This window comes from Ambystoma mexicanum, chromosome 13, assembly GCF_040938575.1.
Source record: "Ambystoma mexicanum isolate Mex_15411 chromosome 13, UKY_AmexF1_1, whole genome shotgun sequence".
NCBI lineage: Eukaryota > Metazoa > Chordata > Amphibia > Caudata > Ambystomatidae > Ambystoma > Ambystoma mexicanum.
In genome coordinates this window covers 587,273,448-587,417,626 of record NC_090938.1, presented here as the reverse complement: position 1 = coordinate 587,417,626, position 144,179 = coordinate 587,273,448, and the positions used below count along the sequence as shown (strand labels likewise).

At 45.1% G+C, this 144,179-nt stretch overlaps 1 protein-coding gene across 1 annotated transcript; it reads left to right on the top strand.

Moving 5' to 3' along the window:
• The first annotated feature begins 78,248 nt into the window (after positions 1-78,248).
• LOC138521516 (uncharacterized) lies at positions 78,249-141,910 on the top strand. The gene is made up of 3 exons (XM_069634414.1): positions 78,249-78,307; positions 94,248-94,367; positions 131,193-141,910. The coding sequence occupies exons 2-3, from the start codon at positions 94,267-94,269 to the stop codon at positions 131,812-131,814; spliced, it is 723 nt and encodes a 240-aa protein (XP_069490515.1). The 5' UTR covers positions 78,249-78,307; positions 94,248-94,266; the 3' UTR covers positions 131,815-141,910.
• Positions 141,911-144,179: the final 2,269 nt, after the last annotated feature.

The following is a 144,179-nucleotide window of genomic DNA, read 5'->3' as shown; positions in this document are numbered from 1 at the left end:
GCTACAACACATGTCAAGCTCGATGGGCCCACTTCTTTGCCCAGTTTGATTTTGATATTACCTACATTCCAGGACATCAGAATCTTGTCGCTGACTCTCGGTCCCGCCGAGGAGACTACATGTCGGGATCTGATTATGCTCATGATCTGATGTTTCCTCTGCCAAGACGGATAGGAGTACTAACCACGTTTCTGAGTCAAGTGAAAGAAGCTTCTGGAGGCAAATTTGAGTTAGAGAAACATCCTCATAACATCCAATACGACATCAAGGAGGGTCTCTACCTTGTGAAAGGCAAGTTGTATTTGCCTACTTCCTACTTCCGGAAACTGGCTTTAAATTGGTGTCACGATTCCAAAATGGCTGTTCATAGAGGCACCACAGGCACTTTGGACTATCTGCAGAGACATTTCTACTGGCCGGATATGAAAAGAGATGTGAACCGTTACGTACAATCCTGTATGACCTGCCTTCGTAGCAAGAGTACCCGTCTAAGACCAATGGGGCTTTTGGAACCCAATGCCGTTCCTGATGGACCTTGGAACGTCATTTCAACCGATTTCATCGTTGACTTACCTCCATCCCAAGGATGCACATGCATCATGGTGGTGATCGATTATTTCACTAAGATGGCTCACTTCTCTCCACTACCAGGTATCCCGACAGCGGCTGGTATGGCCGAAACGTTTATCAAGTATGTCTTCCGTCTCCATGGGGTGCCTAAGAAGATCATCTCCGATCGGGGTAGCCAATATACTTCTCGATTCTGGAAGAAGTTATGCGACCGATTAGGCATAGAGAGAGCCTTGATGTCTGGATTTCACCCTCAATCCAATGGACAGACGGAACGCCTCAATGGTACCTTGGAGCAATACCTGCGATGCTATGTGAACCTTCAACAGGATAATTGGGTCTCTCTACTACCTCTGGCCGAGTTCTCTTACAATAACTCTTTTCATTCTACTCTCGGTCTAACCCCTTTTTTCTGCAACTACGGTTATCACCCACAGTCCATACTGCCCGTCTCTAACATATCTACCAGCTTACCCACTGTAGATTCCACTCTCGCCATATTGCGGGATGTCCACCTGCAGGCCAAACAAAACCTTAGTGAAGCCCAAAAGAGGTACAAGATGCAGGCCGACAAACATCGAAACCCGGTCCCTAGATGGGAGGTGGGTTCTCATGTCATGTTATCCACGAGATACTTACCACGATGGGCTCACCCTTCCAAGCTTTCCCCTAGATATCTGGGTCCGTACGAGATTACACAAGTTATCAACCCGGTGGCCTTTAGATTAAAACTACCCAAAGGCCTGCACAGAGTCCACCCAGTTTTCATGCTTCCCAACCGAAACTTTTTCATGAAGACACTTGGTCCCATCAACCCAAAGAACCCTCTTGCTCACAAATTCTACCCAGGAGGAATTTGAGGTTGCCCAAATCTGTGATTCCCATTACCGCCGGGGTAGGTTGGAATACCTGGTACGTTGGAAGGGTTATCACTGGTCAGAAAAGTCATGGGAACCAGCCTCCCACGTCCATGCCCCACTTTTAGTCCGCAGGTTCTATCACTTTCATCCTGGCAAACCTGGGGGAGGCCTCCCTAGGAGGGGGCATACTGTCACATCGCGGCAGGGATGGCGGGTATGGAATCGCTGGCGCGGGATCGCTGGCGTGACAGTCCGTCATTGATTTTCATGCTCGGCTGATCCCTGCGCCGTCCTAGACGTTGCGCGCGTACGTGGCCGGAAGTATAAAGACCACCGCTTCCGGGTTGCGTACGTGTTGCAACGTTCCGGGTTCCTTCCTGTGTTGCTGCCGCTCCCGTGTTTGTTCCCGGTAGCTATTTTCTCGGTACCCTTGCCTTGCTGGGTATTCTTTCTGCCACTCCCTTGTTTCAGTTAGATTTTTCCTTCTTTCCCTGCTCCTCCCGTTTCTCTGCCTGCCTTTCCTTTCCTCTTTTCTCCTCCTTCTCCTGCCCTCTGCTGCTCTAGCCCCTTTTTTCCTTTTCTTTCCCTCCTCACCTGTTTCCTTCTATTCTTCGTTGTTTTCTTCCTTCCTTGGCCTGCTTCCGGACTGCCTTTTCTGCTCCCTTGTACCTTGTTGGATCTGCTGGTTTACTGACCCGTGCCTACTCACCGGACTGCCCTTGCTTCTCCCTTGTACCTTGTATGATCTACTGCTTACCAGACCCGTGCTTACCTACCGAACTGCCTTTGTGTTCCCCTGGTACCTCGCTGGATTTCTGGTTTCCAACCTGTGCCGGTTGGTTGGACTGCTCATCCATCACCTACCATTCTTCAGCGCATCAGCCAACTTCGCCAATTCTACCAGAAGGAAGTCTTTAGGGGTTTTTTGTGCCATTGGCTTTTTCCCCTGGGTGGCGCTCCCGGTGGGAACGCCCCGTTGCCCCTATCTTATTGGCACGGTGGCATCCTATCGAGGGCGTCCTTATCTTCATAAAAAAAAGGAGAAGCCTTCAAGACACAAGGAAGGAAAACCCAAGAAGAAGGTGGAAGGTGAGGAGTTGGGGGAAGGGGTAGAATCTGCTTTCTCATCTGAAGAAGAGGATATCACCGACGTTAGTGACACTATGTGCAAATGTTGGAAGGGGCCATTAGGTCTGGGGATTACTCCACTCACCGTTCGCAGGGTGTGCCCTGCTGTCATTTTTTGACACACAATACAATTTATAATTAACTGTGCTACATGCTCACTGAGGTTCGATACGAACCAGTCTTCTGCTATGGCAGCAGCTAGACTCTCCTGAGTCAAATGTGCGGGATAGTGGAGCTGCTCCAATGCTACTCTCAATAAAGCTAGAGGCATAACTGGCTTTCCTGCCCTATCCTGCCTCTAAATTGCCTCAGTGGGGGATAAAGAACACCCCCGCTTTTTCCATAACTCCTTTTCTTCCTGTGATGCTCGTTCCTGTATCTCAATTAACCAATCAATCAATCAATCAATCAATAGCTTTATTTTGACAGAAGTCATAAAAGCAGTACACAATTAAAAGGAAATGCAACAGCATCATACAACTTGACTCATAAACTTATAGACACATACAAATTCAACATTTTTCCCAAGAGAGTGACTTACAGACAAGTGATTTGCTCTTCCACAGAACATTGTGCTAATACCTTAGCCTTTCTCGGGTGGATTATTCCTGCCCAGCACAAGTAACTGCTAGTAGCAGGAATGGCCAGTACATGTGCAGTATCCAAACACTTTGCCATTGCTTTCCTTAGTGTCCTGCAGCCACAACTTAAAAAAAGGGGCTTCAAGGAACACTTCCTCAAGGGCTTAGTCACCGGGCTTAACAATATATAATGTTGGGCATTCTCCTCTGCATCGCCACAAAGAATGCAAGACACCGGAATGGCCTTGTTCCATCCGTAAAGGAGGCTGGCTGCAGAGAGGATTGCAATGCAGAACTTTTGATTCAGAGCCCTTTCCCAGGTAGAGGGGAGGTAGTCCAGGTACTCTTCACAGCCAACCCATTTACTTAACATAAAGATAACAGGACAGTTGCTCTGAGACCCTGGATTTCACCTAGATATCATGTTGGGCCTTGACCCCTGCTGCACTCTTGATCACTTTCTTAGACATGGGTAAAATTACAAAAGGGTTTGACCAATACTCCCCCAAGCCCAACTGACCCAAATAGCTTCTCACATGGACCACCCATTTCAGAGAGGTACTCCCTTGCTGCTTATTTGAGCATAATCAGGCCCAGTAGAGGACCCGGCGCAGTTTACAGATTTTACCAAACCCTTCCAATCCAGTTTCCAGTAGCATTGGGTGTTCTGGACAGTGGTGGGCAGCCCAAGGATATATTTTAGAAATGTACTCTTCACCACTGCAATGGGCTTAGTCTCTGCATGTTCCCAGAGTTCAGCACCGTACAATGCTGCCTGGTGTGCTTGTGCTTTATAGGCCTCCAGCGAGACCCGTACATCCCCATTCCCATACTAATTGGTAAATCTAGTGAGGGCCCCACTATACCTGACCAGAGTTAACTTGGCCTTCTCGATCTGCATTTTCCAGCTGCAAGACGCTATGACTCCCAGCCCTAGAGAGTCGTACAACTGGACTTGCTCAATCACACCATCCTCTAGAGAAAGATATAGAGGCTTCTGCTTCTTCCTGGGGTTAGCATTGAAAATCATGGCCTTAGTTTTACTGATGTTCAGGGCAAGCCTGTTCCTCTTAGTGAAAGCCACAAAGATCTCAAGTTGTTTGCACACACCAGCAGGTGTTAGGGAGAGGAGCATTGCATCATCTGTGAACAGTAATGCAGGGAGCGTGTCACCTGCTAGCAAAGGGGCATCAGTCTGGGCAACCAAGAGCCTCTTCAGGACTTTGTTAATAAAGATGCAAAACAACTTGGGTGCCAACACACATCCCTGACTCACTCCCTTCTGGATGTCAATACTGCAGGAGGTATTTCCATCTGCGTTCCAACGGACCGCAGAGTTTCCCATACAATAGACAATTACAGAGATAACTGTACAATAGCCATCATATTAAATCATATTAAATCCTTATTTAACCTACATGCAGTGCCCTTTCACTTTATTCAACTCTTAACTCATCTTCATACATATTTGAGTAATATGCAGAATGTTTGGCCTCTATGTCTGCAGCTTCATTCCCACGAGAAATTAAGTCTGTTCTTCTTGAATGCGCTGCATACTTTATTATGGCTATGGTTGCTGGGAAGCTTAAGGTTTCAATGAGTTTGTCTAATAGCGCCGCATGTTGCACTGGAGTTCTGTCTGCGCAGAGGAAGCCCCTCCTCTTCCAACGTGCTAGACCTGAGGGGACTGTTGACGTCACATAGGCGGAGTCAGAGTACACCGTCACTTTCTCATCCTCAAAATTTTGCAGTGCATCAATAAACATGGGAAATTCTGCAGCCTCACTGAATAGGTTGACGGTAATCGTCTGATCATTAGTACTTCAAAGGTGCCCTCTCAGATCTCCCTTACTACTACCAATCCCGAAGATCTCACCCCAATATGTTGGTTAATCTTGGATGAACCATCAATGAAAACCACTGTCCCTCTTCCCAAAGCATTCTCTCTAACATGGGGAATATCATTATAACATTCAGTATAAGTGACACAGTCATGCACATCATCATCTTCTCCCACTGGTTTAGCTATGAATGTTACTCAATTTACTACGCTACACCTTACAATTTTAATTGCAGGGTTTGAGATAATTACTTCATACCCCAATGCTCGTTAGGTGGTCAAGGTACTCTTGGGCTTCTCTAAAATTGGAAATAACACTAACTCAGCAAAGAGAGTTACGGGACATCCCAAAGTTATACTTGAAGCCTTTTCTATGGAAAATGCAGCAGCCACCAAAGATTCCTCACACAGATAGTGTCATTTAATTACTGGATCTAAGATGCCACTGTAATAAGCTAATGGTTTGTGACCATGTCTGAATGTTGTCTTTTGTGTAGGTACTGCTGTCATGACCTCTCCATTTGAATGAGAAAATAAATAAAATTTGCCACTATAATTTGGAATTTGTAATACAGGAACTCTACTGATCACATATTTTAATTCATTAAATCCTTCAGTCATGTCGTCTGTCCACACCAATTTAGTCTTAGCTACCTGTGCGTCTTTGAACTCTTTAAAATGTGGTTGAATATATGTACTTTAGTTGAAGACCCAAACCCTACAGTAATTGCATAGACCTAAAAGTTGCTGCATTTGTCTCACCGTGTTTGGCTGCACTGTTCTCTTAATAGCTTCTGCTCTTTCAGGTTTCACTCTTTTACCTTAATGCAATATTTACTATCCTATGTATAATACTTCTTCTTGACAATAATGTAATTTTTCATTGTCTACTTTGTACCCTTTCTCTGCAAGTATCATCAAAAGTTTAACAGAGTCTTCTTGGCATCTCTCTTTTGTCTCACCACACACTAACATGGCATCTACATAATGAATAATGGCGCTTTTGTGCTCAACATTTCCTAAGTCCGTCAGAAAGACTCTGTTAAAGATGGAAGAGGACTCACAGTACCTCTAAGGTAATATAGTATGTTTCAGGCGAATTGTTCTATATGAAAAGGAAGTTAAATCCTGTGAATCTTCATGTAAGGGAATTGAGAAAAATGCATTTTTCAAATCGACAACAGCATCCATCATTGAGGGCTATCACTGTTCTCCATCCTCTTCCCTCATCATCTGTCTCATGAAGCATCATCCTTTCTTCTCTTACCACTGCTGTTTCTAATTCCAAAGGAATAACTTGCCCTTCCGTATCATCCATGGGAATTTCTGTACTGAACAAAAATGTATGTGGCAGCCTTGTTATTTTACCTGTTAATTTAGGTAACCATGATAGTAAAACATGCACTCCATATAAGAATACTTCCTCATCTAGAGGAACTCCCCGTAAAGATTTCCTTCCTGCAAAAGCTAGTATAAATTCCCTCACATTTATGTAATGCATCCCCGGGGTTGAACACACTATGCCTTCATCAGTAAAAGATATTGGCCCTCATCACAAGGTTGGCACTAGAAATCTGGCCGTACCGGCATGGCGGTAATAACATGTCCGGCTTGGCACCAAACCGCAAATAGCGGACGATCAAGAGTGCACGGGCGCGCGCATCCCTGCATGCCGGTAACGGCCGTACTGGCATGCCAGTAATGACCCCCAAACCCCCAGACAGCGGCATCGACCAATACGCACAGAACGGCTCCGCCCTCGGCAACCCCTAAATACCGTTACCGTTATTAACATAGTGCAAATAACGGGTGCGTTAATACTGGACCCGGAAGTAACGTCATTGCGCCGGAACGGGAAATGCCATGGCAGCCATCTTTAAAAACACAATCCATTGCCATCCTCCACCTACAGGACCCGCTACTCCCCAACTCCCAGGCCACCACGGACAACATGTCGAAGACCACCTGGAGAGGCACAGCCCGCCTGCGCAAACCACGTTTTACGGACGATGAGCTGAACATGTTGGCCGACACCCTTGTGGCAAATGCTGAAGTAGTGTTCTGCAATGACCTCAGGCGTCCAGCCCAGCTCAAGAAAAAGGCCATCTGGGAAGAAGTTGCCCAGAAAGTAAGTGCAGTCGGCACCACCGCACGCACAGTGCGTGATTGCAAAAAACGTTGGGACGACCTCAGGCTGAGAGTCCGGCACATATTGTCGGCTAATCGGAGCCAGGGGCTAGCAACAGGAGGAGGACCATACTCCCCACTGAAATTGGCCAGATGGGAGGAGACCTGCAGCTCCATCATAGACGTGGAGTCCATCGAATGAGTCGATGAAGCAGAGTTTGGTGTGCCAACATCGGCAGATGAAGGTGAGTGTCCCTAATTAAACAGTAAAAATAATCATAATCATCCTCCCCCAAATGGGGCTGCTACACCAGCCAACAAATGGGCCATCATGCACATATCCATGTACACATTCTGGGTCTACCACCATCCCATCCCAATGCATGTTGTGGTCATACACGAATACACCCACAAGACACATTTCATGGGCATGTGCTACCCAGGACGACCCTCCCAAAACACATCAATGTCCAACTGCACCCAACAATACGTACATGTGGACACGACTACGCTATCAAAATCCACTCTTCAACATTGCATGTACACAGTCCCCTACAAAGCCACGAATGTAACTGATCAGATGGCACCACGTGTCCAATGACTAATGCATGCACAATGCAAGCGGAACAATCACTGATGTCCTGCCACTCTCTGTCCCCCACAGGTACGGATGCTGACAGTGATGAAGCGCAAGGGAGTGCACAATGCACAACACCAGCCAAAAGGCCTATGAGGCAATCTGATGGCACAGGTCCATCAACCTCAAGTGGAACAAGGATGGGCCATGCGGGAAGCGGGCCAAGAACCGGTGCAAAAACAGCACCACAGACAAGCACACAGGACAAGCTGACACCTGCACCTGCATCCTTGGTCACACCATCCACACTGGCTGAGGACACAGCAGGCATGGAGGAAGGCACACATTCTGCCAGCACAATTGGGGAGATGGCTTCATCGGCAGATCATAGTGTTGATGAGGTAGCTGAGCTGGACAATGAGGGCGATGCAGGACTTATCCACTCAGAGCCTGTAGTGCACACACCAAGCCCGCAGACCATCCCACAGGACACACCTCAGCGGGACTCATCCGACCAGGGAAGCCATGGAGAGTGGTCTTCGGCCATGCACAGCCCCATGATCCATGCTGTGCCACCACATCACCCACTGACCACAACCCACACTGCCATACGGGACCTTGAGGGACGTCTCTCCAGGATGAAGGCCCGGCAGGAGGCGATGCAAGGCTATGTGCAGCAGTACCTTGCTGAAGGGGAGACAACACGCCGTATTATCCAGGACAGCACTGCAGCCGTTATCCAGGCCATTAACTCAAGTGCACAGCAAGTGTGCGTGATGGCTTCAATGCCTTGGGTCAGATCCTCACCAGGATTGCTGACCGCATGGACCAACGGCAAACCCTGCCCCTTGGATCACAACCATCTGGGTCATCCGCATCATCCACGCCAGCGAGCTTGAGGCAGACCAGCCCTGTGCGCATGTCCCTGCGGAGTTTGCGCCGCTCAGAGATCCAACCCCCACCTCCGAAGGGGGCTCAACAGTGGCAGGGCCACCCTGCATAATCCCTTTGGGTATATATCCAGACACATGTCGTGCCATAGTTGACTTTGGGTGTTAGGGGGTGGGTGGAGGGTGGTGGTGGGTGTAGTGTGTAGTACTGGGGTGTTTGGGGGCATGGGAGTAGGGTGGGGGAGGTGAAGGGGTGGTGGGTGTAGTGTGTAGTACTGGGGTGTTTGGGGGCATGGGAGTAGGGTGGGGGGGGTGGGGGAGGTGGAGGGGTGGTGGGTGTAGTGTGTAGTACTGGGGTGTTTGGGGGCATGGGAGTAGGGTGGGGGAGGTGGGGGCGTGTATTGTTGAATCATGTTGTACTTAATTTCTCACAAATACACCAGTTGTGTAACAAACATCACATGAGTGGACATTGCTGATTTTTTGTATGTCAATTTATTGCTTCATGGTGATTCGTGCACATGTGCCCACACAACCAGTGCCCACAGTTCACAACACATGGCACCCTCTGCATCAAAGTACATCAGAATGATTGGTCTATGACCATTTTGCGCACTGCGCGACCCTCACAAGTTTCGCATCCTGGCCTATGTCCTACTTCTACTCCTTCCTCTCCTTCTACTTCACCAGGTGGTGGCAGCTCCACGTCAGGTGGCAGGGGTATGTTCCACCGGATGCACATGTTATGTAGCATTGCACATGCCGTGATGATCTTGCCAACCTTCTCAGGCCCGTATATGAGTGCCCCTCCCGACCTGCTGATGCAGCGAAACCGTGCCTTCAAAAGGCCAAACGTCTGCTCAATGACCACACGTGTATGTGTATGTGCACGATTGAAGTCCTCCTCGTGCCTGTTCTGCAGGTTCCTGACAGGGGTGAGTAGCCACAGCTTCAGAGGATATCCAACATCACCTACATAGGAGCAGAAAGAGGTATGTCTGAGGATGAGGCTCAGTTGACAGGTGTGCTCAGCCTGTACATCATTCAAGTTCATATGCACAATCTCGTCATTGGCAGCCACATCCACATGACTGTCAGCCCTGTACAGTGCATGTCAATCCATAGAGGGAGCCTTGTGTGACATACACGACCTCGGGTCCTAGGATTTTAAACCACCAGGCCACCCAATGTATGTCTTGGCTAGGGGCATTTTGCATGCAAATGTGAGGGCTGTGTGTCGGCGGATGACTTAAGAAACTTCCATTCCCCCCAATCCATCTGTCCCCATGGCCCAGAGGGCATTCCCCTTGCATATGCATGTACCTCCCCCCCAATCCATCTGCCCCCATGGCCCAGAGGGCATTCCCCTTGCATATGCATGTACCTGCCCCCCCAATCCATCTGCCCCCATGGCCCAGAGGGCAGACTCACCCAACAGCCAGCCACTTTGTACAACGTCTCCTTCCATGTAGCGGGGTAGTGAGGAGTTCTGCAGGACCATGGCATCATGAGTGGATCCGGGGTATCTGGCACAGCAATGTGTTATTATCTGGCTGTCATCACACACCATCTGCACATTGATGGAATGGTATAGCTTCCGATTGCGGTACACCGCCTCCACGACATGTGGGACTACCAACTCTACATGGGTACAGTCGAGGGCACCAATTACATTGGGCATGCCTGCCAGTGCATGGAATGCTATTTTGGTGGCATTTGCCTCCTGTGGTGTCCTTGGTAAGGATATGTAGGCACTTGCGTGCTTCAATAGTGCATCCAGCACTTGGTTTAACACAACAGAGAAGCATGATTGGGACATGCCATGCATTTGGCCCACTTTGTGTTGGTAAGTGCCTGTGGCCAGGAAGGGGGTATGGCTGTGCGGATGTTGATCAGGCTGACCAAGTCATCCTGTATTAATTCCACTATGTTGGTGATGGTGTCTCTGTCCAGGCGGTACAGTGTGTGGATCTGTGCTGGGGTTAAGTGAAATGGATTGGCCCTTATACGTGGGATTGTTGACTGTCTGCGGGGAGCGACTGCCTGCACTGGTGGGATTTGCTGGGCATGTCTCACCCTCCTTCTCCTCCTGCGTCTCCTCTGTGTTTCCTGTTGTACTGCCTGCTCAAGGAGTAGCAGTGCAGGCATGTCCTCCAGGCCCAGTATGGCAAGTACAAGTGGTAGCATTTTGGCTTGGAAGGTGGTGTGGTGTGTGGGTGTGCTCCTTTTGTGCTGACCCTGACTCCATTGCCTCCACCTGTGCTGATTGTGTGCACCTGTGGCACTTGGTTACACAGCAGTTTGCTGTTAACGGGTGGTCCGCGATGCCAGTATTGTCGGCATCATGGTGGCCCTTCTTACCGGCATCTCAATGCCGTTATGTACTTGTACGTGTGACTCCTGGTGTCCCCTTCTTTGTGGCATGCCGGTATTAAGGCCTCCCCATCTGCGCGCGTGCCCGCATGCCGGTACGGTGGTGCACGGCCACAGCGGGTCCTTGACGATGCCGGTAGCAACGGCATCTAGGGTCATGATACACCGGCCCGGTAATGGATGCCGGTATTGCCTTATCGGTGCCGTTCTTACCGGAGCGCCAACCTTGTGATGAGGCCCATTGTCATGTTAAGTTTTCTCATTAGATCGCGTCCTATTATATTCACTGGTGTCTGTTTAGAACATAGTAATGGCACAGACATGTGTTCCCCTACAGAAGTAGGTCATTTGTCTGTGAATAGAACTAAAGTCATCACCCCTGTAAATCCTTCAGCATTCATGGCAATGCCTGACATTGAACATTTCCCCTCATGGACACATGAACGAGTTGCTCCTGTGTCTACAAGAAATGAGTATGTCTTGCCTCTTATCGTCACCTTAACCCTTGGTTCCTCTTGGGGGTCTTGTGTTACAGACAGTACTGAACACATCAGCTCATCCTGTGGGCAGTCCGATTGTGGGTATACATTAATTCCTGTGCCTGTTGTAAGGAAGGCATGGTATCAAAGTAAGACAGACACAAGTGATCACAGTTCAAGGGTGTTTATTAAACTGCAAATGGGTGGGATAAACACCTAATCTAAACCTAAATCTAAGATGGGAGCAAGCTATGACCATCAAATAATAATAATATAGTCCTAGTGGAGTCTAGTCAAATAAACAGGGCCTATACTAAAAAAAAAAACTATTGCCAATCTTTACCACTATGCTACAACAGAGTGGGGGATAATGTTCACAAGAAAAGAAAGAAGTGTTCACAAAATGATAAGTCAGAATATTATGGCCGGGCTCTCCCTTCCCCACGTTTTTAGCATGGGACATGACGGAACTCTTGAGCACAATACACTCCTGGCCTTCTTCGGCACAATCTTGCAGTTTCTTTTCTCTATGTTAGGCCCTTTTGTGCCCAGGTCTCCTCTCATGCAAAGTCTCTTGATAAGAGGACCTGATATGCCAAAACCAGAAAAACAAACAGTTCCTCTGGTAACCTTCACATAGGGTGATTACTCTTCACCCTAGGATCCCCCTCAGCCAGGCTCTGCTCCTTCTTTCAGTGCTAGCCTCTCAAAGCACTTGCCAATTTAAACAGAGGCTTCCTAAGGGTGATCATGTTGCACTGGGTCTCTCTGTTTTTCTATGGCAAGTGAGTTCTTCACAATATCACAGTTCACAAAGCGTTCCCCTCAACCGAGCGCAAATTCCAGTTTCACAATTTCCTGAGTCAGGTTCACACTTTCTACAGTTCACAATTTCTAAATCTCATCAGAAAGCAGGGGTGCCCTTACCCTAGCTTTCTCTTGGAATCCCTCCGTCGGGTTCACATTTGACACAGTTCATATTTCAACAAAAGGTAATTCTAGGCCCTTTAGTTTCTTCCCTTTACCTAAGTCTGGGTCTCAGCCCGCAGTCAGGCTTTCTCTAAAGCCCCCACTCAGGCTTCACACAGTTCATTCATCACAATGTTCTAGGGTGTGTTAGGGTTCACCCCAATTTGCAGGCAACCCTCAGTCGTGTTCACGTCTGCCTCCACAATGTGTCAAAGACTTTTGACTGAACAAGGGGGTTGGTTTGGCCCTCGTATGACCACCTTCATAACTCACGCTGGTCTCCCCTAAGAGCTCTTGGTACTTGTTGTTTCTCCTGGTGCGGGAGAGGGGGCACCAGCCATAGACCTTTGAATGAGCGCCGACATGGCGCTGGACAACTCTGGTGCCAGTTTCTCTCACAAACGTTCACAGGTCTCCCTCTGCCGGGCTCGAACCCTTCACACAAAGTTCACAGGGCTCTCCATCTGCCGACCTCGGACCCTTATCACAAAGTTCACAGTGGTCTTCCTCTGCCGGGCTCGGACCCTTCTCACAAAGTTCACAATCTTATAAAGTATGTTTTTGGACTCCCAGTGACTTAGCCGGGCCTCATTAATGAGACAGTCTGCTGTAGAAAGATGAGAGTCTGTTTTCTGTGTCTGTGGATCCCTGTTGGTAATCTTCATCCTCCCAATCTCCCTCCTCCTTGTATCAGTTACTTTTGAAAAGAACAGAGATGAGGAATTATGGTGAGTATAGTTTTCACTAGTAAGTTTGGGAAGATGTGGAAAATGACTGTCGAGAAAGGTGGGGTTGTCCTGTTGTTACGAGTTCTCCTTGAGAAAGGGCCCATTTCGGGAACAGGAAGCGGCAAGGGGGAATGTTCCTAAATATCCTACCGTGCAGGATGGGGAAAAGTGGTGTAGAGGAGCAGCTGCATGCCTCTGCAGGAAGTCCCGCCCCAATCTGCCTATATGTTGAAAACCGGAAATTGCGACATGCGCGACACCAGTAATGATGCCTATTCCACGAAGAGCCTTCGTGAAAAGGTATCCATTGAGAAGACCCTATATGCTGTATCCCTGAAGAGATGACAGTCTCCTGAAGGAGATCCCCGAAGAAGTATTAAGATGAGTGAAAGAGAAGATTGGTGATGTCACAAGAAGTGGTGACACAGTGGAGAAGCAAGCGTGACGCACTGAGAAGGGTGGCTGGAGACGAGAATGCATAGTCCTTATAAAATCTGATGATGAAGTAAAGGATCAAGAAGACTTTCATATGCGGAATGAAGATTGCACATGTGAAGGGCACTGCAGAAAATGCAAGCAGTTTTATAACTGTACAGATGCTGTTACGCAAGTAGACTAAGTAATCGTAAAGGCTGGATATACGTAGTGAATAGACTGCAGGTGGTGCCGTTATTATATAGAATCTGGATATTTACTGTCATAATTTTAGCCAGCTCAGACCAGTGGAGAAAAGAGGATTGATAGCTGTGCATATGTTGCAGCAAAAAAGTAAGCTGAAGCTCGAAGGTAGACCAAGAGAGGCGGTCTGGCCTGGTGTCAAAGGCTGAAGCAGCCAAAACTGGTTATCAGTCCTTGAAGAACAGTGAATATGAGATGCCGAGGCATCCCCTGTTAATTTGCAAAGAGAGAACATCATGAGTACCAAGTTTCTCTATTTCAGACAATTAAATGCTATAATATGGGCCGATGCATGGTCTCCTGTCACGTGAGTCCATGATGGAAATAGAAGTGGGCATGTAGACCAGAACCTTGATAACAACATGCTCACACTCCCTGATATTCCCAGAGAAGAAAAGCTACTATAAGGACAAGTTCAAAGACAATCAGAATGGCAGATGGTATGAGTGATGATGAATCTCAGGCTAATTGGGTGGGGAGACATGGTCAAGTCCACCCACTGACACTTGGGGTACCAGCTTACATGCTGCTAGTGAGTCAAATGTTCCAGAAGGATATACACGTGTCAACCAATTGTAGAGGGTCATATAACGAAGGGCCTTATAGTTTGAGAGCCAATGACTTAATAATCGTTGAAGATGACGTGCACTAGGGGCAGTCATAAATTGTCCACCTGACTGTAGTGATCCAATAACAATCCAATCCCTTATAGAAAGTATATTTACATATTCCCCTTGAGCCAACCACAACCCACATAGGTTTTCTTAGTTTGCCATGTAGTATGACGTCACAACGTCACGTATGATTAATTGTTGTCATATAAGTATGGTTTTTTATGAAATGCTTCGAGACTATGCTGTGCGATGTCCATTGATGTCCGTTGTAACAACCTGTGTTAGACAATTGAAAATAAAACACTCTGTTGAGACATTATGCCAACTTCCTGAGTCAGACTCATTTGGTGTAAGAGTTATTCTGCATCCCCCTCCATCATACGATGTGTTACCTCAATTAAAAAGGACCATAAGGGTTAACTGGGAAAAAGGTGGTACAAGGAAGCGGATACCGCATCTCACCTGGGGTATTCCCTCGAGTGTAACGCCAGATTCCCCTACCCAGGTGATCTTCCATCCCTCATCCACCCCCAGGGTTGGGATCTGAGAGTGCCAGCCCTTCTGTGGCCACCCAAATAAGGGATTCTTGGGGTCTACTTGGGAGGACATCCTTCGGTTTCTCACACTGAAAGGATTTCCTGCAACCACAATCCCACTCTATAGTTTGGGTTTGACTACCTGTGTAGCTCTAGTGTCCATCTACCACTGTGATGTGCCTGTCTTTTGCATTGGAATATATTGTATCTGTTGAGCGGTCCCTGTTCATTTGCATAAGTGCTTGCTGTTGCTGCCCCTGTAATGATTGTGCTTGCTGTAAGGCAAGATTGTGTGCAGTATCCTTTGGAAGACTACAGCAACCTTGACCTGCTGGCAATAGGAACCCAACCTTTGGTATACGTCTGTACTACACAGGTTGGTAGTGTGGCTGAGCATCCAGGCTTATCTCAAGAGGGGTCAATGTGAGCTGTGGGGTTGTAACACAGAGTTTCACAGTGAAAGTTATTCAAATAAACACTTACACTCAAGGTTTCTTTATTAAACAATTATTAATTTATTTAACAGTCAGTTGAATAAGCCTTCTTGAGAAGGGAGCAAAACATGTAGCAATTATAATACACTTCAAAACACACTCTGTTTCTCTAAATCAGATGATACCAATTGGGGATGGCACACAGACACTTCCTACAACCTCAAGTGACTTAAATAGCTAGGACACTGAGGACATTGATTTATCACTGCTACATTTAGAACAACACTGAGTTTGGGGTGCAAAAGATTAGATAGAGGAATAAAACAAAGGTTAACAAATAATTCATAAACTGGTAAGTACTTTGTAAACCCTCCAATGCAAATTTCTTGGGGTAAAGGAAAAAACACAGTCAGAGGTTAGAAGAGTCTCTCAGGGAGCCAGGACAGTCAATGTTAGTTGAACAAAGTGTAGGGGAGCTGAAGATCTTCTTTGCAGGTAAGTAAAAGTCTTGCACAATGTTTTTAGAAAGGTTTGTAGAAATCAGGTCCACTTGAAGGGCCACAAGCTGAGAGGCTTGTAAGGGGCAGAGCTGCAAGCAATTCTGCACTGGCAACCAAGACAAGTCTCAACTGAGAACAAGCAAGGTTACACAACAAAAGGTAAGTCCTCTTAGGTTTACAGTAGCTTTGGTTAGAAGAAATGGTTCCAGCTGGCTTCTGTTCCTGTGTGCCTCTGCAGATCCTGTTGTTCCTTGGCCTCAGTCGTAGGGACAAGAGGGATGACTTCTGGGGACTCCTGCAACACAATCCGAAGGACGACAGCAGCAAAGGTCAAACTTAAATTCAGCAGCACTTCGCAGATTCAGCTCCTCGCATCTATAAAACATAGCAACAGCGTGGTTCTCAGATACCACTTCAGACTTTCCTCGCATCTGGGGTCCAGCACTCTGTTGAGGTGGCTCAGGCTTGGTCAGTCCTGCTTCAGGGAAGTCCGGAGGACTTAAAAGCGATGCACTCGATCTGGTGTTCCTCTCCCTGGCACTTCAGGTTCAGCAGCAGCAGTGGAAGTACAGCCAGCTGTGAGAGGATGTCCAGCCGAGTTCACTTTGGGGTTGATTGGTCCCCCCACCCCAAGGGGAGAAGTCGTCCTTGCAGGTCTTCTCTAGTCGAGGTGAATTCAGAGCTTCAGCACAGCAGCAGGGCTTCACCAGGCAAACCAATGGTCCAGGAGTTGCAGCAGGCGTCTCTTCCAAGTTCTTCTTCAGATTCCTTTGTCTAGTGGTCGACTTTGCCTTTCGAGCCAAAAAGCCTTGCCTTTTATGCAGGTTTCTTCCATTCATTGCAGCCTAGCTGTCAATCACACAGCCGGGTGGATGCCCTCCAGGAACAGCCAGCTGGCCAATCACCTTTGGGTGCATTCCTGTAACCAAGGGGATTAAGCACAGGGAGTTTTGGGCACCTCCCTCATTTACTGGAGCCAGAGGCGGGCTTCACTCGTGAATCCCGCCAAAGACAAAACAAACAAAGGGACCAAACCTGGTTTGGCACACAGAGTAAATCTCAAGAAGGACCTTTCCAACAAGAAATGGCAAAAAAACAAGACCAGGGCCATTTTGACAAAAACACACAATGGTAGTAAAAATTATAAAGATAGTGTGTGTTGGGTCTAGAAAGTTACCCAATGTAAGTAAAGTCAATTTCACTTCACTGCTCTTGGAAAATGTAGTTTCACCAAGAGAAGGTATTTAAAACTTTGGGAAATCTAAGAGACTTCCCTGTGCCACTACACCGAAGGTGCTGTGTGTCACAGTGTAAAGATGATGCCTATGGAGTTTGTCAGACTCCAAAGTCAAAAGAAACACTGATTCCAAATCACAGAAAAATACTTGAGAGAGTGGGAAAAAGGTCTCACTCTCTCCAGGTTAGAAATGAAAAGTCCTAAAGTCCAGCAAAAGAGCTTGGGATCTCTAAGGTAGAAGGGAATGGGCACATTTCTGAGAATGCTCCCTAACAAAAGCCGTAGAACAATGCTGCATGTACCCAGGTAAATGGTACAACAAAGGAGGTCACAGAAAGTAAAAAGGACCGTAGAAATGGTGGTTCGCTGCAAATCTCGACATGCGCTTTCAGTAAGGGAATTTAAATGCAGAAATGTTGTAGAAAGCACTCTATCGCCATGCATTTCACATATTGACCAGGCTTACCCCAGTGATTTGTAGTTGGTGCTGCAGGCAAGAGCAGGCTTCACAACATCGTTGGTTCAGCAGCGAGGCTTCTGCAATGTTGCATTCCCCAATAAGCAAATCAGAGTGCACATTAGCGTTTGCTGAATGCCATGCCCAATACCCACACACCAAATGTATTTCTCTAGTTTTACTACTTGCATTCTTACACTTTTGAAAAATAAAACACAGGACATATTTCCAAAACTATGCTTTCAGGTCCTAAAACACAGCAAATATTTGCAAAACCATGCTTTCAAGTTCTTGCTGACCCTCCTCGTGCATTTTGCTGCAATCCCATCCAGCACTTCAACCTGTACCCACAAGCAGATTTTTGTTTTGCTTTCAAACTTATCCCAGTTTTAAAAAAACTTTACCACATAGCCGGTCCCTGGTAGCCATGACCACTTTAACCCCATTCCTAGTCCCTCGTGGTCATGGCCAGTCATCAGATTGTACGGGTCATGCCCCGGACAATCTGGCCACTGCCCATGGCCACAGACTATAACTCAGTCACCAAAGGTATATCATTATTTTTGTACCTACATTATGACACTTTTAACAAAAATAAAAATGGAAACATTTGCAAAACCATGCTTTCAGGCCCTTGCCAATGCTCCTTTCATGATTTTGCTGCAAATCCGGACCACGGTTTATTTTTTCAAAAGTGTCAAAATGTAAGTACATACAATAGTCATATAACCTAGCCTCCACTTGATCAAATCCATTCGGACTTTGAACAAACATTCAAGGTTGGCTCTATAATCTTTCTGAAAACGTTTGTCCACATTCGTGAAATGGCAACAAAGTTACAAGCCATCTAGAAATGTTGAGACCCCCCTCTGTAATTGTGACCCCCTTGACAAAATCCCACCAAACTGTGCAAAAACATACATATCTAGGTCTACAATCATATTACAAACTGATGTGTATATTTATCAAATAGCAACACATTTATAAGCCTTTGAAATAATTTGGGATCCGCCTCTAATTTTGTTCCCTCTTGACAAAACGGCACCACACTTTGCAGAACCATTCAGAGTCAGGTTGAGATGAAATACCTATGTTTCAAGCAGTTTCTTTGAGTGGCATCAAAGTTATAAGACATCCAAAAACTGATTTTCACCAACCCTGTAATGCACAAATAAGCATAGATAACATCACAGGACTGCCCAGTACTGTTTGCGGACATCAGAGAAGAAACAGACCCGTTTTCTGGCTTTTTATGCCCATATCCCATCCCATCCTCATCGCCCCTCACCTCCCTGGAGATTGTTTCATTAGTTTGACAAGTGTAATGTTGTGTTTTTCAATATGTTTTTACTGCGATATTTGCGAATCCAACATGGCGGGCGTTTCCAGAAATCTGATGCACCTCACGCTTTTCACCATACAATCAGTGTGCACGTCCAATGTCCACGGACATAATGCCACTCTCTGGATCAATCGGAGGCCTGTCTGCTGTCCGAACAGGGAAGTGAGTCTGTGAACCGAACTCAGATATCACTCATTTTCTTTTACCTACTTTTTCATTGTTTTAAAAAAAAACGACTGGACAGATTTACACCCAATTTACAAAAGCACGCTTTTGGGACCAAGCCACCTCTCCTACTGCAAATTTGGTGAAAATCCGTCCAGTGGTTTGGGCTGTAGGCTTGGGCAACAAATGGTGTCCATTGCGTCTATGGCAAAAAGCACACATTTTGGTAGCCCGCTATAACTTTGCCCCCCTTAACGAATACGCACCAACCTTCGCAGAATCAATCTGACGGGGCCATATACTTTTTTAGCAGTTTTGTGAGGAGTCGTCCAGTGGGGCAAAGCTATAAACCACCCACAAAAGTGCTCTTCCTATGGGTTGAGCAACAGAACCATAACTGCAGGACAACTACCACATGCCCGGTAATATATATGTATACGTGTGTATGCGCTTTATGTCTACAGGCAAATATTTTTCTGGTCTGAGTGTACGTCCTTCATGTATGAGGGCATATTTTTTTCATGTCTATGCATTTCTTCATGTCTACGTGTACTTGTGTCTGCTACATGTACTTTGTGTGGATGCATGTGATCCTCTAATCATTTGGCGTGAGATACTCACCTGTGACTATGAAACCTATGATTGTTGTCTTAAATGTAACCAGCATTTTTTTTAATCCTGTAACCTGGGCCTTGATGTCCTTGATGCCCTTGGGCTATGGCACGCTACAAACAAATAAATTAAATTAATAAAAATGGATGCCCTTAGGCTTAGAGCGCTTTATAAATGCAACAATGTATAAATAAGTAAATACATTGTTCTATCTATGTATATTGTAACAGCTACCTATTACCCTACTTGTCACACCCTCTATTTGTATTCCTAAGGCACCTTCATGGTTTTAGTTTGCTTCATCTTTCACCCATAGACTCTTGGGGCAGTAGGGCTATCTCAGCTGATATCGTTTCCCCCCTGGAGTATGCTGGGGAGGGATGGGGACATGAAGTGGTACTTTCATACTGATCTGAGTAGGGGCAGTAGGCATTACCTCTATATTCATCTGCCCCATTACATGAGAGCTTCGTCCATCGGGTTACTTATCATCCGGTCAGAGTCGGAGTATGCCATGCAATCATGGACAGTAGCTCTCCCTCTTTTGAATTGTGTTTGAGTGAGTAGGTGTGGGGGGGCATTCATGGCACTCAGGAGTCTGAAGTTGAATCGTTTAATTGAGCACTGCAGTGAGCATTGCATTGTACACCACATGAAGCCTTGGTAGTTTAATAATCATTGGTATTGGGCTTCTTTATTCGGAGTGAACAAGAATTGCCCCTCTGACATGTCCGAATGTATAACTTGCAAGAGGCCTTTTTCTGTTAACAAGAATACAATCTGCAGTGGATCCCTGAAATCCATGTACCACTGAACAATCCAACATTCAAAATGAATATGGTTACCTCAGTACTACAGTTAATCTGCGTCATGTGAAGTAGTGTTGTAGTGTGAGTCAAGTGTTCAATTGCTGTGTGAGGAAGTATGTTTACTTTTGATGTAAATTCCCTCGAGTGCTCATAGTCAGCTTTACGACGTTGACAATATTTGTAGACTTTACCTTTTTGTAGGTAACTTTTTTTTAAATATATATCAAGCAAGTGGTCCATCATTTTGGTACCATTGATTCCATTCATAATACTGGACCGGTCCTCACCAATTCACACTGTCATTGTGCGTGTGGTTATCACCACATAGGTAAGTGCAATTGTGCATTGAATTAAATAAATCACATTTGTACTTTGATAAATAGTGTGGGTTTCAAGATCCTACTTCCGATTGTTAAAAGAAAATATTTTGCTTACCACGCGATTAGGAACGTTTTTCTTTTTGCACTTTTCCCACCATAGATTCCTGTGGGAGCCTTATTCTTTAAGCTTATTTTTGAATCTATTCTGACTTTGGGTTGTCAGTAAAACATTCTGCTTTACTTCCATTGCCTGTTTTGCTAATTCTTATGGGGAAACAGACTTGTCCCTAAGACTGTCAGTACAGAGAGACTTTGGGCCTCATTATAACTGTGCTGGTCCAGTAATAACGGTGCCGGTAAGGCTACCAGCACCATTGTTAATGGACCGGCACAGTACAACTCAGCGTGCGGGTGCGGTCCCACCCGCCAGGATCAGACCTGCCAGGTGGGATGGCACCCGCTCGCGGAGTTCTCACGGGAGCACCTGCACCGTTGTTAACGGTGCCGATCACCATGGTCAGGCACCGTATTTTGCCATAAGTCACCTGTCCTCGCATTGTCTGCCATTTCATTACAAGGGAAGGTGTGCTGGGGCTGCTTCTGTTCTCACCACTGGAGGATCACCTGTTGCTACCTGACCGTGGTAACCTCCCTTGGAACAATCTCTCTGCAATCCCGTGAGGTTGTCCTGAAGGGTCTGCACTGCTGAAGTCGACATCTTTTCTTAATTTGGGGTCTTCCTCAAGATGTTGACTGGGACCTTCTGGTGAGAACAACCAGTTGCCAACACAAAAAGTACCTCTGCACCCATGAGACACGGTATTCCGCATTTCCCTTTCAGGAAGAATCCTATATCCCAGTGGCAGTTATGGGGTATTATTATACTGTCCCACTGACCAGGAAAATGACAGGAAACATTACCAATCCAGAAGCACCCTAAAGAGGGTGAAGACGAGGGGGGTTAAGGGTGAGGTAGGTGAGACATGGTATCCCCCTTTGCCTACTGAAGACCAATCTAACCCTCCCCCTGCCTTTATAGGCTATTGTAAAACCTCTCCCCTCCTTTCCCCACATTTTACCTCTGACAGTACTGGGACGCGGAAGAGGCGTCCAGGAGTGATGAACACTAAAACCTAATTTGACCACTCTAGTAATGGGACAAATAAGATCCCTTTAGAGTGCTTTAAAGGTCAGGCATGTCCTTTTAATTATAGTCAGGGGCAAGCCCAATTGAGAGTCCATACCTGCAACCTGTGAAGTCATTGCATGTGTAAATAAAGCAGTAAGGAGAGCAACAGGAGGACTGTGTGGGAGAGACCAGCAAGAGACCCTGAGAGGAAGTCAGGATGCTGGACGAAGTCCCAGAGGACCTGTGGAGCCCAGGGCGAGCTGGACCGTTAAGGCCTTAGGTATGGGAGCCTCTGTGTTGGAGAGAGAGCAGCCGGAGCTGCGAGCGAGAAAGAAAAAAGAAAGGACGCTGTCCCCGTCCGTGCAGAGATAGCGGAGCCATCGTTGTGTGGAGGACAGCATCCGGAGTGTGAGCAGGGCTCACAGAGGCCGGCCCGCCAACCTGAGAAGCAGAAAGGAAGAAGCAGAGACACCGCAGAGGAACACTGAGAAACAGTGTGTGTCGGGGAAAGTCACTCAACACTGGGGCACTCCTAGCGGTCTACGCTTAGGCAATTAAGTGCCGTATGAGTTATATTGAATCCTGAAATTAATGAAAACTCAAAACAAAGCTAATTGAATACTGAATTGAATGAAACTTTGAAACAAAGCTGAATTACATATATTGAAAACCGAACTGAATGAAACTTTGAAACAAAGCTGAATGACGTATATTGAATACCGAACTGAATGAAAACTTGAAACCAAGCAATATTAAGCATATTGGACATTGAACTGAGTAAAACTTTCTGGGCAAAGCTATTAGCTGGTGAAAGCCAAAAGGGAAAGTGTCCATTTCAAAGCAACCAACAGAAAAGAGCGCAAGTGTGAGAGAGTGCCATAGAAAGGTGGGGCATGAATGAGACCACTACAAACTGAACTGTATAACTGGATACAGTACGACAAGGACAAAGACTGGCAAGAGGTGTGTGCCAGATTATGCCAAGGTCAAGAGGTTAAACAGGAGAAGCCAGGAAAGTGTGAAGCTGCACATGTAGCTAAGAAGCTGACAGAGAGAAGCTTCTTAGCTTCTTAGAGAAGCTAAGTGAATGTGAATCTGTACACAGGGACAAGTAAAGAAGAACCTGCGTGTGTTGGAGAGCCTAGGGTTCCTGGTTGCGTGACCTGTGATGGGTGGACAGTGTGGTCTGACAACTGCACCTAGACCAGTGAGACCTAAATTGTGAAAGAAAAAGACATTGTGAAACAACCCAAGGAAAAGAACTGTAAGTGAACTGGTGATGCAATCCCAAAGGAGGGTCAGGTTGACCTACAGTATTGAACTTTGAAAGACTGAAACAATTATCAGTTGTTACATTGAAGTCTTGGAGAAGAGAACCAAAATGCTGTCTTGAGGACACCGCCTCAAGATCCTTTTTCTTTTTAACTGTGTTGCTGGAACTTGGAGAAGGGAACCCCCAAGGATTGTGCAGAACTGTTCTGAACTTGAACTTGGGGAAGGGAACCTCAAGGATTTGTGGAACTATTTTGAACTTGGGAAAGGTAATCCTGCGACTTTTGTGGAACTTTCTTGAACTTGAGGAAGGGGAGCTGAAAAGGAAGCTAAGAGATGGAAGAGGCACATACCTTTGTGTTAATCACTATTTTTTTTTTTATTATTAACATCAACACACATTGTTTAGCTTTAGTTGTGAGGGCAAGGATAGATTTTGGACACAGGCAGACTTTTAAGTTTAACTTTCTGACTCAGACTTTCCTTAGTTTCGTTCAGTTACAGAAATCCCACCTTAACATAGGTCAAGAGAGACCTTCTACCATCCTGACATTTGATGTAATAAACCATTTTGTTTTAAACTTTGAATCTGTTGTCTGTGTATTTCTTCATGATACCTACCTTACTTTACCTACCTTACTTTAAAGAACTTTCAAAGTACCACCAAAGCCCACTGCATCATTTCTGAAACACCTTCCCTGAAGAACCCATAGTGGGAACTTATGACTTTTTGGGCACAAGGTCTCATATATCTTAGGGCTGGACTTCATAAGACAGAGGCAACTGGGTTTGCACTTCTATCTAAACTGACTGTTTTTCTTTCATCTGATTACTCACCTGTTGATTCCTAGTACATCATTAAAATACAACTTTTTTTCTAAAAGGTGAATATATAAATAGGTGACATATGTTTTTTGAATACAGTACTTACCTGTGATTTTTATCTGCTTACTGTGTTCATAAAGGCCTTATAAATAATTGTATTTTCATATACTTACTGACTAACTTGGATTATTGGTGTTGTTCTGTGTGGACTCTTTGTAGCCTTTTTCGGAGACTAATCCTAGACTGCTCATCCATCTGCCTTGATTGGTTTTTGGCTAACCTCTCAGTATCTTTCCTGTTTACTACAAATTGGGTGCTCTCCCAAAATCCTCCCCAGTGTGGCTGATTTTAGAAATCCATTTAAGCACACGCCGTGTGGGTTCACATGTACAATGGCAACTAACCTTAAGAAGTCCCCTCATGAATGTCAAATTAGGTTCTTCGTGCTTACTATACATTGTGACTACAGCTTGATTCATGTTTTTTTCCTTTCTTGAAGGTGAAGAGGGCCTCTCCAAAAGTACTGTCTATGTCAGTAAGCAGATGCCAATTCCCTTTGAGTAATGAGTGAATTTGATTACTGATCTAAATTTATAATTTGGAGAAAAAAATTAGTTAGTTGGCCATATTTTGGGTGTGAGGTTAGAGCAGTCTTTGAAGCACACTCGATTCATAGCCTGACTCACAAGCTCATGTGGGTATCCACGTGACCTTTGCTTACCTTGTAGTTGGCAAGCATGCTCCATGAAGTCTTCAGTGCTAGATTTATTACAATAGATTTGTATAAATTGCCCATATGACAGGTGCTCATGGAAAGCATATGGATGAAAACATGTCATAATACAATAATGTAGTTTTATCAGTTTTTCCTGGTGTATAAGTCAACAATCAGTCATCCCTGACCTTTTGGAAGTGTTGCAGAACTTTAGTTATATGTCAGGGTTCTGTATAAACCTGGAGAAGTCGCTTTTGTTTCTGTTAGGGGGGCTACAGGAATGCTGATTGGAGGACTTGCCAGAGGTGGGGATAAAATGGGAAAAGGAGTCATTTCGGTATCTCGAGGTACAGGTGTTCCATTACGTGGTGGGTACATTCTCCAAAATAGGAGATTCTATCCAATTCTGGAAGGTGTTGCCCCTTTCATTGATGGGTAGAGTGGCGTTATGTAAAATGGTGATCCTGCCGCAGTTGCTCTACTTCTTCACTAATATACCGTAGGTAGCAAAGAAAGTGTTCTTTAAAATGTCAGATGTCAAGATCAGGGAGCTACTGTAGGGCGTGGGAAGGAGAAAGGTTTCCTTACAAATGCTACTGAGATCTAGAGAGAAAGGAGGATTGGGCCTTCCGAATTACGAAAAATATTTTGTGGCAGCGCAACTGCAGTCGGTTTTGGTGTGGGATCAATTGGAGGGGGAATCCCTTAAGACATTGGTAGGGACCTTGAAGCCGGATTGTAGGCCAGTGGAACTTCTGTGTCACCCGTTAGGGGTTGTGGGGGGATCGGTAGTATTTGAGGCGGTGAGGGAGACATGGAGTAAGTATGTGGGGGGCAGAGGGATGAGGGGACGCTATGAGGGCGGCCTCCCATGGGTTGCTGATCAGAAACTGCGTCAGGCGATAGGGAGGGTGGGGATTCGGAGGTTAAGGGAGAAAGGATGTGAAAAGGTGGGGATCTTTTTGAAGGTGGCAAGCTTCTTACCTGTAAGGAATGGTGTGATAAGTTTGATCTGCCTAGGTGGGGTTTTCTGGCGTATGGGGTGGTGGTTCGTAGGATGGCGGAATTGTGGGATGGAATTCCTGAGGAGCCAGAACCATGTCCGGTTCTTCGAGTACTACTTAGTCGGATGGGTGGTAGGGCATGCATCTCGCGTATTTATAAGGCCCTTGGGGAAGGAACGGCAGAGGGGGAGTTGAAGGCCAAGGAAAAATGGGAGGTGGATATGGGGTCGTTCCATATCAGGTAAAGAATGGGAGCAGGTCTGGGACCTGCTCTGGAAGACTTTGAGGAATGCTCGCTTCCAGCTAGTTCAATTCAATATTCTGCACAGGATATATATTACCCCGGTGGCACTCCTGCCAATGAATGGGGTTGATCAGACGAATGTCCCACATGTGGTTCGGAATGGGCAGGGTTCTGGCATATGGTATGGGAGTGTGAGGTAATAGTGGAGTACTGGGGTGAGGTTCTAAAAGAGGTGAATGAGGTGCTGGGGACCAGTTTGGAAAGAAGCCCGGAGATTTGTCTGTGGGGGAAGTTACCGGGGGGGAAACAAAATAAGGTACGGAACAGACTGGGCCGGTTCGTGCTCATATTGGCAAACCGCCTAATGGCGATAGCGTGGAAATCGCCGCAGGGCCCCGGTAATCAACTCATGGCGGAAGGATGTGTGAAGATGGGGCTTAGCGGAATTAACGGTGTTGCAGAATGTAGATGCAGAGGACAACAGGGAGGAGGTAACAGTTCACTGGTCCCAACTGCTAAATGATCTGTCAAGGGACAATGGGCCTCATTACACGGAAGGCGGTAAGCCATGTCGCTATTAGCGCCATGGCTGCCGCCGGTACCTTACCGGGTCCGCCTTGGTGGATGGCGGAATTAGCACTACATTCCAAGGTGTGTGGGGGCGCTAATTCCGCCATCCACCATTGCCCCTTCACCATTACCAGTCAGCCCCATAGGGCTCCATGTTAATGGTGAAGGTGCTAATTACGGTACCGCAAATTGCGGTACCGTAATTAGCACCAAGGTCCCTTTGCCAGGTGTTAAGGAAGGACCCGCAAAGGGACCTCGTAGTAAGGCGGTAAGGGTTTACCGGTACCGGTGCCCTTACCGGTACCGGTAAACCCTTACCGCCTTCCGTGTAATGAGGCCCAATGACTTACGCCTGCCGTGAAACTGCCTGTACTGGAAGGAGAATATGAGGGAGTTATGGGAAGGGGGAGAATAGGGGGGTACGAACTGAAGGAGGACCTGCTCAAATCTCAATGAACAATAAATACTGAAGACTGGTGTGCTGTGACCAATGGAGAATGAAGGAGTCAGATGGGGTATCTGGATGGGAGTGAGGGGGAGAAAAGGGGGGTCGGCGGGAGGGGGAATTTGTTGAATAGTTTGATTAAAGTTTGTTATTGGATATGGGGAGATTGCCATCGGGAGGGATAGGGGGGACGGGGGGAGGTTTTTGGGACTGTTATGACAAAATGTTAATGAAGAGTGTTAAAAAAAAAACAATCAGTCATCCCTTCTTTTTTAAATATGAGATCCAGTAGGGTAAATGCAAACTTGTTAAAATCATGAAAATATTATATATATATATATATATATATATATATATATATATATATATATATATATATATATATATATATATATATATATATATATATATATATATATATATATATATATATATATATATATATGCCAGCATATAGCTTCTATCTCATGGGGTTCTTATCAGAGTACACAAAACAGAGACCTGAAGTGTGCCATATGAAGATTGGCTGCACTTCATGGGAATTTCGCCCCCACGCAAGAGCCATTATTTTGCCCTCAAAAAATAGGGGTTCACAAACAAAATAGTTCCTAGTGATGGCCAGTTTTGAGAGTTCTAAAATTAATTAGCTTAGAATATCATGTGGCGTTGAGCATTCCTTTAGTTTGTGAAGACTTACCCCAAAGCATCTCCTTTATAGATATGTGTGTGAGTACTCTCAAGATGGATAATCACAGTAAGTTTACACCCATGCTGAAAGCCATATGTTCCATGATTCGGATCATTTGCATAGAGTCACTAACATAGGAGGGACAGAGTGGCACACAAACACCGAAAAGGTCTAAAGAGATTGTGAGTGGTTTGAAGACAGTCTTAAAACAGGCTTTGAGCCTGAAAGCTTTGCAGAGGTTAGTAACTATCATCTGAAATGGGGTCTGTTAATTCTGGAAGCCCATTTTATCTCTCCTTTTGCTAACTTGAGCAGTCCTCTGAACATTTTGTTGGCTTGTTGGCTTCTTGGGTTAACAACATTCGTTTTACTGCCCGAGGGGTGAGCGGGATGGGGGGATTTTGGGGAGGTCGGGACTTCTGCGGAGGTCCCACTGGAACCGCAACTTCATGTCTGATGTGCTGCACTTAGCAGCGCAGCAGACACGGCTACCTGGGCAAGGCTTTGAGTGTTGATCTACGGTTGGAAAACCTGTAAGATATTTGCCTGGTCATTTTTGTTTATCGTAATGCAAAACCTGGCTTAGGTACTTCAAGAAAGGGTCCTGTTTTGCCTTTACCACTCCCAGGTCAGAATGTACACGCTGGTGGCACGGAGGTTAGGTTGATGTTGCAAATGTTCCGGAAGTGTGAATGAGTCACAACCAGTCGACGTGGCGGATTAGACATTGCAGATGTGTTACCTTAGCAGAAATGTTTGCAACTGTGTTGAATATTTTCTCTAGCGAACAAATGTTCAAAGGGAAGTAACACTTATGGTTGCACAGAGCAGATATTATTGCTAAACAAGAAATATTGAAAGTGAGAAAGAGTGTGAAGAAACCTCATGATTTGAGTGAGACATGTTGACTCTTCCAAGCTACACAAAGAAGATTCTCACAAGACGGTTGGAAATGAATTCACATAACAATGGTTGGCCTTTGTACAATGAATCTCATGCATGATTTAAGCCTAACTTTGGACATATGTTTTTTGTGATCCTTGTGTTTGTACCTTTCCTTTTGTGCCACTTTATGTTGAAACATGTTATTAGTTGAAAACATTAACGCGATATTTGTCAGAGTTTGAAATGGTAATGTCAGGAATGCGATGTAAGAAACTAAAATGTCCACGCCCTCCTGTCAGCGTCCCAGAACATTGTTGCGACTATCGCCATCACACACATTCTTTACCCTGAGTGAAGCGAGGGGAGGCGTCACTCCAGTGGGTCCTATGGGTTCCTGGATTGCTGTGCAAAGTCAAAGAGCTAGGTGGTAAGATCCTACAGGTGTAGGGAAAAGATACAGCTAGCACTGTAAGATTTATGAAGAAATGATGGTATAGCCTGTGGGAAAGTTAGGAAGTTGGAAAACCAGAGGGTTGGAACTAATGTCTCTGGCAGGGTGACCGCCAGAATTAACTGCAAATTACGAGTCCTCAGGCACACGCACTCCCCCCTGCTGGAAATGGTAATACGCAAGCCAGAATCACTGGCGTGGGCAGCCATCTGGTGGTATTACTGGCAGATTTGTGCCAGTAATACCGATACCGGCACCCAAGCTGCCAGAATTACAGGCGCTGCAAACAGTGACACCCCCGGAACGAGAAGCTTGCCGGCGACCATCCTCCAAAGACAATCCACTTTGAATCCTCCACTTCAAACTGCCATCCACTGCTGCAGGAGGTGCCAAACATGTCAGGAAGCCGGAAAACAAATGTCCCTGACATCCGCCTGCGCATACCCAAATTCTCAGAGGCCGAACTAACTGCACTAAGACACTGTGGTACAGCACTGAGAGACATTCTTTAGGGCGGGCCACAGAAAGACCAGCCAGCAAAGAAAGACTGCATATGGCAGGAGGTTGTTGAGAAGATGACAGCTGTGGGGACTGTCCCCCAAATGAAGAGGGACTGCCGGAAGCGCTGGGATGATCTGCGCCTGAGGGTACAGAACCTCATTTCCAGGCACAGGAGGGAGATGGCTGCCACAGGAGGGGGGACAGTGGAACCCCTCCACCTCATGCCCCGGGATGTGACATGCAGCTCCATCCTGCACATGGAGGGCAATGACGGGGTTGGGATGGCAGAGGCAGGAGCTGGGACCCAAGGCGAAGGTGGTAAGTAAAACAAACCCCATGTAAATGCAAATATCGGGCCCAAATACATGCAGAGCCATGCACTGAATCACCTAATGTGCAAGTGAACTGGCCCAACACATGTCAGTCGCAGCAAATGTGGAGATCATACACACACACATGGAAGGAAATGCAGGTAGATGTAGCCATGCACAAGCACCATAACAAAAATTTACAGCCCACACATGGACACATGAGAAGCACCCATGAGTGGCAAGGAAGTCTGTGACATGAATCTTTGGCCACCGGACACACTCAAAAAATGCACCTTGGCATGCCAACAGGCAATCTGCTCTCCAACCACCTAAATGCAGTAGCACACATTAGGCCCAAGACCAAATAGAGGCCACATGAACAGAGCTCGACTCACAGAATGTTGCATGAGCGTAATGCAAGCCCGTAGACATGGCTCCCAAATGACTGACAGAATGCTCTTCTCTTCCTAACAGGCACACAGTCCACAGACAGCGACAGAGCTGGACCATCGGCATCTGCAGCCAGACCTGCGAAGTCCCACCTTCCCAGAAGGCTCAAGCAGCATTGCAGGGCCACCGGAGACAAGCGCCACTGTGCCAGCTCCACCACCATCAGCCGCATCAGCAGCCCCACCATCACCACCCACTGATGCAAGTGGCACATCAGTGGTGCCTGTGTATGCCACTCTCACGACACCAGTAGTCAGTGGCCCCCACCATCGCTCAGCAAGGAGACACACCAGCCCCAAGAGCCACCTCTGGCAGGCCTGACCAGGCCAAAGTCTGGACACACCGCTCTGCTGTCCCTCCTGTGCCCTCAACACCACCACCGGCACTGTAGCGACAAGTCCATGGTGGCAGGGCTAGCATCACTGACAGGGAGGATGACAACAACATGTCCTACCCTTACGCTTGTTACAGCCCTAACTCACTGCACAGCCCTCCACCACTGCCATTGCCCATTATACAATCTCTTGATACATACCTGCGTGCCATTGAGGACAGGCAGTTGGACCTCTCCATCGTAGCACTCCAACACCTTAACGAGAGTTCCTGGTGCAGGAATGAATGCAGACATCGAGCCACAGGACTGCCAGGTCTCTTGGACATGCCACTGCCGCCCTTGTCTCCTTGTCTAAAGGATGCGTGAGGGCAATGAGGTAGCAATCAAAGCACTCAATTGACCCTGCAGCACATGTGGGGCCAGAGATCTCACCCACCAAACTCCATCACCACCACCGAGGGCCCCCAAACTGGAACTCTACAGTGTCGCTCCCAGGGACGCCACACATCAAAGGAGCAGGCAAAGAGCCCCATGGTGAAGTGGCGCCACATGTGATTGTAGAACCCTGGCCGGGTTAATCAGTGGGTGTGTGGGGACGGTGGGGGAAGAATGGATGTGTGGGGAGAGGGTGTGCAGGGAGGGTGTGTGTGGGGACAGCATTTCAAGAGGGTGGGGAGGGCAGGCTAATGGGGGTGTGCGGGGAAGGTGGTGTTTGGGGAGGGTGGGTGCAAGGGGGCCTGTGGAGAGAGGGTTTTGGGAGGGCAGTGGCAGGGGGTTTGGGGTTGCCACTATTCATTTTACAATACAAAACATTTCACTTGAAGCAATGTCTGGACATTCCTTTTTTAAAACAAATGTCTACTGTGATGCTGAATGACATTTACAAAGGTGCAAGGGGTGTGCAGAGTGGAGGGTAAACTCAAAAACACTCTCAATCAGTTCTTGCCGGGCCATGCACCCATCCCAGGCCTCCATGTGCTCAGTGCACACTTGCATGGGACCTACCGGCTGCATCATCATCCTCTGGGGGAAGCATGTCCAGATCTAGGGGCAGGGGTCAGTTGCGCCTGAAGCAGATGTTATGCAGCACTGCACAGGCCAGGAGTATCTGTCCAACCTTGTCTGGCCCGTACATCAGTACATCCCCAGACTTGTGTAGGCATCTGAATCGGGCCTTCAAGAGGCCGAAGGTCTGCTCAATGGCCACCCTGGTACTCAAGTGGGCCCTGTTATATGCCATTTCCAGTGTCATATGGGGATCACACGGAATCAGTGGGTACAGTGAGAAACCTGGAGGCACTCTCACAACTACTCCCCAGGGATCTTCTGTTCAGGTGGCCAGGGAAGGGCCATCACTTTTGGATCCTGACCCTGGGGGTGGACTAGCGAGGGAGGATCACCTGAGTGGAGGGTCATTGGGGATTGGGGAGAGGATGCCAGTGAGCAAGACACGGTATCCCCCTTTTCCTGACATTGAATTACCTAACCCTCCCTCTGCCTTTGAAGGATATTTTTGTTAATTTCCTAATTACCCCCCTGGAATTACACAAAGTACTTAGAAGAGGAAGATGCATCAAAGAGTAGTACAGACTACCCATAGAAAACACACACTATAGTACTGAAACAAGGAAGAGGAATCCTGGAGTATACAGAGCTGAAGGTTAGGCATGTCCCACTGATTGGTCTAACTATAGTCAGGCAAGTCCAATCCAGGAGTCACAGCTGACACCCTTTGAGAGGGTTCAAGTGCGTAAAAGGTGGAGCACAGGACATGAGGAGGAGAGAGCAGCAGGGAAGTCAAAGTGGACCGTTATGAGCCGGAGGAGAACAGAACAAAAGAACGCTGGACACTTGCAGAACAGGGCGCTCTGCGAAAACGTGGCAAGGGAGACCTGTCTCCAGGGAGCCAGTGAGGTTGGATAAAAGAAGCTGTGTGGAGTATCGGTCCATGCTCGTTCTCTTGGGCAGAGGAGCAGGCCCAGGAGTACCTGAGGGGCAGGTTGCGAGACCCTACCCCATTTGTGGAGAAGCCCTGAAAGCAGAAGAGCTGTGATGTCCAGCAATGCCACCAGTGAGTTTCTGTGTGTGAATAAACCCGGTACGCGAATGCAGGAAGAGAGGCTACATTGTGACAGAGCAGTTGTGTGCTGCCAGTATGCTTATGAATGTCTACGAGCTGCGATGAGAGCAAGAATAATTGAATGCTACATTAACAATCAAATACATTGAAAGTTACTGAAACATTTTATTGGAGAGGTCACGTGCAATCGGCACGTTCTCGAAGGTTTCTGATCAAAGCAGAAGAACGAAATGAACTGAATGCAAGGTTGAAATGGATTGTGTGGAAACAATATAGCAGAGGGGTCCGTCCAGAGGAAGCTGAATGTGTTCAAAAGTCTCTGATCATTTAAGGACACTGTGAAAGTAATAAGAACAGTCAGTACTATTGAAAAGAGGATGAGAGCAGTGAATGAGCACCCGAGGGGAGCCAGTGAAGTGTGAGCAAATTGCCAAACCAAAAAAATAGAAATGCAGATTGAAAATCAAAACCAACAAAGTGGAACTTGGGAAGAGAACCCTGAGCTCCTTTGGAACTTTGTTTTGTGAATCAGTGTTTGAAGCTTGGGGAAGAGAACCCTGAGCTCCTTTGGATCTTTGTTTTGTGAATCAGCATTTGAAGCTTGGGGAAGGAAATGCTGAGCTTCTTTGGAACTTTATTTTGTGAATCTGTGCTTGAAGCTTGGGGAAGGGAACCCTGAGCTCCTTTGGAACTTTGTCTCGTGAATCAGTGCTTGAAGCTTAGGGAAGTGATCTCTGGGCTCTTTTAGAACATTGTTTTGTAAACCAGTGCTTGAAGCTTGTGTAACGAGAAACCCAAGTGTTAAAGGAACATTTGAAGTCTATGTTTGTTGGAACTGTATCCTGAATTTGGGGAAGGGAGCTAGTTAGTGTTTAAGACTTTGGAATTGATCACGACTTTGGCGGTAACGCTGGCTGTATTACCGCCGATGGTATTAGCCCTACCGCCGAACTCCCCGGCGCTAATAGCGCCGGATTACGAGTTTGGCGGTAATGTAATTCCCCATTCCCCATTGAGCCCATTCGGGAATGCCCCATTCCCCATTGGACTCAATGGGGAAAATTTGCGCTCTTACCGCTGGCAGATTTCCCGCCGGCGGTAATAGCTCGAATGTTCGGCGGATTTCCCCTAGCCAAGAGCTGGAGCGAAATCCGCCGAAGTCCTGATTTGGCGGACCCTTAAATCCGGCGGTAATAGCGTGACCGCCGGATTTAAGGGTTACCGCCAAAGTCGTGATGAGGCCCTTTATCTGGAACACTATTGAGTTAAAATAACCCTACACTACATGTTTGTATTACATGTGATGGCAAGTATATGTTTTGACAAAGACAGCCTTTTGATTTGGATTTAGGGACATATACTTTCCCTAGTTTCTTTAGGTAGAGAAATACCCACCATAGCTATAGCGCAAGTTAGGCATTACAACCATCCAGATATATAATAAAGATCCTAATGTTGAATTTATAATCTGTTGTCTGTCTCATCTATTGATACCATTCCTGCATCACAGTATCCTGAGTAACCTACAAAGGGAAAGACACATGTGTGACTCATAAAGCCTGGCAGTGGTATTACCTGTGACATGCCATCCCAATTGTCAATCTGTGCATGCATGTCCCATTTCACATTGTGCCACACTATTTCACATTCCAGTCCTTTTGTGCGTATTGCCATGCCAAGGGGGTTGTTCAGTCTGACATGGAAATACGTGCACACTGCTCATGTCCAACACACATTGCATTTTGGTCATTGACTGTGAGGGTGCCATGCCACATGGTGTTTGTCTGGGCGTGTGTATTGCCACCATGCGTGATACCTGATGGGAGTCTGGGTCACATGTGAAGTTTGTCTGTGTGACATCCATGATGGTGTGTGTCATTACTTGTGATGAAGTGCATGCCAGATCTGATGGCAGGGTAGTGACCCTCAGTAGTTGTTTGGCAGAGCCTCATCCCATGTATGGGGGTGTCATTGGGTGGCACAACTTACGGCGTCACCATGGGCAACTTTGTTGTTTGTGGTCCCTGCACCTAGTCTTGGCCTGTACCCCAGAGCTTATGCCGGGTGTGTGCGTGCCTGGGCAGCCTGTTCTGGTGACATGTGTGCCATTGGATAGGCAGAGGCATCACTGTAATGTGTTGTTCCATGTGACTGTATGTAGACCTTGGTCTTTGTTTTTGTTGCTTTCAGTCATCTGCTGGCTTGACACTCGGCTCTTGGGGGTGCCCCCGGACATACATTTGATTCACCTAGGTGGCCATGTCAACCTATTCACTGCCATTGCATGGATGGGGTATTTCATTCTGGTAACTGTAGTGCATTGCATGTGATTGTCCTGTTGCGGTTGGATAAGCCTAGTCAATGACTGATGCATTCCCAGTCATGTGCTACTCCTGTGTTTTGTGACCTATCATTTGAGGAGTTCACTGGTGGGTCCTGCATGTACAGGGACCATTCTGGACAGGTATGCGTGACATTGTTGCTCCCCCTTTGCCTGTCACTCATGCTGCAAGGTAGATGGGATTGTACATGTGCTCACCCAACATCCTGGTCCTTTGTCCTCTGTGATGCTCCATGTATTCCAGCAGAATACTGTTCCGCAGGACCATAGTGTTGCGGGTGGATCCTGGGAATCAGGCATAGCAGTGCATGATGGTAAGGTCAGCATCACAGGTGACCTGGACACATTCAGGGAATGGAACTGCTTCCGGTTCCTATAGACCTCTCTGAGTCATGGGGGGGCACCAGCTCAACATGCGTGCAGTCCAATCTGCCACTACATTGGGCATGCCCACAATTGGATAAATGCGGGCATTGGTGGGGTTGAGCTGTGCCTGGGTGGCATGGAGTGCAATGTGCTGGCCCACATGGCGCAGGGGTGCCACCAGCACCTGCACAAGCACTCTGGAGAAGGCAGGCTGCGAAATGCCGTGCAACGGACTCACAGAGTTCTGGGACGTGCCACTGACCAGGAAGTGCAGGACTGACACCAACTTTACAAGCACTGGTATGGCTGACCTGATGCCGATCATGCTCCCAATGTCCCCCTGGATGTGCGTCAGGAGGTCAAGTACGGTCTCCCTGTTTAGGCAGTACAGGGTTAGTTTCTGTCTGTCAATGAGGGCCCATGTTGTGACCCGTGTGCAAGGGATCACTGCACGCCTCTGTCACACCACCTGCATCCCCATCATACTCATCCTCCTCCTTCTCTCACTGGCCTCCTGTTGCCTCTGCTGGTACTCCAGCCCCTGCAGCTGTATATTGGCATGCAGCGCCTCCAGCTCTATGTTTGCAATAATGACTGGCAGTATGGTTGTGTTAGGAAGGGTTTGGGGGAAGGTGTGGGCCTTTTCTACTCTTCCTTTGTGCATTGGGTGCACCTGGGTGGATTGGGTGCACTTGTGGCATTATTTCCTTTACCTGTGCCCATTTAATGGCTACTTTGAGGTGCTGTTATCCCCACCTTGGTATAACAGGAGGGATCAGCCAGTATTACCAGCAAATCCAATCTCGTAATATGCCAGTCATAACACTATGCCGGTGTTACCAGCACAGTTTTCCAGAGTTACGCATAATTCTTTTAGTTTCCCCAACCGTGCTTAAAGTAGTAACAGCATAAGCAGCCGTGGATGTACCGTCTGGATGTTTAAAACAAGAGCCATCACACAATAGCTCTCCTTGTGGGCTATTCAAAGGCATATCTTTCAAATCGATTCTGCCTTTAGTCTCTTGTTCTGTCATATAAAGGCAATCGTGTGATGTATCGTCACCATCAACAGTATCTTGCGAGACAGGTAAAAGTTCAGCCGGATTTAATACACAACACCTCTGAATTTGAATGTGGGGGGCAAACAAGATTAGTTCATATCTTGTCAATCGTGCAGAAGTGAGGTGTTGCGTTTGAGTTCTATTCAATAGAATATCTACAGAGTGAGGTACCATTAGGGTTAACGCATGACCCAGGACCATTCCCTCACTCTGTTTTACAGACGCAGCAGCAGCAGCAACAGCGCGCAAACATCTTGGCAAAGCGCATGCTACAGGATCAAGGGCGGAGGAATAGTAGCCGCACGGCCTATTCTTCCCTCCATGTTCCTGTGTTAACACAGCCAAAGCACATCCATCACGTTCATGCACAAACAATACAAAGGCCTTGTCATAATTCGGAGTTCCTAAAACCGGCGCTGAACACAGCGCGGATTTGAGCAAATCAAATGCTGTCTGGTGTTCCAAAGTCCATGGCAATGGCAAAGAAATGCCCTTCTTTGTCAAAGCCAGCATTGGTTTAATTGTTAACGAAAAATTAGGGATCCACAATCTACAATAAGAAGCCATACCTGTCAAGGCTCTAACGTCCTTTTGCGTATTTGGGACAGACAGGCCAGAAATGGTCTTTATTCGTTCAGGTGTCAACCGTCTTCCCTCCTTTGACAGGAGATAGCCTAAATAGGCGACCTCCTGACAACAATATTGGAATTTTTTGAGTGAAGCTTTGTGGCCATGTTTTGCTAGATGACAAAGCAACAACACGGTGCCTTCTTTACAGGCGCTCTCAGAATCAGCAGCCAAGAGGAGGTCATCTATGTATTGCAGTAATGTGCAAGTAGTAGGCAACTCAAGGGTATCAAGCTGCTCTTTCAATGCCCTACTATAAATACTTGGACTCTCAGTGTACCCTTGTGGTGCACGAGTGAATGTAAACGAGCGTCCACCTAGAGTAAACGCAAACAAATACCTGCTATCCTTGTGTATGGGAATACTGAAAAATGCGTTTTTAAGATCAACAACGCTAAAATGAGTGGCAGAAGCCGGAATCATGGTTAGTATCGTTGTAACATCAGGTACAATAGGAAATTGAGGAGCCACAATTTTGTTAATAGCGCGTAAATCAATTATAAAATGAAAGGGAATCGCATTATCACCTTTTTTGTATTCTGGCAAAATGGGGCTGTTACATATGCTACCCGTAATCTCCTCAATTACTCCACGATGTACAAAATCAGAAACTATACATTTCAAAGCCTGTTCGCCTTCAACAGTAATCTTATACTGCGGGATGCGAGGCAATTTTACTCCATGTTTCAAAATAATTTTAACAGGTTCAATTTGAAGAATGCCCACATCATTATCATCAATTGCCCATAAGCATTCCGGGACATTACTAAATTCTGGCGATAAAGGTCGAGTCAAAAACTGAGAGGCGAGTGATTGCTGAGGTGAAATTGTTAGCCGAATTCCGTCCAGAGAACCATGTATTACTGCATGCAACGCCTTCAACAAATTTAGCCCCAGCAAGTTCTCCCCACAGTTTGTGGTAAGTAGAAATGGACACTGTTCCGTGAAGGGACCCAGTGTTATTGGCACCGGCAAAGAGACCGGACAAACTACAGGTGTGCCTAAAAACCCTACGGAAACGTCAGACTGCCCTGACAGGGGAATATTTGGAACCCGTGAATGATCAATGGAACATTTCTGTGCTCCCGTATCTACTAAAAATAGATGCTTCCTATTTCCCACAGCCATCTCAACGTAGGGGCCTTTCTGATGAACGGTAATAGGCGTAGGTTCCAAATCCTGCTTCGGGCAATCCTAGCGAAACAGAATATTATCAAAAGGGAGCTCTTCAGAGAGGTACGCGGCAGAAGGGTGATCAAAAATGTTTCTATTATCCACATTCGAAACTTGCTTATCTTGTGAAGGAGGTTGCTGTGATTCTGGTGTAAACTGACCTCTGCCAGAGCCCCCTACACCTGGGCAACCTCTGGATCGTCTACCCATGTTCCCAAATGAGCTTTGCTGCAAGGTCGGACATTGTGCGCGCCAGTGGCCTTCCTGCCGGCAATAGGCAATCTGGTTAAGGTTACCGGACCCAAGGGCGCACTTCCCTGTAGAATGTACTGACCTCTAAATTGATTACCCCCTCTAGGGTTTCTAACAATCTGCTGTAATAAAACTTTAGTTTTCAGGTCACCCTTTTTTTTCTCAAGTTTTTCCTTTTCAGTATTTACACGATTTTCATAGTACTGAGCCATATGCAGTACTTCTGATTGAGACTTCGCCTGCCAAGCACTTTCAGAAGACATAATCTGTAACTGGATGTCAGGCAGTAATCCACGTACAAATTTGTCGACAAACAACCTTTTCCCTGACTCTGTGCCTAAGTCTTATCCACTGAAATCTGAGAATACCTGCTCGAACCGATTGAAGAAATCGGTAGCACCCTCAGACTTTCCTTGGACACAGGCCGTAAGCTTGTCCCAAATTATTCTTTTTTCTGGAACCATAGTTTTCAATTTTACAATAATTCTATCAGGCAAGGTTAATATCACTTGAGGTGGTTTTTCGCCAGCTGGTCTTTCTCTGTCTAGCCTAACCATGTTATCCCATGTATCTCCCAACCCAGGTATGTCATCTATAGTCCGAATCTGTTTCCACAAATCAACTGGCAGGAGTACAGGAAATAATAGGTCAATATCACTTAAAGTGAATACTGACGACTGTAAGACCGACTCTATTTCTTTATAGAATCTGGTCGGATTCTTTCTTATATCGGGAATAGATTGCTTTATGGTGTTCACTTCCTGTCTTGAAAACGGGACGTGAACAAACTGTGAAACGTAATGTGCAGGAATTTCTCCAGCGACTATTCCTCGTCCAGCATCGGCCGCAATCTCAACTTTCGGGACTAATGTCAGAGGGACCTCTCTCATAGGCAACTGAGAAGTAGGCAGCTCCGAACGCTTACTAAGCAACAGAGCCAAATCAAGCGCTAAGGCAGTCGAAGAAGTATTAATCGAAAAGGCTCTCTTATAAACACGCAACAATTCTGCGGGACAACAAATCTTTCTTCTTACACACTCATTCTGCAGGTGCTCTACCATCACCTGTATTACTTTCTTTTGCATTTCTAACGTATACTGACTATATGTGTCATATACTTCACCTGGAGTTATCGATATATCCGAAATCCATCTTATCGCATCCTTTATACAAATTCGCGCTTCCTCTCCTTTTAATTCTCGACGAGGAGAAAACCGTTTCTGTAAGTACATAATACCTAAACTACCACCATCTGCTTCCTCATTCTGCAACTCTTCCAACTCCTTCCTATACTCAAAAATCCTCTCAACATGCTCATAGACCTTCTCCGCAGTATCTCTGGACAACGCTAAGGCGTTCAAATCCCGTAACCCTTGTGGGAAATCTACATCATTTAGTCTATTCCACATTATGCTCAAATGAGTCCCCAATCCTTCGATAAAAACATTTTTCTCAGGAATATCTTTTAAATTTTCAAGTGTGGAAAAAACATCAGCTTGTTCACCCTTCACCATACAATGTTTAGCCCAATCAGTCAATTCACTCTTTTTGTCTGGGGACACAGTATTTCGAGTCACAACCCTTGGTCTTGCTCCCTGGTCTACTACAAGCGATGCAGAATCACTTGGAAGAGGAAGAGTAGGCAAATTCTGAATAACAACAGGTGAAGGCAAGGAGGCAGGCAAAGGGGCGACGGCTGAAAGAACGACAGGAAGAACAGCAGGGAGGACCGGAGGAACTATAGGAGGGGGAACTACAAGAGGAAGGGGCAAAGCGCCTGCAGGAGGGACGTACGGAGGTGGCACGGAGGAATCGGGCCTTCGTTCATGCAAAGGTTTATTAATCAATTCATCTGACGTATGAAAATCTTTTGAAGGGTAGATTTTCTGAATGCCTAATTGAAACACCCTGTCCGTGTTCCTGACTGACTCCAATTGTTTATTTTGATCATATAACCGTGCCTTTTCGACACTTGTCATATGTCTAGGCATGTGTTTCTCTGTACTCTTTTGTTGCTGAAAAGCTTCTGTTTTCCAACTGTGCAACGTGTCAAATGCTGCAGGTCTAGCCTTTTTCTTTACTAATACAGACTCTAAATATTCTATACGAGGGATTTCAAAATTACCATTAGTTGGCCACCGAAGATTAGAATTATGTCTGGTTTGTCTGTGCCAAATGTCATTAAATGCTATACTATCAAAGCCTTTCTTACAGTACATAGTACATGCCGGCGACCCCTCCTGTGGTGCGGGACGGCTATCTTCCAAAGATTGTCTGTCGCTGCGGAATAATGCCCTAAAGCAGGCAGACAATTTCCCAGGCATATGAAAGTTCTGGTGTTACCTGGTTAAATAATTGTGCCCGCGAGTACAATGCTCCAAATTCAAATTGTCAGGGTTAGATTAAGAATCGGGGCACGATTCACCTGACCAAAGGACTGGGAGGCCCGATCGGGTTACTAAGGACAATTCTGAGGACCCACGTGTCTGGTGATTTTCAGCAAATTTACCCACCTCAAATATATGGACCCTCGTCAAGACGTCGTCTCGGGCTACGGCTCACCGTCCAGGAATCGGATCGTGCAGTTTCGTCGAGGAATTCGCTTATCGTCTAGAGTGGTCGTTTCTGTTGGCACCGTCCGATCCCGGTCCGATAGCCGAGCCAACCTTAAACGAGACGAAGTCAATCTTGAGGGTCCCTATTCGGGCGCCATCTGTGGAATCAGAAAAAATACAATATTACGGCTGTTACACCAAGCAAAGGAAAATACACCGACACAGGCTTGTAAAGATTCCCAGAATCTTTATTACAAAACTGAACAGTATTCAACAAAGTACACAAATAGCTATTTGGCCGTCAATACATCACAGAGACCACCAGCAGGGTTCAATGTGAGCAGTGAACAGAATTTCCTAGCTGGACATCGACGCATTTATACAATTTGTAAAATGATGTCCAGCCCTCTTACAGGTTAATTATACACTGGGCCTGGGTCGCGCCAGGTTCACTTTCCTAATTTACATATCTCGTGCATGCGGTTTACTTTTGAATATATTTACTAACACACTCCATTATTCTTTAATTTAACATTTACACTCTTGTTTTAATACAGACCAAAACAAATGTTTCACATATTATATTTGGATAGCATTACTGTTCTTCTATACTTGTAGTTTAACATTGCTAATTCAAGTAATCCCCTGCTCCCTAGGTCAACAAAGGACAAGGTCTACATGACCCTAACATGTAGCCTGAAGGCAGGTTAAGACAAGAACAAGGGCACACAAGACGGCCATTTTAGATTACAGGGTGACTTTGTACAAAAACCCCAAAATGGCGGCTCTAACCAAAAATGGAGGCTTGATTCAAGATGGCGGCTTACATCAATTTCTAAGGTCAAGACCTTGCCGTAGAGAGTTATTTGCGTACAATTTTAAGCAACTTGGTGTAGGCCAATATACATACAAATCGTTATAATAGGAGGCATAATTTAATATCCAGTTTGACACTGGGACCAAAGATGCAGCTCCATCCTGCACCTGGAGGACATCCAGGGTGTTGGGAAGGCAGGAACTGGAGCCGGGAACCACGATGATGATGGTAAGTACAAATAAAAAACATGTAAACGTTATACCTGCATCCAAATACATGCATCCCCAGGCAGAGAGTCCAACACATGTCCGACACAGCAAATGGACTAATCCAAGAGACATGCAATGGTAGAACTAGCCATGCACAAGCACTGTTGCCAATATGTACAGTCCACACATGTGTCTCAAGGAAGGACAGGACATGAATCGTAGGCCTACCACACACAGAACAACAGGCCACCTTGGCAGACCAACATGCAATGTACACTCCCACCACCCACATTTAGATGCACACATCGGAGGAAATAGACCAGAAAAGCCACACGACAAGAGCAGTACACACACAATGATCAGCACCAAGGAACCTGGAACATGGCCTAGGGCGGCTTTAGAGCCGGCCTCTCAACGGTGGACCAAGCTTTAATTAGGATACATCTGGACTAAAAATATGTCTTTAAATGTGGCTTTTTTAGACTAGGTGCCCACTATTTGACCTTGTGGGAGGCTCTGGACGATACTAGAGAAAGTAGCATTGAAAAGAACTTGTTAAATAACCTGCGCCTCTGTTTGAAAACCACCACACAGGCTCTCTTTGGATGCAGCGGAAAACTCACCAGGCCAATGTCAGCATTCAAAGGTGTAAAACAGGGATGTTCACTCGCTCCAGCCTTGTTTTGTTTATACACGAATGACATCATTGCCAAAATTCTAGCAGCATCCTTTGATGGGCCACATATAGATGGCACACATATTCCCATTTTGCTTTATGCTGACAATTCTGCTCTCGTTGCCAGCACTGCTAAAGCCTTAAACCCAACTGAATGCAGTTACCTATTACTGCAACATTAATGTTTAATTCCTAATAAGTCTAAGTCAAAAATCATGGTGTTAAGCAAACAGAGGACGAGCAGAGTGACACAACAATTTAAGCTGAACGTTGACCCAATTAACCTGGTAGACTACTTCTAATACTTGGGAGTCACTTTACCAGCAAACTCTTCCTGGAAACCTCATATTATCTTATTATTATAAAAGGATGAGACTGTAGCTTGAGCCCTAATAACGTTTGTCAGAAAGCATAACTATATAGGTCCAGAAGTTGACACTATATCTCTAGCAAAATGTGGAAGCATCCTTGCCTATGGTGCTGAAATATGGGGGCTAGACAGATTCATCACCAGACTAGGTATCAGCGAGAGAAAACACTGGAAGCAGCTTCTGTAACTACCACAGGGGTTTCCAACTCTGGCCATACACGCAGAAGTCAATAATCTTCACTAGAAATAAAGATAGTAGATTCCCAGGCAAGATACGCAGTCGAAAGGTATTACCCAAATTGTTTGTTTACAATTGTTCGAATGAACAATTGACCGAATTTAAAGGGTCACAATTGACCTTTTCACAATTGACCGAAAATAAATATATATATATATATATATCTCGGTTTGGTAATATATATATATATAGGGGTGTTGGGGGGTTTGGCGTTGGGTCCGGTTGTGGGGGGTTTCCCCCCACATATATGGTACAATTGACCTTCACAATTCGGTCAATTGTGAAAAGGTCAATTGTCATTTGAACAGTTGTAAAACGAACAATTTGTATACAACCAGTCGAAAGACTAACTTCGTCAACAGTATACCTGGTGGATATGGCATGTAAAGAACATTTCACCCAATCATGCATATCCAAATGCAGGAAACAACTGACAGAAGAACAAACCTTGCTAGATATTTAAGAGCTGCGGGAGCACAACTCAGAAAATTTACCAGCCCATAGCTCTCTGCTCAGGCAATTGAAAATGAAGCAAAATATGCATAAGAATGACCTAAAAGCTGGGGAAGTGGCGTGTCAAGACATTCAGGTCCAGTGGTTTCGCTGGGGTAAGGACCGGGGTGGCACTGGTCTCCCTTGCAAAATGCTGTGCCCCTCATTGTGCCCCCCTCCCCAGAAGCAGGTGAAGACCTGCCCTGGGAGTGTTGCCAAGTCCGCTTAAAGTGGGCTTGTTGACTTTGCAGCAAAGCCCATTACATCTCATGGCTGAACAGAGCTCCTTCACTTGCTTGCACGCAGCCCTGCCCTTTAAAGTGGCCTTAATGGCCTGCAATTTAATTTGAGCTATGTGTATTTTGCAAGTAAACTATCAGAACTTGCAAGCTTCGAGTGGCCAGGCATGAGAAGGCGATCCAGTCCCGTTTGCCCTCGTCTGGATTCTTGGACTTGTATTTTTTTCTATCCCATTAAACTTTTAGGAAAACTACACATCTCACCATTACAAGCATAAACAGGACTGGGTCGCCTTCTCGTGCATTGCTAATAGAAACTCGAGCGCTCAGGCATCATTACTGTAGACTTTGAAATCCAAAATGTACATATTTGTAGCAAGTTCAGCTTGGAAGTTATGTGTTGAAATGCATAAACTGTAGATTGGGTTAAAATCCCAGTTTTACTGTTTAGCCAAAAGTGTGTGATCCTGGGCAAATAATGTAATCTCTTCATGCTTAGTGGACATACCTCAGCAGAGCCAACACTAATTTCCTCCTCTATTGCTCCCAGTCACCAAAATGGCATGGGACGTCCATAGTATGGCCCCACAGGAGAATGATGGACACATTTTGCTATGCCCAGTTATGTTATGTTTTGTATAGTACACAGTCCACAATTTTCAAGGTTTCTTGGGTTTTCATGATCTTTAAGAGGGGGGTAGGAGACTAGTTCAGAAGCAGGGGAAGGTTGCTTTGTTGCAATGTTGATGTGTGCATGATCTGAAAATGTAGGATTCTCTGTGGTGTGCACGTTTTATGTATTTTGTGAGTTCTCTGGAGCAGTGGTTAATGTGCGCTCCAAGTTGGTAACTTACATTGTTTATGTGATTACTGTGCCTGTCCCTGTAGTGTTTAAGGAGTGTTAGGAGCTGTATTGGTGTATCCATGGTAGGTTAGTGTGCTATTTAGGGAATTCAATCGGGTGGTCTGTGTTCTATTGTATAATCCGTATTGATTTAGTGAGGAGTTGTATGTGAAGATGGGTTGTTTGTTAGGCGGTAGAATGATTTCGGGTAGTTACTGTTACCATATATTGCTCAACAGACCACCTTATAAGAACCGGGAGTAACCTTTTTCACTTTGGAAAAATCACAGTCATTCATTTGCTTATATCAATGGAATATGTTATTATGGGGCTTAGGCTTTTGTGATGTGGGGGAAAGGGTGACATGTTTGGGGCTTGTGTTCTGGCCTCTGGCTTTTGAGGAGGCAGTATTCCAGGTATGGGGCTTGGGTTCTGGTGGTGGGGTGGCAGAATGGCAGATATGGGGCATGGGCTATGTTGGTGGCGAGGCAGGAGGCCATGTACGGGCATGGACCATGGTGGTGGGGAGGCAGGATGGCAGAATATGCAGCTTGTGTTATGGTCTCTGGCTGTTGAGGAGGTAGGAAGCCAAGTATGTGGCCTGGGCTCTGGTGGTGAGGAGGTAGGATGCCAGGTATTGTGATTGGGTTCTAGGTGTTGGTGCGAAGGATGGCATGTATGCAGCTTGTGTTATGGTGTCTGGCTGTTGAGGAGGTAGGAAGCCAAGTATGTGGCCTGGGCTCTGGGGGTGAGGAGGTAGGATGCCAGGTATGGTGATTGGGTTCTAGGTGTTGGTGCGAAGGATGCCAGGTATGCAGTTTGTTTTCTGGCCTCCGGCTGTTGAGGAGGCAGGGTGCCAGCTATGGGGCCTAGGCTCTGGTTGTGGGGAAGTAGGATGTCCGGTATGGTGATTGGGTTCTAGGTGTTGGGGGGACGATGCCAGCTATGGGCCTGGACTATGGTGGTGGGGAGGCAGGATGCCAGGTATGGGACTTGAAGTCTTCTGTTGAGGAGTCAGGATGCCTGGTATGGTGCTTGGGTTCTAGGTGTTGGAGGGGAAGGATGACAGGTATGGGACTTGGGCTCTGGAGGTGGGGAGGCAGGACGCCAGGTTTAGGTCTTGTATCTGGCCTCTGGCTTTTGAGGAGGCAGGATGCTAGGTATGAGGCCTGGGCTACGGCGGTCAGTAGGCACAATGACAGGTATGGGGCTTGGTCCCTGGGTAATAGGGGAGGGCAAATATACCAGGTATGGGGCTTGAGCTCTGGTTTGGGGGGGCAGAGTGCCAGGTCTGGGGCCTGAGCTCTGGGTGGTGGGGAGGAAGAATGCCAGGTATGGGGTCTGGGCTCTGATGGTGGGGATGCAGAATTCCAGGTATGGGGCTTGGGCTCTGGGTGGTGGGGGTGCACATATGCCAGGTATGGGGCCTGGGCTATGGGTGGTGGGGGTGAACAGATGCCAGGTATGGGGCCTGGGCTCTGGGAAGGCAGAATGCCAGGGGCCTTAGCTCTGCATGGTGGGGTTAGAAGGATGCCAGGTATGGGGCCTGGGCTCTGGGTGGTGGGGGGGTGAACAGATGCCAGGTATGGGGCCTGGGCTCTGGGTGGTGTGGGTGAACAGATGCCAGGTATGGGGCCTGGGCTCTGGGGAGGCAAGACGCAAGGGGCCTGAGCTCTGCATGGTGAGGGTAGAAGGATGCTAGGTATGGGGTCTGGGCTATGGTGGTAGGGAGAGAGTATGCCAGGTATAGTGTTTGGGTTCTGGTGGTGGGGAGGCAGGAAGCCAGGTATGGGGCCTAAGTTCTGGTGGTAGGGAGGCAGAATGGCAGTTATGGGGCCTGGACTTTGGTGGAGGAGAGGCAGGATGCCAGGTATAGGGCTTTGGTTCTGGGTGGTGGGGGGAAAGATGCCAGGTGTGGGGCCCGCGTCAGTTATGAAACACATATTATTATCCCTTTTATAGGTGGCCCTCTACTTTTTTCCTGTGGCCCCTTCTGTGCCCCCCCTAAATATGATTCCTGGTGACGCTACTCTTCAGGTCTGGGCAGACATGTATGGGGCAAATCATTCCCAGCAACCATACCTAAGAAATGTATCAAATGTGAGAAGATGTAGACCTCGTAGTAAGGCCTTAAGGGTTTACCAGTACCGGTAAAATACCGGTACCGGTAAACCCTTACCGCCGTCCGCGTAATGAGGCCCTTACACTTTTTTTGCTTTAATGTCCAGGTCATAATTCTTTATGATCCCCAAAAAATATTCATCTTTTAGAGAGGGAAGGCCTTTTGGAGGATGGAAATGCCGAAATGATGCTCTATTCTGGAGAACTTCCATCCTGGCACTACCAAGATGGCAGAATTGTTTTTAAAGCGTGCTGAAAAAAAGAGAAAGGCGTCAGGCACTGCCAGTGCGGGTTGGGCTACGCAACTGGCTCTCCCCTCATTCAGGCCTTTTAACAGTGGGTGGTGGGGATAAAATGAGGTCATACTTACTGTAAATAGCCTACTTTTAAGTGGATTCTTGAGCATGTTACCCTGGTGGCAGGGCCGGCTTTAGGCCCGGACGGGCAGCGCGACAGCCTGGGGTGCCACATTAGCCCCCTGCCATGTCAGCTCTGGGGAGTCTTTCAAGGGCTCCCCCAAGCTGAGGGGTAGGAAAAGACAGGTCAGGCGCCCTATTATAATAAAATGTTCCCTGCTCTCATGCTGGCACCAGGTGTTCCAGCATGGGAGCGGGGCGCAATACATTACAATAGGGGACTGATGCTTTTGCATCAGCGCCCTATTACAGCGATTACCTCCCCGCTCGGGAGCGGGCGGTTTTCATCACAATAGGTCGCTGGTGCTTTTATATCGTGCCCTATTGCACGGATTACCTCCCCACTTCGTGCTTCTTCACGGGAGCAGGGAGTTTAATAAAAAAGTGGTGCATTGACTGGGGAGGGGGCACATTTTTGTTTCATTGCCTGAGCGGCTGCCACCACTTAGGCCGGCCCTGCCTGTTGGGGTGGCATGGCACAATGTAGGCCGCACAACGCATGCTTTATATGATTGTGGTTGTCGTTTATTTGTACGTGATTGGCTCAGTGTTTTAATTGATTTATTTTTTGTTACGAAAAGCTTGAGTGGCCAAAAGTATACTAAATAAATGATATCAAATCAAATCATGAATGAAAGGCTACAGTAGCAGCATGGGAAATAGTGTGAACCGTAACAAACATCTTTTGCCTTTAAAAAAAATATGATATGATATGATATGGCATGGCATTTATAACGCGCCTGTACATACGTGTTTCTAGGTGCAACAAGGCAAGGGGGGGGACAAAGGGAGGACAAAACAACGCTCTTACTAGGCCTTGTGAAATTCAGATGGTGCAAGCGCAGGGAGGTGTGAGGGCAGGAGTGCAAAAGGGGTGGAAAGATGGAGAAGTGCAAAAGGGAGGGGAGAGGAATGAGTGCAGGTAACAAAGGGCATCCAACGGGTGGCTAAGTGCCGGTAATCAGAGGCTTCAGGCAGAGGGTGGCTAATAAGTGCAGAGAGTGGGCGGACAGTAGTGTTACAGACACAGACCACAAGTGCTAGGGGGGTCAAGAGACAGTGTGGGGTGCAACTGGACAGTCATTAACCTGGACCCAATTTCAGGGGGTGGCCAGGTGACCAGGTGCAGTGGTGTATTTGCAAAATTAAAAGACACAGTGAATGAAAATACAATGCAATATGAAGTCATCTGCTTAAGTCGTGATTTCAGACAGCATGCAAGGCTATGCACCCCACCATTTCTTAGCACTCACCATTTGCACCTTTTAAGGAACCCTAGTCCTTTCCAGGGGAGCACTCAGTGATGGGTCTGAGCCATATATAAGACCTCGGGGAGCCTCTGCGCTCCCCGGCGTTTGTAATATCACACACACCGCCCGTGGGCTCCAGGAACGCTTTGACAGCTGATCCTGTGTTACAATAGCTAAGGCGAGAAGCTCCCCACCCCGATCTCAGACAGGGTGGGTGCAGGACACGGGACACAGCCCATTGAATTAGTCCAGGCACTCAAAAGGAGGGGCGTTTGGGCACTGTAGGCCTGGCAGGTGGTCTGACGAGTAACAGCCTCTGGATTGTGTTTGTCATCCAGCGCTGGGAGCGATGTGAGGGTCCATGGCACCCCTCCACACACACAGAAGGCCATGTGAGGTTTTACAGTAATAATGGTCCATTCCCTGCATGTTGTTGCCACTATATCTAAATGTGTTGCTGGCACCAAGGAAAGCAAGGCATGCCATTTGCCAGGCCTCTTGCTCGGTTTGGGTCCTCGCAGGTAGCTGCTGCCCATTCTTTCCGCCACCCCCTCACCTCCAGCCATTCATCCCGCCAACCCCCTACAAAGACAAAAACTATGTTTTCATTACATTTGTTTTCATCAGGGAGCAGGTGCGTACGGCAGGGCTCAGGGCTTCACCTTCGAGTGGCTCGTCACTTGGGCCGGTCTTGAGTCAGCCACTTGACTTGTACTGGCCCGAACGGCAACTGTGTGCAACTCGGGGCGCAGCACCTACTTCTGTTATTTGTGCACAGAACCAGCTGTTTCAGTCATACATCAAAACTGGCCACAGGTAGAGATGTTGGTTCTATTTCCTATACGTTATGCATTGAAGTGTAAGGAGTAACAGAACGGAAGGATCTTTTGGTGCCGCACACATTTTAGCAATATCAAAATAATCATCCTTTCAATTACTCTTCAGTAAGACATCTCAGTGAGTTCTTGGATCTGTTAAGGACAGCTGCATAGCGCCTGATATTGCGCCAATAAACTATTCCATTTGTGGTTTTCAAAGTACAAACCACAAGTGGAATTTTTTATTGTGGTAACATCAGCGTTACTTCTCAACATACTGGTACTCATTTCATCCTCTCCAGTAGATGATTAAAAAGGGGAGTCCTCCCAATCCCAATGTTAACCTTTGAACTTTAGGTTCCACCCATCTATCTGCTGCAGGTCTCACTGGAATTCTTACTGCAGCACTGGGACGTGCCAGAGTGCCGTGAGTTGTTCGTTTTGCGTCGTGAGCGACCTGGAATCTCTCCCTTCAGCCCTCCCTAGAGGTTCCAAGATTGCAGGGAAATCTGTGCAGATCCAGGGCTCTAGACCCCCATGAACTTCCGCGAATGGGCCTGGGAACTACTTTTTTGGACAGCTCATTCAGAGCCAGTTCTCTGGTAGCAATCTCTGTCTCAGAATGACGGCTACCATTTTTACCATGACATTCATATTTGTTCAGTCACAGTGCTCCCACTGCACATGCGCACCCCCGCTGAGACGCGGGCCTGCCTCAGCTCACTCTGCGTCCATTACATAATCACTCAGAGACTCATGGGGCCTCATTACAAGTCAGGCGGAATGGGTTAACGGGGTCCGCTAATGGATGCGGACCCGTTATTCCCATTCCGCCTGATTACGGGGTCCCCTTGACCAGGGAGCTAACAACGGACCGGCCCTTTGTTAGCTCCCTGCACCCGTTCCCATTGAGCACTATGGGGGCTCGAATGGGAATGGGGAAGGTCTGGGCCCGGGTTCCCTGAGGGAAGTATTACCGGGCCCTCCTAACTCGGAATGGCCTGGTAATTCCCCATTCAGGGAACCCAGACCCGGTTTTGGAGGCAGCCATGCCACCAATAGCGGCATGGCTACCGCCAAAGCCATAATGAGGTCCATGGTGTCATTGCGACGGGATCACGTCGTGTTTGTTCCCATTGCATTTAAAGGGACCACTTTCACTCCAAATGACAATGTAATTTGGGCATGAAGCCGTGGTAACCAACATCACCACTCTCACTTTTTCCTCCATACATCGTCTTTAATCCGGCTCCACACTTCAGTGGGATGTCTTGTAATCATGTTTTATAAGGAACAACACTTATTTGTTTGGGCCCAGTAGACTACATCCCATCCTTGTTCAACAGGGCTACCTTGTCTTAATGAACAGTCAGTTTTACTCTTTGGTCCAAGAATCTCATGGCACTGAATATGTGTTAACTTTATATAACAAAGAAATCGTATTTTAAAATCAACTGCCGCTTACCTCGACATCTAAAGGGTCTCCTACACCACTAATCAAGGCTTCCCTGTTCCCCACAATGATTCCCAAGCATTGGGAGACCATCGTCAGGTGACTTCCACTGTCTGGATCTATCCCTTACACTAAGTGGGGCCTAAAGGCTATTAGGGGCCTCGTCAAACTCTCTCCCTCAGGGAATTTCTAAGGGAAATAGCAGGTCACCTGTTGGTTTTGTCTCTTCATTCAATGGTTAACTCAAACGATTCTCCTCACTCCCCTATCTCCTCTCAGCATCTCTCATGCCCCGTTCTCTCTCTCTCTCTCTCTCTCTCTCTCTCTCTCTCTCTCTCTCTCTCTCTCTCTCTCTCTCTCTCTCTCTCTCTCTCTCTCTCTCTCTCTCTCTCTCTCTCTCTCTCTATATCTCTCTCTCTCTATATATATATATATATATATATATGTGCTAGCACCTTGCACTTTTATGTCTAATGCCCATAGAGTTTTGCGCTTTACGTGTGGCAACTCCGCCCAGTTACCCATACACAGGGACCTGTCCGGGCTATAATATCAGGCTCTATGCACAATGCACTTGATTTGAAGCACAATGCACCTTGAACTTTTAGCCATTTAGTCATCTGCAGTCATTTTGTACTTTGCATGCACTATGCACTTTATGCGTGCAATGTTAGACATCAATGCTGTGCTTACTTAATTGCCTGGTTATCTTTGTCTCTGTGCACTAACAAAAAGCACAATGCATTATATAGTTTAACCTTCGTATCGTGTACTTTGACTATCTTGTTACAATGGAATTTTAATGCATTATGCACTTTATTAGGATTTGAATAAGCATTCGAATTTAGAATGCTCTCAGCAATCATTTATTTTAACATTGGACCCTATGAGTTGGCAATGTGAATAACAACTATGAAAATGTACTATCTCAGTGTGTTCTCCGGTCAATATAGACGACCTGCAACCATCATTTCTGGTTAGCCTTGAGTACAAACAATGGGCATCTTGCACTAGGCTTACTATTTTATGCACCACACATTTTTGCTCATTCTGTTAAAATGAAGGTTGTGTTTATTTTGTATTGACTGTGCATTCAAAACTAGCACTGCAATTTGCTGTGGAACTTTGCCAAAAACCGATCAGGATAAGATGTTCTTAAACTGGGTTGTACCTAATTTCACACCACCTTCCCATTCATAGCATAGCTGAAAGCGAAGTTCATATTCGAAAATGTTCACAAATGGCCGATTGCACTTGCTAAGGCTTTACCTGTACTTCTCTGCTAGAAATTCAGCTATGGAAAGAATAAAAGGACTAACAGCAGAACTGTCTCTTTAAAAACACGATCAGAGCAACATTTGAATTGTATATGAACAAGTGGCCAGCAGGTCGTGAAACGCATAATACCGTGTTTTATTTTTACGGAGTGATAGAAAAATAAACTGGAATCGGTCCTTGAAAAACCCTTTGGTGATTTGATTTGATTGTTTACTTGGATAGCACCTATACACAATGGGCTTCGTTACGAGGTTGGAGGTAGCCATGTCCCGTGAAAGGGAATAACCGGGCCATTCCAACCTTTGCAGGTCCAGTAATTCCCCTTGCGCGGGACCCGGAGCCGGTACGTCCCCATTTCCATTTGAGCCCCATAGGGCTCAATGGGAATGGGGAGGATGGTAACAGCGGTACCGTTCATAACGGTACCATTGCTACCATCCTGTCCTGCTCATGGGTGCCGCTCTGCACGTCTGGTCTGACAAGGTGTGCAGAGTGACACACGCGGCAGAACTCGTAATGTGGCGGCATGGTACCAAAGCCGCTGGCAGCACTACCGGCGCCATTGTTGCCTTACCGCCACAGACGTAATGAGGCCCAATGTGTTTCAAAGCGCTTCAAGGAGGGAGGGAACATGGGCGAATACAGTTATATTCTTACAAGTCCTTTTAACAGTTCAGAATGTGAAAAATAACTATCTTAATCAGCCTGGTGACCTTTCAGATAGTGCAAGTGCAAGGAACAATAAGGGAGGCGGGGAGGGTGGGGGGGAAATGAGACTCACAATCAGTTACATTGGTATGCCTGACGACAATTGATGTAGTGCTGGAAACTAACAAGAGGAGGGGGGAGTATGGAGTGAGGGAGGAGGAGAGGGAAACACAAGCAACTAACATACTAGGTCTGACGACGATTCAGAATAGTGCTCGAGGGGGAAGTGGGAGGAGAAGACAAGGAGGGAAGGGGAGAGACAAACAAGCTGCTATCACAAGGTCACAAGACAAATGATAGAGTAAGTGCTAATGAACAGTAATAGGGAGGGGAGGAGAAAAGGGCAGGTGGATGAGAAAGACAGGTGGCTACAATTACTATGCCTGACGGCAATTGAGGTAGTGCCGGAATTTAACAAGAGGAGGGGAGGGGTGGGGAGGAGGAGAGGGCAGGTGGATGAGAAAGACAGGCGTCTTTAATTGATATGCCAGACCGCTAATTGAGGTAGTGCCGGAAACTAACAAGAAGAGGGTAGGGGTGGAGAGGATGAGAGGGCAGGTGGATAAGATAGACAGGCGGCTGCAATTACTATGGTGGACAGAGTTTAATTTTGGGCAATTTTTGTGGGATCCACACGAGTGCAATCTCAAAGCACGATTGAATGCGCCTTTTGTTCTTTCTAATAAATATATATATATGTATATATATATATATATATTCAGTAAAAAAACTTTGTTAAAGGGACGTTATGGTTAAGTTGCGCTACTAAAAACCTATGAAATTCAGTAAAAAAAATTTGTTAAAGGGACGTTATGGTTCCAAGAAAAATGAAAAACCCCTGAAATTCGCCAGTTATGGTAAGCTAAGCAACCATAACTCGCGCCACCACCGTGCATTGCTAAGACTAACACCCAGGACATCAAAGATGACATCACAAATGTCATTGATGACATCACTGATTACTGACTACTTAACCATAACGTCCCTTTAACAACGTTTATTTACTAAATTTCATAGGTTTTTATTAGTGCAACTTTACCATAATGTCTACGAACATCTGACTTCATTGCAGACCTTCCGGAGAGTGCCACATGACCATATGCTGGCGTGCAGCATGATGACATGTCCGAGAACCGTACGCACTTTACAATAAGATCTGTGCTTCGTGGACAGTTTAGAACTGCATTTTCTACTGATCTAGGAACTTTCAACATCAACATTTCTCTTGCACAGCTCCAACACCTATTCTTACTCATCCATTAACAATCTAGTACACAGTACATACTTTTAGCAAAACTGCTATTTATCTTAAAATGGTATCAGCTAAGGCCGTCCCTCCTCCCCAAGAGACACCACCACTGCTGTAATCAAGGAGCATAACAAACACTACCCCGTACCTTAGAAATAACACACACGCAACATTTCCCCCTGTCCACCTGCGCCTCCATATTAGTGTTTGGTGCCTCTTCCCTCATTTCCCTCCCCACCTTTCGTTCTTAGCTCTCCTGCCAAAAAAAAAAAAATACATCCAAAAACAACAAAGGAAATGTTCCTTTAGGAACTAGCTATCACAGTTAAAAAATAGAAAAAAAAACGTATAGACTCCATCTACTTTATATTTCTCTGTAAAGTACATAGACTCAATAAGATTTTCCAACATTTCCATTTGCATTTTGTGTTATGCTAATGGCAATATTGTGGCGTTCATCCTCCGTTCCAGGGACTGGAACGGTGGATACCGGTCCAGCAGCCCAAGTTATCAGCCCAAGCAAAGCGAGAGTGGATAACGAGGTCTCTGGACCATTATCCCCCCTTTCCAGCCCCTGAAATGGGGGATGAAGGCCATTAGCAGCCTAGGTTCCCAAAGCGGGAACCTGTGGTACTAAAAAAGAGGATTGTTTGTCCCGGTTTAGGAAGGAAAATCCTTTTCCAAGACGGCCACCATGGAAAGGGAAGGCAGGGGTTCCATACAGGGCCCCTCTTCGCTTTCCATGGCAGCCTGCAGAAGGCAAAAAGAGAACCCTATGACCATATTACCACAAGCACATTTTTCTTCCCTTTCAAATCTATCCTAATTTTGAATAACTTTACCACAAAGCCAGTCACAGGTGGACATGGCCACCTTTAATCCTATGTTTTATCCCTTCTGGTCATGGCCAGTAGCCAGAGTGTCCGGATCATGACCTTGTATCATGAACCGGACATTCTGGCCACTGCCCATGGCCACAGGGGACCCCTCAGTCACTAAAGCTATACCGCTATTTTTTTTAGCTACATTATGACACTTGTCAAATAAGAAAACACTGCCACATTTGCAAAACCATGCTTGTAGATCCTTCCCAATGCGCCTTACGCAAGTTTGCTGGAAATCCACCCATGTTTTATTTTTGCAAAAGTGTCAAAAGAATGCACATACAATTGTCATATAAGCTACCCTTTCTGCACAAAATACCACCAAACTTTGTAAACTCATTTGAAATCAGGTCAGAAATATCCCACCCATCTTCATCACCCCTCACCTCCCCAGACATTATTTCATATGTTTCACAAGTGCAATGCTCAGAAAATATTATTGTCCCGAGGGTTCGGCCATGTATTTTTATACATACGTTGATCTATCCCAAACATTTCCAATTCACTCTACCCCACTTTTCCTCTTTTAAAAACATACGAAATCTGGCAGCAGGGCGCGTCCATCTTCTGCTATTCTTATCCATTGCTGCATCTGCCTAAGGTAAACTGCCCTGACGTCACTAAAACATATGCCCCGCCCCTGAACCTCACATCACCAAACCTAGTGATATTCTACACCTTTCTCGGTAACGTTCCTCATCAGCGTAGCCAAACGCGCCCATAATCACCTACGTGACGTGACGCAGAACCCGAAAATCAACACACATCAACTAACAACACAGCACATCACAATTTGCAATATTAAACCGTACTTTAAAAGAAAACAATAACACTGTACAATTTGTAAAGTACTTTTATTTCACAAGAAAGGCTCCGAGAACATCTGACTATTGCCATATTCAATCAAATTGCAAATTTGTTTCTTCGCTCACGATCCAAAATGTTTATCGTGAGGCACACGTTGTTCTTTTTGCTTACACAACGTGTTTGTTTTTGGTAAAAGAACCGCTTTTGTCGCACAGTGAATTCCAGTGCTTCTGCATCAACTTGGGGCTAGACCACCGTAAAGGATGTTACTCCTAATCGCTAGTACAGCGTAAGGGCATATGGGCCCGGCCGATCGTCCCAAAAAAGAGTCACTGTCATCCAGGCGTTGACAGCTACGTTCAGCTGCCGATTGAAGAAGCCATCAGTTAGCATCTGGAATCTATAACAATCGCAGAAAGGCAGAATATATCTGTTTCGAAACATAACAGAAAATGTGTCAGAATACCCGAACTTTATTACAATATATGTATTGACTTATGAATTCGGCATAGAGTTTAAACTAACGATTAGCACAGACATCAAATAATCTCAACAAAGAGAAAACAACGTGGAAACTGATACACAATTCGATATGGTCATACATGACAATTTTATGAAATATTAGCGTTGAACCTGGGTGAACCTAGTGGTGGTCTACATGCACCTCGATGCTGCACTCCCCATAACCACGTCAAAAAGACATCTAGTCACAAAGATAGTACTTGCGATTCATTACAATAAGCAACAGAGAACAGACAAATAGTATATAACGCAAAAATAATCTTCAGATAATAATAAGGTAATGCTTGTTCCGGTATACAATTGTCGAAAATCAAACTTACATTATATTCACCATTTTCATTTTCTTGGTGTAAATCAGCCCGTAACGCTCACTGCGTTCGCACCAAAGATTCTTCATAAACTGAATTTACATGTTCTTTACACACTTTTGGAATGCATAACCTTATCAAATCTTCATTATTACAAACCCCCTCTCATTGCATTCCTTACGGAATCGTCCCTTTCTCTCAAGGTAAAAAAACAATGGAACCTTATAATGTGTGTCCCATGAGTGGACTTCCTTAGCTCGCAACCAAAAATTCAAAGCTGGTGACCTTCACTCAGAACCAAAATACATTCTCACTTTGCAACAACTTGCTCACCGCATCCATGACAACTTTTATTTTCATACACGTGCAGGGCCGCTCTTTGCATCAGACACTGCACGTGGCTGCCTCAGATGCCAGACTCTAGGGGGCACCAGTCTGACTCCATTATTATTTTAATTATATTTTAACACAGACACATTAGTCCTTATTTGCCGCGCTCTGTTTGTACCACCAGCACATCAATTTAAAAACATCAAGCATTTTAATTAAGAGTGTAAAATAAACCGAAATTGCTTCTATTTAATATTAATAAATATTCGGCAAACAATATAAACAATATAGAGTAACAGGCATTCGGAATGTAGTATTACTCTGCAATACCACAAGAAAAAGTTGAGGTTGCAGACTACAGAAGCAACAATCTATATTTACAAGTGCACAATTCCATGATTATACATCTCCATCCCTTGAATGCCAAAATGCAATCTCTTTCACCTGTACTTTAGGCACATTATATTGTGGAACACCTCCAAATGTACCGTGTGACTTTTGTGACAAAAAAACACCAGTTTTTTGCTTCTTGCAGCCATATTCCATCCCATCCTCATCAACCCTCACCTCCCCAGAGATTATTTGATAAGTTTAACAAGTGCAATGTTGTGTTTTTTAATATGTTTTTGACGTGATGTCCGCAGACACCAAAACATGGATCCAAGATGGCGGGCGCATCGGAACAATCTGACGCACTTCACGCTCTTCAGCGAGCACGCCACATGTCCGCGGACATGACGCGAGCCGATCAGCCAATCAGTGTCCTCACCACGGAGCGAACAGGGAAGTGCGTCCGCGGAGCGGACATAGATATCACTAATTTATTGAGACCTATTTATTGATCGTTTAAAAAAAACTTCTGGACGGATTTTCACCACATTTACAAAAGCCGCAAATTTGGTGAAAATCCGTCCAGAGGTTTGGGCTGTAGGCGTGCGCAAAGTTTCTTCCCCATTCACTCTATGGGAAAAAAATAAATGTTGGGACCCCCTATAACTTTTCTCCCCCTGGACCAAACCTCACCAAATGTCGCAAAAACATTCAGAGTGGACCATATAATTGTTATGCAAAGTTTGGTGAGGATTCGTCCAGGGGGAGCGAAGTTATAAGCTGCCCAAAAAGTGCTCTTCCTATGGGATTAGCAACTTAACCATAACTACACAGCCACTACCGTAGATCTAAATATAAACTCATTTCACTGTCAGCCTCCCCCTCTTCTCCTCTCTCCACCCTCCAGCTGAACACTCCCCTCTCATTATACTACACTTCCTCATCTTACCTCTCTCGCTCTGTCTCCCTCTCCCCACACTCCATCTCCTGTTATTGCCACTCTCTTTCTCCACTCTCCTGTTCCTGTCGCCAACTCCCTTCATGTCCACCCTCTCTCCAAAAAACTCCTTACTGCCACCACTACACCTGTCTAATCTAACTTCCCTCTCTTTCATGCATACACTGTTGCACCCCTACTCTTAACTTCACCCTTCTCTCTATCCTTCCTCCAGTCAATCTCGCACTCACTCACAAACAACTAAATTGGCACGGCCCCCTCAAACCCAACAGTACTCCAACAGTCTCCTTGCAATCCGTCCCCACCTGCTACACCCTCCTTGTTGGTATCTTGGTCCACCTCCTTTCCTTCTGACCTCAACCAAACACCTTCAGCCTCCTCTGAACTCAGTAGGTTCTGCTTGCTAAGATGATGCTGTGTCATCATTGACCAGACTAGATCCCCCTGGGTGAGAAGCAACTATCTTCATAGACCCAACCCCTCTGAGAGTCTCTGTCTCTCTCAGTGTACAAACCTGAATACCGCAATAGTTGGGAGAAATGTTATCTCATGTGTTTACCTGTGACCAGGTAGAACCTGTGAGACTGAAATCAATTTGGGCTGTGTTTATAAGATGTCTGCAATGGAATGTTAAAAACAAATTCTAAAATGATTGTGTCAACTGTTTTCTTCATTTCTTTATTTCTTTGAGAAATGATACCTTTGAAATATAGAATCAATACAAGGAACTGGGAAATGCTCTGGTCATATGCATTGGAGGCAACTGTGTCTTCCTCATTTCCATGGTGACAAGTATTTGTGTAAAGCTGTTGAGAGAGCATAGAGATCCAGCCGCTATACGTGTCAACAGCAGGGGGGCGTGTACTATGATCTGTGCTGTGTGGGCATGTGATATTAATTCATTGTGTAGACAGGATGGCCACACCAGGCAATGCTGGGCCGTGGTCTTCGGGCATAAAATAGTAAGTAATGCTCCATAGAAAACATGGCTATAATACATATCTAGGAGGTGAGAAGTGGGTGTACAGAAACATTGAGCGGTATTACCATTGGGTTATAGACAGAATTACATTAAAAAAGAAAAGCCAAAACAAAAGACTAAATTATAATTAAAAAAAATAGCTGAACAGATTGCAGGTCACTGAGAACACACAGAGGTTTGATGAGTTAGCATCCGTTGCTTGGAGACTATGATGTGTGAAAGTCATCAGTTGAAAGTATTTCTGGATTTTGCAGGAGAAGAGCCCTTTCATTCATGTGATGAGAACATGGAAATTGATGCACTACTGACATTGATGTCTGTGTTTTTGCTGTTTAATCTAACATATCCATAACTTTGCATGGTGTAAGCTGTTTCTCAGGTTAAACAGTGACATTTTTGGTACTGTCATAAAACAGACAAAACCCTGAAGAATTTCCACCGAAATTTCTGAATTCTATTTTTGGAAAGAAACATGTTGGGTTAAATGTAACATCTTCTTGCTTAAATTGATTTTAGGGTGTCTTTACACTCTATAAATGGAATACACGAGTGATTGAGATACATCTTTGCACAGCAATTGTAGGTCCTATTACTATGATTGTTTTAAGAATGATCTGTTTTTTCTACACTGTTTTTGTATACCTGTACACTGACATATGTGTTTTTAACTGAATTGGTTTTTTAATCAAAGTTTTTAAAAAAAATCTTGTGTGTAAAATAATATCAAAAAATGTATTTATTATGAAATCAACTGACTAAGACTGACTTTTGACTAGTTTTGGTTGTGGTTCTTTGTCGAGCAACAGAGTTACTCAATCCATAAGCATTGTTGTGTATATCTTTTGAAGGTTGTATACAAATTGTTTGTTTTACAACTGCGCCAATCACAATTGACCTTTTCACAATTGACCGAATTGTGAAGGTCAATTGTACCCACAAACCCCCACCCAACGCCAAACCCCCCAAAACCCATATATATATATATATATATATATATATATATATATATATATATATATATATATATATATATTACCAAACCGATATATATCACATGATCAAGCGCTCAATATAGCGCGAAATGCGTTGTTTGCAGGCTGCTTCACTTAGGCGTCCTGCTGTCTTGTCCTCTATGTGCTGCTTTGTGTCGTGCATTTGTTTTTTGCACAATGCATTTGTTTTTTTTTAATATTCTGTATTAACATTAAAGACATCAGTAATTGTTTCACTGTGTCTGCGGTGTTTCTTCCGACCCCCTACTGAACCTGGCACTTGTTCCTCTGTGCCTGCGGGAGTGCGATTCGCTTTTTCCTCCTTTTTTGCTATATATATATATATATCTATATATATATATATAGATATATATATATATATACATATATAGATATATATACATATATAGATATATATATATTCGGTCAATTGTGAAAAGGTCAATTGTGACCCTTTAAATTCGGTCAATTGTTCCCACCTTGAAGAGGGATTGCTTATGGGTTATTTTCCCTCAAACCTCTTGGTGTTTTTGTAATGTAGGGTTTCTGGGCAAACAAAGGGATCAGTCTATCGCTAGGAGAAAACATTTCAAAATCATTTTGGTCCTCTTTTTTGTATATTTCTTTATTGATATAATAAAAAAAAGGTTCTCCAAAACAATTGGTTAGCAGCTGAAATAATGGTTATTTTAAAAAAAGGAGATAGGTCAAACTCAGGTTTATAGGCCTATTTTCAATTCGGCCAAAGTTTACTGGAAAGTATTTCCGGTGAAGCTGGAGGTCTGGGTAGAGGACAATGGGCCACATTATGACTGTGCTGGGCCGGAACCAACAGTGCCGCTAAACCCACTGGCACCTCTGTTACCGGACCCGCACAGTACGACTCTGTGTGCGGGTGCTGTCCCGCCCACCAGGGTCAGGCCTGGGGGGCAGGACGGCACCCGCTCACAGAGTTCTCACAGGAGCACCGGCTCCGTTGTTAATGGTGCTGGTGCTCCAGTGTCCCCATTCCTAGTCTTACAGGACTCCATGGGAATGGGGATTAACAGAAATACCAGCGCCTGACTTCCCAGCTGCCGTGGATGTAATACCCCAGTGTTACGGGGAAGTCAGGCACCAGTAATTTTTTTCGGCTCTGGCGGCAACCCGCCAGACTCATCGTAGGGTTACCATTAGACCCGAAATGAGGCCCAATGATCTCATGTCTACTCTACAGAGATGGTTCAGGAAAAACCCGAGCACCACAGAGCAATGTTTTTTACTGGCTGCTATTCTCCAGAAAATGGCCATTCAATGTAAAACTCGTTTTTTTGTGTTTTTTATTTTAAAACAACCTTTGATCGAGTTGACAGATACAGGGTCTGGGAAACTTGCATAAGTAAGGGTAAATAGGAGACTCTGGGCAACATGATAACATTATTTTATAATAATAACCCTGCATGTGTGCGCCGAGCACTTTAAGGTTGACAAAGTAGTCCGTCAGGGCTGTGTTTTGGCACCATTACTATTTTTGTATTATAAGAACAACTTGCCCATTCTAACTGACAACCTGGCACGTGATGCCCCCATGATTGTGGACAAGAAAATGGGAGTACTTTATATGCGGATGACGTGGTACTCATTTCTAAATTAGTGGGGAAAGGGTTTATTTCATATTATAAAATGCAGAATGGGATATTAAATTCCCTAATGCCTTGGCATTTCTCAAATCAGGGTTCAGCCTTTGCCCAACTTTAGAAGTTTCAAACTATTTGCTTTCAGCATGGTGCAATAGAGCACAGTTTGCAAATGTATCTTATTAATTAGGCATAACAAATAATGTAGCCCCTATAGAGTATTTGCATGTGTTTTATGGTGATATACGTTTCTGTTTTATGATATATTTGTGTATATTTCTTCCTCCTTTTATGCATGACTATTGCTTATTTTGTATTTGTTTACGTGTGAAACGTGTTCTATAGACATGTGTTATTTCTGAATACAGCTGCTGGTGCTGCTGCTACTGATGATGATGATGATACCAAGCAAGATCAGTTTTGAAGGGCAGTTTAGGTAAAACAGAGACATATTTCTGAACTGACCAAGTTGGTAAAACTTTTTTTTTTCATACAAAAGGTCTAACTTTTTTTGTAGGCCAAGCTGACAAGTTGACAAGTTTTTTGTTTGCTTCTTTGTGTACGTGTGACATTTCAATGCTTTGTGTGCAATAACTTGAGTGACACTTTCACACAAATAGTGTTAAAAGAAAACTGAGACAATTCGAGTTTTCTTGTAACACTACTCAGGTCATGTCTGGTCTGAGAGAGTTTCACCACTTCCTCTTTTAGACATGCATTTTTTAATGGGAAAAACAAAAACAAGAGCCAGAAAGCAAAGAAAAAAATAACGAAGACGATCTACTCACTCTGCAACTTGAAAACTTGAAATCGCTTATGATGTATAACGTTATAACAATATACTTTATGCTTTAAGCAATGTCAATAAAACATTTATCACAACAGTTATTACTTCGGATTTACGGAGCTTCAGCATGACTTTAAAAATAAATGCAATCATGCTTTGCCTTAGTTTTTGAGAACATCATACAGTTTCCATCATGTGAGTCTTGCAAGAATCCCTTTGCTTGCCTTTGACAGTTGTTTTGTGTTTTCCACATTGACATGTTAGGCACCTTGGGCACCTTAGGCACATCTATGTTTTGCAAATTGGCACCTTTAGCAACAGGGGCGTTGCTAGGGTGGGGGGGTAAGGGTGCTATAGCCCCTGATCTTTTGGTTGTAGCCCCGGATAGAATCTCAGGAGCTACAGCCAAAAGGCTAGCTAGCCCCCAGTCCCAACAGTTCTGACATTAGCTTAGCCCCGGGTCTTTTCCAGACCTAGCAACTCCCCTGTTTAGCAACATGTCGTCGGAGTTGGAGGGAGTTGGATGGAAGAAGATGAGGCGCTTGACTACTCCTCAACCTCCCAGTCAGATCTTAAGGTAGTCACCCAGTGGTAGGAGAGGCAGTCTGAGGGGGGATATGTGCAGGTTGAGGCAGAGACTCAGGTGGGAGAGACAGTGATTGAGGATGAGGAAACAGTGGGTGAGGAGGGGGTGGTGAATGAGAAGGCGAGTGTGGTTACCAATCTAGAGGAGTCAATGCAGATGTATGGCAGTACCTGCAGACACTGGGAAAGTACCAGGACTTGGAGTTGGCGGGGATGACGTTGTACTCAAGGAGCAGCAGGGGGAGGTAGCCAGTGAGGTGCAGGGGCACGAATGGCAGAGGGGAATGATTGATTGATTGATTGATTGATTGTTTATTTATTTATATAGCGCTGATACACAAAGTTTTTCAAAGCGCTTCAAGGAGGGAGGGAACATAGGAAAGTACAGTTACATTCAATAAAATTCCTTGAAACAATACAGAATGTGAAAAATAACTATCGTAATAGGCCTGACGACATTTTGGATAGTGCAAGTGCATAGAACAAATAAGGCAAAGAGGGAAGGGAAAGAAGGAGAACAAAAAGCAGTAACATTACTATGCCTGAAGACAATTGATGTAGTGCAAGTGGTAAACAGGAGGAGGGGTTGGAGGGGGGGTAGGGAGGGATATGAGTGGGGAGAAGGAGATGAATAGAGCAGGGGGTGAGGGGAGGAAGGAAGAGACAAAGGGGGGAGGAGGAGACAGACAAGCTGCTATCAGAAGTCACGGGGACAAATGATAAGAGTAAGTGCTAAGTGGGGGGAAGAAAGAGAGGAGGGAGAAAGAAAGAGGGGTGAGGAGTAGGAAAGTAGGAAAGAGGGGAGAAGAAGAGGAGGTGGTGCTGCAGGAGACTGAAGAGCAGCAGGCAGAGGCGACTAGGACCATTATACCATTGCCTTACAGGCAGAGGGTGCAAGGTGGGATCTGGTTTACTCAAGAATGTTCAGTCAGGTCACACAATATGCCAACTTATGACTTCGCTGCCCATCTGGTCATGGACGCGGGACTAATTCAGATTGTTGGGGGGTGTGAGTGTCAAGGGGGAGCAGTATTAAATGCAACCACTGTCAGAAAACAGTTCCTCAGGGGTAACCCAAGTAAGCGTGTCTTGGGAATAATCCATGATTTGAAAGCACTGTAGGCTGTGGCACATGTGTTTAGGGAGCACACATCAGCTGCCACAGACACAGCTAGTGCAGAACCCTCCTGCAATGGTGATGGTGGAACAAGGGAATGTCAGATGAAACTGCATCTCGTGACCAGTCACGCGCTAGCAAGCTCTCTGCATCCCCTCAGATTATGGGCCAGGCCAACGGCCTTCCTTACCCCCCCCCCACCCCCCCATGTCTGGCCAATCACAGCCTTACCGAGTGGCAACAACATCGGCATTCTGAGAAAATATTATTAAAAAAATGCAAAATGCTCATTTACTGCACATTTGGCAGTTCTGAAAATACCGAATCCGATTTTACCAAATGAGAGGAGCAGTGGTGCGGGGGAATGCAGGGGTATACCACGCTCCCCATGTTCGATAAAATCAGATTCATGGGTTGTGGGGGTGTCCCCTGCTTCCATGACATGGATTGCGGGGGACAATAAAGTTCTGAAAAGAAAATAAAAGCACCCTGCGGCGGCAGTTCTGACGCACCTTGGGAATAGGGAACTGACGTCACAGGGGGAGGGGGTAGTTGAGGCACGGGAAAGAAGTGTGCCGCCGAAAGGTAACTAGGGGTAAAAGGTTAGCGGGTTTCGGGGATGTGGGAAAAAGGGATCTATGTGATCACTGCGCAGTGCCACTTTAAGATTTGACATTTTCATTGTCAAAATTACAGGGCGTGCAGTGATCAAATAGATCCGCAACATCGGCTAGCAGGGTACGTTTCTATCATTATCATTACAGTCTCCTCTTCGAGGTGGTAGAATTCAGAGTCGGGTGCCATTTGCGCAGGACATGCGAGACAGAGTGATAGAGTGATGAGGAATTCAGGAGCATACTGTGTACATTGTCTGAGCTCAGTCTTTGTTGGCTGGATGACGATCTAGTGGTGAATGCCAAGGAGACGCACATTCTTCTGCACCACATTACTCTCTTATAGATGACTGGGCACAGAAAATGCACCAGTGTCTCCCCTAGTTGGTAGAGTCAAATAAACTGTGAGTATGTTACTGAGTACCTTCACATCACCAAACAGTTCATATATTACCGTGCATGGCTCTAAATCCAAAAGATGCAACAGTTGCAGCACTTTGCTGAGTGATGTATAATACACGCTTGCCCGCTGGGTGACCTCTTCGAATGGCTGCAGCAAAGATCAAACATTGTCCACAATTTGGCATTGAGTAGGGTTTAGGTAGACACCATGCAGTACTGGCTCTGGCTATTGCTGTAGACGGTCACTGAATTGCACTTTTCTTGCTGACACTCTAACATATGCTGATGGCTATAAAATATGTGCCTTGATCATGGGTCCACATTTCCATTGTTATAAGGACTACCTTAGTTTAGTTTAGTTTAGTTTAGTTTAGTTTAGTTTAGTCTAGTTTAGTTTAGTTTAGTTTAGTTTAGTTTATTTATTTGTAACACGCACCGAACCATGGAGTAACTGTGCGCCAGACTTTAGGAAGTGTTACAGGCATACAAGGATTACAACAAACAATAAGTGCAGGTCGATCAGTGGTTACAGGCAGGTCGACGGATGATGCAATACGAGAGAAAAGAAAAGTACAAATAGGCCAATATACGGATCGCTAGATGTTATAGTTTAGGCGTCCATAACCGGCTGACAGTGTTACATATAGAGATACTGAAGAATTGAGCAGGCAAATAAGTTTTTGCAGGGCAGATTGGGCGTCCGTTTAGTGGTTCTTTTCGAAGATCCACCTCTTTACTTTGGCTCTGAAGGTCCAGAACGAGGGTTCTGTTCTGATGGTGAGGGGGAGGGTGTTCCAGTATTTGGCAGCTAATACGGGGAAACTAGCTCCTCCAGCTCTTTTTAGTTTGAACCTCGGGATAGTGAGGCAGTGCCAGTACAGAGCTCTGGTGGGTCTGGCTGGCTGATGTTTGGTGAATTTATCTGATAGGTACTTAGGGGCAGAGTTAATCAGACATGTGTGGGTAATGACTAGTGTACGGAGGGAAATTCTATCACGTACCGGGAGCCAGTGGGCATCCTGTCTGAAGCTGGTGATGTGGTTGGATCTGGGGATGTTCAATGCAGAACATGCCCAGAACATCTTAGACTTGCAATGGTCCTGTGCCATTTCTAATACTTCCCCAACATTGTCGCAGAGGCTTGGTACTAAAGTTCACATAATGTAGTGCCGACACAGAACTTCCCGGCAGTATATACAGGAAATGATCATTAGAAAGAAACATTGACAATTTAAAAAAAGACAGTTTACAATGTTAGTACCATTAAATAATTTCATTTTTATAATAGCTTCATTTGCCAAGAAGCCACACCATTTTGCCTATTAACATGTGCCTCCTTCTTGGAAAGGTTTAGGCTTAGATTGGAACCAATGGTCTGCGTGTTGTTTTCTGTGAGCACCACCATAGTATTTAATGTTGTGTGCTAGCCACTGTATGGTTAATAGTGCTCCACTCGTACAATATGCTGTGGCGAACCAAAAGAAGGAGTCGGACTAAATACGGACATGTTTTAAGTACGTTTAGTAAAAGTAGAGAGAAAACGCCTATCTTGCCCTACCACCCTGCCTACCAAGCTAAAACTAATGATGCTCAAAAGAAAACAGTCCTTTGTCCGAAACCTAACCAACGAATTGGCACTACAACTTTAACAAAAATAACAAAAAGGAAGAAGGCCTCAGTCTTGGACTTCTGCCTGGTCCGACACTTGGATTCCTTTTCTTCAGGACCACAGGTTTTTAAAAGTTCAACACATTTCTGGAAAAATTCATCAAAGTTCTGTCAAAGTTCATCAACGTTCTGGCAAAGTTCAACAATTCCTATAATACAGTTCTTAGGCCTCTCTGTAGGCTCGGATTGCCAACTTTTGCATAAACTCCAAACGTTTTCCTTTTCCTGGTGATAAACGAGATTTCTTGAACACAACTACAACATTTATGGCTTGGTGCTTGACAGTGTCCTTGCCTTGCTTGTAAATATTCAAACTCTCAAATTCTGTATGTCATATTTAAGGTTTCTTGAACTCCAGAAAGTCTTCCAGCCCCCTGTAAGGCTTGCTTTTGCAGGGCCTCGTTACAGTGTCTATTTTTCGGGCTCCAGTAACCCCTGTTGCTTCTCCAGGCTTGGAAGTTAAAGTCTCTCAGTTTCACAGGACTTGCCAGAGCCCTATCGCTCTTTGATACTCTTGTTTTATCTCTGTTTGGGTTTTTCGGGCTCCTGTAACCCTTGTGGCTGTTGACCTCTCTCAACAGCGTTACCTTTTCTGGAGTGTTCACTTCCCTTATGTCAAAGTCTCTCCGTTTCTCAGGGCCCTCCGGAGCCATATGACCCTTTGATATGCTTGTTTTTTCATTGTGCAGGTTATCCGGGTTCCCGTACCCCTTGCGGCTTTCTGAATCTCAAATCACACTGTTCGCCCCTCTCAACTGCGCTACCTTTTCAGCAGCTCAACATTCAATACACCTCTCAAACAGAGCTCAGTGTTCTAGGCTCCCTGTTGCACTCTGGTCTTTGCATCATTTAATGGGCCCCAGGCCCACCACGGCTTCCATGTGGGAACGCCACCAAGTGAGACGGTTGCTGTACCATCCTCGTCTCCTTTCTAACCAAGGCCACTTTGCCCGTCAGGATGACAGGCATCTGGCACCTTGCGAGCGATTCACTCGCTGTCCACGTTACCGCTGGCTCCGCGGTCTAGCATGGCTCCACCCTCTCCAGGACATCTTCCCATCTGAGGATCGCCTCTGCGTTTCTCTCTGATCTGATTCAAAGTTTCTCTTGGTTTTATGTACATCATCCGAAACAAAAGGGGGGTATCTTTCCTCTTTGGCTGTGGAGTTCAGGCGACATCCAGCATTACCTGAAAAGTCACTATTCAGTAAATTCAAAACAGAAGTATTCAAAACAGAAGCTACAATAGTCTTTGCAATTCCCATGTAGGCAGATAGCGTTTTCCAGGCAGGAAGTTCCTTATCAGAATGGGAGTCCTTGTCCCAGAGAGAGGAGTTACTCCGATTGAGGTTCCAGTTACCCAGACCCTTAAGAAGGGTATTGCTGAATGGGTTCACCTACCTAGCATCAAAGGGGGTGACTCTCCTCTGCAGAGAAGGGACAAATTGTCCAGATATGTCAAAATGCATAAACACTAAAAATGAATAGTCAATAGTAACGAAACACATTCCTAGACCCAGCAGCCTGGCCCTCTAGTCCCTTACAAAGTCTTTCAGAACTCCAGCAACAGCCACAGAGCCTATAACACCCGCCTCACCTCTTCCCATTTGAACAATGCATTCTAAGTGTGAATCAACATTTCTGCCGGACAAACATTAAGACAATGTATGTCTCCAAATACCATGCTATTCCCCACCTCAGGGGTTGGCTTTGTTTCTGATGCTCTCAATCTATGTATAATCATAAAAAACATAGCATCCCCTTCAAGATATGGCTGTTTTTCTTTTGACATCCTGCTGTTAGCAATGGATGGGATGGCTCTTTTAAACAGACACTTGACAATGTCACTCGCACCCATAAAGAAAGAGACACAGAGTGAGAAAGTGAGACAGACACATAGAGGGATGCAGAGAGTGTTTTCGGCACAGAGTCTATGGCCACCACTGGGGACCTCTGGAGTCGACCTTGAGGCCCGGGGACATTAAATTGGGCTGTGTTTCTGTTCGTTTTCACTGTGAGGCAGCATCTGGCTTCCTTTCCGACATGGCTGACTGGGTTTCCCTACTCTTATAGTGCCTTGCTTGCTGTGCGAAGACCTACCTGATTGGGCCCCTCTTCCTGCAAAAGGCCCAATCAGACAAGCTGTAGGCGTATGCCGGCCCGCCTCTCTGGTCGCACAGCCAAATAGCTCTTGCAAGCCCTCCGCTTCCTGCATTCATAGGCACAGAGTCTCTGGCCAGCAAGGGTGACCTCTGGAGTCGACATCAAGGCCCGTGGACCCCCCACCAGCTTGACTGGAACGCTAAGCCCTGTTGGGCTTATGATGTCATAAGTATCTCCCCCTGCAGCGTGCAAGGAGTCCATCCATTGGTATGTGTGTGACGAAAATCGATGGGAAAGAAAACATTAAAGAACGTCTTCATTTTCTCCAATAATGCTGCCAAAGCATTTGTTTGGGCTGTGTCTGTGTTCTTTTTCACTGTGAGGCAGCATATGGCCTCCTTTCCGGCATGGCTGACTGGGTTTCCTTACTCTTGTATTGCCTTGCTTGCTGTGGGAGGGCCTACCTGATTGGGCCCCTCTTCCAGTAAAAGGCCCAATCAGACAAGCTGGCAGGCGGATGCTGGCCCGCCTCCCAAGACCCATATCTAAGGCCCTGCCTGTGCCTGTCAGGGCCTGACTGGGCTATGTAGCCTAGGAGAAACCTAAAGGTGTCTCACCCGCTAGTCCTCAGTGATCTGTCATCCAGGTGGCCAGGACACGGCCATCGATTTTGGATCAATTCCCTGGGGGTGGACCAGTGCGGGAGGATCACCTGGATGGGGGTCCTCAGGGAGTGGAAGTGGGACACCGAAGTGTCCGACGCGATACCCCCTTCCTTATAACACCTTTTCCCCATCCTACCCCGTAGGATATTCAGAAGCTCTGCCCCCCCCCACTCCAACATGAACACTTTCTTACACCGTGAAAGACAACGGACTAACACCAGAGCCGTTTACCTGAAATGTCCCAACACACGGGTCAGGCAGAGTCCGGCAATTGACAATAACTACACACACCTGGCAGCCCTTTCCCTTCCCCACAGGGATAAAAAATGGAGCATGAGAGCACACTTTGAGCAAGGCTAACTGCACGAGGAAGCAGCTATTCCGGAACAACAGTTCAAATGGAGGAGAAAGGCGGCGAGACCTGGAGGGAAGACAAGGAGGGAATTGCCCTTGCCCTTTTCAAATCAGACCTGCAAAGCCTCCAAAAGGGAAATCATAAAACCGGGAAGTCCAGCTGGCGTGCGGTCTGACAGGTGTCAATGTCACATGGGGCTCTCCGGTGCAGTTAGCCAAAGCAGGGAGAAGCGCTTGCTGCTGTGGTACTGTTCTTGACTCTCAAGACAAGAAACTCCAACAGTTCAGCACTGCAGATGAGTCGGAGAGGACTAATAGTAAACCGAACTCTGCTGGGCCCAAGGTTACAGGCAGCAACATTGTTGAACAAAGAATTTGTGTGTTTGAACTTTAAAAAAAAAACCTGGCTAAGGTCCAGAGGCAGAGTGGTCCGGCGCTGTGGGGCGCTCATTTGAAGGACTCTGACTGGAGCATTTTTGCTTTGTTTTTTTGAAATTACGAGAACCAAGAGGCCTTAGGGCAGGCTGGCGTGAGGAGTCAAAGTGGTCATACAAGGGTCGAGCAAAACCCCTTATACACTTGAAAGTCTTTGACACATTGAGGAAAACTGAGTAAACTGTGAAATTTCCAAATGTGAACCCGACTGAGGGATTCCTGCGAATAGAGGGTAAGCAGGGATGTCCACAGTGAATACCGACTGAGGGATGTCCACAGTGAGTAGTTGTTAAAAAAGACATTGAGACTTTTGAATGTTACGTTTTTGAGAGAAAAGCCGTAGCGAACCCGACTAAGGGAGGCCAAAGCTGCAAGAAGGATCAGAGCCCACCTGAGGGGGATCCAAGGGTGAAGATAAATTGCCCAATGTGAAGATTTATTGTAGATACTTTCTGTTTATTGATTATGGTCCATTAGGCCTTCTAAGGCAAGAGACTTTGTAGAAAAGAGAGTCGGTCCCAGAAGGTCCTGGTATCGTTGAAAGGAACTGTAACCTTGTGCTGGCGAGGCCCAGGAGTGTGCAGTGCTCAAGAGTCCCGCCTTGTCCTGTGCTAAAAACATGGGGAAGGGACACCCCAGATATACCATCCTGACTTATCATTTTGTGAGCACTTCTTTCTTTTCGGGTGAACATTATCCTGCACTATTTTGTAATTTAGCAGTAAGGATTGGAAATAGTTTTTTTTAGTATAGTTCATTTTTATTTGCCAAGATACCACTAGGACTGCCTTATTAATATTTGACGGTCATAGCTTGCTCTAAATCTTAGATTTAGGTTTAGATTAGGCGTTTTTCTCACCCAGTCATACAGTTTAAGAAACACTGTTGAACTGTGATCACTTGTGTCTGTCTTTACTGTTTCCATCATAAGTTACTTACAGGCCTGCATTGTTCTACAGGTAATGAAGGTACATCTTCCATACACCCTCGGACTATGGCACCCCCCTGACATTACATGAGTGCTGACTCTTTGCTCCGTTCCCGGGTCCATCTCTCCTTTGACTCTGTGTCTGTGCCACACCTGACATTGTCACTGTTCTATCCCAGCTGGCATTTCTCCCCTTTACTACATGTTCAAAACATTTTACTTTGTCTTCCCTCCCGGAGCTCCCAGTCCCACTGCCTCCACTGCTGTACTGCTGGCTGCATTACCCTTGTCTTAACATCGAATTTAGGTGTGCTCTCATCCTGCACTGTTTTGTGTCTGCTAGTCAAAAATCGAATTTAGGTGATTTGTGTTTGCTAGTCAAAAATCGAATTTAGGTTTTTTGGGTCAGCTAGGCAAAAATCGAATTTAGGTGTTTTGTGTCTGCTAGTCAAAAATTGAAATTAGGTGTGCTCTCATCTTGCACTGTTTTGTGTCTGCTAGTCAAACATTGAATTTAAGTGTGCTCGCACCTTGCACTGTTTTGTGTCTGCTAGTCAAAAATCCAACTTACTTCCTTGCCCTCTGTATTTTTTCTGTTTTGCTCCCTCGCACCACCCCCACTTAGCTCTTACTGTTTTTTCCCAGTCCTATTGTGTACTTCCTTGTTCGCTTGCGCCCTCCTGTCAACTCCCTCCCTTGTGCCTCAGCTGTTCAGCCTGGTTAACTGTACCACACTCTGTGCCTCCTTACAATGGCGCTCTCTATCCCTCCTATCTCCTATCTCCTCTAACTGTTTCTCTTTCTCCTATCCTTCACTGCTTACTAAGTCTGGCAGGAAGAAACTTCAGAAGGACGCACTTGACTCCAACCCAGGCCTTCCTATCGCTGACACCTACGTTAGTGATTCTGCCAGAGAGACTCTCACCAACATCCTCTTTGTCGTTCCTTCTCCCGACCTACGGACTTTACATATGGTCACTCTGCTCTCTCCCTACTCTTCCTCACATATCAATTGTGGCACCTGCTGGGAGGTCCTTCTTGCCTTCTTCTTGACCTCCAGGGTCATCGTAAATGTCTATCAAAATGGTACTAACTTGGTACAGGGGCATCAACCCAACCTCCTTCTATTTGATAGGCTCCTCACTCGCCTTATCCACTTTCCACCTTCCTCCTCACTGTCTCCCTTGCCATCGGCCTCTACGACCTCCCTGGCTCCCTTGCTTGGTAGGGCCACCCTGGCTCCCTCACCCAGACTCTCTGCACAGACAATATCATCAACCTCTCCCATGCTGATGCCCTTTCCACCCACTGCTGACACATCTGGGGCTCCCTTGCCCCCTGTGGCCCCTCCATCACTGGCTCCCTTGCCATCTACCACTGTCCTGGCTCCCTTGCCTGCACTCTCCTCACTAACGTCTTTGTCATCTTCTGCCCCCTGCCTTCTCCTGCCTCTATCTTGCAGGCACTTGCGCCACTTGGGGGGGGGGCATCTGGCCCCTGCACACCCCCTCGTAAGTCTTTCAAAAATGGCAATCAGTTCCACGTTGCCACACTTAACTCTTGCTCTGCAGTCAAGCACTCCTCTGACATCTGCCACCTCCTTGAACACCTGGACCTTGATGTTCTTGCTCTTACTGAGACATGGTTTAAGGACAGCTCTGTCACAGGTTTTGGCACACTTCTCCCTGAAGGCTACAAGATCCTCTCTGAGCCCAGGCCCAACAGTCCAGGAGGGGGAGTAGCCCTGATCTTTCCTGAGTGGATCCATGTTTCCATTGTTCCCACTCAGGCCTATTCCTCCTTTGAATGTCTGGTTTGCAGGCTCTCTCTCTCGCCTGTCTCCTCTCTTACTCTGGCCACCTTCCATCGGCCGCCGGGCTAGTCCAGCCTCTTCCTCTCGGAATGGGCTGACTTGGCATCTTCCCTTCATAACATCCCTCTTGACTCTCCTGATTCTTCTGGACCTTTCTGCAACCTATGCAACTCACTCTCTCTCTCCATTCTATCCTCTGGTCTGACGCACACCGCTGGCCACACCTTGGATGCTCTCATCTCCACACACATCCCTCTCTCTATCCCTCTCACTACCTCACTCTCCTGGACTGATCACTCTCTTCTCGCTTGAAGCTTTCTGCACCTTTAACACTGGCACACCCTGCATTGCCTCCCACCTTCAAGGTCACCCGACCCATGAAAAGAGTGCTAGTGGCTGCCTTTGCCTCTACCTACTCTCCTCCTCCTACTCTTGTGGCTGTCTCCCACCCTGACACAGCCCTCTCTAACTTTCACCTTTACATCTCCAACACTCTCAACATCCTCGCCCCTGTCATGAGGGTTCGACTGAAGTCCGCCAAAAAGTGTAACTCTTGGTACGACTCTGATTTGACTGTCCTTAAACCCAAGAACAGGGCAGCGGAACGGAAATGGGGATCTTCAGTTGCACCCTATGACATGCTGGCCCGCCGCCTTCTGCAAAGGTAATACAGAATCTGCATCTGGTCCCAGAAAAGAGTCCATATTCAAGCCTGAATCTCTGTGGCATCCAACAACATGGGCACAACATTTTCAAAATCTACAAGTAACAAGCCAAACCTACTGCAGCCTCATCCTCTACTGCACCCACCCTGGCCCTTTGCTCGGCCCTGGCGGCACACTTCACTGCTAAAACACAGGATATCCTGTCTTCTCTCTCCTCTGCACCCACTCATGCACCATCATCTCTTGGGCCCCCCTCGGCTGCCTCCTCCCCTCCCCCTCTTCTCTCCACCTTCTCCCCGGTCACACCTAAGGAGGTTTCCAGACAAGTACGGTCTATGAAAGCCTCTTCCAAACAGGTGAACCCCTACCCCTCCAAAACCATCAAGGACAACATCAGCTCTCTCGCTCCAGCCTTGGCAGACCTCTGCAACCTCTCTATCGCCACTGGAGTTTTCCCCACTTCTCTCAAGCACTCTCTTGTGCACCCTCTGCTCAAAAAACACTCTGCCGAGCCTACCATTCCGGCATAATATCGCCCAAACTCTATCACAACTTTGCTGGGTAAACTCCTGGAGAAGTTGGCTACCTCTCCACACTGAATCTGTTAGCTGTCCCCATGACCATCATTCAGGCTTTAGAGCATCCAGAGGCATGGAAACTGCTCTTCTGAACACCTGTGAAGACCTGCTCTCAAATCTTGACTCTAACTCTCTCTATGTCGTCATCCTTCTTGACCTCTCTTCTGCTTTCGATACAGTAAACCACAACATCCTGATCTCCCGTCTGCGTGATACCCTGGGCATCACAGATCAGGCCCTGGCGTGGCTAGTGTCCTTTCTCTCAGATCGTACTTACAAGGTGGAACGTGGGCCCTTTCTCTCCGCTATCACTCTCTCTACTTGTGGTGTTCCCCATGGATCTAATCTATCCCCCTGGTTCTTCAATGTCTACATGGCCCTTTTGGCCCACAGGATCTCTGCCTTCACATTCAACGTTCAGTGTTATGCGGATGACACACAGTTCCCTTTCAGCTTACCCTCTGCCTCTTCCTCCTCCTCGCTCATCCCTGACTGTCTGTCTGCAATTCAGTTCTGGTGTGCTTCTAATTATCTCTGCCTTAATGCCAGTAAGACAGAGATCATCCTCATTAGCACCCCTGCTCACGCTTTCCCACTTGCACTCTGGCCGGCCTGCCATGGTCCTGCGCCCTCACCCACCAGTGAGGCAAACAATCTGGGGGTCATCTTCGATCCACTCTCTACTTCTCTTCTCACATCTTGGACGTCTCTAAAATGTCCCACGTCGAGCTGCACCTCCTCAGAGGTATTTCACCTTTTCTCACTTTCCCCCAGGGGCTCACTGTCTCCAGAGCCCTGGTTCTCTCTAGACTGGACTAATGCAACAGTATCTTTCTCAATCTTCTTGCTTCTACTCGACTACCTCTTCAACTTAGCCAGAACAGAACCGCGTGACTTATCCTTGGCCTCAAGTCCAGGGACTGCATCTCTCTAGCAATCTCTAGCACTCAAATCCCTCCAATAGCTCCCAGATGCTGCAAGGATCAAGTTAAAGTTCCTTTGCTTAGTCCACAAGGTTTTCTGGGGCCGGGGCCCGCACTACCTACAATGCTCTCTGCCTAAATACTCTCCTTCCAGAGCCCTCCGCTCGGCCTCCTCCAACTCTCTGAGGGTGAGCCATTTCACCAAACAGAGAACTTTATCCTCCGCAGGTTTCTCCCTCTGGAACAGCCTCCCTGCCTCTCTCCGTCTTGAGCCTGACCTCCTTAAGTTCCAGAAACTCCTAAAGACCTTCACTTCTCTTCCTCTTTCTCTCTCCCTCTCCTCTGCTAACCTCCTTTCTCCTCTCTCCTGCTTCCCTCCTCTTTTATCCTCCTCAACTCTGCTCAGTTTCGCTGACTGGTCGCCTGGTGCACCTCCAGAGCCTCACAGGTCACAGACTCCCCTGCCAGTCCTACACTTGCCTCCGGGCCTCTGCACTGTGCCTCGCACTTTTGCACTGGGAATACGTTCCATGTGAGGGGCAACCTCTCTATACTTAACCCAGGTCCATGATGGACTGTGCGCACTTGTTCCCCCCTCCCTCGCACTTCCTGTCTGGGCACTTGCACGACCTTGGATGCACTAGGCCTAGTAAGATTGTTTGTCCTGCCCTCCCTTTGTCTCCCCTCCCTAGCTTGGTTGCGCCTGAAACACTTGTGCATAGGCGCATTATTGCTGATGACCTATCATCAATCAATCTGAATGTCGCCAGGCCTGGTAGTTTATTTTCTATATGTCCTTTTCCCCATCCACCCCCCAAACTCTGTGTCATGCACTTGTACTGTCTGTCAAGTCGTTAGGCCTAGTACGGCAGCTTATTGATATTGATATTGATATTTTATTTCTATCGCGCTCATACACAAGTGTTTCAGAGCGCAACAAGGCAAGGGAAGGGGAACAGAGGAGAAACAAAAACAACGATCTTACTAGGCCCAGTGACATTGAGAACGCGCAAGTGCATGGTAGAGGGGGAGTGGGAGAAGTGCATGGAAGGGGGAACAAAAGGAGGGAATAAAACATACATAATTGATTGTATGCTCTTTCTTTCTCCCCCCCTTTCTCTCCTTCCCTCCTGTAAAGCACTTGCACTGGTAGAAATGCCTCAGGCCTAGTATGCTAGTTAATTTTGTTAGATCAATCAGAAACTTCAAGGCCTAAGAATGACTAATGTATTCCCTTGTCCCTTTCCGCCTTGAAGAACTTCAATTGTCTATAAGCGCTTTACAAATCAACAATTACAATATATAGAGAAAGAAAGAAAGCACAGCGAGCAAGAGAGCGAGGGAGTGGTAGAAAGAGAGACAGAGAAAGAGAGACAAAGAGAGAGAGGCAGAGAGACAGAGAGACAGAGAGAGAGAGAGACAGAGATGGTCACAACTAGTTTAACAGAATTCCGCTTGCTCTAGGACTTACTTTGTGAAACACATTTGGGCATTAAGCATGTTTCCTTCCCAGTCAAACGTAATCTTTCAGAATAATCCCTTTAACCATGAATTTTCTTTTCCAAACGTTGATGCAACCCGCTTTCCAATGGGGCACTTTGGTCCAGAAGAAGGGGAGACATAAACACATGGATCTTTGGATATTGTTCCATTCACTGGAAGAGGCCTGAGACCCCTATACTATCTGAACTTACTGCTCCGTCCAATCATCCGTCAAGACTGTGGTTTGATCCTGTGTAGCTGGAAGGGGAGCGGTTTGTAACATGCTGCCTCATTATGAATTCGGAGGTAATTCTGCAGCGATGAATCTGCAGAGTTTTGGAGGAAATCTTGAGGATTTACCTCCAGCTTGTTGCTGGAGGTGAATACTCCACTTTTCTTCCCAACTCAGAATTCAGTGGCGCAATAAACATGCCATCCATTCCATTACTACCAAAAAAAAGAGGCAGTAATTGCATTACTGCCATTTTTTTACCACACCGCTAAACTCGTAATGAGGCCCTACAGTTGCGCTTACGTTGGGCCTTCTCGACCCCGGTGCTTAGCGATGTTGAGGTGGAGGAGCAAAGCTGGCATGAATTGGAGCAGTGGCAGAGACAGGTTTTGGTTCCATAGGAGGAGAATCACGGGATACCTGTCAACGCCACCTCAAGGCTTTGCAAGCAGCTGGGGCGGAGCAGGGGGGACCAAGGACCACCACCCAGCCAGCCACCTAGATCGTGTATCTATTCAAAGCAATAATCTGTCATTTCTAAATTGAATATTAAATGCACCCGTGCCTGTGTCTATTGTCCATCTGCAAATGTGCAACACTTGTATATAATGCAAATGTGACCTTCACAAATAGCCTTAATTTGCAAAGAGAGTCTAAACCGTGGCCTATCATAGCCCTCGTTTGTGAAACTATATGTGTCAGGAACTGGATTTTGCATTCCCTGGACATCAGCCCATATTTTTTTAGAAGTGTGTTTTGACCAAATTAGGTATTTCTCGTCTTTCACCCAATCAGAGAGTAATTGCGGTTGTCAAGGTGCGCAGTTGCTTCCTCGTTTTTGGTGTAAATATATACGAGCCTTTCCCCACCTCTGGATCACAACCTCGCTTGTTCTTGGGCAATCTTCACACAGAGGGCTTCCTGCAGACTCGCCATTTACCGAGGTAGAGTATGATTATTCTTCTTTAACAAAAACAAAATATTTAGCCACATTTCATATTTATTTTTCATTGCTCCAATATAAAGACTAGAACACGTGATGTCATATTCCACTCATGCTTTGACACTGTATTGATACATAGAGCATTAGGTGTGGAGGTATATGGCAAATGAAGGGCTAAGGAGTTACGTAATGTACTTTTTGTTTATATTGAAGAGGGTAGTCAGACTAACTTGTAAAAGCAGGTTGCATTAAAAGAGGTTTAACTATGAGAGATCAAAGCATAATTATTATGTATGTATTTCATTTATAAAGCGCAACCTGGAGGCATTGAGGCGCTGTTACAGGTACAAGTCAGGTAAGCGTAGCTTGTCATGCAGTTCACGTGAAATACATCAGTAGTGAGAGCATACGATCAAACACCAAGAACAATAGTATTATCATGCATGTTATTGCCCGTGTACAATTGGCAGATACAGGTCTAGGGGATGGGTGGGAGGGGTTGCAGTGGGAGAGGATACAGGTTATTCGAAAAGCTGTGTTTTGAGTGCTTTGCGGAATAGACAGTAAGATTTCTCAGCTTTAAGTGAAGGGGAAGGTTGTTCCAAAATGTTGCCACAATGTATGGGAAGCTGGAACCTCTTGCTTTATATCTCTTGACGTTAGGCACGACTAGGCGGTCAGTATAGGGGGACCTCGTAGGTCTGGTGGCAGGCGCCATGGTGATTCTGTAAGTGAGATACAGGGGAGCTGTGTTAGAAAAACATTTGTGTTGATGTAGAGGGTTTTAAATCTGATGCGCTCCTGTATGGGGAACCAATGTGCTTCTCTTCTAGCTTGAGAAATGTGCTACACTTAGACTTACACTTCATTGGGAAATGGTAAGTCCAGGTCACCATAATACTTTCAAAGTTTGATATCATTCAACAAAGGGTGACACAGCTAATCAAAGGGCTTGAGGGTTTAGTAAGTAGAGGAAGTCTGAAACACATCAACACTCCATAGGAGCATGTAATAAATAGTGAGAATTTGGAAGAGCACAATACCATGGGGTTGATTCAAACAGAAATGTCTATGAGTAGCTCTGATTTATCGTTGACTTAGCCCGGGAGATGGATATGTGATACACGAAACAAATGTTACTTGGAATTCCTCTTACTCTGAGGTCAGGGGTAAGTCAAGAGTTCTCAGAGTTATGCTTAGTAACTCCTTTTGATTTATCTTGACATACAACCCCCGAGGGCAATTCAAAGGTAAGTCACAGTTAAGCATGGACAGCATGTGTCTGCTCTTCCTAGATGAGGCTCAAGAGGGATGAAAGCTCTAAATGCGAAGAAGTATTCAGGAAGACGGGAACAACATATTGAATGTAAAAACTACTACTACAAGAGTTCATTAGGACAAATGCACAAAGTAAAGGTACTGTATGCATATAATTGACTAAATCCAACAGCAAGTTTTGTCATTTAGGGTGTGAATACAGGGGGTGATGGTTGAGCGATATTTGAGAGAAGAATACCCATCACAATGGCTTGCAATTTGTCAACCATACACTGTCCTCACTTTGGCACATATAATGCACATGCACATTTTCTCAATACACTATGGCATGTACCAATAATCATTAATTACTTATATCCGTGAACTAGGGCTCTACCCGCCTGCTCACTGTCTGGAATGCATATGGGATCCCTTTACACAACTCATCGTCTGAAGAACTCATGCTCATGGAGCATCTCACACCTTAAGTGCAGAGGAAAAAACATGAAAACGTCAATTGTATTAATATGCCAGATAATACATTCAATATAAACATTTTCAGCCACCATATTAAAAATCTTTCAAAAATGAAAGTTAATTTGCTTAACAATTGTTAAAATGATACACGAACACTAGAACACATTATTATGTGTTTAGTGTACTTTTACATTACACATCTATCTTGCTCAAAATTAGGTCAAACTGTTGCATCCACACATAAACCACTAGAGATCTGATTTGTCAAAATGTGGTTGACATAAAGGACTATTAGTAAGGGGATGCAATATTTCACCATTTGACTGTAATTGCCCCCCCAGTTTTCCGTCAGGTCACCCATTATTTGATAAATCCTTAGGCTTCACCATCAGCTGCAGCCTGTCCTTCCAGAAACAAATATCCAAGTAGACCCCATGACTTCTGGACTGTAGTGCAGGACCTTGTGTCTCGCACATTGATGGGGAAAGACCCTCCTCTTGGGGCTCCCAACCGCTCTCCTGCCTCCCCTAATAGCAGTTCACAGATTCTCAGCATGCCTCATTACCATTGTGTGGAAATTTGACCAAATGACCCCTGTTGTATGCAAACTACCCAGGCTTCCTCTCCAGACTATAATACTGTTCAAAACTGTGTGCATCATCTATAAAGCAGTCATGAGTAGCACACCATCTTAGCTGGTAGCAAAGCTGCACATATCAGGTGGCACTCCCCTTCATGCAGCAAATCGACCAACGGGCTCTGATCACAACTGGCCCACAAGAAAGGAGTAACAAATATGTTCTTGTCATATACCCACCCTTTGGAACTTGATCACTGTATCGGCTTGGAATGCCCCCACACTTCCCCAAATCCACACAATTGTTTTTTTAACAATCCCTGACCAAGGACTAATGCCGATGGATGTGAATGGATGGAAACACAGAGTGTAATCACAGTACTGAGCTACTGTTAAAAAATGCCAACCGAAAATGCTGGCTAGCCATACCCTATACAGCACTCCACTGCTCTCGAGCTAGGGCTGCACTTTAAACAATAAAATAGTACAATAATAAATCCGCCTGCTATTAGCTTATGCGTGGACCTGACAATGAGAACTGAATGTAAACATGATAGGTATGCATGTATTCCTAGAACACTCAAAGGATGAGAGGTTTATGCACAAGGATGTTGTTGACAGTAAGTTTGACTTATCCTTGACTTAACTCCTGCTGTGAGACTATTTGATTCACAAAGAGGTTACTAGGAATTACTCTGACTTTCTCAAGGAAAGAGAACGCTAAGTTAAAGGTAAATCAGAGTTACTCTTGGTAACTACTTTTTGAGCTGAATAGCCTCTCTGCAGGAGTGACTCAGAGATGTTCCTGGCGAGAGACTTTTCGTTTAACAAATAAATGACTATGAGTAAAAGTGGCTTACTCTTGGATTACTCCTGAAGAGAGAACAGTGGGTCAGGAGTAGGTTGCACTTACTCCGAGTAATATGCTTGTGAAGCGGCCACAAGGTGTTGGAATGTTAGAATAATATTTTAGAAAACGTTTATCAGAATTAATTCCATGTTTAAAGATCTTATGTATCTTAATTGCATTATTTTCGAATATACTATTTGACAAATTGGTAACATGGCTCTGTGTGGTAAGAGATGACCCCTGGGTAGGTTTTTTTTCTCCAAGTCATGATTTGTGTAAATGGGCAATGTCCATTTCAGAGTGCGAGAAGACGATGAGAGTACGCGGATATTCAGATTCAGGCAGCGTGTAACATTCCCAGACAATAGCGCGTCTAACAGTGAATTGAGAAAATATGCCATTTCGTTGAGTCATGTTTCTCTCACTCGATGCATGTAATTTGCATTGCATATAAGTTATGCTGTCCATAGATCACGGATGGGTATGGGACTCGCACAAGTCCATGGGCCTACATAGACATAAATTATGTATGGCATGAATTACGCCCAGCAATATCAGTATTTTCTTTACAATTTACATCACATGATTTTAGTTTCCTGTAAATTAGAGTCCCTTGCTTTCAAGTGATTTTGCATTGACAGTTGTGACTTCGTACATACATGCTGGCAATTTGAGAGCAATTGGTGGACCTTTCCTCGATGCATGTAATTTGCATTGCATATAAGTTATGCTGTCCATAGATCACGGATGGGTATGGGACTCGCACAAGTCCATGGGCCTACATAGACATAAATTATGTATGGCATGAATTACGCCCAGCAATATCAGTATTTTCTTTACAATTTACATCACATGATTTTAGTTTCCTGTAAATTAGAGTCCCTTGCTTTCAAGTGATTTTGCATTGACAGTTGTGACTTCGTACATACATGCTGGCAATTTGAGAGCAATTGGTGGACCTTTCCTTACACCCTGTACCAATTACGCTTAAACCACTCAAACGCACGTTTTCCAGAAATTTGTAATTGGACGGCGCAGAGCCGTTACGAATACACTGTAATGTAAGCAGCTCCCGCTGACCATTTTTTTTCATTTGTAAAGCAGGGTGCAAATGTAAAGGGCAAAAGGCACCGTACAAACATGCCGTTTGCCCTTCACATTTGCACTCTGCAGTGGCAAGTGAGTTAAAGCTGCCTGGCATGCGCGCATGGCAAGCAGCGTTCACAGTTACAATTAAACCCTGCCCGACATGGTCGCATAACAAGCGGTGCTCACAAATGAAACGAAACCCTCTCTGGCATGCTTGCACGTCGGGGAGGGTTTCATTCTGCTTAACATGCACCTAGAGTAAGCAGTGTTCCCAATTGAAATTACACCCTCTCCGACGTGCAAGCATGTCGGGGAGGGTTTCATTTAAATTGTACACGCTGGCAGGGAGCGTGTACCAGGGCCGGTCTTACAACAGATTGCATCCCAGGCAGGAAGCATCGTTGCTGCCCCCCATCCCCGACCTGTGATCTCATGCATGTGTCATGGGCTGAGCAGCGGGAGTGGGGACTATGAGTTAACAAACTTGTCAATGCAGGCATCTGCTGAATTTCATAAACCTCAGAAAACAGCAATAAGCGGGTCAAACCCGAACAGGCCTGGTTATGTTAGTCTGCTTTTGCTCTTTATTTTTAGTAACAATGACCAGTTTGCTGCTGTGACTCAGGTCAGAGAATCGACAATTTCAGATCTACACTAATGTCATTCGTATGGCCTCAAACATTTAGCCACTCTTAAAAGGTGATGAACTGGTCTTGAACAGTTACTCAAACTTCCATGAACAAGCACCAGCAACATACCCACTGATAGCTGTACAAGCCCGTCTATCTCAGCATTAAAATACATGCAATTATGCAATATGTATTGCATCAAATATTTCACAGGAAGTTAAATATATTTAGGAGGGACACACGTGAACAATATCACTACTCCAAGTGAGTGGTAAAGTCTACTTTAAACATATGCAGAGAGTTAACATGCATGTACAATTCAACATAGCTCCCAATGTTAATGCTAGAGAGGTGGCGTTCTAAAATTATGACATTACAATGTGGACTTTACATTGAAACACACTGCAGTGCATTACCGCGGCAGAGAAATGGCAGTTCGAGTATTGGGGTTTGTTTCTCTCATGCTTGTGAACTTCTTAAATGTTTTCTTCGTGATCACTCATTTTAGCTCCCGACAGCACCATGAAACTGTAAGATCGCAAAGAAAAACAATGTGTACCATCCCAACATAAAAACAAAAACAATCAAATTCTTAAAGGGTGGAAGATGACTGTTTCTTGGGACTCGTTAAGTTTACTTTTTGCAAATTACTATTCGTGTGCTGCTTGAATAACAGCGGCCCTTGCACATTGTGCAGTGTATAGACGAATTTCATTTCAAGGGACTTGGAGTACTGCGGGTGTCAGGGGAAGCATCTCCAGTGTACCCCAAGCGTAGTGCGCTTTGCCCTCCACCCTCAACCCCCAGCCTTGCAGCCCTGCGCTTTTTCACATTCTCCATTATGATAAAGAACATTGTCCCGAGCTTGGGAGAGAAATGGACTATGCAGAAGGAGCTGCCTCCCCAGGGTGTGTTTAGCTGCTGGTGTATCAAATGCAGAAATGGGTGGCATCAAGAGCCCCACGCTCTGAAACATCTTTTGCGCACTGGTTGGTCACACGACAGAAAGTGTGAGCAGGTGATTCCCCAACACTTGAACCACTCTTTAGAGACCTGGCTTTGATTAATGTGGCGTTCGCTAGTCATGGCCATATCCCACCATTTGCGTTAAAGGAGATCGGAAGGTGCACCGTGCAGGGTATTTTAAAGGCCATGAATTGATGCTACAGCATGTCGCCCCCAATGGAACAAAGAAAGTGAAGCATGCATCCTACAAGTCTGGGTATTTGCATTATACGGAAGACGGGCCAACCGTCCACGGAGACGGTTTCTACTGTAGTTGATGAGTAGCTTTACCAAGCCAGCTGCTGTGCAGAGTTTGCTCAGCTTTTGGTCCAGCGCCTGCATCCATCCTTCACACCATCATTCACAAGGCACATTCGTGTAGGTGTTTGTTTATCTCGTTAGACTAGCATGATTACTATTCCAAACAAAAGAAGCACAACGACAAAGAAGAGTATAAGACAAGTTTCAGCGAAAAGTGAAATGTATGAAACTCTTGCACTAAAATAAAGTCAGCAGTGCATGCCCAGGAAAGAGGGAACAATGAACAATATGCTCAGGAGCGGGAACTAGGGGGGCGTAGTAACCCCCAAACCGGCCCAAGCGTGGTACAGGCCCCCGGGCCTCGCCCTGGAAGTGATTGTGGTCTGGCCAATGGACCGACCAATCCAACCCTGCTGGAACGTGCAACTGTCTAAGATCTGCTGATGGTGACACTCTGCCCAGGTCTTCCGAGAACCGGCCTTTTGATCTCCTGAGGAGAGTCCACCACCAATGCTTGCTTCCTTTTTCATGACTACTTGAGCCTTGACAAAAGTGTCTAGCTTTGTGGCCTCCAGAGGCTGTTCTTGGATGGCCCAGTTATCTCCGCAATACCATTTTAAAATAAATAAAATGCCTATGCAGAAATGGGCCTCACCTGCGAGGACTGGAGCAGGAGGAAAGAAGTGTGCTTCCCTCGGCAGGCTGTAGTTACTGCCGGGTTTCCTGAAACAAGGCCAATCAGTGAGGGCAGGATGCAGAAACTGTTTGTATTTGCTGATTCTGCTGCTGCTTGGCAGTGTGTGCTTGTGATGGGAACAACTTCAGGATTTAATGACCCGCTCGCTCCTCTTTTCTGTAATGGCCGGGGCCGACAACACCAGCCAGCCTCAATCGATCCAGACTTCAGTGTCAGTGCGTGCCCATAGCCTGAAGGAGGGCACACCGCACGTGCGCCCATGGGCCTGGCTGGCGCCAGCAGCACCGGCACCACCCGGGGTGGGGGAAGGTAATAAAGCAACAAATGTTGCTAATTTATCTGCCAATTGCCCTGCCCTGCCCTGCCTGAGGGCCGAGGCCAGGCCTGTTTCTTGGCCCGGACGAGGTGGACAACTGCCTGGGGCGCAATAGCCCCAGGGGTGCAGTTGCCCCGGTCCCTGGAGCCTCTGGAGGGGATTGAATTCCCCAGTTTGTGGGGCAGCGCATTGACGTGGGGAAAGCTCCGCAGGTCAGGTGCTGGCGCTGCCCCTTCCAACTGTAATGTCACGTAGTACAATAGTACTACATGACATTACAGAAGTCAGAGGCTCCCTCTGACCACTTTTGCGCCACTTGGAGTGGGGGCATAAGCATACCAATAAAAACACTTTAGGTCCCACTGCAGCTAAAACCAACCCCTTCCATCACAGGAAACTGCTAATGGTGGCCCATTAGTCACAAAATGGTTTCGTGCTGGCATTGAGATGGGAGGGGAGGTGCAGTAGGCTGTGGGGAGTGTGCGTGCCTTGCAGGGACGCAACGTGAGCCCCGACCCGTTTGGGCCCATGTTGCGTCCCTGCAAGCCAAGAAAATGGCCAAAATAATAGTTTAAAGCAGCACTATTTCTTTCATGCTGCTTCTTTTCCAAACTATATATCAATTACACTTTAAACCACTTCCATAGCAATGGTGATGAGTTACTTCACTATGCGGATAATAGTTTTGACCAGTGCTGCTGAGTAAATATTCTTTAAGCTACGAACCGGTTTATTTATTTATCTATCCAATGTTTGTCGGATACCTGCAGGTACCCCACAAACATTGCATGAATAAATAAATAATCCTGGTCCATGTATCCTTACAAAAGTCAAGACTTTACTGTATCAAAGCATAACCCTTGATTCCCATTCAAAGAATGGTAAAGTGATTGTTTATTGGGTTCAGGTGTCTCCTTGTCATTGCCCTTTTGGCTTAGGTTGCCTCCAAACCCCCTTCAGCATCTTGTGTTCTTTGTTGGTTGTATATACTGCATCCTGTGCCATATTCATGGTCTCTTGGTTGGTGTGCCCAGTCCTCATTATTAGCAGCCTAAGTTGGACTGGGGCATAAAACTTTCTTGGGCACCAGTGAAAAAGTGGCCCACCGTTGCAAAAGGCAATTCATTCCTTGTGTGACAGACTGTTTGACTTTGGGTAGGAGTTCCTTAACGGTGTAGTTTGGGGAGTGGCGCGCGGGGTGCGGCGGGAGTGGAGCGCGGGGTGCGGTGGGAGTGGCGCATGGGATGGGGTGCGGGGGGGGGCACTTTCCTAGTGTTTTGCCCTGGGCACCAAATGGACTAGAAATTGCCCTGGCTGATGCCACAGCCTGCAGCAGTTCCAGTGGTAGAATGGACATTCATTTGTATAATGTTAGCAAACAAACGTGTTACACATGTATTCTAGCACTGTGAACTGCTGGTGCAGCGCCCCCTAGAGGCTGACTGACGTCAGGCAGCCGCCTGGGCTGCCTGACTCATAGACCGGCCCTGGCGTGTACAATGGATCCCTATGGGATCCACCTGCTTTATGCATTTGCGACAATGTGGGTTAAAATGAAACAGCTTCAAACAGACCATCTGAAAGTCAGAATGGCACTGTACCCAGAGAATGTTGTCCGTAATTGGTTCTGTCATATGCAAGGTGCATTTACAGGGCATACTAGATGTGCATCTGAGTGACTGCTGTGGCTGTGCATGTGATTGCTTCATGGTCTTAGTGGTGTGGGCCATTTGATGATTGGTAGGAAGGCTGTGAAAGTGTAGGTGTGTTGTAAATCTTTACAGATTTGGATGGTTGCAAAGTATGTAAACAGTTCTGATGTCTAAGGCCTTTATTGAGGGGGTATTGACCTTGTGCATGCTCTGTCTTTAGCGACAGATGAGGTCTGATGCACTGTACTCCATACCTGGGTGTTTTTATGTTTGGCTGCTTATATGAGCTAAGAGGCAAAAGCACACTGGCATTCCATAAGCTGTTGGCAGCCTGTTGGTTGAATGACTGACTGCGACTGATTGCAGATATGTTTGTGGGTATGTATCTTCCAGAATAGGAATGAGATATGTGTAAAGATTCCAGGTCATTCATGGATTAATGATAGTGATAGCAGCTATCATAGGATATGTGATGTCCAACCCTGCAACCATGCACTGCCCTATATTATTCAAAGAATTGACCAGCGTTCAGTTCTGTTTAGTATAAAGGAGGGCAGATTATTTGTCTGTTCCTTCATTCTGGAGTCACTATGCATTTATCCAAGTATGCATGTTTGTATGTATGAATTGTGAGAAGCCCTGGAGGTGTTTTGAGGAGACTCCAGGGAATACTCACAGAACCACCTTGTATGGACCCACTCCCCAAATGAGTTTGAAGCCCTTACCAGGGAGACCCAGATTCCTGGAGAGATGAAACAAGCACTTTGCAGGAAACAATGGAATCCACATGATACTCGTTGCATCTCTTCTGCTACTGTTATATGTAAATCCATGGCATCATGACAGTTAGATCAAAGAGCAAAGGAGATGTTGCATGAGCTCTGGATGCCTGTGCTCAACAATGATGAATGTTTGAGACTTTCTGCCTGCAGGTTTAATCACAAAGGATACCAATTTACCAGTTTATTGTCTCAGGGCAGCCCATTCCTTCTTCCAGGATAAATGATATTACAGGTTTACTGCTAATTAGCATGGGGTGCACATTAAGAGTTTGGGAAGCTTACCACGAGTTTTTCCAATTTGCAATTTACACTCTGTGGAATCAGAAGACCTGAGACTGCTCCACACAGTGATATAGAGTAGCAGGAAGTGGATAATGGGACACAAGATGAGAGATGGGCCAGATGACAGCTTGGCAAGGCCCACTAAGTCCAAAGTGAGGTGAAGTGCACCCAGAGGCAGCAACGAATCCCAGCCCTACCCAATTACAGGATGCAGGTGCAGCCCCTCATTCAGAGGTCTGGTAAGGAGAAGCTGGCAGTGTTGGGGGCAGGAGGGGAGAAGGAACAGGAGGAGGTGGTAACAATAGGAGGTGATGGTGGTAGAGATGAGGAGGTGATAACCTCAGCAGGCGAAAGGGGTACAGAAGAGGAATTGGTAGCAGCTGGAGGTGTGCATGGTGCAAAGGAAAGGTTGGTGGTAACATAAGGCGATGACGTTGGTAAAAATGACGAGGAGGTAGGGACATCAGAAGGTGAATGTGACAAAAGGAGTAGGAGGACACAACACCAGATGTGAAGAGTAGGATTAAGCTGAAAGAGGAAGGACCCCCCCCCCCCCCACTGCGGACAGAAAGGAAGGAACAAGGAGGCTGTGTTGGTCCACAGCAAACTGGGGAAGTGGGAGGATGAATGATATTGAGCAAAGTAGAATAGAGGAGGAATAGTCAGGGCAAAGAAGGGTGGAAATCCTGAGTGTTATGGGAGAAGGGGGACAGGCCCTCAGATTTAGTGGGTCATAAGAAGTGGAGGTGGCATCTGCTGGCTCCAGCTCCCCACAATGGAAACGACGCTTCTACATCATCAACTGGGAGAGTTCACTATAATTCTATATGGAGAGTTTGGTGGAAGCAGGATCAACAGCGGAGTTGGGAAACCCATGCGAACCCACAAGAGAGGAGAACTACAGGGATTGTGAGGGGTTGGGAACCCCTGGGAATCCCACAGTACTACTGGGAAGTGAGACAGTAGCACACCCATCGGTGGAGACTTGGGTTTTCCTTTCAGCATTGCTCTCTAGTTGAAATCCTTTTTGCATGTTTGGGGTGGAAATAAACCCTTTGAACTATACTACATGAGCCCAGACTTGTGTGCATCCCATGAAGGCCTTGTGACAATATGGATATATGTATTTATGAATGTATTCTGACAGGGTAGCGAAAAAACTGATGGATATTGTCATTGTTCAGGAACCCACAATAACTTTTTTGGACAGTTCCAGGTGTGGAGGTCTACCACCTGTGCTGGTCAGTCCATGTGATAACCCAGGTCCTTGTTTTCAGGTTGCAGTTTTGCAGGGTTCTCGTACTGTGGTTGGGCAAGGTTTGGTTGTTCTGCGGCTGGTGTTCTCTGGGCTTCAGTGAGGTTACACGTCTCCTCCAGCAAGGCCCTGCAGTGGGCATGTTCCTCCAGGAGTGCCTCACTCCTCTGGCTTTGAGGATGGGGCCTCAGGTGTTCACCATTGGTTGCCCTCCCCCCTGCTCGAGGGTCCCCACTGACCCTCTCTAGAGTACTCTCCCTGACCCTCTGTCAGAGTGCAGCATCTTGTACCTCATCTGCGCTTAGCTTGTCACGGTTCACATCATACCCTGCATGCCAGAGCTTAACCTCCAACCCAAAGGCAGTCTAAATGCCCACCTTAGGGTGTGGTAGGTTTTGTGTCAGAGAATAGTGCTGTACCTGAAGCAAGGCTCTGGGGAAAATAGAGTGTCTGCACTTTAGTGCAAGAAAAAATACAACCCCTTAGTACCTGACAGTCTTACTATTGAGAGGGGGCATGAAAAAGTACAGCGACAGTGGGCGAGTGTTGAACCAGTGATTATTGAAACCGATTGGTAAGTTGAGTGTATATCAGTATAATGGCCAGACGACCCTATTGCTCAGTTGTGTAAGTCGCTTTCCCCATATAAACAAAAAACTTTGAAATACCACATGCAGTGGGTCAAAGACACAACTGGCAAAATGGTCCCGCCGTGGCCTCAAGAAGGAACACACTTGAAATATCAGCTGCAACATATGCACATATATCTACATGCCACACCCAGAGTACACAAATTAAAAAGCAGACTATGCATACTAGAGTTGTGGAAAATGTTTGAGGGAGAGGAACAAAGAAAGAAAGAGAATACAGGTAGAAGAGAAGATGAGGGGTGTGTGAGGCCCACAGCGCCTCACCCCCACCGCAACCATGTCCTCCGTATTCGACCGTGTCAGGATTATATTCATCGCAAGCTGCTGCAGGTTATAGCAATCCTAAAATTGTGCCCCCGGAAGCAGGAGGTGAGGTAAAGGAAAGAGAAAAGGAAAGCGATGTCAAAGTACATTAGCAGCACAATTAGAGAATGACAAATGACGCTGCTTAGAAGCACAGCTAAAGGAAGCAAGTGAGGAGTTGAAGAGAGTGAAGAACTTAAGGGGAGGAGACAAAGAGGCTGCAGTGACACCAGAAACATGGGTGGGGGACAAATATTGTTTAAAGCAGACAGACAGAAAATGACAACGGCAATGTAAAGGCTCTGGAGAGAGAGGATGAGCAGGAGAGAAGGAGAGAAGAGTATAGGGGAGAAGTGAATACTAGCATTAGTAGAAGGGTGATAGGGGAAGAGAAAGAGAAGGAAGTGTGAGGGGGACCACAGATGACGTTAGCAGAAACATAATAGATGAAATTGAAAGAGGAGTGTATGTGAGCGGAGGGATTTGCAGCAAAGTGCAGGGAGGAAGAGAGGATGAGGAGGAAGAGTGGGAGGATGAAGAGGCCGATGAGGAAGAGGAGGTGGAACAAGCCCTTCAACTAAGTGAGCCCGAAAGAATAGAAGACCCTTTAATAGATTTGCGCGACGAGGAAATATTGCGGAGTGCAGAGCCATCATTTTGGATCTCCTCCCAGTAAATACAGGTAGGAAAACACTGTATATCAATAGATTGAGGAACTTGCCAGGCCATCGAGCAAGCCACATAACAGCAGTGCCGAAAGGGACAATGGGCACAGTGGCGCCGGGACGAAAGTCAGGGCTGACACAGGTACCATTGCACCAAAAGGGGAAGGAACTTGCACAACATATTCTGTGGCCCGATGCAGATAAGAACAACTTGGTGACTGTCTTACCATCATTGACAGCTGGGGCATAGAAGTGGATTTGCGAGCTTGCAAAAAGAACAGCGGGTATGACGTTTGCACTAGAGGACATAACAAGCGTACTTGTCTCAATACTTGGGGAGCAGGCAGATGATGTATGGAAAAGGGCAGGTTATCGAGATGTGATGGCACAGAATAACACACACAACTGCAGAGCGGGCATTTGGAGGGCACTGAGGGGGCAATATCCATACACATCAGGCATGAGTGCAGTTATGATATGCAAATGAAAATAGAGGAGGACCCAGCAGCATATATCAAAGAAATACCACGACGGTCTCCCTGAAGATGTACAGAAACAGCTAAAGAATATTGTAAGGATTGAGATGAAACCATGGCCCGGGATACAGATGAACATTGTCCACTGTTGTCAATGAGACAGAAGGAGAAGAGAAATAAGGTAGAAGAAAGGAAAAGAGGGGAAGCTAAATTAGTGCAGAAGAAATTGTCAAAAATAACAGTAGAAGGAGCGATAATAAAGACACCGATGTAGGGGAGAACATTATGAGCAGGAATATCAACAGCAGGGGATGAATAGTTATTCAGGAGGGAGAGGAGAGAGTAACTATTACCCCAGGTGAAGGGGGTATGCACCAAAGGGAAGAGGATATGGATTTGGTGGTGGATACATAGGAGAGTTTGGTGAAATGGAACCACGATTTGGAAATTTTGCACAACAGTGTTGGACGTGGGGGAAAACAGGGCATTACGCACAATCATGTAGGAGCAGAGGGGCAGTGAACGATCGATGGCAGCAGCCCGGCCTAAGAGGGAGGCCTTAGAACCCCCCACAATATTATGCACAGGGACAGCAAGCAGAGGACACATAAGAACGACCCAAGCAGCAGCCATTACAACAAAATAACACACAATAACAACAACAACCACAGATGCACCAGACACCTCAGCATAAATCAGCCCAAATACAACAGCTGAAACAGCCACAAGCATGACAACAATTACAAACACTGAATCCATTACAAATGCAAATACAACCGTCTGGACAATAGGACAGAAACATGTTGCCACAGACGATAGTCCCTGTGATAGGGGGAGCATCGGTGGGAACAGGGAAAATCAGTTTCCCCCAATAGGACAGCCCACCTTCCTCTAGACGTTCTCCTCTCTTGGCTTCTACACATGATCCTTTCCCTACCCGACATTTCCCTCAACAATAATTCCTGTTGTTGTTTCTTCCTAATCCCTTCCTTTTTAACAACGCCTTGTCTCTTCAAGTTTCTCCTCTTCCATCTTTCCCCTGTCTTGTTCGCTCTCTCTTGACAGGTATTCCCCCTCCTCTTTTAACCCTTCTTTCTCTTCATGAAGTCTCCCCTTGCTATCTTTCCCCTTTTATCTTGTGCTTCTGCATGTTGGCTCTTCTTCCTGTTCTCTCTTCCGTCTAAGTGTCCTTCATGCTACTCTTCTGGGGATCTCTGTCCTGCTAATTGTACTTCTCTGCCATTTCCAAGCCCCACTCACACCCACCACCACTCTTCTCCCTCCTATTTCATCTGTTCACCAGGTGATTTCTTCTTTTCCTACTTCCTTTATTTTGACAATTTCCGGGTCCTCTACTTCATCCATCCTTCATTCTCTTTCCATCCCATCTACTGTCCATTCAGCAGGACAACGGCTCTGTCGTCCTGCCCTACTTTTGTGCTCCTTTCCTCTGGGCTCCCTTGTGACAGCTTCGATTGGTCCACCTGTGTCAGACAACTGCTCAAAGACTATGATTGGTGTGTACCATCTGCCCTTCCTCCCTACAATCCTAGTGACAAGGATTTAAAATGGATTCCACTTGTGGCTCTGCAGCCTTTGGTTCGAAAAATCAAGCTGTGAGTTCTTGAAGTCAAGCTATGAAAGGGCTGCCTGAGTTCCGCTACTTACCGTGACTCTGACCATGCACTCTATTCTGCTCTGTCCCCTAGCTTCTGGCCTGTGACACTGTCAAAAAACATAGTACGGTAAGACATGAAACATGTGCAAATGCTGGAAGGAAGTGCAATAGAATGAACCATTTGATTCTTCTCATGTTATTGTATTGGCCCACTGATTAGGCATGGAGGAAAGTAAGTAATGGGGGCCTCCTGTGGCAAAATGTACCCGCAGCTTCTCAAACATGGCCTTTTTCATTAAACATTGATGAGTTCTAATTACCCGCAACTGATGATCACCAAGGGATGGAATGGTTCAAACTTCATGTACCCTGGCCAGGGTTTCCTTCAGACCCTAAGTTGCAGGGCTATATGTCGGTATATATGCATGACCTGGGAAAATCATAATTTCCACACATGTTGTCACACAAGACAGATTCGTTTTTGCACTTTTACAGTGGGATCTGAAATGAAGAGCTAGATTTAAATGTTACATTTCAAAATGCACCCAGAATGTTGTATATCAGTTTGAATAAAATAGTACATTAAAAAACATATATACACCTGAGACCTAGGCTCCATTCATGAAAGATTAAATGCTATTCACTCACATATGCTTAGTGTTTTTTTTTAATTAATCACTCTTCTCTTTTCGATAAAGATAGATCACAGATGTGCTTCTGAGTTGATAATTTGCAAGTCTTAGATTGAATTCGTAATTGGTGAATCAGGTATCATCTCCAAGCTGGTCACAATCAGAAGGTTTCTGAATAGCTAATGACGGCTTCTCTGCATATGTTGCTTTTATTGTTTATCTGCAAGGTTTGCAATGAGTCTTGTCAAAGAATGTTATATTAGCATGAAATTGAAATTGAGTTGAGTAACTCCTAAATCTAAACACCTGAGAAATTCATGGAACATTACTCCATTATTTTATCTGCCTTATTTGCCAGTACCGAAGTCTTGATCTTTCCTTTGTTTCTGGCATTTTCCACCAGTGTATAAACATACAACGAAGTCTGTGATTTTCTCAAGTTAAGACCTTAACTGCATTCTTTTATAGCTTCGTAGGTACCTGAAACATGGGGATCCTCCTTGCCCTCTGTCTCCTGTCTCTCCTTTCTGTGAATTTAATGCAAGCTACGAAGATTCCTCCAGAACATCTGGCATACATCGTGAAGCAGTAAGTAACAGCAACTAAGCTGAGGAATGGAAAATACTTCCTGGAATTTGAGCAGATGGGTTTTTATTTATTTGTGATAGGGGAAGTAAAGTACTAAGGTGTGTGGGGCCAGAGGGAGATAGGTTAGTAGGGTTCTTGAAAGCCATAGGCATGGGAGTCCCATTTCCCAAAACAACCAGTGGCAAGACAATTCCTTGCTGGTTCACTGATTATATGCATTTATGCATTAGGAATTCTGAAGAGCTGGTTCAATATGAATACAATACAAAACCGCAGCGAATCTCAACTACTGGTAAATGCTTACCACGATATACCACAGAACAATCACCCACACAGACGAAAAATTACTTTGGAGATCTCAAATATCAAAATCAGCATCATGAAAGGTTACTTTGCAAAACAATGTCATGCCCCCATCAAATCCTTGCACAGGAGTCATTCAAATAAAGAACTCCTTCGGTCGTGCTTAATTAAACCACCATCCCCACTTCCCTTCTCTGGGAAAGCATAATAGACTCAGAAATCACTTTTAAACAATAGATTTGTCCCCAAATACCTTCCAGCACTCGAGGTGTATATAAAGGTACAAATAGTATTCCCGATGGGATCCTGTATTCAATGTACATATATCTTTATGCATTCCTATAATGGATAAATTACAACCCACCAACATCTATTGGATATGTATAAGAAAAACATGGTTTAAGAACTAGGATGCACTCAATGCTCTATTTATTTTGTTTTATATTAAATTTTTTGTTAAAATGTGGAACTTAACATCTACATTATTTTTGACACGTATTATCATAGGACAACATCACAGGATCGTCAAAAAACAATTTAACCACAAAGAAAATTAACATCATAAAATGTTTGTTTAAACATAGTTAACATAAATTTAAAAAAACAATACATAATCACAAACATCAATAACCATAAAACAATTTTAAAATATATTTTTATTTAATATCAGACACAATATAATTTGATTTCAATTCCATCCCTGTTTCTAAACCAGACAGACTTATTTCAAATAAGGGCAACACATCTTCCCAAGTCTTCACCAGGGTCAGTGATTGTTCAATTAGTGATCGAGCTGGGTCCCAGAGTGATATGCTGAATAATTCATAGGCTTACATTAGTATGACTGGTACGTAATTATGTACAATGTTAATTAAAGGTAGGGCAATCAGAAATTAAATTAACATGGTCATCATTTTATTTGACTTTATCAAACCAAATGTAAGAGATGGGAGACGGAATATTTCTGAGTTGAAAGAAATCTTTAACTTTCATAGTGTTGTAGCCATGGTTGAATTTTCTGTCTGCCATTTATTCAAATTAATTTTCATTAAGTCCTCCTTCTTAATCTAAATCTAGAGATAAGGCACATACTTGCATAACATTATATTTTCATTTAAATATAGAAAAATATTTCCCCAAGAAGATAATTGATGCTACTGACCTTATTGGAATAATTCACACATAAGTTATATATAGCATTGTTTAACTGTGAAATTGGACATTAAAAAAGATGCTTCTCCTTGCTCTTAATGAGGAATGTGGATGTTGTAGTTCTGATTATGAATTCTATTTGTCCTGCGACCACCAGTACTCCAAACTGCTAACCTGGGCTCTGTTCTGTCAATTCACTGCTGATAGCACTTGTGTCTGCTTGTTATTGGCATGATCCAATGCAGGGGGGGCCTATCTAGGACAAAATGCAGTCTTTGTTTATTATAAAATATTAGATCTTTGAAGTTTAGATCATTTGCTTTCAGGGACGTCATTTCTCCAAAATGCCAGGGGTAGCGGGTAACCTTGCCGGGAGCCGAACCTGCAACTTGCAGATCACATGCACATTGCAGCAGCGAGCGCTGAACCCACTGAGCTATCTTACCAGTTATAGCAATGAGAAAACCAGCAACTCCAGAAACAAAGAGCCACATTCTGCTGGCCATAGCCCAGGAGCCTCAATTTCTAAAAGAAGAAAATAGAAAAATGTAGGGTTTTTTTAGAGGCAGCAAGGGAGACCTCAGGGGTCGCAGGTGCAATCCCTGGTGCCCCCTAAATGACGTCCCTGTTTGTTTACCTATTAAAGCTAAAATAAGTGGCATTCGGGAACTGTGTACTCTTTGTTGCAGCAACATTTTATTTTTTGTTCCTTTAAATCATCTGAAGCATCTTCCCGCCATATGTTACCATGCAATTAAGTTGCCTAAATTGATGGTTTCATTATAGTGCTAATATAACGTGTTGATTTTGGTCAACATATTGAGATGCTGGTTAATCTAATTCTTTCTATGTGGCATTTATGGAAAGGATCATTACAACAAATTAGACATATATTAACCACTCTTCATAACTTTAAGGGTCCCATTCCAAGAAATGGTTTTACATTCTAGGTTGGATGTACACATCATTAAAATCCGGCAATTTTATTAAATGTATTCATGCACTTTGATGATTACCATCACATACATTTCAAAGCATGATTGCATCACCTAATTCCACATACATTGCAAAGTCAAGTGTGTTAATGTACCTAAGTATCTTAGAATTATCTTAGAATGGACAGAGACAACATGAGTTAATTGGTGGCCTCTGTAATAATGTCCCACGTGCAGTATTATCAATATTTCACTTTTCTTTTTTAAAACCTTTAAATGACCACATGCAAATCTCAGTAACTCCTTTCCTGCGCTTCCAAACCTACCAATAATTGCTAATATTTTCTTATTGTTCTTTTAACGTTAGTGCTTTGTTGCAAAAAGGTTGTCACACATGTTATTATGTTTTCTGATTCTTTTGGTTGCTTTGCTGTCAATAATGGAACTCGTTTATAGTACCACACTCTTTGTATTGATGAAACATTTAGATTAATCTCTTACCATTAACCATGATTTCATAGTTTCTGCTCCGTTACATTAGCACCCTGGACGGGAATGCTGGCCAATCAGGATGCTCGGAAAGCAGGCTGGATTCTCTGTTACAAGCCCGCGTTCCAGGCAGGCTGAGAGCTGCTGGTGTGCGCTTCCCTTCCATGCTCCTCCCGCCCATCCCCGCTCTGCCCTCACCTATTAGCAACCATGTAGTTCATATGCAGGTGCTAAGAGTGTTTAATTTAAAAAGAAAGAAACTTACCTTGCAGTGCCACACAGCACTGTAAGGTAAGTTTCTTGATTTAAAAATAAACACCATTATCACCCATGTGGGAAACTACACAGGGGCTAATGGTGAAATGACCCTCATGGGCGGGCTGATCCTGTCGGTAATGGCATCGCCGCCCACGTTAAGGGACCCTCACTTTGCTTGGGCCCTTAGCTTGGGTGGCAGGCTGTTACGAACAGTTCCAGCCCACCGCTGCCGGTCATATCGCCTCAGTAATCTTCTTTCAAGGTTACGTTTCTTCTTAATATAAGTATCTGTGCAGATGGCAGATTGTCTTTAAGTGCTCTTAATGTGGTGTTTCCGTCAGTTTGTTTCAGGAGAAATGTTACATACCTTTTGACATCCTTCTATCTAAAGTAAATGTTCAAATCTTTAATCATTTTAAAATGCAGATTGTTGCCTAAGTCATCAAGCCACATAAATAAAAATAAAAATTATAGCAGCTATACACTCACCACCAACTGTCTCACTATTTTGAAATTCTTAGAAGAAATATGGTGGCCCAAATGCTACCAAATTTCAACATATTTTACTCTCTACATTTTGGTTCCTGGTTTTGAAATGGAATCAACTGCTTCAGCAGAGGTTTAGGAGCTTCAAGAAGTAGGTGTAGAGGATGTAAGCACATGTTTTGGATTCAGTGGTACACTTATCCCTTCTCTAATGGTTATTGACAGAGCTCTGGTGTATCTCCTTTCAAGCCAATCTCTCAACACAGCTCAATCTGGCAACGTCTCATTGGACCACAGCTTTTTTTTTAGGATCATCCTGTCACTTGAACACTTCTGCATCTACTATGAGTGAGTGAGTGAGCAAGTGAGTGAGTGAGTGAGTTAATGTGGGTATTTATATACAGCTCACTGCAGAGTTAACCACTTCCTTGCCATCTATTCTTACACTATCACTCATGCTCCATGTAGAGAGAACTCTTCCATAATTATCACCAACAAAGAGTTCAGCTGAAAGGACCTGGAAAACCACCTGATTCTTTTCCAAATGTTCAGTGCCTGATCTTTCTGTAGCTCAGTGATTCTAAAACAGAATTCTGACTCCTCAATGCCAAGCCTCACCAAACTTTGTGTGGCACTAATATGCAGAGCCTAAAACCAAGGTGACCCTCATCTCAGACAGAATACTAGGTACCCTAATATGATCTGCAGTCAGTGTCTCATATGACTCTCTTTGTCAATTCTGATGGCTGGCCCCATTCAGCTGGCCAAAGGACAAACTGGTGAAAGGTGGAAAAACATAAAGTCACTACTCATCTATGTAGAATCACTTTATGTCCCCATTCGCCATCAGTTTGTGAGAGAAAAGGACAAAGAGTAGTTACACCCTTCCCTCACAGAAATGACAAGTTTCTTTTTCTTTTTGATTGTTACCTAATTAGCCAATGTCAGTATAATTTATGAGTCGGTTGCAAAAAAATTGTTATGAGTTTTCATAGCTCTTAGCAATCAAGAATGACTAATGTATCAAGAAATGGAATCAATCATACAAGAACTCCACTTTTTTTATTTGACCCAGTTCAATTCAATTTGTAAAAAAAGTTAACCCTCAGCAAACAAAATGGGTAAAACATGTCAAATATATTATATCACATTCCAATACTCCACTTATTAAAACAATATAAAATTAAATTAAAACTTTGAGGGTTTAAGCACTGTCAGATTTATTTATGTATGTATTGTTTTTTTATTGTTTTCTCTTAAAATACTGTTTCAAAGCGCCCACAGGCGCTAGGAGCGAACAAGGGAGTGAAATACAAAACAAATGACAATATTGAAAAAAACAGTGGGGGAAGCGGATGAAAGGACGATCCTACTATGTCTTGTGAGTATTCAGAGTGTGGAAGTGAAACAAGGAAGAGATTAGAGGGGGTAGGTGCTGGGGAATCCAAGCTCATGGGTGAGCCAAAGATGAATTGCTGTGGTTGTTGAGTGCTACACGGCCAGGAGCGACATTAGGAGTAAGTGCAAACCTCCAGGGCGGAGGGAGTTCCAAGGCAAGTGCTGAGGCTAGACAGGAGCTGGGCCGATTGGGTGTGGAAGGTCAGGGACCCCAAGGATGCATAAAGGCCCTGGACACCAATAACAGCAACTGTGGGATTAGCAGAAGAGGAAGAAGGGAGGACGGAGGTAAAGGGGATAGTCTTGAGGAGCTTCTGGAATTTAAGAAAGTCCTTCTCAAGGCGCAGAGTCAGGGGAGGCTGTTCCAAAGGAGGGAGCCAGCTGAGGAAAGCGATCAACCATCTACCCTCTGTTTTGAAAAACGCTTTACACTCAAAGAGTTGGTTCCAGAGGAACGTAGTGATCTAGATGGAGAGTAATTAGTAAGATAAAGTTGAAAATAGTGTGGTCCCAGGGCCCAGACAGCCTTGTGGATGATGCAGAGGGATTTGAATTTAATCTGTGCAGCAACCGGGAGCCATTGAATACTTTTTAGGGCAGGAGAGATGCGGTCCTTGAGTTTACGGCCAAGGATAAGACTTGCTGCCCTAGCCTGGATTAGCTGGAGGTGTCGCAGAGTGTAAGAAGGTAGATTCAGGAGGAGGCTATTGTAATAGTGATGCCTAGAAAGAACCAGGGCTCGGGTAACATTGAGCCTCTCGGGGAATGTGAGAAAGGGGATAATTCCTTTGAAAAGGAAGAGCTCAAAGTGGGTCTTCTTGGCAATGTCAAGAGTGTGAGGGAGGAAGGAGATAGAGGAGTCAAAAATGACTCCATGGTTTCTGGCTTCAGAAGAAGGAGCATGGGGAGAGCCCAAGTGAAGGGAAGAAGAAGGGGCAGGGGTCCAGATGGGAAGGATCTCTGTCTTGCTGGCATTGAGGCAGAGATTGTTGGAGGTGCATCAGGACTGGTTGGCAGATAGGCAGTCAGGGATGATGGAGGGTACAAGAGGATCAGCAGGAAGTTTGAAAAAGAGCTGTGTGTCATCTGTGTAACACTGGATGTTGGGGAAGGAGGAGATGAGGCATGCAAGCAGAGCTAGGTAGATGTTAAAGAGCCAAGGGGAGAGGATAGAGCCCTGGGGGACATCACAGGTGGAGAAGGAAGTAGGAGAGGAGAAGGTGCCCCTGATGATTTAAGAATATCGGTCAGTTAGGAAAGATGTCTGCCAGTCGGGTGCCTGTTCCGAGATACCAAGGGTATCACAGAGCCTTTGTATGAGAACGGAATGGTTGTATCAAAGGCTGAGGAGCGATCTAGAAAGATGCGGACAGCTGGGGCATTGGAGCAGATCTTTTGGCAAAAGCTTTCCAGGTATATTGTAATCGAGCCAAAGTACAATGATCAGTCACTGTAAGAAGAAAGTACAGAGATGGGTGGCAGTGTCAAAGATCAAGAGCTTAAAGAACAGGCATTGTGCCCTTCTTATACTTAATCAAATATAGGGAATACAAATAAAAGGAAGTGTATAAGGGGCTCGACTTCATTTGGACAATTAGAACAATACATTGGATGAGGTTCTTTAATATTCCATTTTGAGATGGTGGAGTTCAAGCCCACACAGGTAACCATCAATTTTGTTACGATTAGTCGATGTTTAACATATGGTGACATAAAAAGATAGGACTAGGGCCCGGAACAAAAGAACTTGATTCATGAAATCTGTTCAAAGTCTTGTTCCTCTCAACATCTAACCATTCAAAGGAGGCCAGTGGTATGTAAGTGGACGGACTTATCCCATAATTCACCATCTCTGTGAAATCTTTCAGAATCATTGTGGACAGCAAGCTATCTTTTCAGAAACAGATAGCTAAAACGACCTAAATGGGCTTGCATCAAATCACCCTACTTCGCAAGATCAAACCCTTCCTGCTGCCCCAGGACTTCCGAATGGCAGTGCAGGCTCTTATTGTCTCTCACATAGATGGGGAAACACCCTCCAGCAGGGCTCCCAGCCACACAGCTGGCCCAGTTAAGGCAGCATACCATGCAGTGGTGCACCTCTCACCAAGGATTTCAAGTTCAACCACATGTCCTCCACCCTATGCAATCTGCCATGGTTAGCCTTAAATCCTAAATTCCTGTTAAAAAAATCCTGTATTAACCAAAAGATTCCCCGGACTAGCACACTACCTTACCTTGCGGCTCAGTTAAATGCCTCCTCAGAATCACAACAGACGTGCAGTAGGATCATTTCCAGACACAAGGCTACATAGACTCGCAAGGAGAAAACTAGACAACATTAATGTTCCTGCTGCGCCGTGGTCCTATGGAATTCCATACCTGTAACAACCCAAACTGGTCCATCCATCCTGCTCAAGAAAGAGCTTAAAACCTGGCTATTGAAGGCAACATGTTTTCATTGCATAGACTCCGAGGATACTCAACAGCCGTAAGGAAACTATCTGCAACTCAACACAGTGCCAACGTGTTAATTGTTTCATGTACACACACAGTACTGTGTTAATGTCTTCCCCTCAACACTCTTTTATGGTAATGTTACCCTAATTATGAGGTACACCGCTCTTCTGCTTCCAAGCTAGGTTTGCACTGTATAAATATAATAGTGACAAATATAATAAAAATATATATGTATTTTACTTTGCAGCCAAATATTTGATTTAAAAAAGGACATTTAAGTCATTGGACAAAAGCACCAAAACTAGAGAGCTCTCAACTGCCAAATTGCCTGCCCATTGCTCTTCCCCATTGTTAGCGGCCCGCTCCCTTGTATCTCTTCTTTCATGACTGCACTTTCTCGTAAGACTTATAAAAGTGCTCTATTGCTTCTTGAAGCAAGGTCTGTGCTCAATAAATACAATAATATTGATAATAATAATAATAATAACAACAACAACAACAACAACAACAACAACAACAACAACAACAACAACTATAGCCTTTCACAATGGCATGTGGAAAACCAGAAATAATGTACTCATGTATAGGCGGCCTTACGTTGCGAGGTCCTGTCCTCATGAGTATTCTTGCTTCCTGCCTATTGATTTACACGCGCACGGGTGCGCGACCGACCCCGTCACAGCGCAGCTACACCTGTGCCTTTTGTGCCTCTTGTGTACCACTCGCCACTCCCTTTGCTCCTCTTGGCTCGTTGGTTGGGTGACGGTGTCTTGGTTCCGTCAGGCAGGCTCCAGGAGGAAGACTGTTGGATAGCATAATGAGATGAGTCGCTATGCTAGAACTGAATGGCAGATGTCCAGGAAACCTACCGATGAGTTACACATTCAGGAGGGGTGTCTATGGCTCTACTATCCATTATGCTATAGTAGATTGTTCTTTTTATCCAAGTATTGCCGATTTGCATATTATGCACGGAGTGGAGAGTGATAACTCTCCTTTAGAGTTATCATTTTACTTTCATGGACTTGCCCCGGGTCTAGATACTACGGACAAGAGTGTAAAGGTTCAATAAGCTTCTAAATACAGTCCAGAGGCTATGGAAACCTGTACACAGGCGCAGATGAAATATCAGGGATTACCTCGTTCATCATTGAAGCTAATAATGAAACGTGGGACCTAGTTAGCAATTTTGAGTATTTGACAGCAATATAAGTAACATAATGCTAATCAACTATGCCTCCCAGTCTAATGAGTCAGCATCTGTTGCTACACATTATAAAAAGCTACTGAAGAATAAAACAAATAGTTACATCAAGAAGCAATGGGATATTTTTGCACGTGTGTCAGTCACAGAACATTCTGAACTCTTTTGGAAACTGGTCGCTAAAGGCTTGGCAGATGAGAGAGGAGTAAGAGAAGGCTCAATCACACAAGAGCAATGGACATCTAATTTCCAGGAGATTTATTATGATCCCCTATTTGGGGGGATCCAATGCGTCGTTCAGGAGTAATAATGATCATGTTAAATTTTCCCAGGAGGAGATAAGGGTGGCTATTTCCTCTCTCAAAAAAGATTTTTGAAAGGTTATTCGAAGCTCTTATATAGTCAGATGTGGTTCAAAAGTCCTGGAGGCACGGTGTAATATTCCCAATATTTAAAAATGCCACTGAGAGGAAACCCCTACAGCTATAGGGGCATTTCCTTATTGGATAATGACATCAAAATGTTCTCAAAATGCATAAGAGTGGAGGAGTGGGCACAGGACAATAATATTCCAAAACCTTTTCAGTCCGGCTTTAGACAGGGTTACAGTATAGCTGATCTTTGTTTTCTTTTGAATACATAATTCAAGAAATATTGTGGGTTTAGGGGAGGAAGAATTTAGACAGTATTTCTAGATCTTGCAAAGGCGTGCAAGGTGGCCTGCTGTAGCCAGTTCAAGTGAGTTATGTGGATTGTGATGAATTCGGTGGAGTCACCACTGATCCCCATCCAAAAATCTCCTCCCATGTGGCCAGGGAATGTTAGACGCTACCTGATCTTGACCGTTGTGGGGGTGGTTTTGTGAGGGAGGATCACATGGGAGGAGAAGGCTGTTGGGGGGATGTGATGACCCCATTTGGAGAAACAAGGTATTCTTCCCTTCCTAGAGATGAAGACCTCATCATTCCTGAATGCTTTAAGACTTGTTGTCACTTTTTCAAGTTCCCCTCATTGTAAGATCCAAAAACCCCATCCTACAAAATAATCTGAACATAACACTAGTCATACCTCATATACACAAAAAACATCTCCTGTCGCTAATGATTTTTATTTAAACAAAGATCCAAAACCATGTTACTCTAAAAGATCCTAAATTCCTATGCACTCCAACTTCCATAAAGCCTCAAGTACTGAGACGAGGAAGAGGAAGACAGAGTCAATGTGGATTGTAGGGAACACCAAACTAAACGTGCAGACTAGTTTTTATAATGGAAATCAGCTATGCAGGACCTTTAAACATGGTGAATATTTGCAATTGAGAAGTGGAGGTGAAGGAAAGAGATGCAGTGCGGGCGAAGCAGTAAGCAGAACTGAAGGCAGAAGCAGACACAGGGAAACGGACCGCACTGAGAGAAGCAACTGTTTGGAAGAATAACTTACCAGAGAGGCATGAGACTGGGAGAGGCACATCAGATGCCTTGGAGGGACCGCTGGAAGACCAGCAGCAGCAGCGGGCTGTTGGAGACATGGGGCCTAATAACGAGTCTGGCGGTAGCCGTGCCGGTAAAACCGGCAGGCTGCCGCTGGACTTGTGGGGATTAACCAGCTCCAGACTTGCCGGAATCACTGGGGCATTACGGCCCCGGTGGTAAAGAGCCGGAATTCCGTTACTCCCCATTCCGTGGAGACCCATAGGACTCCATGGTAATGGGGACAGTGGAAACACCGGCACCATGCGGTAATGGTGGCAGTGTAACACCATGCGGCCACATAATTTGGAGTAAGCCATTCTGGAAAACAGTGCTGGTATGGTTTTACCGGCACCGTTAAATCCAGACCGGCCAACTCGTAATGAGGGCCATGGTCTTGTTGAGCAGCAACAGTTCTACTGGCAGAGGAATGCTGAGCAGGCGAGAGAACTGAATGGGGGTCTGCAACGCATCAACCTGCTGCAATCCGGAAACACCATCAAACATTTGTGAGTCTGTCCATAGGTGCTGGGGGCCCTGAGGTGTGCCTAAAGGCATATGAACATTTGAACACTTATTTTGAATATGGACCAAGTAACTTAGAAAGCCAGCATTTACACAGATCCTCTTGTAAGAGAAGCGAATATGGGGCAAGTTGAAGTAAATGTTATCAACAGCAAATGAACATTAATGAAGAAGTTGAAAGGCAACCTTGCACAAGTCTCCATATTTGAGATGTCAATTTGAGGAACATTGGAACAAGCATTGCCACAAGCAAATACATATCACTGAAGAAGTTCATAGACAGAACTTGTACAAGTCTCCATATATCAGATGTAAATATGGGGACAGTTGGAACAAGTAGTACCTAAAGTCAATGCAGGATAAACAGTGATTACAACTGTGATATACTGAAAGAGAACATTGTAGGAAGTCCTGGTGAAAGAACCACATCAGGCAGTGAGTCTTTGGGAGAAAGATACCTGGCAGGGGAGTATACCAGGTAACCTATTTTGAATAGGAGAAAGAGAACCTTATAAGAAGTCCTGGTGAAAGAAGCACATCAGGTAATGAAACTTTGGGAGAAAAGATACCTGGCAGCAGAGCATGCCAAGGGATCTGCAAAAACCTAGAAGGATTCCTGGCAGGGGAGTATGCCAGGAAAGCATCCTTAAGAAACCGATGTGTGAAAAATAAATTTCTACTAATCGTGAGGAATCACTGTTTGAATAGACACTTTTGCCATTCTTGTCATCCTTAAAAAGTTGTTGGGCGAGTGCTTTTGTGCTAAGGAATCTGCTTCTGCCTTATTGAAACCAACGTTACCTCCTGCTGCATACACTCCGGCATTGCGAGCTGTCAAGGGGCTCTTGCTGGGAACGTTCACTTCACTTCCTGGAGGAGGTGGAGCTGCCCTGCGGGCACGTGACTAAGCATGTGACCTTTCCATTACTTCAAGAGGCAGACACAACCACCCGAGCGGCGAGTGCTTTTGTGCTAAGGAATCTGCTTCTGCCTTATTGAAACAAACGTTACCTCCTGCTGCATACACTCTGGCATTGCGAGCCGTCAAGGGGCTCTTGCTGGGAACGTTCACTTCACTTCCTGGAGGAGGTGGAGCTGCCCTGTGGGCACGTGACTAAGCACGTGACCTTTCCATTACTTCAAGAGGCAGACACAACCGCCCGAGCGGCGAGTGCTTTTGTGCTAAGGAATCTGCTTCTGCCTTATTGAAATGAACGTTACCTCCTGCTGCATACATTCCCGCATTGCGAGCCATCAAGGGGCTCTTGCTGGGAACGTTCACTTCACTTCCTGGAGGAGGTGGAGCTGCTCTGTGGGCACGTGACTAAGCACGAGACCTTTCCATTACTTCAAGAGGCAGACACAACCGCCCGAGCGGCGAGTGCTTTTGTGCTAAGGAATCTGCTTCTGCCTTATTGAAACGAACGTTACCTCCTGCTGTATACACTCCGGCATTGCGAGCCGTCAAGGGGCTCTTGCTGGGAACGTTCACTTCACTTCCTGGAGGAGGTGGAGCTGACCTGCGGGCACGTGACTAAGCACGTGACCTTTCCATTACTTCAAGAGGCAGACACAATCACCCTTGCGGCGTTAAGCCCGACTGGGGTAAAGGCCGGTGACTGTTGTGCGACTGTTTGGCGCTGGTGGCACTATTATTGGATGGGAGACTGCGGAGGTTTATCCTCTTTGATCCCCTCCGGTCGCTCTGTGTACCAGCGAAAACTGATAAGGGTTTTGAGTGAGCACCTTTATTCATACAGGTGAGACAGTATAATAGTCTGTTGTCATCAGCATTTGTTAAGTTCAGGGCATCTTTATAGGAGTGGTTGTATTGCGGTGTTGATCCAAGATAATGGCAAAAACAAAGTCTGTGAAATCCCGGTATGACTTGCGCAAAGGCAAGGCCGGGAACACGGATAATCCATCATCCAAAGGGACAAAGAATGGAACACCAAATGGGGCGGGTGGTGTCACAGATAAAGGTACTATTCCAGCAATGTTTGGGAAAATTCCATCAAAAGTAACTCCTACTATTGATAAAAAAGCAATTGAGGATATTAATCTTGCACCCACGCCCCTCCATAATAATATTGATGCTCTTGAATCCACTAATTTCAATGATATTGATAATAATTCACTTCTCGACCAGTGTTTATCAATTAAAAAATCGATGGCATCTCTGAATAAACCCCTCACACCACGAAAGAACGGACCAATAGTGGTAGAAGCACAAGTTTTGAATGCCGCTCAGAATGACCAGCAGAGCTCCAGGGAATGAACTAGCCCCAAACAAACAGGAAATTCAACCTCAAACCTGTCTGGCATTCATCCCATTCACCCCACCCCTATTTCACCTGTGACCCCAACAGCTGGACGATTATCGGCTTCTCTAAACCTTTATATTGAGCCTGATGAATTGGAGCACACTGATAGGGGAGTGAGTGGTGACAGAGAGGGCTCAAACCATGCGGCAATTTCTGAATTGCAAGCCTCAATGGCCTCGGTTCAATATGCCTTGAAAATTCTATTAAAGCTGTGTGGGAGGATCCATACCAACTCTATAATACAGCTAGGGCTTCCTAACCCTATAAAGGACATGGACCAAGTGCCACAAATACCGCTGGCCCCTAAGGGGGATCGAGATATAGCAGCCCCGTTGGCTATGGGTAACTTGGAGGAACCTGAGGAGACCGGTAAGAAAGCACATTTGACTAAGAAACAACGCAGGCAACTAAGACGTGAGGCTGCCAAAAATGTGGTGGTTGAAATTGCCTCCCCTTTACCAGCCACTAATGTTCCGGCCGCTCGATCTAAAAAAGCAAAAAAAAGGGCCGGAAAACAAATAAGCGCACTAAAAAGGGAGCAGGGACTCTAACAAGCTGGATTATACCGGACATAACGCAGGAAGCCACTAGCACGATCCTGGAAGATCCGGAATCTGATCTCTCATCTAGTACGAATGACGAATCTACAAAATACCCAACTCAATGCAGGGATGGGAGAGTTGAGGAAGAGGAGCAGCTTAATTCCCTGGAGGCAACGGAAATTGATGACCCTAATGCAAGTAAAATCTGCATTATTAAAAACTTAAACCAGAAGAAAAGGGACAAGTGGTTGACAAGATCAGAGGTCTTGACTAAATTACATCTGATTCCACAGCTATGTGTTATACGTACGGAAGATTTCTCTTTTGTGGAACCACTTAATGTATGTAACCCCAATGTCACTGCCCTCCATTGCTGTGTCATGGCTTCAGCCCAACTGATTCGTACTCATAAAAAATGTCTTATGCAAGTGGGTATAGAGGTAGATGCCTGTAAAGAGAAGGAAGACCCCTCTCTTCCGAATGCTGACTACGCTGCATCTCAGAACAAGGGTGGCAGGCCTGTCCAACCATTGGGAGAGAAAGTACAGTTGGTGGACATCCAAAACACTCTGAAATGGTTGGCAGACTCGCTACCCAAGGTTTTACAACAACCATGAGATTATTCTTTGTTAAGCTGGAATACTCATGGCCATCAACATTTTCTCACAGATAAGGGCTCCCTTGCACTTATTAACAACTATCCCATTTTTCTACTGCAAGAAACCTGGCTGTTGCATCCGACGGCCATTGATGGTTACTCTATCTACCATACCTTGGCTAAGAAGGGAGAGTGGGGACGTCCCGATGGGGGTTTAGCTATCGGAGTGTCAAATAAGATCAACACTAAAGTGATCCCAGTGGAGAGCAATTATATATGTGTGGCTGCTATGCCCTTCAGAGTAAAAGCTGTATGGGAAGAAATGCTGCTAATTAATATATATAATCCTCCTGGTGCAACGCACAGAGAGCATATACAAGATGCCCTGCATGATCTCATTAGCAATTGGAAGTTAACCAATGATAAATACTATGTCATTGTGGCTGGGGATCTAAATTGCCGGATTAATTGTGGGGGGGGTACTAATAATAATCAGCATCTATCTAATAGTAGTCTCTGGAAACAAGCATTCACAGATAGTGAGGGGGAGTGCTGGAGGGGCTTTTTTGATTGCTGGGACCTCGAAATAATGAATGGGCATACAAGAAGTGATAGGCCTGGAAAGCATACGTGGAACAATGGGAGAAGTGGGAGTACTCTCGATTATATCTTTACCAGTGCTGAGATTTCAACTATAGTCCATGACATGGAGGTGAGGGAATGTGAATGGAGTGACCATGACCCCTTGATACTGAAGCTGGGGTCTTGTACCCCCAGGGTGAATGTGGCCAATTTGGGTGATCTTATAACTAACCACTCTTTAAATCGTATCTCCTGGTCGGTAAAAAATGTGCTGAAGGCCTCTAAAGCTTCTGGCGAATGGGGGATCGAACAGTCAAATTTCTTTATGCAGATGTCACCCGATGAAATCGAGAGATGGATTAGTAATTTCTCTGGTTTACACGGTTCTTGTAAAGTACGTTCAATGGTGGGGAAGGTGCCGCAAGAGGTAATATATGATTGCATAATTAGAGATAGGAAGCGTAAGCTCAGAGGCGACATTCGATTTGTCAAAATGGGGGTGCACTCCAGAGAGGTCACAGCCTCCAAAATAAGAAAATTGAAGGCTGTCTATCACAAATGGCTAAAAATACATAAAAAAAATACAGGAAATTGGAGAGATGGCAGCATACGGTTAGAACATTATGTAGTAAAAACACCCGCAATATTTGGTCTGTAATAGGGGAGGTGAAAGGGAAGAAGATCTCTAATATGGTGAACCCTATAGGCAGTGCTGAATGGATTGCCTATATGGAAAAACGGAATGTGGGGATTACTAATAAGACCTACATCCCGACCTTCTCTAAACCCCTTTTTCCCCCGTTCTATGTTTCCATCGCGGACCTACAAGATAGAATTAAGGAATTAAACACCTCTCGAGCCCCAGGGCCGAATGGCCTTTCTAATGTAGTGATGAAAAATAACCCACCGTTCTGGGCCAGTCTCCTTAAAATTCTGTTTGACAAAATACTGTACGAGGGGCGTATTCCTTTATCATGGCAGGCCGCCATCATCATACCAGTTTTTAAAAAAGGCAACAGAACCGAACCAGAGAATTATCGGCTCTTATCTATGTTGGACTGCTCTGGGAAGTTGTTTGCTGATCTCATCCTCAAGGAATTACAAAAATGGACCGAGGGTGCGGGTATACTAGATCAATTCCAAAATGGTTTCAGAACTGGTTATTCTGCCTCACATAATCTGTTCGTTATGAATGCTTTGAGAAGCAAGGCTCTGGTCCATGCCAACCCTCCACTATATGCTCTTTATGTAGACTTCAGAGCAGCCTTCGACTCGGTAAATCGCGCTCTTTTATGGAACAAACTGAGGAAATTGGGCTGCCCGGAATCTTTGCTATTCTACTTTGAGCTTCTTCACACCAATAATACGATACAAGTAAGGTTAGACAATCAAGGTTCTGTAACCAAACCAATCCCTCTGATGCGAGGGGTAAAGCAGGGATGTGTGACGGCCCCCACCCTTTACAACTTGTTTGTGTCCGATGTACCCAAATGCCTGGTTGGGATTAACAACTGTCCCCCTAAAATAGGCACCTACCATTGTCCCATACTGGCCTATGCGGACGATTTGGTGATCTTGGATCACACCTTCAGTGGGATCCTAAGGTCCGCTAACCAGCTATGGCGATATGCAGAGAATAATGAAATTGTCATTAACCACAGTAAAACCAACCTATTAGTATATACCGCAGGTAGAATAGCTAGGCCTCGCATGACGGTGGGTCTGATTGAAATTGACCATAAAGGAAATAACCTCACATGTATCCAGGAGCGCAGAACAAAAGCTGCCCAACTTACAGCACTAATATACAAGTTCACGCGTGAACAATGTGGTTTTTCAATATGGGCAGCACGTCAGTTGTATATTCAATGTCTGGCACCTATGGTCACGTACGGTTCAGACCCCCTGATCAATATGAATCTAGGATGGCTACAACTTGTGGAGGGTAAATTCTGGAGAAAAATTCTCGGCCTTCCTCAATGTATCCCCATGGCCATAATTAGGCTAGAGCTAGGTATTTCATCCCTTAAGGTCATGGTTTTAAGGAAAAGGATGGAATTTTACATCAGGTTTAACAACAGACCTACAAACAGGCTCCTCATGACCATCAAAGAGGATACTGCGGCGGGTAGACAGGTAAAACTAGAAACCCAGATTAACACTGTGTTCGAAGAAATCAATTGGTCACCTGAGTGGGGCAGGGATAATGAATATCTGTTTACCAGCATGCGCAGACAGCTAAATCTTTGGGATTGGCAGAGTAATTTTATGCATCTGAGTAGCCTGAAAAGTTACAGTTTTATTAATTTTGTACTCTATACCTACATGAAGGCGCAACCATACCTAAATCTCTGCCCATCGGATCAATTGAGGCGCTTTATTTTACTATTACGCTTCAATCACTTACCCGTCCTGGCGGTCCGTGGTCCAGAGATGGGTCTGGAAGCAGCAGAAAGATATTGTAGGATTTGTGAACATCCAGCTGAGCTGGAGACGGCTTATCATGTGCTTACGAAATGTTGTAGGGTGAGAGCAATGTACATAAAATATCTTGGTGCGTTCGTCCACAATATCGAATATATGGAACAGGTAGACTTTTGGTATCAATGTGTTAATACCTTAAACCCTAAACTGCACTTAGCACTTTTTCAGGTGTGGTGTGAGGCTGTCACCTGCATGAAAACAAGTACAAGGGTGGCCCCTTTGAAGTATAGAGATGCCTTCCTTTAGTAAATGGACGGGCAACGCAAGTATGGAAGGTGATGAATTATACTGGTAGGAACACAAGGATGTTTTCTCCCTCTCTCCTTTTCTTCTTTTCATATGGATGAAATATATGTATATGTACATGATTATTTAACAGTCCTATCAAGGAGATGATTTTATCTGTTCTGTCTGGATTGATCTGTTGTGATACTATTATTATTATGTATAACGGTTTTATATTTTGTATATCGAATTCTATTTTTAGATCACTAATGTTTGATGTTATTATGTGTAAAGTGTTCTATGTTTGTATAAAACTGTATCACATTAATAAATATATATATATAAAAAGTTGTATGAAAGAGACATTTATCCTTCAAAAGACACATTTTGCCAATGCTAAAAAAGTGTTATATGAAAGAGACATTTCTACTACTCTAAAGGAAGCACTGTTTGAAAAGGACACTATCAATATTCTACCTGCAGCACTCCAGGGGAAGGGGACCACTTCCCGGATTCAAGGATTGTTTGTTGAATTTACATATTTTGATTTGTACACATTTGTTGCTAAAACAAAACAGAGGCACTTCCTTACACCTTTGATTGTTTATTTTAGTGTGAGGGTCAGATATGTTTTGGACACAGGGACAGTTTACATAATTTTGACGATGAGGCACAGACTACTCTTTAGTTTTTGTTTCCTAGGAAGGGAAACTCTCTTTAGGATAGGGCCAGAATTACATTTATCCAACCCCTTTTCTTTAATAAAGATGTTTACTGTTGAAAATATTGCAACTTTGTGTCTGCCTCTCATTTCTGACCCCTCACAGGATACAGAGGCAGCGGTAAGATATTGTAGTTTGGGCTCTGTAATGCTGTTGTTTTCTCCCAACAAGAGGGTTAATCAGGGCTGCATGTTAGCCCCCTTTTTGTTTAATTTATTTATTTCTGATTTTGATCCCTTTGGGGCTACAGGAAATATGTATCCACCAATTCTGAACACAACTCAATACATTGCACGTCTCTATATGGATGACGCAGCCATGAATGATGTAACATTGAAGGGGCTTATATGAGGGCTCAAATATGCCAATAATTATCTAGAGAAACGTAGCCTGACAATGACTAAAATATTGTTTTTTGGCAAGCCACGGTAAGGGTGTCAAAGAAGGAAGCTGACACAAGGGTTGCGTGCTTGTTGTTATAGACATGTACTGTTAGTAAAAAAGTAAAAAGAATCCTTACTATCCCAATCCCTGAGAGGCTGTCATGATGCCTACCTCCGGGCATCTGGATCGAGTCCATCAGCCCCGAGAGCAGGCATCCAGATATTCATTAAAACCCCAACAGCCGGCTGGGGGCTGTTTGGATTCAGTCCTGGCGCCTTAGGAGTCAGGCTCATCATAGAAATCAGTCCTGGCGCCATAGGCGCCAGGCTCATAGACTTTACTTACCTTATGCAGACCATGCTGCAAATGAGTCCAAGCCAACATGAGGCCTGGGTGGGACTATTTCATTACAGGGACTATTTTTCACTCGGGTGTGGTTCTGGGGAACTTCTTACCTGGGACTACTTTGCAGGCTATTTAAAACACACCCAAACAGCAGCCCATGCTTTGCGTTGTTCTGCATCCAGCAGCGTGACTCTCACCGTGTCTGCAAGTCAGCATCCAGTCTTCTGCCACGCCCGCCTCGAATCCGGAGCTCCTAGACAAAAGGCAAAGAAAGGAGAAGAGGTTAGATCACAGACATTATTTGATTCCTTACCTGATCCCGGACCCACCACATCTCCAAGCCTGGAAAGGACATTATTTCAGCACGCGTCGCTTCGCCAGCAGCAGCGCCGCGTTATACTCACCAGTCCACCGCATCTTTCGACTCGGCGCTGCCTCCATCATTTTCTTCGTCGAAACCCAGCACCTGGGGGGAAAACAAAAGGAATAACAAGGTGAGCCGAGAAAACCAACAAGGACAATCTGTTTGCCACCATAGGCTTACCTGCTTTACCACCGGAGGTATTATTCTTTAATTCGCTGCATCTTCCTATGCCGCACCTATAAAGGGAGAGAAAACAGCAAGTTAAACTCATGCAACTTTTACCGGACAGTGTTTGGTAATACAGACTCTTACCTGAACGCCATCAGCTGCCTCCAGGCAATATTCTTTTGGACCCAGCTGCAACCTAACGAGGGAATGGAATAAGAGTGAACATCGGACATATTGAACTCTTTGAACTTTATAGACACTGCAGTCAATATTGCTCCGGAACTCCTCCAGTAACTTCAACCCAGTGAAGTAACTGGTATCTACGCGCCCCTGCATGCCATGCACGATGGAGAGCTCATCATTTAAAAACATAAGGTGAGGTTACCAAAAGGGAATATCGGAGGTGATTAGTGGGGAGAACGAGAACTGTTGGGGGGCCATCACTAAAGTCCACGGGTGGCTAAATCCCTTTCTCCACTTGCAGGAGAATACTTCTACGAGTCCAGCAGACAAGATTAGGCGGGCCAGTCCAGACTGTCATCTCTTCACTACGCATCTCGTTGGTGGAGACCGCAGCTGTCCGGGTCCGATCGACACCCCTCTGGGAACCAGGTGAGCGTAACAGAGGCACCTTCCTGCCTCAAACTAATACAAAAGGATCTGTCAAAATGTCTGTCCAAATGAAAGTCCACCATCCTATGTCACAACCTACGTCTATTCCTTACACTATAACTAAAGACTAATACAACTGAAAGTTCCTTCTACAAGAGAATGACTCCCTTCTCCTGGTATACGAGTGAGGTTTCCAAAATGTTCTCTTGCTAAAAGGTTCAAGGGGGAATTACTCTCTTCCCGTGGCTTGTAGTAATCTCACCGAAAGCTCTTTCCACAGAAGAATGACTCCCTTCTCCTGGTATATGGCTGGTGTTTCCCAAAATGTCCTCTTGTAAACAAATGCCATGGGGAATGACTCCCTTGCCCTGCCTGGTAGTTCCAGCACTTTCTGCAGTCAACTTTACAGACCAGGAGAATGCTTCCCTTCTCCTGGCACTGGTCTGCACTTTACAGTAAAGTTTGCAACAAGGGCAGGGGGAATGACTCCCTTCCCCTGGTGTCCCTTCAGTGTACTAAAAAGGATTTGTGTTTCTCACCAGGAGAATGACTCCCTTTTACTGGTGTTTGAGAGTTCATTTTCAACTTGGGTTTTATCATGACACTTTATCAGCAAATTCCCAAGTCCTGCTAATATTGGGGTCCCAGACCCTTCTCTGGTGGTCAGTGGGCTTATCTCTGCCTCTGTTATGAGGAGGATTTCCTCACAAGCTGTATTCTCTTCTGTTGGGGTCCCAGACCCTTCTCTGGTCGTCGGTCGGCTTATCTTCACCACTGCTATGAGGAAGATTTCTTTGGATGCTTGGTTCACCTTTGTTGGGGTCCCAGATCCTTCTGTGGTGGTCAGTGGAATTATCTCTGCTACTGGGATGAGGAAGATTTCCTGGGATGCTTGGTTCTCTTCTGTTAGGGTCCCATATCCTTCTCAGGTGGTCAGTAGACTTATCTCCACCACTGATAAGTGAAAGAGTTAGTCGTCTGCCTGGTTCTCTTCTTTTAGGGTCCCAGACTTAAGTCCACGACTGGGATGAAGACGACTTCCTCGGATGCCTGGTTCTCTTCTGTTAGGGTCCAAGACTATTGCTGGCCCTCTTATAGGCCTCACGCTTGCTCCAGCAAGAAGCAGAGACATTTTTACTCCCCCCACATCCCTACCCGTCCACCGTTGCTGCCTGTTACCTTCTGGGACTTGGCGCACAGCCCTGGTCTCTCCAAGGACTGGAGTCGGTCTCATTCCCGCTTCCTGCAGTCATCTCCTTTGTTACTGCTTATGCACTGACTATGCGTCATGTGGCTTCTTACAGTTGCAGCACAGTTCAGGGAACACACGGTCCACCTCCTTCTGGAGGCTGTGCCCCTGCCACATCTGCTTCACAATGGGCTTGGTCCTGTTGACGCAGGACCTGACACGAACTCCCTCTGCCACTTGTCGGCATCCTCTATAGATCCCTCACTTCGAGTTGAGTGCGGACTTCGAAAAATCCCAGGTTCTAGGACGAGGGAGAAAGAAGAAGACCCTGAATGCTTCTTCTCTTTTCTCTTTATAGGACTTACTCCATTCCAGCATAACGTCAACACCTGTTCTCAATGGCACCTTGTTATTCCCCAAGCCTCCTGTGGGCCACCTCATCTCAGTACTAGCACAGTCTGTAATCCTCATGTTTTCTGTGCTCTTCTTCATACTAGTATTGTCTATCTTAGTTGTACCCCTGGCACTACAGAAACACATTGATTTACTTTCAATATAGTGTTTTGAAATGGAGTGGTGGCTCAGTGTCATGATCTCTGCTTCCAAAAGATCAGGACTTGCCCGACTCCCTTGGAAGCAGACCCATAACCCCGGTTCCGAGTGCCAGCCAGTCCCAATTGGACCCTTTTGGACCCTGTCCTGGCACCAGTGGCACCAGGCTCATAAAGATGCCCAGTCCCAGCGCTGGAAGCGCCGGGCTCATAATGCTTGGGTGGACTTACCTGCAGCAGACCATGCTGCTTACTTACCTGCCAGTTGAACCCCTGATCCTCTTCTGTTTGGGACTACTTTTCCTGTTGGGTGGGGCAGGAGCCACTCCCTAGGTTCAGAACACTGGAACTCTTCTGGAAAGCAGGAACTCTTTTCTTAGGCGTGGCTGTGGAAGGAGACACCTAAGCACTACAGGAGGCTATTTAAACCACACCCTATGGATGAATCTTGCTTTGCGTTATTCTGCATTCTCTGCAGCAGAACGCTCATCGTGTCTTCTGCTTCTGATCCTGGGCCTAAGGGAACAAAGGCTTACCATCCTGGAATCCAGTCTTCAGCAGCACCTGTAAAGACAAAGAAAGAACAGGTTAGCACTACGGTCTTCAGTGGCAGCGCATCTCTTACCTGGTCCATCGGCTGTCACCAACGCCTCGCGCTGCATTCCGGCATCTGAAAGACAAAGGCTTACCTACTCTTCGCATGCTCCGGAGGTCTTCGCACTGCATTCCGGCATCTGAAAGACAAAAGCTTACCAGCTCTTCGCACGCTCCGGAGGCCTTCGGCGCTGCATCCCGCATCTGAAAGACAAAAGAAGGTGCGTTTAAAGACATTGGGCAACTTTATTACTCACGTGCCATTACTCCTTCCCACGCCGAATCCAGTGGGTATTCCAGCACCCTTCAGCTTCTCTAAAGCTCCGAACTTGTACCTGCAAGATAAAAGGGACAGTTAGTGCACATCGTGAAGCAGGCTACAAGCGCTTACTTACGTGCTTCCAGGCGCTTCTATTCCTCACGCGGGTTCGATCCTCAACTCTCATCAGCCCGCCATCCGCCATTGCCGGAACCCTGCAAAACAAGAGATATCATTACAAAAGACTTTTAAGACATTTGAAGTGCCCAGAACTTACCGTTCGTGCAGTTAACGACGGACAGCAGTCCTCTGAGGTCAAGAGGCCTGCACCCTTATCCAGTGAAGAAACTGGTTACGGCACCCTGCCCCGAGGCAGATGGAGAGCTCGGCGTTCACTTACCTAAGGTGAGGGTGTTAACCTTTGGGGTTCTACAGGAGAAGAGAAAGGGAAGAGGAGAGAGGCACCCAATAACCCCAGTTCATTAATCCCATATTTTCTATCTGCAGACATCTTACTCTTCGAGTCAGACATACAGTGCACAGAGGTCCAGCCCAAAGAGCCAACCGTGTGTTACACATTCACCCAGTCAAGACCGGCGCCTCTGCAGGAATCAGGTGAGCGTTACACTCAGCACGTGGGTGTGTGATGTTTGTACCCAAGGTGATCGTCCTTATCCCCAGAGGAGGAATCCCTCCCCATGAGTTCCTCCTGCATTAAACCACCCCTATGGGGACTATTGGGTGGTGGCCGCACCTCACTAGCCTCATGGGAAAGGGCTAATCGCCACACCAGATAAACCTTTAAGGTGGTCCCCAAATGGGGTATCATTTAAAGAGGTTAGATCCTATTTGTACCTCTGACTTCTTTTCTGTAGCAGAGGATCTTAGGCTAGACATATAAATCAGCTTGCGTAGAGAACTACAATTAGACTGAAGGGGATTCTACTGTCTGCACGTAGGCTACAGAGTGGATGAGTGTCCGGGAGTGTATAAGGACAAAGTTTCTTCTAGGAAGCGCTATGGCATTGAAGTTTGGGGTTACCAGAAGTGCACATTGTTGGAGACGGTCCAGAATATATTCTTGCGCAAGGTAGCAGGGCTCACCCCAGGAAAGCCAGGGAGGGCCCTTAGGACCGAGCTCGGGTTGATGAGTATGGAATCGATGTTGTATGTACATTATTTAGACTATTTCTCAAAAAAATACTTCTGAGTTTCCTGGTTAACCACAATGTGAAAGAGAGGTTTATAGAGATGAAATCCTCACCAGGCAGTGAAAAATATAAGTGTTATAACACTGCAAACACTTTCTGGTGTGGGCAATGTTGATACATTTCTAAATCCTGGCTCATTGTCCTTTCTTAAATCAGCTAAGATATGAAGGGCTTTAGGACCAAGCACTTAGACATGCAAAACATACGCTCTTTGTCCTCTTAGGCCAAATACGCTGAGCTTTTGGGATTTCCCTTTGCCAGTTGGGAACTTTTATCAAATTAGATCCCCATCTACTCAAAGGATTGTGCCGCACATGCGTTTAAACTTATTTCCGCTTAACAAACGCTTGACGTGGATAACAAATTCATTTAAATGTACGCGTGAAGACCTGAGACACTTGTTGTTGATCTGCCCATGCTATCTAGCCCCTCGAAAACCTGTGTTCCTACCTTTTTTTGAATTCAATGAGCTGACAACATGTAAAGAGGCAATATACTTTGTAATCAACTATGGGGATCTGACATTTATCTATAATCCCATCGAGTATGTTACTGTCGCTTTGAAACTTTGAGCACAATGCAGATAACACCATGGGCCTTTTTATGAGGGTTTTAGCCTGGTGTTATTGTTTAATCTATGTTTTATAGAGCGTCCTGTATTGTTTCAATAATCTGTACTTTTAAACAAGTTTTTAAGCTTTCACTGTGGGATGTTTGGTTGGTTTCTAAGCATTGTGTTTGTAGGGGGTTTTGGACTTTTAAGGGAGGTGTTTGGTTATTTATTGCATACTGTGTTTTTTATTTGTAAATAGAGAAATCCGAATAAAATGTATATGATGATGATGTGAACTAATCTATAACTTCTCCCCTGACACAATAAAGATAAATGAATTGGTCACGTCTTCATAACTAACCAGAGAAATGGATATCAGATAAATGTAATACTCATCATGTTTTTACTTATTTAGTTATCTCTTGCACAACTTCCTACAAGAATATGTTTGCTCTAAAGCTTATATTTCGTTTCTTGGCCCACATACTCACAATGCAATAACAGGTCAAGAGTTTATTTTCCTTTAAGCCCCAATGTAGCCCATTCCATCTCGTGCTAAATATATGGCCAGGTTATCTGGAACTTACCCTCTTCTCTTAGAAAAGGCTTCCAAATAAAACTATAAATGAAGTCTCCTGAAAATGGACAACCATGTGATGTGAATTTGTTCTCCAGTTTGTGAACACGGGAGCGAGTTTGAGAGAGTCAATGTTCAATCTCGCAGACTTCTGGGATAGTCTGCCCAACTGCCTTCTGCTTTTGAGTTCAATTACCCAAACCGACCCAGAGAATGAGTGAGCAGTGAATCAGAAAACCCGGGAGAAAATCCCTCCTGTGTAGGTGAAAGAGGGAATGTCCAGAAAGAAGCAACATGTATGCCAGGGAAAGAACAATCAAGAAGAAATCTGGCTTATGTTACATAACTTAATGTGATCAATATGAAGTGGATATGAAATGTGGGTTAAAAGAACACAGTTCTCTATTGGAGCCTGTTAGAACAGTGGGCCAAGTAGGGAAAATAGCCCAACAACAGGCTATCTTCAAAGTTGAGTATCTAGATTGAAAAGGTCTCTGTATTCAACAAACGTCTCTGGGTTTCACAATCTTCAGCTCCGGAGTCACTTCCCAGGAAACACTCTTCCTTCTTAGTCAATCACAGTTTTGGGAGCTAGAGTGTCCACACACTTCTTCCATGACTGTTCATTCTAAGCTTTTTGGTGCGCTGCTTTTCACCCATGACTCCTGGGAGACTTCTTCACATGGATTCTCGGGAGCCCTGCATGTGCCTGCATGCTAAGCTTCAACATTGGCCTACTGTGCATGCACATGTCTGCATGCTAGGCAGATGTCAGGGCTGGGTGAGATCAGAATGAGCCTCAAATCTTCCAACAAGATGTTGGCTACAATAGAATCACTCTATAATGGTCATGGGGGGCTTATGCATCTCCCAACCTCAAGGTCCTGGCTCTAGTCCCCAACACCAGCAAAACAAAGGAGGTAATGGCTGGAAGGTTTGGAATTAATCTTAGCCACTGGTATCCCTCTTGGCAACCATCCAGGCCATCATTCTTCACCTGCCAAGTCATTACAAAAGAGGAAAGACCATATGCAAACCAGGCTTGGTCCCACCCCTAATGGAGCAGTCCAACTTGAATTGCCTGTCCACAACCCTTCTACATGAGACCACAATCAACCACAGACATGTTTTGGCCTCATTGGGTGTCATCGGTGAGGTGTGGCTTGTGTCTCTAGACCCAGTAGGCTTGAGACCCACGTCTGGGCATACCTGTCCCACTTAGGGTGACATCAGGAAAGCAAACGAATGGTATGATCTCTGCTAAAATGTGTTGTGCATATTTGTACAAGAAATTGGCAAATAGTCATACATGATAATCAGGTCCTATTAACCATGGCAATGTTAGATTTACGACAGAAGGCATTTAATTTGTTTTTATCAAAGTTGCAAAATGGACTGGTTAAAGTTTGTTTTAAACTATGTTTAAATTATGTATAATTACTGTATTTAAAATGTCATAGGGCCTCATTACGACCCAGGCGGTAAGTTACCGCCTGGGTCGTACCTTTACCACCATGGCGTAAACTATGTTTACGCCATGGTGGTTGGCGGACTTACCGCCCCATTCCGAGGTTGGCGGGGCGGTAAGTCCCCAATCCCCATTTACCCTTCCCCATTCCCATTTTTGCCCCATAGGGCATAATGGGAGTGGGGAAGGCGTTAATTACGCCACCGTAAATTACGGTGGCGTAATTAACAACAAGGTCCCTTAGCGCCATGGATTTTAACACCTGCTAAAAGCAGGTGTTAAATCCTCCATGGCGCTAAGGGACCTCGGAATCAGGCGGTAAGGGTCGGCGCTGTTTACGCTGCCGTAAACCCCTTACCGCCTGGGTCGTAATGAGGCCCATAATGTAAAGTGTGAAATATTTAGGACAAACATGACCCCACCATAACAATTAATACATTAACTACTAATTCAATTAATAACATATTTCCAGTCTAATTGGAAAGTTTATAATGGCAAAAAGTCCATCTAAAGTTGGCCAAGAGATCCCTGTGTCTGCAGTCTAAAACCTAGCTAAAATAATCAGCAGGGCCAATAGCAGATATTTTTCCAAGATGGGGATTTACGATGTGATTTAGCTTCAAGTGCCATTGAACTAGGGTGTTAAAGCAACCCAGAGGAAGAATATTCGTTTTGACACATTCCAAAATATTAGAAATTGGATCCTTCAACAGCATTTCTATTAGTTCTGTGCAATAGTTCCTTCAAATTGCACACCAAAATCTCAATGGAGCAAGGACTGCCAAGACTTCTAAATATGTTACATCCCGCTCTAAATGAGCAATGTACGTCTTGAGGTTAAGCTTTATTTGTGATGCCCCATATTGCTAAAGAATCAGAAGCTACCTGCTATTATTTGTTTCCTCTCGCATGATTGCTTATTGATTTTCTGGTCCCACAACAATCTGGCATTAAACATGATGCTTGGTAATTGAAAATTGTGTCATTTATCTAATTTCTGGTCTGTCACCCAGAGAGATCTGCACTCATCTGTGCATAAAAGAGGTTATATTATCCTATTTCTTAAATTTCACAGTTAAGCCCTTTCCTGTCATGCAATTAGAGGAGGTAGTCACCAATTTCTGCAACATTTTCCCGACCCAAAGAACCAAGTTGTTCGCATAGAGTAATATATTAGTTTCTCCTGTCTGTGTTACTTGTAACTTTAGAGTGATTCATCCATGCAATCACAGTGCAGATTGTCATTTGACCCTTACTTAAAGCTCTAAAAAGTGCTTACATCGCAAACTGGTCGCTCCGGCTATTGAGTGTAAGAGATGCAAAGTTCAGGGGTCATGCATATCCCATTCCGGTACCAGCAACTTCGGTCTAGGACAAGAGCACTATGTGTTTTTTAATCCACCATGATTGTGCTAATATAAATTGCTGAATTATGCAGTTGATCAAAGTATTTTTATGTGTATCAGAAGTACTACGTCATACATGTTAATTTCTAGTTCATATTAGATGCTTCCTCTTTTCATCAGCCGTTGCATGAACCCAGTGTATCTGTTCATGTGTTTAAGTGGGTGGATCCAATGTTTGATCTAGTTCAATGTGTGAGTGTATGTTGCTCTGTTTTCAACTTCAGTTTATGCAATGCCTGTGACCAATCCTCTGACACTGTCAAGAGTCCATCAGCTTGGAACTCAACCACCTCCACTTGAAGGTAACTTCAAAGGCCTCTCATGAAAGCCTCAGAGGCACTCACAATTCTTTGTCCCACTCCTAAACAGTCTTAGATAGGTCCCTCAGGAAGTCAGCCATTTCTCAATACAAATTGGCTTCATGGGTCGGGTTTCTTGAGATGATTATTTAGATGTTCATTTTAATGATAACTCCCTTATCACAGTAATGACACCCTGATAACCAAGTGTCAACAGAGCCTCGGGTGTAATCTCTCCTGTCACAGTAGTAACACCCAGAGAACCCAGAGTCAAGAGAACTTCAGGAGTAATTTCCCTCATCACAGAAGTGACAACTAGAGAACCCAAAGTCAAGAGAGCCTCAGGAGTAATCTCCCTCATCACAGCAGTAAAGCCCAGAGAACCCAAAGTCACGAGAGCCTTGGGTGTAATCTCCCTAGTCACAGTAGCGATACCCAGAGAACCCAGATTCAAGAGAGCCTCAGGAGTAATCTGCGTCATCACAGTAGTGAAGTCCATAGAACCAAGTGTCAAGAGAGCCTCAAGAGAAATCCCCCTCATCGCAGTAGTGAGATACAAAGTTCCAAGAGTCGAGAGCGCATCGAGAGGGATATCCCTCGTCACAGAGGTAATCCAAATAAGAGTAAAGAGGACACTAGACAACAAGAGATATCTGGAAGTAGTCTTCATAACATCATTAGACAGGGAAGAATTTCTAGAACTGTAAAGCAAGCTTTCAGGAGTCTTTGGGAAGTAGTGAAGAGACTTTTGAGGACTATTGTAAAAGACTTTCCCAAGACAGCCCTTAAGGCTGTGCAAGGTGGGTCAGGAGAAGGGAGTCATTCTCCTGACCATACTCTCTTTGTTGAATCAGAAGCTAGAGCAAAGGATTGTTGGAAAAGAGATAAAGATTGAGCCCGATCACCAGGAGAAGGGAGTCATTCTCCGGATACTATTTTCAATTAGATGCTGAACCCTTTTGTAGATTAGTGGTAAGGTTAGTGTAGGTTTTTGGACAGAGGACAGACACTTTTCATTTGAACAAACATCCTGACAACAAGCACCCGAGTTCATATTAGTTTAGATAGGGATAACCCTTTATAGATAGGGAGAGGTAGGATCTTTTCTTTATTTCTTAAATAAAACTTTGTTGAAATATATCACCCTTTTGTTTGACTCCTTACCCCACCACGCCACACACTGCAAACATGGAGGCTGTGTATCTCCTTTATAGCTTCTGTGAGTGTTACATTGGTGGCATCATTAGAAGGGATTACGGGACAGCATCCACTTCCTATTTTGTGGCAAACGCCACCTTCCATTGCATTAATGAGATCTAAAATAAATTGATTTTACAGGGTCATCAGGCGCATTGCACAGAGCCCTTCCCACACTGCGTTCAGTCCCTTTTCAGTCGCATTAGCCAACTGGAGCACCTCATACTGTGTGATCTGAATCCATTTAGCATTGGCTGCAGGGAGGTGAAGATACAAATTCTTTGCTGAAGAGTCGTAAATGCTGCAGGATTGTGTTCAAGCTTTGTAATGATTCACCTAGAAATATAATTGCTTTCCCTTTTTCTCCTTATTATTTGCTTTGGCTGTTCTCTTTCCTCCATCTGCTTCCTTCCCTTATTCTTCTCTCTCAGGGTCGAAGGTTTGTTGAAAGGCAGCAAGCCAGCCCGTGGCATGACCAAGGCAGGGCTGTGGAAGGTCACAAGTGCGCAAACACCTCCCCAGTAAGGTGGCAACTGTGCATTTGCTTGGGACCCGCAGGCCCACCATATATCCTTTTCCGCCACCCTACCCTTTCTGCAATGCCGAGATGCTCATTGTTCTCTCGCAGCCAGTGTTCACCCCCAGCGCAATCATCCCTGTCGCTCTGAAACACAAAGGATACTGTGTGAGTGGTTTTACATGCACTCAGCAGTGTTTCATGTATACATGTCGATGCATGCACATTACCATCCCATATCCCCTACCATTCAAAATTTACTTTCCTCAACACACCTTCTTGATATTCCACAAGTCCCTCTGCACGGCACTGCATCGTTCTCTTTTCCCTTTTACTATTGAGATACACCGAAACATCTATACACATCAGCGGTCTGGTGTGGCACCATGGCCTATCGTGCCCCATTGTAATTTTGCACTGTATTCTCTTGTGGGTACTAGCCAACTGTTTTTCCCCTCTGAGTCCCCCTCTGTGTGGAATTCCAGTATCACATGCTTAGTAGCTTCTCCCTGGGTCATGCTTTCAAGCTGAATGTAGTTATGTGCTACTTGTATCGCTTAGGCCTGCGCCTGCTGCACGAAAGAGCAGGTGTGCGCAAGATGCCACACATTCTGGCATATATAACATGGTTCAAAGACCCTGTAACCTGATCCTCTATATCCTCCTCTTCCTCGTTGCTGGTACCGTCTCCTTATGGGAAAAAATTCTGTGTGCATATAATTCACCTGTTTTGGGGTATGCAATGATTATAACAAATCACCAAATAACTAACCCCATTAACAACAAACAGAAAATAATGAATTCCAAAATAAGGAATTTGGAAAAAAACAAAAGGGTTTGCGAGTGGGAATAGTGGTTTTGGGGATGGGGAAAAGTATTAGGAACAAAAGAAAAGGTGGGCTTGGAGGGTGCAACCCCCCTCAAAAACAATGAAAAGGGAATTTGTTATTTTGGAATTTGTTATTATGTTATTAGTTTTTATGGTATTAGTTATTTTGGATTCAATAAAATCACATGTAACCTTTGTGGGACTCCCCATTGTTGCATATATTGCAGATGCATGTAACTCCCTTGCTGCAGCATGTTCCCTGCAGGAAACCCTCCCTGTTGGGCAGGTGCCACTGCAGCTGCGTCAAGCATGAGCATTGACCCTTCTATTGTGTACTTTGCCAGTCTCTTTTGTACCATTTTGTTTTCAGCTTTGGCATCATTTTCTGCCACCTGTCTCTCGCTCTCCTGTTTCCGTTTGCAGCAATGTACTAGTGTTGCCTGTATTTCCGGCCATCTCTTTGCTTCTATTCCCACAATCTTATGCCGCTACTCCCATATTTTCTCCTCTTGTTCCCCTATGATGGTTACAAATAAGCTCTTCAAATCCCCAATTGCCAGTGTCACCCTGGCTGTCTTTTTCTCGGGCACCTGTATCAATGTTCTGGCCCCTGCCACAAGGGAGGGCAGGCTACATATTAGATTGTCTAGCTTCATAGTCTGCCATGGGACGTAACGTGCATCCCATTTTCCCTTTTGTAACAGTGGCATTTGTCTCATTTTTGCTAAGAACAATCTGTCCCCTAATAGATTCATAAGTGATACCTATACTACCATTCGCCCTAAAAAGTACTGTGACGAGAAATATCCCCAATGACTCACAAGGGAAATATGAGATCAGTTCTGTGATGAGGGAGAAGTATGGAGGAATGAGTATTACCTGTAATACCCACATACAGCAGTCTAGTCTTTCCCCAAGTTGTATTGGCCAGAGCCCGTATGAAAGCAAGGAAAGGCTCAGGAAGTATGAGAGTGGCCCTCCCTAGAGGAGCAGGACACAGGAATTGTGTCTTACAGGAGAAGGGACTGTGGACTGCTGTTTCAGCCAAAGTGAAGGAGAACCCTTGCACCCCAAATGCCTGTGAGGAACTGAGAAGTGCTGGAGGAACCAAGGGGACCAGTCTGCCTCCCAGAAAGAAGAGGAACCCCTAGGCACCAACAGTGTACCACAGCTCAAAGCAAGCTGGAGAATCCCTCCAGCCCAGTGCAAAGCGGGGGACCGGTGGCATTACAGCAATCCTGTTCTGCTCAGCAGTCAAAATGAGGATTGAGAGCTCTCTACCCCAAGGCGGGTCAGAACACAGAGGAGGAAGCAGCTGGCATACAGAGAACCGCCGTAGCAGCCATACGGATAATCCCAGAGAGCGTGCAGGAGATGCAGAACCTGAAGGGTGGAGACGTGCCGGTACCAGACTGGTAAGGAAGACCCGGGTTACCAACCACCCAAGACAAGCTCTAGCAACGGAGGGAGAGCAACGGCGATGGGGGCGAGACACACCAGGAAGGACGATGAAGCAGGCTGCATGGTAAACAGCAACAGAAAGGTAATGAGAGCTGCTAGAGCCACAGAGATGGTCCACTGTCCAGGGGACACAAACCACAGCAAAATGTATGCGGGCAGATGGACACGGGCCAAAGGCCCGGGGAACCCAGGGAACAAGTGCATGTGGTGGAGTAGAAGAGTTGGGGGCTCTGAAAGTATTTTACCAGAGTGTGACCCGCACGCTGTTGAGAAGCCATTAGGAAGAGGGTCAGAAACCGTCAAAGGGAAGCAAGAAGACCCCAGGCTGGTCAGGAGAGTGAATCAAGATGGGAAAGGGGTATATTGTGACACTGGGACATACGCCCAAATTGAGTGAACTGTGTAAGTAAGTCTTGGCAAAGTCAAGTTGGCAAGTGTGTAAATAGAATCACATGAGAACATCCTGGCAATAGAGTACACCAGGTAAAGTCAAGCTTGTGAGTGAAATTACATTAAATGTGGAGAAACAAAATCTGGCAGGATATTATAGGAGAGTAGCAGACCACTGCCCAGGGACGCAGACATAACACACAGGGCCCAATAGGAGCCAGGACTGCTGTAAGGACAGTCCCAAATTGAACAGAACCCCACTGAGGGCATTCAGCAAATTGACTTGCCTTGAGAAAGACCCTACGGGTCGAAACACGTGTCGGCTGACCAAACTTGCACTCCAAGTTTCTAATAGTGTTTCTCAAAACACAAAAAATGTCTATGGAAATAAACACTCAAGAAAATTATCATAAATAAACGAATCACTTCGTACTAACCAAAGTGTTATGAATATCATTTCGGATCTCTAAACAAGATAACCGGGAGCAAAAAACCTTTTTCTTAGGATATTATACTAGCTAACCTACAAAGTTGGGACTTGCATCCAAGTTGTTTTGCATAATAGCTGTTTAATGACCAGAAAGTCCAAGGAAGACTCATATCCTTAAGAGTTTAAAATATATTGAAGAGACACCCCGGAGAAGGGAGCCATCCTCTGGAACTGTGAACTTTATCCATTGGGAACTCTTGTGTTGGAGTTACATCTTTTGTTTTAGAATGTGAGGGCTAGGATAGGATTCCGACACAGGACATGTTTGCTTTGGACATCTTGACATAGGACAGACCCTTAGTTTTCGTTGAGGAAGGGAAACACCTCCTAGAATAGAGAGAGCGAGGGATTTTCCAGACCCCTTTAATTTTGAATAAAGGTTTATAGCCAAAACGATGAGCTCTCTGTGTCTGCATCTTATTCCTGGCTCCTCACAGTAACTTCTGCTTAGTTGTAGAATGTGAGGTCCCATGCTGCAGAGTCATGTGCAAAAGGGGGCCATATAGCTATGATATGATAATTTATTTATATCCCGCTCATACACAAGTAGCTGGTCTTTGTCCTGTGCAAGAGGGAAATGTAATCCAACGTAGCATAGTTCCCTCCAAACGGATATCCATAAGTCATTTTAGGAGGATTTTGTTGGTGATGGTGTCGAAGCTGTGTAAATGCCCAGACGTTAAATGTGCTTGGTATGTTTCCCTCAGAATTGTTGTGCGGGTGGATTGGAAGAGAGTGCAAGTATGGGGTATCGGGTTATAGCCTTGTTTGTGTGTGGGGGGCACAGGTCGTTGATCCTGCTGAGTTCCTTGTGCTGACTGTGCTCTTGAATTCTTGCATCAAAAAGAGGTGAAAGCTCCCATGTTGGTTTTGAGTTTATTTGGGTGCTAGTTCCAGTGCTGGGTTGGGTGCTGACGTTTGGGCTCTCTTGTCTAGATGTTCTTGGATCTGTAGCAGTTGTTGCTAAAGTGTGTGCCTTTTGAGTTGTTACAATGGGATCTATGTGGTCCTGCAGGTTGAAAGGTTTTTTAATTCTTTGATAATTTCCTTCTAGGCATGCTCATCAGACATTATGCGGTGTGCGCAACAGCTTTATCATTGCTCTGCTCTGTAGACCTTGAACTGCCAGTGATACATTGGTTTGTCTGTTAGCAGAGAGGTTTCACTTCAGTTTGCTCTTGAGAAGGTGGAGTTTGGAAGTGAACCATCTATTAACCTTCTTATTTTGGTTGTGCTTGAAGGGCTTCTTCGGGGGCCAGAACATCAAGAGTTTGTGAGATCTATTTGTGGAGGTAGTGGGTTTGTTCATCGGGTATTTGAGTCTGGTTTGTGGAGGCAGGCTGGGGTTTGGTGTGTCTAGTTTTGTGCGGCACCTGTCTAGCCTGGTGCCCTTCCATGGCCTGATTTTCTTTGCATATTTTTTCATTTTTCTTTTTTACGGTGTCAGCTTCGAGACCAATCCCAAAACCTCCTCCAAAGCAATTAAAGGCCGCAGGGCAACTGATATGACATGATATTTTATTTATATCGCGTCCATACATAAGTGTTTCACAACCTTTGACAAAATATTCAGATTAGGCAAGTGAAAGGGTGAACGGTCAGGGAGAAGAGCAGTATTACATATTATAACAAGTGCAGAACAAATTCTAATAGAAAAATAGTAAGTGCAGATTAATATTGACGGAGCATTGAAGACGTTTTAGTAGTGTTGCAGCTGGGGTGAACATGGTGAAATGGATAGCAAGTTGGTTAGTTCAGGGTATGGGTAGTCGGGTGCCACAGCAGTAATGTTTTCATTGCAAAATAAACCAACTAGGGTGTATCGCCTGCATGTGTTGCCCCTTTTACTCATTGCCTAAGGTGGAAGGCATCCAGATTCGCAGACAAGTATTTGATAGCCATTTTATCCTTTTACTCCAGCCAAAGATTGAAATCTTCCAGAATGGTAAATTGTTGAAAGATGACCATGATATCAGCTACCACATCCACTGAGGTGACTGGGAATAACTGGTTATATGAAGGGGGTCTGTGGATTAACATAACAGGAATCAAAGCGTAGATACAAATCGCTGTGTAGCATAGTGTCAGAGGATGATTATTTAACACCATTGGGGCTCATTTTCGTGGGGAGCGTAGCATAAGTAAAATATTATTCATGTTCCTTACGTTACCCCCAATTTCATTCATTTGTGTGGCAGAGAGATGGAGCGGAAACAAAACTTGCGTTTCCGCCAACTACTTCCTCTCCGCCAAGCAAATGCTCTAGCATTTGCGCCGGCTGGATTTTCATGCTGCCACAAGTGCTGGAGATCCCTGTGTGGACCGCCAGCTTTACGCACAAGCACAAAGCAGGCGGACCCCATGGGGATCCATTGTAAACCCAAACATGGCAGGCAGCATTTACAATTACAAATAAATGCAGTCCAACGTTCTTGCATGCTAGACAGCATTTATTTTTAATTGTGAACGTTGCCTAGTATGCATGCATGGTAAGCAGTGTTCACAATGATAATTAAATGCTGAGCATGTCGGTCATCATATCATTGTAATTGTGACCGCTGCTTGTATGCCGCCTTTTGCCCTTTACCTTTGCACGACCAACTTTTGAACAAAATGAGCTCCCGATTGAGTCTTTGTGTATGAATACGTTTCCACCGCCTCTCTTGCTTGTGCAGTTGGTGTCTTTAATCTTGTAGTTCAAGGGAATCAATGCATGTATTAATACAGCGTAGACATCTATATACCAACTTTCTGTGATGAATAGTATGTCTATATTATCCTTGCTGAACAGTTTGGTGGTATCCGTGCTGTGTTTGAATATGGAAATGGCATTGAAGTGGAGGCATATGGAGGTGTGGTTGTTCTCAATTCTCAGTGCAGAGCACGTGACATAAAGGAGCAGACACAAGCATACCTGTCACTCCCTATTTTCTTTGCTGGCAATATTTGCCTGATTTTTGGGAGTCAAATTGGCAGATCTGCCATTTATGTGAAGCCCTGCAAGAAATGCTGCGCCGTTTCACAGGTTTTACTGTAAGCCTAGTATGCATGCTTCCACTGCCATTTGAACACAGCTTTGAACATGGTTAATAGCGAGGCTCTCCATATCCCATTAATAGGGAGGCTCTCCATATCCCAGACAATTTTGATTATTCCAAGACACAATGTAAAATCCCACTTGCATTAATGAAGAGACTATTAACAGCCCACATCTGTTGTCTAAACGGGTCAACGCTAACATTCGGTTTCTTCTTTGTTCCTTCCAGCCCCTCAGTGTTTCAAGGGACTGACCATTTTCTGAGAATAATGCCAGAGTGCACTGAATGGGTAGAGTTACATTTATTGGGACTTAAAGATTATCATGATGTGGTTAGTTGTTCTTAAGGGCACTAGGACAGGTCCTGGATTAGAACGAGGACTGTTCTTGGACATTGTCTATGTCATAGGGCTAGAACAGGTTCCTGCAACCTGCAGTTCTCCAGGTGTCATGGACTACAACTCCCATGATCCTCCTATTGCCTATGATGACTAGGTCTAATGGGAGTTGTAGTACAACACGTCTGGAGAGACAAAGGTTGAAAGCTCTTGGTCTAGAAGGTGGATTGGTGCACGAGATAAGTTCATGTTGGTCCCCATGTTGGTCACGTGCCCCTGAGAGTCCTGGGACTGGAAATGTTCTTTGTTTTCTTGCTGTCGATTTTACAAAAAGAAAATACATTGTTTCATAATAGCCTCTCTGCCATGCTATAAAATCTTTTTGTTCGTTGCAGTCGCAGTGCTGATCATTTTTTTATTGTGTTTTTAGATTTCATCAGGCACGTGGTTCTGGGTCTGAGTCTAATAACGATTTCAAACAATTTGCCTTCCTCATGGTTCTCAACGAAGAGCAGTGCACGAAAGGAATCAGCGACTTCAACCCCACTGTGCCTCAGAAAGTACCAGAAGGCGACTGGAAGTACATCGCCTTGAAACCTGGACGTGCAACAATAAATGGCAAGCGCGAGATAAGGTACTGCGCAGAGGCCCGTATGTTGCTCACTGACCCCTCCCCTGCCGCCGCCTTCGGAAACATAGAGGCTGTGCAAGATACCCTGGCGTGTGGTGGCTGCGTCATCTTTTACACTGCTAACACACCCTGCATCGGACGCTGCTTCGGAGGAGGTCAATTAGACATCATTGGCCCACTTAATAATGCTCCATTTGATGCTTGGAAAACCAATGAACTTATTGATATGTATTTTGTTTACACGCAGCCTTACTCAAGTAATCAAAATGAAGAGGACTTCAATAAGTGCGTCACAGAGAGTTTTGTAAGGCTAAATGAAAACAAAAGTGGATCACCTTACTTAATTTATCGCTGTTCCACAAATGAATGCAGGCCCTGTGAAGCAAACAACAATTTCTGCCTTGAACCTACTCAGTTCTAATCCTTTCACTGGCGGGGATGTGCGCGTGTGTACATATCTATCTATATCTTAATTTCCATACGAAAACTTGGAAGTCCTGTCAATAAACGCTATGTGCATCTCTCAAAGAACAAGGATTAGGGTCAAACACAAGGCACAGATAGGCAGAATTGGAGTCATTGGGTGATAACGGTGAGGCTTGAATCCCGTTCAGCGAACTGCCTTGAATTTAGTTCTTTCTAGGATTTATTTTATAATTGAAATTAACTGATTGTTAAAATATTATTTTATTGGAGAAATTGTAAGTCTTATTCACACTTTGAAACATGGTCTTTTTTGATCCACTGAAAGGCCTGCATCGCACTAAGCGAGTCTTCCTTTTATTCTTTCGGTGCCAGCGCGTCAGTACGCGTCACAGCAATTAGATCCCTCATGGCACAAATGTGCCAGAGGTGTGCTAAAGGCAAGCCCATCTGTGCCCGTCCGGGACCTAAATAGGCCATGGGACCTAACACATAGTCAAACTATCCAGGTGTTCACACCCGCCCCGCCTATATTTCTCCCACAATGAGCAGACATCCCTGGCTAATCTGGACACTTGCCGACCACAGGGATTTAAGGTCTCACTCCCCAGATTTCCACAGGGATCTGTTGAGAGTCGCCTGGACCTGTTGAAAGGGTACTATGTCATATTTCTGCATGTTAAAGCCAAACACAAAACAAACAGATTTCTTTTGGCTGTTTTTGTGTTGGCATTAAAGTGCGGAAATATGACATACTGCCCCTCCTTCCCCACCCCCACCTTCTCCCACTCATTCTCTCCTTCGCTGTGGGGGGTGAGGGGGGTTAACCCCTGGATCCCCATTTCCCCATCACCCCCTCCCACCTCAAAACACTCATCTTACCCACACATACGCACACAGACACATACAAGGACACACACATAGATATAAAAACTCTCCTCTTCCTCCCAGGACGACTCCGCTGGGGCTCACAGAGCCTGTCAGCCCCTTCGCGCTGCAGAGGCATGAGAGATCGATTTAGAAAGACTGCTTTCTAAATCTGTCTTTTTTGCTTTCGGAAAAAAGAAAAAGGTCATTTGAACGAACACCATTGTAAGGGATTCTGGCTAATGTTAGAGCTGCCTGAGCCCAACGTGAGAATATTTTCTCGCTCCTGGAAGACCTGGCACCTGGATTTTTTGTGCATTACAGAAACCTGGTTTTCCCCCTCCTCGGGTCCAGATATTGTGCAGATGATACCATCCCAATATAATATCATAAACCTAGATAGACCTGCCCCCAAGGTAGAGGGCGGGCTTGCTTTAATTTTCCACTCCAGGCTGAATTGTTCCTTGATTCCCCTGACCCATAAAACACCCTGTGAGTTAGTTACTGGTTAGACTTCAACCCTCTCTTAGTGTTTCTATGTATGTTCTAATAGTTTATCGGCCACCTTCCTATACCTCAAGTTTATTTCTTAATGATTTTGCCCAGCTGGAGGAAGATTTAGCTGTGAAATAACCTGAACTGGTTCTTCTAGGCGATTTTAATATGTGGTCCAATGGGTGGCTCTTCTGGCTGACTCCTCTTTCCATCTGAGGAATCAACTCCCTACTCATATTCTAGGAAATATGATTGATCTTATTTTCTATGAATTCAATGGGCTGAATACATTGAAGCCCCTTCATGGACCTTGGTTTGATCACTACCTGCCCTCTTTTCTTTTTCCTTTCAGACCTCTGGTTACTAACCTCATAAATCTCTTCAGACCTGCCGCCATTGGGCAAGCATTACCTCGATCTCTTTTGCGAATTTGCTGATTACTTTGACACAGGAAGGAATAGTGGACAGTAAGAAAGATCCCTGTACTGTTATTATCCACTATTCCTATTAAGTTGTTCTTCCTGCAACTTAAATGTGTTTTAGAGTGCTGATTTATACATGATTGACTCATCTTTGTAAATTTTGTATCAAGTGAAATAAATATTTTTGATACAAATATATAAATAGAGTCATCTGGATGTTCTTTCAGTTTCCTCTGCATTGGTTGATGCCATGTTATGTTATGTTACAACATTTATAAAGCGCGAGCTAAGCGCTCCTACACAAGCAGAAAAGGTTCAGTGAGGTTGAGCCGAGAGTTAGACAAAGCGTGTCGTTTCCAAAAGTTTTCGGAAAGATAGGAGGTTACTTTCCTCTCTAAGTCCCGGCGGTAAATTGTTCCATGCCTTGGACGCAAGCACTGGAACGGAGCGTCCATTTCCACGGGATCTCTTAGTCCTTGCCACCTGTAAAAGCCAGGTGGAGGTAGAGCAGAGATTTTTTGTGGGCTGGTATATAGTAATCCCTTTCCTTAGGTAAATTGGGGCTGTCCCATGTATGCATTTGTGACACATAGTCAGTACTTTAAAGGAAATTCTGGCCGATATCGGCAACCAGTGTAGTTCCCTTCTGGTAAAAGAGGTGGGTTCATGCCTTTTCATGCCATAGATTATACGCACAGAAGTATTTTGGATTTTCTGCAAACTAAGGACATCTTCTCTGCTGGCACCCCCCAATAGGGCATTGCAGTAGACCAGGCGTGGCAAAATAACTGCCCTTACTAATTTAGCTCGATTTTCTTTGGAGATTAAAGGGGCAACTTGTCTCAGTACTCGCAGATGGTATCGGGTGTTTTTTCCGATAGCATCTACCTGGGCTCCTGTGTCCAAGGAGGCCTCCAGATATGCACCCAGGGATTTCACCTTATCGGCCACTTCGATAGGACTGTCCTCGACCATGAAACTCGAAAAAGCAGGAACTAGCGCCTCTCTAGATTTTTTGGACCCATAAATCATGAGTTCCATTTTGCCCGCGTTTAGACATAACCAGTTTGAAGTCATCCAGTTCTTTATCACTTCATAGACTTCGTTTAGTTTATATTGATCCTCCTGGTAATCTCCTGACAGCTCCATAGACAGCTGGAAATCATCTGCGTAATTAGTAAAGAAAAAGCCCAGCTTCTCCAATTCTCTACAGAGGGGAACAATGTAAATATTAAAGAGCAGGAGCGACAAGCATGCTCCCTGAGTGACACCATACAAGATAGTTTCTACCTCAGAGAATGCGTCTCCCCAATGTACCCTGGATCTTCTGCCCTCCAGTAAGGATCTAACCCAGTTTATAGTCTCGGTGGCCAGACCGCCCGTATCCAGCAGCCTATTTAGTAGAATCTTATGATCCAAGAGATCGAGGGCAGCACTAAGATCTAATAGTATTAACAGTCCTGGTCTACTCCTTTCCACTAAAGTTACCATGTGGGTTTGGAGGTCCACCAGGGCACTTGCTGTGCCGTGGAAACGACGGAAGCCTGATTGTAGTTCGTGTAGCCTACCTGTATTTTCGATATGAAGTTGAAGGTGGATTCTGGCTACCTTATCGACCAATTTCAAGAGAAATAATGTGTTTGTAATTGGCCGAAAGTTGGTGGCATCTTTAGGGTCTAGGCCTGCCTTTTTTAAGAGAGGTGTGACGGCCACTGTTTTAATGGCTTGCAGGACCATATAGTGTCTGAAGGAGGCATTCACAAATCTGCAAAGAATGGAGCAAAAATGGCCAAATGGTCCAAAATTATTTTTGAAGGTAGGAGATCCCCCGGGCAACTAGTCGGGTTCATGGCTCTCATAATGTCTTCAATCTCCGCAATTGAGATATCTGGAAATTTAAATCCTATATGAGTAGATTTCAGTTCCTCATTTATAGAAGGTGTCTCCAAGTGGCCTTATTATTTGAGTTTTGGTCTTTAAGCCAGAAACGCTCTGCGCGTCTTTTGCTCGCCTTCAATTTAGTCAGCTCTGGTGTAAACCAACGTTGTTGTTGCACAGATTTCCTAGTAGTTTTAGATTTCAATGGGGCCACATCATCCAGTAAATTAGTTATGTGCGTATTATATGTTATTATATGTATGTTATTGACTGCCACCGCTGACATCCGTGTCCTATCAAATCTTCTTTTGGCCACTCTACGCCCTCTGCCCCCCACCCCCGGGTCTCAGCAGCTCTTAGATCTTTAACACAAGGCTGCTGCCGGGCTAAACGTAATTGGCACATCGACTTTGCTCCCTGCACCAAAAAGATCTACCCAGGTCCTAACAGAATATAAAACTGCTATAAAACAGGTAAAATCTCATTACTTTGCAAATTGAATTTTGACATTCTTGTTCCACTAGAGAACTTCAATTTGCCAAAGAACTCTCTGCCCCAAGAGGCTTCATGTACGCGAGTCCATTGTGACCGTACCGCCTCTTTTTTGTGTGTACAAAATTGGTAGCATTGGATAAGAAAATCGGGACTGCTAGGTCTACCCTCCAGGGACCCTGCTGTCTCACATCAATGGCTGACGATAGTCAGAATAGTGATTTTCACTTTAAAACAGTGACTGACAGCATGGTATCAGCGGTTCTATTGAAGCTTGGAGGCACTGTGCACCTGGTTTACCTTCTGATTTCAGTACATGCCCACCAAGCCACTCATCCGCACTGCCCCTGGCCACCCTTGCACTTGGGTCTGTATCTGTTACCCTACAGTCCCCTTACCTGCACTTACCAGACACCCCTTGTCTGTGATCATGACTTGCACTTGCCACCTTCCTGGCTGCACTACCTTTTGTTGTTGTTGTATCCCGTGCTTAGCACTTTCCATACCTCCCCTCTCCCTTGCACTTTCCCACTTCCCTCCCCCCTGCACTTGCGCATTCTCAATGTCACTGGGGCCTAGCAAGATCATTGTTTTGTCCTCCTTTGTTCCCCTCCCTTGCCTCATCGCACACTGAAACACTTGTGTATGAGCGCGATACAAATAAAATATATCATCTCATATTAGATCTGCGTCTCCCAAGGATCTGAATCCCCTTCATGCTATTCAATTTGTTCCAGATCAATCTATTGCTTGGTTTATGGCAGCTTTACAAAACTCATTCTCGACAGGGATGATTCCAAAACCTGTAAAACATGCTATCAGACCATTGCTGATGAAGGCTCATCTTGATCCCTCAGTGGTGGAGAATTATCGACTTATCTACCTACTCCTGGCTCTCATGAAATTTATGGAGGCAATTGTTACCCCTCAATTTTCTGTTTTTCTAGAATCAAACCGTCTTTGCACCCATTTCAATCTGAATCGTTCATGGTGCAATTGTGTATGATATTTCACTGCTTCAAAACCGCAGAGAGGTGGGAGCTCTGATTCTCCTTGACCTCTCTGCAGCTTTTGATACTATAAACCATGGGATCCTGCTTCAGAGTTTGAAGAAAGCCAAGGTAACAGGTTAGTCACTTCGATGGTTTGCCTCTTTTTTGGCCATACAATGCCAGACTGTATCTCTTCCTCCTTTTGAATCATTATCTACAACAGTAACATGTGTGGCCCCTCAGGGCTCTGCATTGTCTCTTCTCCTATTCAATTTATACCTCCAACCACTGGCCACTTTAATTGCAGATCACGGGGTGCAATTTTATTCTGACGCAGATCCTTTTTCGCCTAAATGCCCCAGCCTCGGATTCTCCGTCATGGCTGAAGGACTGCCTCTCTTCTGTTGGAAATTGGATGGCCACTAACTGGCTCAAACTTAACAGGGATAAAATGGAGGTCCTTATTGTTGTCTCCCCTGCCCTGGGGACAGTGTGGACTACAGATTACTGCCCGACTTCTTTAGGGCCTCTTCCCAAGACAGTTTATGCAGAAAAGAGTTTGGGAATCAAACTTTTGACTAGTGGATCTAGAGAAGCCCAAATTTCCTTAGTTTGGCAATCCGGTTTTGCTAAAATGAAAATCCTTAGAAGAGTTTTACCATTGCTTCACACATGATTCTAAGGCCAAAGTGGTCACCTCTTCTATAATGGGCTCCGTTGATTATTGCAACGGTATCTATCTTGGACAACCAGAAGCCCTTTTAGGCAAGTTGCAAATCCTACAAAACTCGGCTTCCCGGCTGGCTCTTGGAGCCCCTAGACTTTCAGATTCCAAGGACCTACTATGTCAGCTACACTGGCTCCCTATCAGGAGCCGGATTAGGTTGCAAACCCTGTGCTTAGTGCACCATACTATTCAGAACTATGGTGCTGTGTTTCAAGGGTCTAAGCTGACTCTTTATAAGCCCAATAGAATCCTTCGGTCCTCTTCTCAAAAATTGCTGTGTGTTCCAAGATTTTGTAGGGCAGGGGGAAGATCGTTCTCAGTGTTGACTCCCACTCTGTGGAACTCTCTGCCCACGCATCTCTGTGAAACCTTGGAATATCTTCAATTCTGCAAGAGCCTAAAGACTTTTCTGTTCTGATCCTGTTATCTGTTCTGCCCTCACCTTGTCTTTGTCTAGCTCCTAGATGCCCTCAGGCCTTAGTTTGCGCTGTATACAATATTTTACATTACATTGGGCTTCATTACAAGTTTGGTGGTGCTGGAAAAAAGGTGGCGGTAATTCCGTTACTGCCACTTTTTCCGCAATAGCAAATTATAATTTTTGGTGGATTTACTGCCGGCGGAATTAACGTGCTGTAAATCTGCTGATTTTCTGATGGGAAAGTGGTTGATTAAAACATTGGTAGATTTCTCGTGTGGTACTTCCACCAGCGGTAAATCCACAACAAATCCCTATGTAGTCTATGTACCTCAGAAATGGGGAATTAGCACCACTTGTAATCCTGTGGTAACTCCACGGGACCAAGGTGCGATAACAGTAATTGAGTTTGGCAGTATTTCAGCAGATGTACTACCCAAAGACCGCCAAACAAGTAATGAGACCCATTATGTCTGAATGGGCAGAACTCTATTCTTTTTGTGAATCCATTTAACACTTGAGGTTTGCAGTGTAAGGTATTTGTCAAATACCTACTCGCCCTACCATGCTCCCACTTTCCTGTCAATTCAAGGCCTGGAAATCCAGGAGCATGAACATTGCTCCCTTAAAAGCACTGTGGGCCATTTTACGGAATATCGAAACACTCTTGATGAATAACGTGGAATACAAAATAGTGCCCCAAAACCAGGCAGCACACAAGCGTGAGTGGCACATTTTACCACCTTCCTGGCCATTTCCACCTATCGGCCCAACAGAATCAATTCACACATACGTATCCACTTGGCAGGAGGTTGAGGGTCGGACTGGGCTGTGATTTTTTTCATCGAGGGTAATTTGTTGTCCCTCAAAACTGTTCATATTTTGGGCGGTTTTCCTCCCATAACGACTACCTCCAAAATACCAATTTGGGACTGGGAGGTGGTAGATGTAGGGGGTGGAACTGTACTCACAAATTTTCCATCCACCACAAAATCACTCCACAACAAATTGGCTAAGATGAGCGTGCCTCTTTCGCCCCAGGCACACACATTGCTGCAGGTGGAGATGCACAGCTACAGGTCCAAGGACCTGGGCGCTAAAGTGGTAAAGCCCCTTTATCATATCATTGCTGCATGAGGCAAGATTTTGGCATGATTTTCAAAGCTCATTGCTCGGCAAAAATCCAGAGCTCTCAAGTTTTCCATGCCCATGTGTGAGAAGGACAGACATTCCTGCTTGGAATTCTGGGACATTTCAAATGGGAGAAAAACACTGCAAGTCTCATCATTCAGAGGAGAAAAAAAACAGGACTGGATGGCCTTCTCACACATGGCCAGGGGAAACCAGGGATCTCAGAGTGGTGGTGTATGTATGCTTCATCCGGCCTTTTTGTCCTCCTGCAGTTGATCTGTGAACTGAAATGGCTGTGTGGACCAGGCCTGTGTAAATGCATTTTTTTTGTCAACACTGTGAACAAAGAAACTCTGTGTAAAAAACGTTTTTAAAATCTGGAAACCCATAGCTCCTGCCGTGTCAATGAACATGGTGGAGAGAGTGAAAGAGCCATAGACCAGCTGCTGATCGGGGCTACAGTGCATATAATTACACCTTTTGTTCCTGTGAGCTGACGAGCATGGGTCTCACAGCAAGTTATTGCTTTCTTTTTGCATACATTACATTACAGAGGCACTGTGTGTATTTCTTTACTTTTTTTTCTTTCATTGGTTTTAATGGCCGCCATGGTTTTAATGGCCGCCATGGTTTGAATGGCCACCGATCCCTGGTGGGCATTTTCTTTGCTTTTTTTTCTCGAGTCGAGAAACGGTCAGTGTGTCTTTTCTCAACTCGAGAAAAATTGCTAGTAGTACCCTGGTACGGCGTGCCGGGGTACTAATGGCAATATGACCCTCAGGCTTCTAAATATGGCCCGGGGGAATTACCTGACCGGTAATAACCACCCCCCCCCCAACCCCCTGGTCATCTTCCCTAAGAAGTAGCCTGACCTAACCTGGGGAAGTGTGTGCCACCCATTCCCACCATACACCATACTCCTGATACTTCAGCAGAGCAGGCAAGATGGTGGCCAAGTGATGTCCACATGCTGTTTCATGGATGCTAGTAAAAGGTAAGGAGGCAAGGAGCATTGTAACAATATGTCTTCAGACACTGTAAGAGAAAGTGGGACACTAATCTTTCATCAATGTCTCCTGCATTGAGACATTGGTGAAAGATGCAGGGCATCAAGGAACTGGAGAAGAAGTGGAGATGGCTGAAAAAGGAAACAGCCGGATACTGAGAAATGATAAGGTGCCTTCAGGCTCTTTGGCAAGAAGCCGTGGGCGTCTGCTCAATGAAGGATAAAGTAGAAATACTGACACTTTTGAAAGAAGATGACCTTCTCTTCAGACTGTGTGGGATGCAGGAGGTGTGGAAGTACCTACATAATGGGGAAAGAAGAAGGCACTCAGAAATTGAGGGAATAAGTGGGTAATTGGAGGGGGAAAAAGGGCATTCGGACAATGGGTCCAACTAGGGATATAAGTGTATATGGCAGAATAGGGAAATCTTGATATTGCATCAAAGAGGAGATATGGTGGTATCCAGACAGAAATGCAAGAAAATGACCTTCAAAAACTGAGGAAAGCAGGCAGAAAAACCACAGAGTGTGTGGTTGACTTTCAGAAAGTGGTGGAACGAGACAGTATGGGAAGAAGGGGCATCACACGGGGGAAGGGCAGATCAAGGCACAATGACATCTAGGGCACGGTGGGGGGAAGGGGCAGAACAAGATACAAAGGGATGGAAACATACCATTATGAAACTTTTTTAGGAAGTGGACACCAAGACGTTACATTAAAAAGGTGGGTCACCCAGAAACCAGGCGAATAGTGGAGCATTCCAAAACTATGGTAAAGAAATATGTGGGTACTAAGATAATGGTTGAATGGGGATGAAGCAAAGCTTCCTCAAGCTATCAGGGGACGCATGTAATGTAAACATTAATGCTCATCATTTCACCTTTTGAACGCCTTTTTCTTATTTCCAAGTCTGGTCCTCATTTTTCGAATTCCTGATTGTTGGGCATTGCACCATCCACAATACATGCCACCTTCCCTGCAGAATTTATGGACTGGGTTAATTTTTCAGGCTTTCAAAAATATTGATGTCCCAGGTTTGAAAAATTGGTTGCAAGGAGACTGTACAAGAAAAGTTTTTTTCAAGAATGCATTTCTAATGATCAAAAACATAATCTATGTTATAAATTTGAGATTGGTTGAAAAATTTTGGTGTCATGCAGACTCATTTTTAGGAAATGTCCTATATGTTCAACTTAATCATTTATATCTCTGGTAAATGTACAGACATATTCAGGTGTATCCCTTGAGCTAAGAGAGATGGGAGGTGCCTGGAGGTACACACTTTTAATGTTCAGTTTTCACTGATGCTATTCATTGCTTTGATTTTAACACTGTTTCGTTGATTTGCATAAACAAATCAATCATTGTTGAGTAAATCCTTGCCGCCTTACAAAAAGCCAGCCATACCCCATAAACAACTATCTTAATATTTGTTAAGGTTTATTTTGTTTAAGACAAATTCATTCAAATATTACAAGCTTATGACAACTTTGCATTGATGGTCTTTTGAAATAGCCACATGGCAGACAAAAAGAAACAGGACTTTTATCCCCTCTACTGCATTAGATGTACACTATTTGAGATATTTACAGCTTTATCTGAAGCTATATCCTGTAACTCTCGCCTGGCTTTGTTTTGTTGCATTAAACAAATATCATTTCTGAAGACTGTCTCTCTTTCTCTCAACTTATTTTGATTTCTGGAAATGAGTGCTTACACATGAGCTGAGGAAGCTGGACTCTACACTCTTATGCATGCCAGGTGCTTGACAAAAGACTTGCACATCTGGCATTATGGTTGAAGCGAGAGGGGTTGGAAGATGCTGTCATGTCGTACAGGTCAGGGGGTGCACTTTTCTGTGTACACCTCTGGCACAAGGCTTGTGTTGCAATCATGGGTAAAGTGAATCCAATCCAACCAAAACATTTTTCAGAATTGCAAGCCTGTGCATTAAGGAGATTAAGAAACGTATGCAAATTATGTAAACCTAAATCTCAAGCTATTTTTCAAATCATGCATCACAGACGGAGCGATTCATAAGGTAGGCGTATTCGTGTGCACTTTGCAACATTTGTAAGTTATGTGGACATAACTTAAGACTGGATATGGAATTCTCAAATACCATACTCAAGGTATGCATATGATATGATATGGCATTTATAACGCGCCTATACACAAGTGTTTCAAGCATAGCTTATGCCAGTTGGACCGTAGACACACAGTAGGTTGTACAAGAGCAGCCTTACACCTAGTAAAGGTAGGCTGACATATGTGTAATGTAACCAAAGCACAGTTTGTGCATTTCTTAATTGTAAGAAAAAGGGAATTCAAATGTCTAACCTTTTAATTCCTTCTTTAAGCACCACTGTTAAACTGTTGTCACTGTATCGGATGGGTCTTGCATCAAACTGTTCAGCGGACTTAACTCTATTGTATTGTCTATCAAGGCTTTTAATTCTTCTAGCAAAGACTGTCTTATTGATTTCCCAAGGAAAGGAAAGGCATTTAGCAGAAACGTCTGGTAGAAGCTTATTGGGAATGTGACACTGGAAGCGTACTACAAATGTCAAACTGGGGTCTTACTAAGAATGTCAGGCTTACTGGGAATCTCAAACTGGAGCTTACTATCATTGGCAAACTAGTACCCTACGTTACATTTCACGCTTACTGCGAATGCCAACCTGGGAACACTAGGATGTAAGTTTCTGGCACTGACAAACTAGCAGTGTTAGATTGTGCAATTACTGGGATGAATGTCTGCCTTAGTCTAATCTCGTACTACAAGCAAAAAGTGGCACAGATCTTAACATACAGTGCTGAAGCCACGCTCCATCTATCTTGCTTGGTTTGGGAGAAATTGGAGGGCCAGTTCTGGAGGAGGGTGTTGAGGCTCCCAAATAGCTTACCATTTTGTGTGATCAGGCAGGAGCTCAGATTGCAGTCGTTAGAATCTATGGCACTGTGTAAGACTATGGTTTATAGCCATAATATTGAAAACATAATGCCGAAATACAAAAATGTCGAAAGAAAATGTCGAAAATAGATATGTCGAAAACGTATACATATAACAGAAAAAGACAATTATTCGAAAAAAAGTAGAAAAAAAAGTCGACCAACAATGCTAACATACCAATGTAAAGTGTCAGCAATAGTAACGTTTTTATGGGGGGTTCCCCCCGAACCCCCCTCACCCGAACCCCCCCAGTCTCCCCCCACCCCAACACATAACCATTTGCCTATCTGTAAATAAAATACATTATGACTAACGAAAACCCCATAGAATGAAGAGTAGTAAGGGTTAAACAAATAGGTGACAACCCCGAGTAAAGAACCTTGCCTAAATACCAAGGAACAGATGACGGTTGTGAAAAACCGTCATTACCTGACAAAACCAAACGTCATAGCGGACTACAGTACATTCAATACAGCTACTTCAGGCAAAAACAGGCCATATTAGCATAACAAATATGTAACTAGATATTGAATTCGAAAAATATATTATTATTAGTGTGTCAAAACATTTTTTCTGTTATTTTAGATTGAAAATGACAGAAACATTTGAATATATAACCTCACAAAAGGGAGGAAAGCAACTGGTTTACAAAGGATACATTTACAATAAGGAATCGGAAAAAAATAACGCACATATTGGAAGTGCACTGAATATGGAAGAACAAAATGTACTGCACGGGTGATAAGTGAGTCTTCTAATATAAAAATAAAAGGAGAGCACAACCATCTTCCGGATAAAACAAATATAATAATAAAAAAAACTCTTCATGAGCTAAAAAGAAAGGCAGTAGAAAACCCAGGTCAAGCAAGCGGTTCAGTAATATCGACAGTTTGTGACAAGTTACCTTTACACATATCAGCACAAATGCCTGGTGAAAAACAGATGCAGCGAACAGTAAACCGAAAAAAACAACAGAAAGAA

Coding starts and splice junctions, on each gene's coding strand:
- LOC138521516 (XM_069634414.1), top strand. CDS start 94,267: ATGGGGATCCTCCTTGCCCTCTGTCTCCTGTCTCTCCTTTCTGTGAAT. Junction 94,368..131,192: donor CTGGCATACATCGTGAAGCA/GTAAGTAACAGC, acceptor TTGTGTTTTTAG/ATTTCATCAGGCACGTGGTT.